We start from the raw sequence: 144,179 nt of genomic DNA on the forward strand, positions 1-144,179 counted from the left end.
GTATTTATATGTTAAATACTCAATGTGCAATACATCCACACAATAAACTTACAACCAATTGGTAAGGATATAAACTGCCCACCTAGATAAATTTGCCTACAGAAATCCATCCCAGCTACCTTGGTAATTCACGACCCCCTACCAGCCCCTGGATCTGGGTCACCCTTCCCTGTTTCCATCTTGATCCATCCCCCTTCTCCTTCTCTCCCTCCCTACAAAAACCTTTGTCCCCATCTTATTCTTTTTACTGTCCATTCATGGCCTTGATCTAACTTGTGCCAGCCCCCATCTGCATATAGACATCAACCTATAAGATGCTATTCTATTACATGCTCCAGCTTGGATAGGCTCGGAGACCCAAATGCCCAGATGAGAATATCTAAATAAATCATATATATATATATATATATGTATATATATATATATATATATATATATATATATATATATATTAGCGTGGAGATTATCGGGAGTTAGGGGACAGCAGGGGATAAACAGTCGGTCAGTGCTGTATAGGATGAAAGCTTTGTTTTGTTTTTGAGACAGGGTTTCTGTGTAGGCCTGGATGTCCCAGAACTCACTCTGTAGACAACGCTGTCCTCAAACTCTTGGCCCTTGAGTGCTTCGATCAAAGCTATGCGCCACCATGCCCAGCCTAGGATGAAAGGTTTTTGATATCTTTTCCCAAACAATGATAATGTATTTAATGCTACTGAAATGTACTTTCCTTCAAATTAGTTAAAAGTAGAATTTTATGTTTTGATTTACAAACTATCACTTAAAAAAAAATAAGTGAACGTTGAAGGTTGCATTGACATGATAGATGCTAAGTCCTGGGTACAGATGGAAAACACGCTTGATTCTTACTAATATGAAACAAACAAACAAGCAAATCAAAGAACAATAAAAACCACCCCCATGTTATATCACAGGGCCGCATGAATGTGAGGAGCAGAAAAAAAAAAAAAAAACGAACAGGGTCTCTCTGCGCTAAGGAATTGTTCGCCCCCTGCTGGCCAGTCTTGGAATTGTTCTGCTTGAAGAAAAAGCATGGTAGGAATAAGAAAACATTCAGTTAAGTTGTTCCTGTTACTAAAAGGTAAATATTTTCACCCACCAAAAATGTTCCGTGTATAAATATCAGATTCCTCACCCGTCCCTGAAATCACTCACTCATTCATTCCTTTGTTTATTAAAATGGACCCACCAGTCTTTACTTAACTCTATGTATTATGACACTGCTGATGGACTTACTGCCTCAGAGGAGTGCAGACACACACGTCATGAAATCAATGTTGCGGAATTATGAGTGTGATAGAAGACAACTCGATTCCAGAGCATAGGAATTGGGAAGATGGAATATTCCATATTTCAAGGACATCCATTAAGCTCAGAAAGTAAAAACTGAAAGGCTTCAGGAAGTCCCCGAAACTGAGCAGATACATCAGTCCCCTTCTTCCTTAAACATACATAAGCAATAAGGGCTGCTGAGAGACACGGAGACAGACCAGCTGAGCCTCCTGGAAGACCAGAGGCCAGCCAAGCTGCCAATACAAGACAGAGACAGTAACCTGTTGTGAATGAAGGAGTGACAAGTCCCATAGGTCTGTAATTAGCAAATCTATCCCTACCCTTAGAATTTAAAATTCTTTAAAAGCATGTGTGTTTCTATGTAATTTTATCCTATGCATAGATCTGATAAATACCAATACAGCCAGGGTGGAGAATTATCCTATTCCCACAAGTTTTCAGGCTCCCCCTATTCAAACCCACCTCCTTCTTCCACCAGTCCTAAATCCTGGAAACCAGCAGTATTGTCTGGTGCGTTCTTGGGGAGACACTACCTAATGTCTACTCACTCCAGATAGGGAACCAATAGCAGACTAAGTACAGGAACCCCTGAAGTTCAATTAGACGAACCAATGAGTTTTACAATGAGTTTTATAGTTGCAGAAATGACTCAAAGACCACCATATCACCAAAGCCCACCTCAGTATTGATGACAACTCACAAAAGCTGGGAACCTGGAGCAGACGCACAGCAGCTGATCTGTCTCGGTCTCTCAGCAGTCCTTACTGGTTACGTCTGTTTAAGAAAGAAGGGGCCTGGTGAATCTGGTCAGTTTCAGGAACTTCCTGAAGACTGAGTTTTTGCCACCTGAGCTTAATGAACATCCTTGAACGACGGACTATTTCATTCTCTCTTACCACATCTTATTGCCTCAGCTTTCTACCATGCTGCATGTAAACTGTTAGACAACAGTTAGTCATCCAGACAACAGTTAGACATCTCTGGATGACCTGTGATGCAGAAACATGTAAAAACCAGCCTTCGTGCCAGTGCAGGAAATTCAGTTATCATTTGCTTGCAGCCTCTGTCAGGATTAGTTGGATGTGTTTCTGTGGGCTCACGTTAGACTATCTATTCTGTCCCCTCAGTCTATCCTACCTTGGATACTGTCCCTTTGTGTTTAGTCTTAAGATCAGGGAGAGTAAATTCTCCCTGTTTCTTTATTTTTATGTTTGTTTTGGGTGCCTTAGTTTTGTTGATCTCTTCAAATTCCAAGACACTCATGACTTTCTCAAGGCACACATCCTGCTGAGTTTTGACAGTAAAGGGGACAGAGAAGGGCCACTCTAAGCTCTATACTGTAAGAGCACGCTTGTACTTCATACGTTGAAAAGGATAGGGGCCCTTGATTCTCTGAGTCATGAGAGCCTATTTGTATTTTCTACCGTGTGAAGGAACCTGGACGTGCATACTGTAAGCTGCCCAGCAAGTCCATGTTGTTAACTGACTGGAGTTAATCTTTAACCTAAAGGTAACTCGGATGATTGGGAAGAATCATTGCTCAGAGGCTAGCCTGGGTGTGTAACACTCCCTGCAGAAGGAAGGATGATAGTGTGAGGGGAACATGCAAGAGGAAATAAGGAGAAACACACCAGCACAACATTTCTTAAAGACAAGGTGGACCGAGTGACCAGAGAGGCAGGACTAAATGTTGTTCTGGTTTCTTATAAAACATGCTACAGGAGGAAGTCATGCTTCTCTGCCAGGTTGAAGTCCTCCGAGGGAAGCACTGATCTTGTCCACTCATTGCCGTCGGACTGATGAACAGCAGGGGTTTCTGCTCTGGTTATAACCGGAACAAGGCAAGATGTCTATGTCCTGTCAACTCTCTGCCGCTTCAAACAGAGTGCTATATGTCCCAGCCGGTGGAATAAAGGAAAAAGGAAGTAAAATAATACAGGTTCAGGAAGGAGAAATGAGACTTTAAGTTTATAGATGTCACAACTGCTTATATACACAAACGCCAGTGAACCTACAAACAAAGTCACTAGAGAAGTGGTTCTCTGCTTGTGGGCCACAGTCCCTGGGGGGAGGGGTCACATATCAAATATTTGCATTAAACTTATAACAGTAGCAAATTGTTACGGGTTGTTATGGTTGGAGGTCACCACTGCCTGGGATGTATATGTCCTATATGGGATATCATTATTAGAAGCGAAGGAGTCGATAGTGTCTCTGTATTAAGTGACTGCAGCATTAGGAAGGTTGAGGACCACTGCTTCAGTGCTACAGAAAGCTTTCAGCAAGGCTTCGGGCTGTGACATTGCACTGATGAAGTGACCTCTCGTGTCCGTTTAGGGAGACGAAGTTGTTACTCAGTTGGTCAGTCTGTGATTACATCTGATCCAGTCTTTCTTTTGTGAGTGTCTGTAGTTTTCAAGGCCCATTTCTCTTTATTATATACCTAAGTTCTCAATTTCTTTTAGCAGTTGTAAGAAGCACTGTGTTTGAAATATTGGTTTCAAAGTGGCCATTACTGGCATACAGAATTAATATTATGTTCTGTAAAATTGTCTGATATCCCACAACTTTGCTAAACTCATATTGGCTCTAGTCTTAGGGTGATTTTTAAATCCCTCTGGTGTTTTCACATAGACATCTCCTGTGCCATTTGCAAGAAAGAGAACGTTCTTCCTCGTTCTCTGATGTCTGTGGCCTTGTTTCTTGACTTGATGCACTGAACTGACCATGACACATGGTGCTATGCAGCTGAGATTGTACACCAACCCCTGATTTTGCTCCCAGCAAGGACACATGACATTTCATCAGAAACTGTGTTTTCTTAAGTGGTAAGGACGACAATATTCTCTCAATTGCTGGATTGACCATATAGCTCCATGGTAGAGCCTTCTCCTTGATATATAGACCTAGGATCACACACACACACAGACACACACAGACACACAGACACACAGACACACAGACACACACACACAGACACACACACAGACACACACAGAAAGACACACACAGACACACACAGACACACACACAGACACACACATACAGACACACACACAGACATACACATACACACACACAGACACACACACGCACACACCCCCACACACCCCTAAGTGCATTTAACATCACCTAGAAAAATAATACTAAGAAAAATTTGTACTCTGGGGAAATTTTAATATAACTACATTATTTGTAATTAAATTTTACATTGTAATTATATGAAAGTCAGTGATAATTTAATAATTGCTTCTGTGATGACCGCTGTGTCTTCTTTGGGGTTTGATTTATTTATTATTTATTTATTTTGCCTCTATACTCTGAAGTTCTCATCCTAAGGAAGGTAGTAAATTCTATTTGACCCTTACAATTATATTTGACGTAGAATTGAAAACCTGCAATCATTTTGCCAAAAATTCATCTCTCACATGACTGTTAAAATACAATGGATATGATGGGACCTCTGGAATATCCTAATATCTGTGAAGCGTCAGCCTTCAATATGGTTGGCTTAGGCGATCTTAGGGTCACTTGAAGCTAGCGTGTTCGTGAACACAGGCACCCCATAAGTTGCTTGGGAAACAAGTATTGGTTATTCCAAAACCCTAGAGCTTCATATCTGAGCGTCTTCTGAGGGATCTCAGCAACGAGGAGGACTCACAGGGAGGCCTGGCTTTCTGGAGGCTCAGTGACGTCTGGGCTTATCGATGGACTTCTCAACATGAACGTGAAGTGTTTGGAAGGACCGTCAGTGGATTCAGCGGCCACCAGGGACATTCGTCAACAGGTCAGACCTTGTGTTCCTAGTGAAACAGAAGGCGGAGGACAAAGAACTGAAAGCCATAGGATGGATTCTGTTGCTTTTCCAGATACTTTGTCCTTCTGAATTACAACGTTCACCCAGCAGGTGGCGGTATTGGACTATGAGAACTACAGCAACAGGCATGGATGTTAAAAGAGTGGGGTTTCCTGAAGCTCGCTCCGGGAACATGTTGAATATTCTGCGCATCTGGTTAGAATTTTTTGATCTGGATATCTAGCTATCTGTTTGCTTAGTTGGCACTCACATACTATTTGAGCATAAACACACTTATTCTAGAGATGAATCTGGGCTTGCTGGAGTCCACCTCTCTCGGCACCATCACATTGGAGCATGTTGAATACAATCTCTGTTTTGGGTTATCGTCTTATTGGAAGAACGAGTTTACAGCTGTGGCTGTCTACCTCCGCTTAGACGCTCAGATTCTTCACGCTCACTTCAGGTTAACACATCCAACCCAAATCGAGTCGCGGTCGTCAGTCCGTTCTGGTAAACTGGGCCAACTGATAAAGCATCCGGTAGGTGTGGCAAGCTTTGATTGACTTCAGGTGGCCAGTCTGAAACTGGCTGCGGTGAGAACCCTGGCACCAGATAACATTTTACTGCTACAGCCATTATTTCCCCCTTCTTTAACCAGCTATGAAATACTTACCAATACTCGGCTGATTCAGACATGCTTCCGCTCTCCCTTAGCCACGCCCCTTCCCTGAGGAAGCATGCTACAAATGTGCAAACCTCCCATTAACTCCCCGCACAAAGTCCAGTCCAAACCCATTTGCCCCTCAAATACACTGAATATAACCGGTCTGTCAGTCACTTCTCCCCTTACCTCTGGGTCCCATAATCCTTTCCTTACGTCACAAGGTCAAATATTCGTTTCGTGTGTGTCTTTCTCAAAGGCTTAGTGACTATACACAGTGCTTTGCCTTCCTGGCGGGCTTTGAGTCCTATGGCTGGGACAGTGCAGGGACCTTAGTGGCTCTGGTAGGTCTTGGCACGTATGAGATGCTCACTAAGTGCCTGTGGCTTTGGTTTACTGCTGCAGAATAATTTCCCAGTTCGGTATATCCTACTATTTGATTCCAGCCAAGTTATTAACATTATTTTTCATTTTCAACCATCTTGCTATATTTGGTGCACTTCACTGCACTCTGTGACCCTTATAGTGCCCTTTGTCTTCTTCAGGACTCCTCCTCTGTCCCCTCACCCCCTGAAGGGATTACCTTCCCGGTAGCCTTCAAAGCGTTTCCATCTGAGAAATCTGATCTTGCCTTTAACTTTGTCAGTCTGCTTCCTGAGTTCCACTAAAAGGGGAAACTGAAATAGGCCACTGTGGTTGACAAGACCGCAAAGTGGAATGCTAGGGTTCATGAGGAATATTCTGAGTCTTTCGAAAGGTCCTTCCTTGTTCAGACCAGACAGGATCGAGATTGATGGATGAAGATTTCGGATGTGGGACTTGCTGAAGTCGGGCAGGCCAGTCTGCGGAGGCCCTGTTCTGCCTGTTTAAAGTGGTCGCCTCTTTGCCAGCACTCCCTAGAGGCTAGTGGGCTGTTTGAGCTCTGGTGCCCATCAAAGGTGCCCTTGACATCCTGTAGCCCAGGTCTGTGAGCTTCCCTCATAAACTCATGTTTGGAAAGATATCTCTTGGTGGGGGGGGGGGTGGGGGTGGCGAGAGGATTTGGTTTGAAACTGGAAGAAAGGAAGCTTGAAACTTAGTAGGAAGTGAGGTGTGTCAAGGCAGGGGGAAAGTGAATCTGGAGGGGACAGTATTCTGTGAATAAAAATAGCGGGTCTTGAGGTGGCATCTGAGGTACTTGGCTGTTAACCCTCCCGTTAGCCGCCTTCCTCCTCCTCCTGACTTGGCCCTCCGAGGGTGGGGTGGGGTCTCTGATGCTTCTCTCCAGCTGCTGTTACTCTTCCGCTAACGATTCCAGAACAAGTGAGGGCATTTGTTTGGGAAAGCTGAACAAACCATCACTTATTAAGAATCTGTTGCACCCATCTTTGTAGACCGGGAACAGTGGCAGATTCACAGCAGAGAAGGGTAGATGTAGACACAAATACACACACCATGTCTCGATGTTGTTGTTGTTGTACATGGTGCGTCTTGTTACTTTGGACTACGTGGATAATTTTCATTTGCGGGGGTAGTCAGACAGACTTAAGGTGGATGAGCAGGAAAGAAACACTAGAGCCCTCGGCAAGCTTTGCCATTGAACCATTGCGAGCCCCTGAATCTCCGTTTGCTTCAGAACGCCCCCAGCAAAATGCTAAGGGGAGGCGTAACCAATTGCTTGGCATTTCTGTGGAACACTGACATATTTCTCACCTACTCTCATCTCTCACTGATGTCCTACACTTCCTTTTGTTAACTTGCTATCACCAAGAATTATTTAATATGTATTTTTAAAAAGATATATTGTTTTTATTTTACATGTGAATGTGATGTATGCGCATGTAGTATCCAAAGAGCCCAGAAGAGGGCGCTGGATTCCACAGAACTGGAGGAACAGAAGATTGTGAGCTACCGTGTGGGTACAGGGAAAATCTCGCTGGGTTCCTCTGAAAAAGCAGCGAATGCTTTTAAGTGCTAAGTCACCTCTCCAAAGTCGAAATACATCTTTTGTAATCTCAAGTTGTGAACTCATCCTGGGCCTTATGCACAGAAATTCTCGGCAGCCTGACTTTGCAAATATACTTCTCCGAAAGCCCCGCCACACTGCTTTAAGCCAAGAGGCATGGAGAGTATAGCATTTTGGGAACCAGTCCCATATCAATCCCTCGGCTTGGGTGTCTCACTACATAGGTAGTGCTGTTTCCAACCTCAAGCTGCTTTGTGGGAAGACCCATGGTTATAGCCTCCCCCCATCGCACCCAGACTGAATACACTTCCTTCTTGGACATGTGGAATAGATATCGTAGCTCCTTTCCATGACGATGTGGTAAAGGAGGAGTCCTGGCTTTCCCGGAAGGATGACCGTGGTGTTGGGGTCAGAGTCTCAGCTTCGTCTCGTATGCTTACAGTTTCCTATTCCCAACTCACAAGAGCGCTAAGACCCCAGGCCCCTGTACTGACAGCAGAAGCCTCCCCTCCAGGGAAGCCCTTGGTGCTCACGCCTGAAAGCGTTCATTTTTCATTATTTCAGGTTGCCGCAGACATCCCCATCATTCCTGAGGCCTCAACAGTAGACTTCTAAAGAATATTTATGGGGGTTGGGGATTTAGCTCAGTGGTAGACCGCTTGCCTAGCAAGCGCAAGGCCCTGGGTTCGGTCCCCAGCTCCGAAAAAAAGAAAAAGAAAAAAAAAAAAAAAAGAAGAAGATTTCTACTTCGTCTAGCATATCTAGGTTTCAAAGTATGAACCTGTTCAACACATCTAAATCTCTGAGGATAGAGTCCACCCAGAAGACTTAGAATGCTAATGCTAGGGCTGGGGATTTAGCTCAGTGGTAGAGCGCTTACCTAGGAAGCGCAAGGCCCTGGGTTCGGTCCCCAGCTCCGAAAAAAAAAAGAACCAAAAAAAAAAAAAAAAAGAATGCTAATGCTAATGCTAATGCTAATGCTAATGCTAATGCTAATGCTAATGCTAATGCTAATGCTAATGTTAATGAATGCTAATGCTTAAATCTATCCACCCAACAATGGAGTGCTGACCTCTGCTCTTTTCTACTTGTTGGATCTTTCTGCATTTCAGACACGCGGTGTAGCTATTTGCCAGAGTTTCCTTGTGGCGGAAGCAAATAATCTATTTTCGGCCTGACCCATTTTACTGTTCGAGAATGGTCACTTTCCTTGATTTCTCGGTATAGTTACTCTAGTCTGTTTGCATACGTTAAGCGATTCAGCAACTCCTTTGGGAGGCCTTGACCTCGCCTGCAAATCATTCAAAAATTTGGCCAAATTGTTCCTTATAGAGGGAGTCAATCCCTTTCTCAGCTCCCCAGAAAAAGCCTGAAATTCCTTCAGGGTAGCTATGCTTGTTTCTGCCACTTGGTGGCAGTGTTGAACACGGGTCCTCCTGGTTTCAGGGTACAGAACTTGGCCTTCGCCTCATTCTGACAGCAAGGTTCTACTTAGTTCAGTCAGATTTCCAGCCATTGTATTCCAAGGCGACATCACCATACCTGGTTCCAAAGGCCTTTTGGCTCCAGCCAACCAAGAGTTTAGATTTCAAATATTTTGGTGAACATGAAACTTCCCCCATCCCTCTTGTTTCTTTGGTAATAATGTCTAATTAAAAACATTCATGGATGCAGTGCCTTACCATTTTACAACCGCTCCATACACAGGCATCAAAGGAACCCAGGAGGAAAATTACTTTTTTCAAGGAATTCTACAAGTTGATAAAAGATAATACTACCATCGTGCCTTTGAACCCCAGGTCTTGGCACACGGTAGGTAGTCAGGTGTAAAAATCCAAATCTCTTCTACGTATCTGTCCACATGTTGTACATTCAAGTGTGGCTCCTCCAGAGGTGTTCTGTAGGTGTCCACAGTATCAAACACACCCCTGGTGTGCTCCCCAGAACCCCAAAAGTATTACCATATCAGCAGGGAATACCAAGTCTCAGACCCTACCCCAGACCTGAGGACCTCTGTGGTGAGGTGGTGAACACTCACCCTTTTATAAGCCATGCAAGGGTCCAGGCAATCACTTAAATCTGCAAACCCTTCCAATCCGAACAGCCTCTTCTCTAAGATGCTCTCTGGATACAGTACCCACGGACATGAGCTTTTTTTCAAAGTCTGCAGAGTTTTCTGAAAGTTGAGAGAGATGGCTAATTCTTTAAGAAATGAAAATAGTAAGTTAGATTTCTTTCCATGGGGAGTACAAAAACAGTATGTTAATTGTTCAATTCATCCGAGTCCTTGAAATCATCTCTAGCATGTGGGACAAGGCTTTGCAGGTGGGTACCCTCTCGTTACTGAGTTCTTCACGCCCCTTCTCTGAAGGTAACTCTGCAGATGCAGGTCTGAAAGGTGGGGACAGCATCACAGGTGTTCCAGAGCCCTCTTCAGATGACTTTAACTTGCTGTCCAGGTCTAAGGGGAAGAGAAAAGGACATTTAGTGAGACACCTTTAAAACTAAGACATTACAGAGAGAGAGAGAGAGAGAGAGAGAGAGAGAGAGAGAGAGAGAGAGAGAGAACCATCTCCCAAGTGAAATGTGATTCTTTGATTCTGTCTTTTGTGACAGTGTTTTATTTGTTTCTTTTCTTTATTATTTTTTACCTGTATTCATGTTTTGCCTGCATGTATGTCTGTGTACCACATGCAGACCTGGCGTCTACAGAAGTTGGAGGAGGGTGTCAGATCTGGAACTGGGGTAACAGATAGTTGTGAGCCACCATGCGGGTATGGGGAATCGAACCTGAGTCCTCTTCAAGAGAAACCAAATACTCGCAGCCGTCTCTCCGGCCCCCAGTTCTATTTTCTCCCATACATGTTCACTAATCCGGCCGGTTTAACTATTTCAGTCACATACGGCGGAAAGAAGCAACAGCACTGAGAACGCATGGACTGTGGCAGCTCCTGTGCTTGTGCCCCATGCGCAACCAAATGCTTAAAGTAACCCATTACACGTAATGCGGAATCTACTACGCTGATTCTTAAGACACTTAATGTTGTTTTCTTCTCTAGACGGGAAAGCTGGAATTTAGGAAGCATCGTTCCTGTTCTCTCATACTGGCTACCGAGGGTCCAAAGTTTAAACATGCCATTGCCAAAGTAGAACTGTCGACAGGACCCTGGCGCTCCACTGCCTCTCTGAGGTGACTATTGCCTCTGCACAGCTTTTACAGCGTATTGGTGCCCTTGGCTCTACAGTTTTGGAAAGGTGTGAAACGAGTTAACCCTCTTGCCAGTCTGTGCAGGCACACACTTAATATTATTCCTGAGGTATGAGGAGTCCAGATTTGCTATGCTTCAGCTGATCTTCCTAAGCTAACGTTTATAGGGAAAGTTTCATATAAGAAAGTCTGTTTGGGGAATTTATTAATCCCTGTTCTCTTGTAAGACTTACAGTGCTGTGAACCTCATCAATGTGTTTGGCCTCTCTCCCTCGGAAGCAATCTATGGATAGTTGAAGACTTGTCAATGACAGAGCCACCTCCTGAAAATAGGATTTATTGCTTGATCCTATTGCTTGATTGATTCAGGTGACAGACTAACCCACAGATACCATTGACATTCAACCCCCATTACCTCAATTTTAGAGTGAGCACAGCAGGAACCGGGAGCTTGTTCCTAAGCATTTCTTCCATCTGATCTTTAATCGACACCCTTTGTGCACCTCCTATTCAGGATCTGAGCGTGAAAGCGAGTGAAAATGATCCAAAGCACACTCTTTGATGAGGAATCAGGTTTTTCTAACAAATAGAGACTCTGATTTTTCAGTATTGATGAGGACATTGATAGATATCTTCAGCCGCAGCAAGGTGTCCTTGAGGTAGTGAGAAGGGAAAAATAGTTATCAAGTACTTTACATATCATCTAGCCATTAAAGACAACATGTGCTGAACACAGATATAGGACATGAAACAGAGTAGTATTACTCAACTGAAATAAGAGATGTGTGCAATGTAAAGCTTTTAGGAGTGTTATTTAAAATGAGAGGGGAAATAGGAAGAAATTAATAACAGTGACTTATGATACAGTATATAGAAAACTACATATATTTATAGTTTTTTCATATTTAGATGTAGTCTACCACTAATAATGTTTTATTTTAATGTTAATGCTATACACCACGTTAGTGATAAATTTTATTGAATTCAATCCGGTATTATTTCAACATATAAACAGCATGAACTTCTTGATATTTTTAGTATTTCAAAATAATTAATACTGGAGATTTGGTCAGATGTCTGAGGGAGGAAGCCTTGGGGCCACTCAGTGAATGGAGACTTGAGTGAGGAGCTGAGACGGGAGCTAGAGACCCTTTGGAGAATCTGAGAGAGGGGGGGAGAGAAAGAGAGAGAGAGAGAGGAGAGAGAGAGAGAGAGAGAGAGAGAGAGAGAGAGAGAGAGAGAGAGAGAGAGAGAGTTGAGATGGCAGAGAATGAGTTGGCTCCCACAGCTCCTCTTACGGTCTTTTACCACACCCATCTCATTAACTTAGCCTCTCACACAGGATTCTTGTTACTCCTCAGCTAACTCTTGGGTTCTGTCTTAGTTCAGGTTTGTACTGCAACAAAACACCATGACTGAGAAGCAAATTGGGGAGGAAAGGGTTTATTTAGCTTATTAATTCCACACTGCTCTTCATCACTGAAAGAAGTCAGGACAGAACTCAAACAGGGCAGGAACCTGGAGGCAGGAGCTGATGGGGAGAACGCGGAGGGGTGCTTCTTACTGGCTTGCTCCGCATGGCATTGTTCAGCCTGCTTTCTTTTAGAACCCAGGACTACCAGCCCCGGGATGGCCCCGCCCACAATGAGGTAATACTGGTTTCCATGAGGAAAACTCTCCTTGCTGAGAACATTCTCATAGTTTCTTCTTGATGTAATGTGAAGAAGTTTCCTATGGGGTGGCAGTAGAGACAACCACATGACGCTTCTCTTCTCAGAATAATGTTCTGTGCACTGTACACTATAAAGCTTGACTTTGAAATTCTTTAAAAAGGTAGTTCTTGTGTGTCACTGTGCTATGGGTCCAACGTCAGGAGGCTGTGAGTGAGATCATGACCAACATATTTGAGAGGCCAATAAATATTGGTCGCTAATGACACCTTCTGGAGTTTACTGATGTGGGCATTTTTCATTTTCAATTACAAATGTGACATTTTCCTTTTTGCCAGTTTTGCTAGAATTAAGGGTTCTTTGCAAGGTACTATCTGCACTTCATAGAAAAATTGGTGTTAAGTAAATCAGCTCATTTCCCAATGGCCCAATTTAGCATAGCATTTACTCCTACATGGTGCTATCCCGTTCTTTCTTCTCTGAGCTCTCAATAAAGTAAGTACCTTGGCTCAGAAATATATAATCATTCGGAACATTTATGTATTATTATCTCATCTTTATTCTTCACTGCACTCAGCAAAAATGCTTTGCTTGTCTATTACATGTCAAGTACCGTTTTATACCCCTCACACACAAGGAGAACAAGAGAAATCACATCCTGTTCTCCTGAACTTAAAACCTCACACATTCTCAGGAAAATATGTGTCTGGGTGGAGGGGCAAGGAAGCCCTAAGGCCAGGAGGCAGGGCTGAGCTCAGAACACAGTAGAGTCCAAAGCAGAGTGTTGGGACCTGAGACTCAGGAGCTGGAGTCCAGGCCAGAGTGCCTATGAGTCACACCATCTTAGCCAGTGTGTTTCTGTGAAGAGACACCATGACCAAAGCAACTCTTACAAACAAAAGCATTTGGCTGGGAGCCGGCTTACAGTTTCAGAGGTTCAGTCCATTATCATCATGGCAGGAAGCATGGCATTGGAACAGTACCTGTGAGCTACATCCTGATCCACAAGCAGAAAGAGAGGGAGGGAGGGAGGGAGGGAGGGAGGGAAGGAGAGAGAGAGAGAGAGGGAGAGAGAGAGAGAGGGAGAGAGAGAGAGAGAGAGAGAGAGAGAGAGAGAGAGAGAGAGAGAGAGAGAGAATAGGCCTGACAAGGGCTTTTGAAACCTAAAAGTCCACTCCCAGTGACAAACTTCCTCCAACAAGGCCACGCCTTCTCCCATAAGGCCACACCTCCTAATCTTTTCCTAAGTTCCACTCCCCAGTAACTAAGCTTTCAAATTTATAAGCCTATGCGGTTATTCTTTTTTGTTTGTTGGTTAGTTGTTGCTTATTTGCTTTTTAACTTTCTATTGATTCTCTGTGAGTTTCACATCATTTAGCTTAGTTTTGCTCATCTCCCTATCCCTTAGCTCTTGCAACAGCCCTCCTGTACCCCCCCCACCCAAATAACTAACACACACACACACACACACACACACACACACACACACACACACACGCACACAGTGCAAAATAGCTCATTGTGGAAGTTGCAGTATGTCACAGTGTGTCCCACAGTATATCCTGCTGTTTGCACATCTTCACTTGCAAATGTTCTTTGCAATGAGTCATTGGTGTGGTCTGAGGTCTCTGGCTTCTGTGACACCATCCATATTGAATTCTCCCTGGGACTCCTGTTGGTTGTCCTGTTGTTGCCCTGGGTCATGCAGATCCTGCAGCTTTGGATCAGCAGCACTGCCCCTCCCACTTGTCCGTTCTAAGATGATGTAGATGGTGGGGTGGACCAATTCAGAGCCTGGAGTCTGGGCCTGGGTGGTAGCTGGGCTGGTCAGTGCACTGGCCTTCCCTTATCCACCAGCACTGCTCTGGCTGGGTTACCCAATGCACGGAGCAATTCTTATCCAACCATTACTCACACAAAGAATTTAGATTTTACTCAGAACATAATATGAAACTTAGAAAGGGTTTACGATATAGGAAGGTAATTCCAGTTGCTGGATAAGAGAGAGGAGAGGAGCAAGGGGGAGAAGGGAGCTTTGGGGTGGAGGGTACTGGAAAGGCCCAGGATGACTTGGGCTGCCATGCGGGAAGGAGAAATAGTCACATCCAGGGTGCATCTAGGACGTAGAACTTGCTGACAGGTTTGTTGTTGGGTGTGAGCCCCAAGAAGTGTGTCACCTCAGCATTTGGCTTGAATGGCTGGAAAAACTGTGGCATGCTATTGGCTGGCCTGGTGAAGAAGTAGATTATTTGGCGCTTGAAGAGGGAGATTACTTGCCTTAGCATGTGGAAGTGTTTGAGAGGCAAATATTTGTAACTGGGGCTGCCACTGGACCTGGGCTCGATACAGTGAAAGCTGTATATTATGATTCCTCTCGAGTTATATACATCTGCCAGAGCCACCTGAACTGTGCAGGTCACTTAAACTTGACCCAAATAAGTTTAAGAAAGAAGACTTCTGAGTTTAACTTCCTTGATGCAAATGTTCTTCCCATGTGCTATCCTATCCTGGGGTCACGAGTTGCATGCTGTGACAAATTAAATATTGATAGTGTGACAGAGAAACTCAATTTTCTACTAAATTTCTTTGAAATACATTGACCTTTTACTATACATATTTGTTTATTAGCCAGTGTAGTGGTTAGAATAGGTTTTGCCCCCATAGACTTACGTGTTTCAATGCTTGGCCCAAAGGGAATGACATTACTAGGAGGCATGTCCTTGTTGGAATAGGTGTGGCTTTGTTGGAGGAAGGGTGTCCTTGTGAGAGTGGGCTTTAAGGACTCCTAGTGCTCAAGTTCTGCTTATGACAGAAGAGAGCTCCTCCTCTGTAGGATAGACTTCTCCTGGCTGTCTTTGGAACAAAATGTAGAATCTCAGTTCCTCTAGCACCATGCCTGCCTGGATACTGCCATGCTTCCTGCCATGACGATCATGGACTGAACCTCTGAACCTGTAACCCAGACCCCACTTAATGTTGTCTTTGGTCATGGTGTTTCTTCACGGCACGGAAAACCTAACTAAGACAGCTGGTATGGCTCCAAAACCAGGAGCATGTGAGTAAAGCTGGGCAGCTAGAAGGAGAGAAGAAGAGAAAGTTTGTCAGAGCATTCTGAAAGGAAGCGAGCTGCTGGTGTGTGATGGAGGGCTCAGGAGAGACATTTCTAGGAAAAGTGCAAAAGATGGATTAGGATGGTATGTATGTGCCTACACACACACAAACACATACACACCCATGCACACATGCACACACTCACATACACATTCGTACATATATATGCATATACTTGTGCATACAGTCATGCATGCCCACACACATAAACATGAATTCACAGGCTCATATGCACACATGCAGGCATTTTTACAAACATATACGTACAACATATTCATACATACAACATATACATATACATACATGTGCATATACATATACATGCAACATAACCATATACATACAACATATACATACATACAACACATTCACACACCACCCTAAAGTTGTATATAGTGGAAGCAACAGAGAGAGAATGTTCCCAGACCGAGGTCTACACTAAGTAAAAGCAAAATATGGAATCTTTGCAGGGAATATGATTAAGTTTAGTCTGATCTGAGCACAAAACCCAGGGGGGTATCACACAGTGTAGAGCCTTTGAGGCCATCTTGTCTACCCTACTGAGAAGGAGGGTACAGCTAACAGCCAGGGAACCTTAGCACTTCGTGGAGTGGAATAGGAAAATTAATTAGTAGACTTCTACAGATATTGCAGTAAAACACGATGAATTGGAGAAGAGTTATGGGAACACAAAGCTGCTTGAGAAAAGATTTTGATTTAAAGTGAGTGAGTGAACATGGGTTGGGACTCGCTTCTTCTCTGGAAATCTCTGCTGATGGGTTAGTTTGCTACAGCATCTTCCACTACTAGAACGTGAAACGACTCGGGTACCTTAGAGTAATATGAGGGAACCCCCAAACTCAAGCTCAGCCTTCTGAAGCCCTCTAAGTAAGTGGAAGGAGGACCACTGTGCTTTTAGGGCTCTGTAAGACAAGTGATAAGGTGTAGGTGCACAGATAGAGAGATCCAACTGCCTAGAGTTCTGGGACATCACTCTTGAGACGTGACGATGGCAGATGGGGGGAAAAGGCACGCTGTGACACTATAGTGTGTCTTGACGATAGAAGAGGATGGAGTAATGCCAAACTCCAACCAGTGACACCAAGGCCACCTTAGCAATAGCCACCAGTAGCAGCCTGTTAGCCAGAGAGAGAGCAAAATGATCGCCCTTCCCCCTGACATAATGTGTAATGTGACTGCTTCTGCTGTCTCCCCAGAGTTTCCTTCAGCCCCAGTGACTAACTGTAGAAGGAGGGACTGTGCTCACTTGACTGAGCTGAGGGGTTAAGAACATAGACATCCAGAGAGTTTGCTTTTTCTCTTTCACCTGCTTTATTGACACCACAGCTGGGGACCATGCTTTTGAGTTGAGTAAATTGTTTTAGACTATGTATTAAACTATGTATTCGTGCAGATGTGTGTTTATATGCGACTGAAATAGAGACAAGGCAACAGACGTACATGAGGAAAGACTTGCCCTGTAGACCTGGGTTAGTTATAAACATGCCTTCTGAAGACTAGAGCAAGCCCTAAAATCAGCTTAAGGATATAATTGGTTATTGCAGTAAAACTCGAAAAGGATCATTTGCTATCAGTTCCCGTGAGCCATAGCTGCTTGTCTGGCTGCTACTCTAACACGTGGTCCACAAGTCGCCCTCTCTAGACTGTTTCCCTTTTAGCCACCCTATCAGTATGGTCCCCTAGGCACCCCTAGTTGCCATGCCTGGCGCACACACACACACACACACACACACACACACACACACACACACACACACACACACACACACATCTTGTTCTGTGGCCCTGTGCATTCTCACTCTGCGCAGACAACAGAACTAGATCTGCACACTCCAACTACCTTTCAGCCATCTCTTTCACACACTGTCCTCTTTAGCCCAGTAAAATCAAAGTTCCAGAAACTTACATTTGAGCAATTAGATTTACATGTTAAATTCTCAATCCACAATCCATCCACACAATAAATTTATTGCCAATCGATAAAGATATAAACCGCCCATGTAGACAAGATAAAATCGACCTAGTTGACCTAAATCTGAACCATCTTTCTCCATAGACTCCATTTTGATCCCCTTTCCTTTCTCCTCTCTCCAGCCTTACAAAAACTTTGTCCCTTCCCCTCACTCTCTACTGTACAATCACGTATCACCTTGACATCAACCTACAATTGGTGTTCTAAGAAAAGAGAGAAAACTGAACCATATACAGTACTTAATGGATACCATGGCAGACAAGATATGTAGAAGAAAGGGGAAAGAATGCCGGTGAAAACCTAGCTCAGTAACAAACATTATGGATAGTAGTTCAGTTGTGCCAAAAATCCCTTTAAAAATCAATTATCTCAACACACTACTGAGAAGAGTGCCAGAAGTAGATTAAACAACAAGACATAATCATCTATTGTCTACAAGAAGCCCTCTTTAAATGGGTTAGGTTCTGACAGAGCCAATAGCAGTTGTTGCTCTGGTACATACAGATGCTTCTCCTGGTCACAGCTTTGTTATGAGAAATACAACAGTGCGTTCTATTTATTTCAGTGTGTCCACTTTCCCCTGCTCCCTCTCTGGTCCTAGGGTTCATTTTTTTTTCTCCAGTGTTCACTGTGAAGACACCATAGAGCTCCTGGGGCTGAAACTGTCTGAAGTGTTTTGGTAAGGTCAGGTGATTCCTGGCTCTAGGGCCACTGTTTATATAGGATGACTTTCCAAAGCAGAGTTAAAAATATCCGCATGTGGGTGAGGAGAGAAGAAGCAGCAAGAATAATGGAGAGTTTCCACTGGGGAGCAAGCAGATTAATACTGCTATTAATAGGCACGCAGGATCACAAGTGCACCCTGGGTTTGAAGGAAATTATGATGGTTAGTGTCAATACTAATAAGAGTAACAGTTTTTCTCCTTTTCTCTAAAATCAAGGGTGAGTCACCTAATCATGCTTCAACAAAATAATGACTAAAAGAAAAACAGCCTCCGTTCAAAAAAACAAAACACTCTTCCCATAGCTGGTCCACAGACCTCGTTTCTTGCTAGATACACCCAATGACGCTTCCAGTCAATGGGCTCCCATAGGAGCCTTTTGGCTGTAGCGTCTGGCAAGTACAGCTTCTATGGGTTTCCTTCCAACAGTGGTAACCATGGGTTGCAATAACAGTAGCTTCCAGGGCCATACCCACCGGCCTACATTTTTACCAGTGGTATCTCCCAGCAGCTCTCTGCTGTGGATAGTAGTCAAAAGGTCCACATGAGCTTATGACCCCTATACCCCTGGAACATGAATAGATTCTCAAAGGCTTGACTTTATAGACCTTCTCCATAATTTGGGCAGAAAACTTGGTTACACACAGATCCTGGGTTTTCAGTTTAAAACATGTTTTACCATCATGGATTTCTCTATGTTAGTTGTTCCCCACTTGTGGGTCATGACCCCTTTGGGGATCAAATGATCCTTTCACAGAGGTCACCTGAGACTATTGAAAACACAGATATTTACACTGTGATTCTTAGCAATAGCAAAATGACAGCTTTGAAGTGGCAACCAAAATAAAAATTTTATGGTTGGAGGTCAACACGAGGAGCTGTATTAAATGGTCAAATCATTAGGGACATTGAGAGTCACTGTTCTGTATATTTAAATATTTATTACAACAAATAGAAAGCAGACAGCCTTGACAAAGGGTTTGGAAGTCACCAAGAACTGTGTACACAAGTCACGAATGGACAGATGTGATATTATTCAGGGATACATTTCTGGTTTCTCGATAAGTCACCGAGGTCAAACCCAATGCCACACACTGAGCTTCTAAGGTCGTACGAGAAAGCTGGCCATTCTATTCCCCAAATATCTTAATTTAGGGAACTGTGGTGTTGGTCCATTCCCCTTCATGGTTCTCTTTCTCTCACCACATCCTGCCATTGTGGCATCCACGTCAATAGTGTTCTGGGAAATGCCCCAGACCTCCCAAAGCCCCTTGACATAAACATGTAAACTTGCCCAATAACCCTAGCTTAAACATTATAAATGACGTGAAATAATTTCTGCGTTGAGATTCATCAGCCCAAATGATAGGTTAAGTTTAAAAACACAAACAAGGGGGCTGGTGAGAAAGCTCACACGGTAAAAGCACCCAGTGACCTGAGTTCAATCCCAGGAATCCACAGTGTAAAGAGAGAAAAGACTTTCAAAATGTATTTTTTGACCTCCACACATGCCATGCCATGCCATTCACAGTCCTGCACACACACACACAGACTCCCCCCTCTCCCTCCCTACCTCCCTCTCCCTCCCTACCTCCCCCGTCCCCCCTCTTTCACATAATCTATCACAATGATGATGATGGCGATGGCCAAATAAAGTTAGCACATTAAAGACGTAAACTAAGAAGCAGTCCATGTTGTTGAGAGGTTCCTAAGGTCTTAGATGGAGCACCATTTACTCAGTGTGTATAACAAGCACTGAGCAAAGCTGACACATACTGGAAAGAATTTGGCTAAGGAATTCAGATTGTGACTTAAAAAAAGAAAAAGAAAGTTTTGTTCACATAAAAAATCCTCTGGAATGACATAAAAGAATATATTTTTTTAAAAAATAAAAAAACAATGGAAGTTTATCTTTAATTTTTTTCATGGTGGATGTCTCAGTCTTAGAGGAGTTTAGTCTCAAGCATAGAGTAGCTTGGATAGAAGCGTTAGGTTTTAAAAATGAACCCAAGTCAGCATGTCTGAAGGAGACTAAAAATTTATAGGGTTGAAATGTGGATCAAAATTTCCCAATACAAATGGCTTTTTAGATTCTTGGGTTACACATGGTTTGCATTAGATCTGTCTTTGTTTCCCAAGTTCAGATTGCATTGCGTGGCACCCAGAATAGTGACAGTTAGATGGGAGTGCTCTGTGGGTTACTGGTGTAGGGGTGGTGCAGTTCTGAAGACACGAGAAGATACAGGATAAGGACTAAAGATACTAATTTTCCTCAGAAACCCTATTTCCTAACTTTGCATTTTTCACATCTTGGATGGAAACTGGAAGCATTTTGCTGTTTCTTTACTCCCCGGCCTTTGTAGAGGAAGGAAGGACTTAGATGCTCTGTGAGTCACTCAGGCCTGTTTTCTTGTGTAAAAGTATGTTTACACAGAATACTTTTTAATAATTTTGTTTATACACATGTGAGAACAGATGATTGAAAACATCACTTTGCTTGGCTCCTGCTCCAGGATGCTCCTAGCTTTTCTTTAGTCAGATTCTGAGTATTTTTTAATTAGATCAAGGCAAAGTAGATGAGAGTCATTTTTGTTTTCCATAAAAGTGGCATGTTCTATCAATTCTCCTACCAGGATTCTGAGGGAACACATTCACAAATCCATACCATGTTGACAATTCCTACTTCTAAAGTGGACTGAGCACAGCAAGAAACCATTTTCCACAGGGGTCTCAGGAAGCCTTAGAACCTGTGGTATTCTGTAACCAAACGAAGTCCTTGCAGCCCTGTGAGTATCAGCCACATGTACAATGGTATAGCTGCCGTCCATCACGCCATCTTTGAACTCATGCTTTCAGGAGCATGGTTGATCAGCAGATATGAAAAAAAGATGCTGAGGAGGTCGACACATTCTGTGAGATTTAAGTAAAAGTCAGCATGAGCCCACCAGGTATTTAAACAGATTTAACTTGTCTGCAAGCACATTGCATCTTGGGAAGTTTCTCAAAGGTGTTTTTGGGAAGAGAGGTTCACCCTTGTCAAATAACGTGTTTGATTTTGCATTCCTATCATGCTGTAGTTAATTATGCCCTATAAAGCTTGTTATGTGTACTTTGCATTATCTTTCAAGAAAGCAGAGAGAATATTAAAAACAGGTTTTTTTTTTTTCTGGGTGAAGAGTAATAGTTTTTTTTTGTAGATAACTCAGAAAATACAAAATATAAGGATGAAAATTATCCTCCAGACAATTCTTTTGAGGGTTATGGAAAAATCACTAAAAGTTCTTGACCTCATTTATCAATGTTAATAAATAATATCAATTTATCAATGTTAAGCTTTTTAAATAGACTGGATACGTTTAACAACTTGGATCAAGTTCTGTCTCCTAAGTCGCTACAATTCTGATTTCAATTTCTGATACAAGTCTTAATAAAATTTGCACTTATTAGTTTAAATACCATTTGCTGCAGGATTGGCGAGTTCGAAAGACTTATTTCTATTATTTTACATGTACCTGTATGTGCCTGGTATCTCTGGAGTCCAGAAGAGGTCATCAGACCCCTGGGACTGGAGTCCCAAATGATTGTGAGTCGACATGTAGCTGTTGGGAACTGCATCTGGGTCTTCTGTAAACGCAGAGTTCTTTTAACCACGGAGCTATCTCTCCGGCCCTCAAGTTTGCATTCTTGAGATGTAACCCTCAATGAATCTCTGATTTTGCTTATTTTTAAAACGTCTAATACAGAAGACAGCTCTTCGTGCCTTTTATCTCGGGTCCTGTGTTTAGATTTGGAAGTCGGTATTTTAAGAACGTTTTGGTTTGCTTACTTTGTTCTTGGCCTTAGTAGCAGCCTCTCTATACTCAGCCTGGGTCACGGAGTAAGGAGTAGCTGTACGCGTGTGGAGGGAAGCACACAGAGACATGGGGTAAGCAGATACACTGGATATGCGACGAACGTGTGCATTTCTTAAGGTCTGTGTGTGTGTGTCAGCCATACTTCTTAGCACATGAGCTCATTAAAATGCACTAGCTCGAGCGGCCAAGCCATTCGTTTCTATTTTTCTGAACTGTTCATCAAAATCCAAAACTATGCAAATCTCCAACAATGTTGTTATATTCTTATTTTAAAATTTTTTGTTTCCTATTATAAAATAATGGCTGTTCACTTCATAAATTTGTAAAGCTACAGTATAGACGATAAAAAGGAGTAAATGTACTTTAAACAGAACATCATGAAATGAATAGTATTGATTAAAAGATTTATTTTTTTCAAAGCTATTCTTGGGTTGAGTCTGGGCTTGGTCCATCAGGGATTAATGTTCTCTGAGGTACTAAATGAGACACATAGTATACTCCAAAAATGACATCACAGAAATATTTTATTATGTGTGTTCTGATGCTGTTCCTTATGAGTTTCAGAAGGTGACTATCACATTTTTCTGTTGTGACAAAAGACCTAAGGCTGGTGATTTTTTTAATTAATTGGATTTATTTTAATTTATGCATATGAGTGTTTTGTATATCTGTATATATTGTTTCATGTACATCCCTTGGACCCTTGGAGTTTAGAGAAGGGCATTGGCTTTGTGGGTACTGAGAGTCAAGCCCAAGCAGTCTGGAGAGCAGTCAGTTCTCTATGCACTGAGTCACCTCCCCAGTCTTGGTGCTTTCTTCTTTGAAAAGGGTCGGTTGGCACAGTTTTGAGGCCGAATGTCCAAGACTGACCATTCTCACCAACCCTCTGATGCATGCCTTGTCTTCCGGCCACGCTGCCGAATGGAAGATGGCATCTTGACTGGAATGGACAATGAACAGGAAGGGGGAAGAAGACTGATGGACTGAGCCTGGGAGCAAGAGGGGTTCACGGCTCGCTGGGTTCTTTTCTAGCGTTCCTTCTTGTGGGAAATTATCTGCTCCATGAGAAGTCCATTGACCCTTTTTGAAATCAGTATCCTCAATGACCCTTTATCTTTCTTTTGGCTTCACCCTTCAAAAGTTCTACTTAGAATCAATTACTACCAGAAAGTCCTTCGTGTTTTAGTATCCGCGTTTTGCCCGTGGGCCAGCCCCGGCGGCTCTTTTTTCTTGTTCTGGTTCTTCTTGAGGCAATGGAGGGGGGGGAGAGCATCGGTGGGGGTAAAATTTAGTCTTATGAGATATTTAGTGTTTCTGTATACTACTAGAACGTTTACCTGCCTTCTGCCCTAAGTCTAACTCACTTTGTTTCAGTAGCTGACCTGCCTTCTGAATTGCTCTGAGGTGAGAAACTGTTTAGCACCTCGTCATAAAAACAGCAGAAGATCAAGTAAAGTAGCCTTTCTTTTACCTCTTCAGGAACTGCTTGGCTCTAACTCTCAGCCTGCTAGTTGCAGGAAGAAAAGAGGACACTTTGAAAAGTGATTTTTTTTTACATTTATTTCTAAGTTCTAAAACGTTTCCTGGGGGCTGGAGAGATGGCTCAGCGGTTAAGAGCACTGACTGCTCTTCCTGAGGTCCTGAGTTCAAATCCCAGCAACCACATGGTGACTCACAATCACCTGTAATGAGATCTGATGCCCTCTTCTGGTGTGTCTGAAGACAGTTATAGTGTACTTACACATAAAATAAATAAATAAATAATTTTAAAACGTTTCCTATGGAAGCTCTCTAAGAAAAAGGGAAACGGGCTTTGAAGGAAAAGTAGGATAAGGGTTATCTGAAAAAATGGAATAAGCAGAATGTTTTCCTCTCGTCTTCAGCACTCATGTCTTTCAGAATACACAGTGACATGGTAAAAAGTTTATTACAGTTTACACGTAGGTTCAAATCATAAATCAAATAAGTAGTTTACAACAGAGAATGTTTGCATGCATATAAATCCATTGGGCTAAACATACACCATAGGTCACCAGCTCGGCAGGTTCATGGAGAGTTAAAAACCGTAACTTTTGTTACCAAGGTATTAGTGAAGTTTTGTACAGATAAACTCAGTCAATATTTTATCTTCTGTCCTAGCACCTATCGTAAATCATTAGTTCCCTTTTAATGAACGACCTTTGGTTATTTTTTTTTTACAGCCTCTTGGAATGTGTTCTGAGTAGCAGAAGCAATTCACCCAGGACTCAGAAGACTGGCGGCTGAGTTCTCAGTGCAGTTCTGATTATCAGAGAGAACCTAATAGCAGCCCCACTGTAAAAGAGCTTAGTAATTACTAATATAATTTTAGGAATTCTAACCATTTCACCTGGCCTATTTATTTATTTATTATTCATTTATTTTATGTATATGAGTACACTGTCCCTGTCTTCAGACACACAGAAGAGGGCACCGGATCCCATTACAGATGGTTGTGAACCACCATGTGGTTGCTGGGAATTGAACTCAGGACCTCTGGAAGAGCAGCCAGTGCTCTTAACCGCTGAGCCATCTCTCCAGCTATCGATTTTTAGGAATTCTAATAGGATCATCATTAAGGATTAAGAAATCATCTATTTGTCTATGGACCGTCACTACAAGGCAGTACATCTTCATTGCTCTGCAGAGATCTGCTCAAGAGGGTGTGCCAATGCCCAGTGATTGTTATAAATATTTAATAATAACAGAAAAAGCATATTAGTAGCAGGAATCATTCCTAAAACTGGATTTCTCCTGGGCTTTGCCTACTGAAGCAAATCCATCGTAGATTTTAATCTAAGGAGGACCCAGGAAGATCATCTGTTAATTATTAGCTTCTACTTCTTAGCTCCTGACATTTCAAAGTGAAATCTGGATCTAGATGTTCTTCATTGCTAAGCTCTTATTCTGTGGAATCTTTCCCAAAGGGCAATGTAGAGAGAAAGGAGCATGTGTGAGTGTGTGTGTGTGTGTGTGTGTGTGTGTGTGTGTTTATGTGTGTGTGCACGCATTTTTAAATGAAAAGAATTTTATGTGGATGAGTGTTTGTTTGCATGAATGCATTTCAGCTCATGTGTGCCTGGTCCTTGAGGAGGCCAAGGATTCATGCAGGCCTGTGCTGCCCTGAATCTGGCTTTTCAGCTGGTTATGAGCAGCCATCTGGGTGAGCCACATGGTTCTCTGCAAGAGCAGTAAGCTCTCCTGGTAGCTGAGTCATCTTTGCAGCGCCCCTGTGAACTCACAGGTACGTGCTATTCCCAAGCCCTGTTCAGGGGTGCAGTTGTAGTTTACCTGTGGCTGGTTTTCTGTGGCTCCCTTCCTCTGTGTTCACCTTTGTGTGGCGCATGCGCGTGTGCGCGCGCGCACACACACACACACACACACACACACACACACACACACACACACACACAGGAGGGAGGAATATTTGGGAAGACATAAAAGGCAAGTACAAGATAAAGGAGAAGGAAAATGTGGTGGTGGTTGAATGTGAGCAAAGTCCATGGTACAAATGAAGACAACAGAATTGTTATTTTGTTCAATGATTACACATCAAGAGTCCTGATGTAAGCATCTCAAGTGTGTTTGAAGCTCCCTCACTAGATCATTTCGTTAAAAGGCTTCATAGGATCAGTATGCCCTGAGTTCTCCTATGTTTTTAATGGTTTGACTGTGTCCTTCATATATTGCCTTTTCTTTTCTCTTCTCTTCTCTTCTCTTCTCTTCTCTTCTCTTCTCTTCTCTTCTCTTCTCTTCTCTTCTCTTTTCTTTCTTCCTTCCTTTCTTCCTTCCTTTCTTTCTTTCTTTCTTTCTTTCTTTCTTTCTTTCTTTCTTTCTTTCTTTCTTTCTTTCTTTCTTTCTTTTTTTGATAGAAGTCTTTCAGTGTGCTCCAGCCTACACCAACTTGTTGTGTAATCCATGGTCTTTCTCTGTAGCTGGATCTATTCCTCTCTCAGAGCTTATTCATGTGTCTGCCCCATCATTCCCCTTTCAGAAACATTCTGAAGTCTTCGTTTTTTTTTCTGCTCTTGATGGATTGCTGAATCAAAGCAACTAAACTCGAGACAACACTTATATTGTTTCCTTGATAGATCAACCATATTTCTGGACTCTCTGTTCAGTGTGATGGAAACATCAACTGAGGAATGCTCTCCTGTAAGCATACTGTTAGGGGAATTTCTTGATAACTAGTTGATATAAGAGGGTCCAGATGCTGTGGTTGGCACCATCTCTGGGCAGTAGGCCTGGGCTGTGTAGGAAAGATAGATGGACAAACCCAGGAACGCAAGTAAAGTTGATTATCAATATCAGCCACCACAAGTCCATCGTTTGTCAACTTGATTCCTGTACCTCAGCTTCCCTTGATGGTAGGGCCATATTCTGTAAGCTGAAATAAACTTTGTCTATTCAACTTGCTCGTGGTCAACATTTCATTAGAACAACAGCCAGGAAAGTGGAACAGCGGACCTCTGGGTATGTTTGAGAGAGGTTTTCTAGATTGGGTTAAACGAGATGAGACTATCCACCTCGGTTGTGGGCAGTACCGTTGCATGGGACATGCATGGTCTGGTCCCAGAATGAATAAACAAAAATGTTCGAGCTGACCACTCTAGAGTTCATCTCTCGATCAGTTACTCTAAGCTCCTACCACCTTGACTACCCATCCCCCACCCCATGACAAACTGTGTCCTTCAACTGAGCCACAACCAACCCGTCCTTCCTACCTTCCTTAAGATGCTTTTGTCAAACAGTTTGGTCCAGCAGCGAGACAAGAAAGCACCCAAGATTCTCAGTCTCCTAAGTCCCTGGGAGTACAGGCCCATGTCACTAGGTTCAATTATTTTTATCTCAGTCTTCTTCCTCAATGTCTCTTGCCCTGACTGGGTCAATTTTGATTCCATTTTTGTTTGTTTGTTCGTATCTTGTCTCAGCCAGCAGCCCTGAATGTAAGTTGTATGGAAGTGGTATAAACTCCTACCCGAATCCTCAACTGTTCTCAAATCGGCTGCAGTTCCCTGGGACCTCTCTCGTTTCTCAAAACATCACTTGGTCCCTTCTTTTCCCTTTTCCCACGCCTGCTGACACAACTCGGGCCTTGGGGTGGCAATTTGTCTTCATTACTATCTCGGGGTCAAGGGTGTCTTGTCTCCTAATTTTGCTACATACTGCTCAAGGGAGTTTAGTTATGCAACTTACTTACTGTTTCACTATGCAGATTTGGAAACATCTCAAATCCCCTCCTCCCTACAGCTTCCTTTCCACCCTCAATTCTTTGAGTCCTTTCAGGAGTTCTGCTTTCTCTGTGGCTCTTTATCGCTGTGGCTGGGCATCCCCTGACAGAAAAGAAATGGGAATCAGTGTGTATTGTTTGTGCATACTTGGGTGTGTTTGTTTATTTGGGGTAGTGACTGCTGCCGCCACTGTTGCCATGTACCTGTGAGGTTGCCTCCTAAAACCCAGTGTTGTGACTAGAAATACTTTTCTCATGGGAAGTTTTTCATTCGGTTTGTGGTATGGATGCTGTTTGTAGACTGTCTCCGCTTTCAGGTGTATTTTTGTCTCTCTGAGTGGCTACAAGGTTGCTAATCATCCCAGGACCGGCTTGTCTGTCTGCGGTGAGGTTGTTTTTTTTTTTTTTTTTTTTTTTTTTCCTGGACTCCACAGCTGTTTTCATCTAGGAAAAGAAAATACCTCTGGAGTGCTTGCGATTCCTTTTGTTTCACAGGCCAGGAACAGCCAGGTACGTCTTATATCATTTTTATAGCAGAGTGCTTGAAGAATTTAACATTGTCACCCATAAGCTGTTTTGGTAATGTGGGACAATAGTGTGGAATAGTATTCAAATAGAAACTATTTTCTTTCTTTTTTTTTTTTTTTTTGGTTCTTTTTTTTCGGAGCTGGGGACCGAACCCAGGGCCTTGCGCTTCCTAGGTAAGCGCTCTACCACTGAGCTAAATCCCCAGTCTGAAGAAACTATTTTCAATTAACCTTAAACTGACTTATCCTATCTTTTACACTTGCCATGAATTGTCATAGCAATAGAAAAATGAAATTTGTGCAAGAAAACTTATTATCTGATTTCATTTTAACGTATATGCTAGCCTACGCTTCCCATTTAACAGTGAGGTCTTCACGTTTAGAACCAGAGCTATAGTCGGTCAAACACACAGGCTAATATTTTAACATGCTCTCCATGTAAGGCACTGATTAATCGGTGATGTGAAAGACTTTAAATTAGTTTTAATGTCCAGATGTTCCAATGCAAAAGGGACAGAGTGAAGTGTGCTGGGGGTGGGGTGGGGGTGGGGTTGGTGGAAACTGGAGTCGGCTACACAGAGCTGAAATTCCAGCATTCCTTAAGCACCATGTAGATAATTGATGCTCATGTCTACTTGGTCCGGTGTAAGGGATGCTTATGCAAAATTCTATTGATTTCATGTGACTCATGCACATCAAAGTTGTTTGTAAACATCTTAGTGAATTACCTTAAGATAAATATAAACTTCCTGCTTACACCCAGGGAAACCCAAGGAAAGTTTACAAGAATGAGCAGCCAAGCCTTTCATATAAAAAATATATATACTTTATTTTCAACTAGAAAGGTGCAAACATGTAACTTTTGGTCACACTCTCAACAAATAAACTGCCTCCCAAACCAGTCATAGTCAAAGAAGCAGCAAACACTTCCTCGTGGAAATCTGACCAGTTACCCTGAGCAAGCCATTTCTTAATAAAGGCCATTTGTTCGCCAACAGTGATTTTACATTTCCTACTAGAAATCTGACTTCTGATCCATTGCTTTACCGTCTACGTACCATATGTTCTGACAGACAGTCACTCAGGTTACAGTTTCCACTGCAGTATCTCCTTTGTTTTGAATCACAGACAAGCTTTATGTCCTATCGATGGTGTTTGGAGTTTGAGGCTATCAGTTTAAAAATTCCAAAAGCACTTAAAACAAGAACAATAGGCACAAACGTCTTTAAATTAACTTAGATAACTGTACAAATATATATATTTATCCACAATATTTACAAGATCCATAAAAATCTGGCTTGTTACCGGCAAATTCACTTGCCACAAGCTGTCCAGTCTAATAGACAAGGTTCTGACTCCCGACCAGTGTCACTGGAATCAGAATGTCAGCGCTGAAACTGCTGTTCTTACTGAAAGAATAGCTGGCTTCAGCCTCACCGAGTGGAGGACACACACCCAGCTCTTGCTAGAGCAGGTCTGTCTGCAAGCAAGCTATAATGTCCCTCCCCTGTCACACTCCAAAAAGTAGGCATATCGCTGCTTTTAAAATGACCTCAGCTAGTACCTGTCTTTCTCCTGGCATCTCCACTCTTCCAGGAGGCTCACCTTAGTGTGCGTTCTGTCACTGTGCGCTAGTGAACAACTGTCAAGTCTAAACTGTCTCGAAACCAGTGTCTGAGATTGACAGGCTATTTGCATGACAATGACACACGGTTCTCACTTCGGTGGGGTGTTTTCTCCCACAGCAGTTAGGAACCCAGATTTAAATTAATGTGCTACTGTAATCCTTTTTGTTTTTTTACAGAAGAAAATGAGATGTAACTCAGTTCAAGTTATAGTCTAAATGAGTTCGTGTCCCTTACTCCCTGGCTTTACGCCATGTCTCCATACATCTTCCTGTAGTACAAGGACTCAAAGATGTCATTGTCCCCGGGACAGTTGTAATGGCAGGCACAGGTCTTGATGAACATCATGTTCTTTTTCATGATCTCGCCATCGGGGCACTTGAACTCCACCGGCAGTGTGGTGGTTCTGTGCGGTGTGCAGCAGCGGCCGTCCGTGCACACCCCACAGAACTTAGCCCGGTAGGTCTTCACACTGGTGCAGCCAGAAAGCTCAAACTTGACAGGCTTGGCAATTTTAGGCGTCCGGATGCACTTTTTGCCCTTCTAAGGGAAGACGAGAAGAGACACCGCAATTACTACAACGGGAGTGGCCTTCCTCAACCCTCTGTAGACTAGCCCTATGTCATCTGACTTGTGTTTATATTCTGAGGGGAGAGAGACTGGGAGTTTCATTCGCCAGTTTTCCAAAAATAGCCATGGCTTCGTTTGGAGTGTCTCGTATTAACTAACACCCCGGGGAATTTTGTAGTGGAAAACTGGCAGCTGCTGTTACAGCATCTCTCATTCTAGCCAGACAGCTCCATGGTTAGATATTTCTGGAGACAACAGGCCTATAATAAGAAGGGCGGCGAGACAGCCAGCTCTGGTTCTCTTTCCTGTCATTCTGTGAAAATGAGTGTCTGGGGGCAGAGTATTTATTTACCTTAATGTTTTCCTCTAGGTCAGCTTCACAGGGCCTGACCATGCAGAGACGACTCTGCTTCTCCAGCCTGCAGAAGGTATTGTCATTGGTAACCCGGGTGGAGATGCCCATCCCACAGGTCTTAGAACAGGCGCTCCACTCTGTGGTCTGGACCAGGCAGTTGGCTCGCATCATAGTTGGGTCAGGGCCAAATGTGTCTTCCAGTCGGTAGGCTGTGAGAGAACACACAAACACAAGGTAAAACATCCGGATAGGACAATTTCCCCTTAACATGGTGTACTTGGGCATTGGCCCTGAAGTTGGGAAGAAGGAATAACAGTAACACAGATGAAGACGACTCACCAGCTAGGGCAGGGCCAACCACTGTGCGGTCCTTGGGCTCATCACACACCCACTCCTCACAGCATTTCCCGGGCAGCTTGACCCTTCTCGGGAAGGGGCAGTCAGGGCTGGGCAGGCGCACGTCCATGCTGCACAGGGGCACACAGCCCACGGCCCCATCCAGGCAAGTGCACTGGTATTTGCAACTGCTTTGGAAGGACTCGCCGCTGCGGTACACGGACCCACCGAAGACACAGGGTGCACCATCTTTGGCTGCAGGAAAGGAAGACAAAGATGTAGAGGTCAGACAGGGGTCCCAGGGATCAGAATAGCTGTATCACTGTACATGTCAAGGTGGTGAGCTAGGGTCAGGACTGCAGGGGGCCGGTTGGAAGCTGCTGCAGACAAGGGCTTTTTTTTTTTTCCTAGAGGGCTGGAATAGAGGCTGCGGGTCTTACCAGTGCACACGCCAATCTTGCGGTTGGCGGGGGAGCCGAAGTCGCAGAAGAGACCCTTGTGTGGGTCGCAGGGATCACGCTCCGTGCACAGTTCTCCCAGCTGCTTGGCGCAGACGCGGCAGCAGCCGCAGCCGTCCAGCACCAGGCTCACGCCGGCGGGGCAGCGCGGCGCCGCTTCAGCTGCGCACTGACACTGCGCGCTGCAGTCCTGGCCGGTGGCAGGCTGCGGAGAGGAAGGGGAGGGCGGTCAGTCTGAGATCGCAGCTCACTTTGCCCTCCCTCCGTCCTGTCCGTCAGTCCTGGAGCTTACCCGGGTGCAGAGGAGGAGCACCAAGGCGAGGCTAACGGGACCCGCGACGGAGGCGAGCATGGTCGGGGCGCGGCAGGAGGACGCACAGCGGGGTGCAGAGGCGACGAGGGGCGCGGCCGGAGCCTGGACTCGGTCTCGGGGCGGAGGTTGGTGTCCGGACGCTCCAGGTGGTGGCTCCTGGGGTTGTCCACTGGGCTGGGGCTGCTGCCGTCTGGAGGAGGTCGGTCTCCTAGGGTCGGAGCTGGAGTGGGTCTGGCTGAGTCTTCTTGGAGAGAAGAGCTGTGTGAGACTGGGCGGGTGGCGCTGGCTTTTATACGCTCCGGGCGGCCGGCTCGCCAAAGAACTGAATGGAGTCCTACACAAACAGGGACATTCCTCGCATTCCTCCCCACCTTCCTGCCTCATCAACTCACACCGGATTGATCCTGACCCCTTGACACTCCACATTCCTCCGTCTGAAAAAGCTGGCACACTTTAGCTGGCCAGGAAGAAAAAAAAAGGCGTTGTGTTTCCAGCACAACACCAAGAAGTAAAACTTTCTCTGTATCCTCTTCGCACCCTTCCTGATGAAATATAACTTAGAAATACATGAACAAGGATTATTTCTCGAATCTTCCCTTCTTAAAAATCGCTTTACCAGTTCTGGCTACTGATATAAAAATTTCTCAAGACTCAAGTAGCTGAAGAGGCAGATACCACGGGCCCCTAGAAATTCAAAAATACTTCTTTTTCACTGTTTTAGATTTTTTTTCCTTCATGGGACTGTAGTCTCTTGGATGTTCTACTGAGAGGAGAAAGGTGCTTATAGTCATTTGAAATACCCCCTCCCCGCCCAAAATGCCTATGTGCAAATTCTGTATCTGAAATACAGGCGTTTGATTTTTGGTCACTGGAGATAACCGTTTTTTGGTGGCTAAAAGATATGAAAGCCAGGACTATAAAGATGCATGTTCCTAGGGAGATTTTTCAGCCCTCTTTATGTAAGGACTTGTCTTCAAGGTCCAGAGAGGGAAGGACAATGACTGGGCATGGAGTTTTTAGGAAAATAAGTTTATGGGTTCAGACCAAATAGCTGTGTTCGGTAGGTAAGTGTCAGGGAACATAGGGTGGGAGAAGAAAGAAGCAGAAGGAAGGAGGCCAGTGGGGGTTCAGTTGAGATATTTTAAACATGGCTGTACAGAGGTTCAGGCTTTTTTTTTTACTTATCCTAAAACCCATAATCTAACGATGCTGTTGGAGTTTGTTCTGTTTTGAAGTAAAGCACTTGTTTACATGACAGCAAAGCGGTAAACGGTTGTGTCTAGCTGTAACCCAGCTATAAGCTAAGCATTTTTACTGACTTCTCCAAGTGTCTACAAGTGATGAAGCCCTCTTGCTACTCAAATGGCTTGCAGGCTAGTGGAGGGTGGTTAAGTCAAGGAAAGAACAGGCTTAGTCGGTGCCTTTGATGTTAAATGTAAACAGTGTACCTAATCTTGTCTCTCTTTCTTAACATTGCTACTTAGTTTCTGTAAGGACTCGTTTCATGTACTATGCATTCATTTAGAACCTGTACTATTTATTCTCTCTCTCTCTCTCTCTCTCTCTCTCTCTCTCTCTCTCTCTCTCTCCCTCCCCCCCCCCGTGTGTGTGTGTGTGTGTGTGTGTGTGTGTGTGTGTGTGTGTGTCCAATTCCCATTGTAGGTAGAGAGATTCTAGGCCATCCCATGCTTCCCCTAATACTACATCATTTACTTCTGGTTACACCCAAGAGTGGCTTCCTCTCATAGTTGGTGCTTCTGAGTATAAGTTAAAGGTGAGTATATCTGCGAAGACTAGTTTGGGGGAACAGCATACTGCAGACTTATAACATGAAAAGGGTCCATTTAAATTGGCCAGTTTTACAACTTTTTCAGTCCATCCATGGACAATTAACGGAGGGGCGGTGGGGGAAGGGAGCTAACCACTTCAAGTAGCTGACCGCATCATCTGCACACAATTACCTTGTTAAGCCAGCCACAGGCTGTACAGTGCAGTCACATGTCAACAGTGAACGGTGCGAGTGGCTGGAAGTGTGAGCAGTCTCTGGAGTGCAGGAAGGATTTCCAACATTGTTATTCAATGTTCTTTCCAAACATTTCCTCAAAGAGAAGAGGTCTGAGAGTTCCTATTTAAAGAAAGAACATTCCAAGTTATGTGAATAGCTACATGTGTATTATAGGCAACTTGGCCTCACGCTTTTGCTGTCCTCTTTGATGATTTTTTTTTTTTAAAGTCCAAACTATGTGGGAAGCCACAGGGAAATCTTTCAAGTCCTAAACTCCCAATTATATCTACCAGCAATGGTCAGAAAGGTGGGATGGGTGAGGAAGGGAAGGGATGGGTTAGGGTGAGCCTCATCTGAGGTGGGATGTGGGCTCTGAGGTGAGCTCTCTAGCTCGAGATGCAATGAGGGGAGTCAGGAGAGTTGGAGCAGTCTTTGAAACCACAAGAACACCTGAGAGCCACCAATGGCTTTCTGCATGCAGGGTGCAGGCTCAGTCACAGGGGTAAGTGGCTGGGCTTTTTTAATAATTGAATAACTTGGGCAGTGTTTTTAGAACGGCCATTCACAAAGTTGAGGGAAGTTACCAAGAGGAGCTGGACTCCAAGCTCCGATTTATAAAACAAAGATAAGAAGTTGCCATTTTGTTGATCTCGGTGAGGATTAACTGTCTTAAACGTCTCAGGAAGCAGATGCTTTACGTTTTGACTTTAATTTTCACCTCTCTTTCTCCTTCCATCGCCTCTGCCTTTCTTCCTTTGCTTTCCCCCTTCTCACCTTCCATTTAAAATATATTATCATCCTACACTGCTGTTAAAAACATGTCAGCATTATAATATTAGGTTTGACTACAAAATTCACACCTCGAGTTTCTCAGTAACCCCACAATTAGTTCCAAATGCATGGCTTTGATATTAACTAAGGGGAACTAGCGTATTGGAATGTACAGCCCATATGAAAATCTCAGATTATGCTGTACATGTGAACTGGGGTTGGGAGCTTTATGACGAAAACAGTCAGGGGGGTGAAGACAGAAGGCGACCTCTGAACACATCACACAGACAAGAGGGGGCAGAAGGAGAAGGGGGAGGAGTTAGGAGGGGCGGTGTGTGACAGAGGACATCCAAGACATTCACAGACTGGAACGTATGATTTTTATTATGATGCAGACGATTCCAGGAAATCCAGAAGGAGAGACTGACACACCAGCCTCGGTTCATGCCATGACACCTGAATTCTTACACCCTTATAAGTGACTCAGCAAATGTTTGCATGCACCTGGGCTGTGAAACGAAGGTAGCAGCTACTTACAATGTCACCCAACTCTGCCCTATCCCAACCTTTTTGATTGACAGCAGGCCAGAAATGGGAGAGACATATCCTTGAAATTATATGCAGAAGAAAGGTGTTGTTTTGACTTCTAAGCAGAGGCTTAGTTAGTAAGTGACTTCAAGAGAACATTTTTACCCCAACCAACCTGCCCAGTAGACGAGGAATTCATTAAGGTGGCCACTTGAGGTATGCGTGGGCGAGATGGGACACCCTGCATGCAGGTCTTTTGCTTGAGTCTTGTACAATGTTTTCTGCCACCTCTAAAAAGGTTACTTGACCAGCTATAAGACAGAGGGAGAATCCAGCAGAACTATAGCCAAGAGGCCAGACTTAGAGAGTGTTTGTGTACTTAAGGAAGGAATCTTGCAAATTTTCAATTTTCAGTTGTAGCCGTTTTCTTATAAGAGCAAGCAGGAAGTCAGTGCCAGCCCTCAAAGAGGAAGTCAAAAGTCCCAGGGAAACAAACTGGTGGACTGTGACTCAAAGCCAAAACCCATACGCAATGCATACACTGGGCTGTCAGCCTTATAGGATGTCTGTCCCTAGCCGTATAAGGGCAACTAGAAACTGGCTGATTTGTCCTAGGATCCTTAGGGAATGGGCTTCCCAGTGACTCTGGCATTTCCTAGGGTCAGTCATGTAAATGAATAACCCCCTAAAAACCGGGACAGGGGGAGTATGCCAGAAGCCAGAGTCTTTTTGAAAAATAGTAATAAATATTTTTCTAAAACCCTCCGAGACCCTGGCTTGGTTTCTTGGACCTATTTGCTTCAGATGGAGTTTAAGGAGAGTGCCCTCTCACAGGGAATTAGAAGTGGGGAGGAAGCATGGATGTTTGCTATGGAAATTACATTCAGTGCTTTCCTGCTTTTTCTTCTTTTATAATGAATTCTCTAATTTTCTTAGGATATTTTCAGATGCAAAGGTGTTGGGCAGAGGGCAATGGCTCTGTATGGTTTGTTTTACATTTGCCTGCTCATTTCCTTGCTTGAACTTGTAGTCTGGGGGTCGAAGAGGAAAGGGAGGGTACTTTGTGTCTTAAATGAGGTACTCCCCACGCCTTCTCTCTCTGCGTTTATCTGGACTTGTTCTCTCAGCTGACTGACAAGCCTGTTGTGACTCTAGGCCTGTGCTAACAGCAGGTGGCGCCAGAGAGCAGAAGCGTTGCTAGGACCCAGCTTTCTCTAACAGGTGGCGGAAAAAAAATCAAACGTGTTGAGAACGAGGGAGAATTTGACCCTCTTTTCCAATTGAACTAAGTGCAATATGAAAAGTGATGTTATACAAGTCTAGAAGGGGGATACTTAATTATTAAAATGTGTGCTTTGGAAGGACTAATCAATAGATTTAGGAAGAGCAAATTGCAAAGTATTTATTCCAAGAAGACCGCAGATAAGTATTGCATGAACATACCCCAGAATTTTGGTGGGGTGTGGGATAAATTTAGACAGAGCCCCATCAGTTCACCCCTGGAAATGTGCCTGCAGTCTGAGCCCTGGACTTGCAATGCCAGGGGTCCTTCGTTTAAGTATGTGTTTTATACCTGATGTTTACCATTTACCAGCCCAGGAGACCATTCATTCCCTTTGTGTGAATGTCTGTGGGGAGTCACATGCTAAAAGCTGAGCACACTAAATCAGGCTTTTAGAGAAGGTATCTTATCACCCAGATCAAAGCTATTACCATATGTAAAGAAAATAGCACTCTGCTTAAACAGGTATATCAGATGCTAAGAAAGTGAAGGGGTGCCTTGTACCTTGTTCCACTCGTTACTCAAACACATCATTCAGATGTTATTTGAACAATTCAGAATACCCCTTAAAGCTCTAGGTGCATGGAACAGAGATCACAAACTTACAAAGCCCTTTACCTACACTGTTAGTTTAGTTTAGTTTCGTAGCCCAAGCTGGCTACATAGCTCAGGCTGGCCTTGAACTATTCCTCCTCTGGCTCTTGGCTCCAGAAGTGCTAGGGTTTAGGGACGTCCAACACCTGCTCTCTACATATAGTAGCTTCATTATACATACTTCTACATGCTTTACATACATTATACATAATTCTATATATGCTGCATGCATTATACATACTTCTACGTACTTCAGCTTCATTATAACCCTAGGAGGTATATTATTCTCTTCAGTTTTATAGGGATGGGAATCGAGGTGCAAGGATGTTCACAGGACACGATTGTAGCTAGAGGCGGCACGGCAATGTGTGAAGTTGAATTTGACTTTTCTAAAAACAGTACCCTGTCTTTGCTTCCAGAATTGCTTCTCGTCTCCTTCTGTATACAGCGTCTGTCCTTTAGATAGTTACCTCAGATTCTCTTAAACTTTTGACACACACATCCAGAGAGGCCTGTGAAACACCTCAGGCATGCTGGCCTGATACTGTTACATCGGTGTGCCCGATACACGTGAAGTAGAAAGATAACGATTACTGGCCTACATCAGAAGAGAAATCTGGACTTAAAGATGTATTTATTTCCATCGTGACCGGCTAAGTTGCGTGATTTTGCTTTGTAGACAGATCTGTTGCTTCTTACCTACAGATGAACCAGGGCAGCTCAACCAGGAAAAATGAATTAAGAGGGTGGTTGGGATCCCAGACACTCACATCAGGGAGTGCTCTGCTGTGACATCAGCTTTATCCCACGTTGGAAAAGTCCAGGTCCAAGACTGTGCTCTGTTGTTGAGGCTGAGAATGGGACCAACCATAGACATCTTCAAAGGCTCTTAAATAACCATTCACTGATAAGCTGCCTTTATGAATAAATATGGAAGAGGGTGGCAGGCTATCCACGCCAAGGTGATGTCCACGGTAAACCTGGCCTTCTCATCAGTGGCCCTCAGTAGACCTGCCCCTGGATGTGATGGTTACTACCAGGTGTACTTTATGAACTCATCTCCATTGAAAATGCACTTTCCTTGAACTAGGTACCTTGAATGCATAGTTGACTCGAAGCTTCTGCCCTCTCCCCTCTGGGTGTGGAGTGATTGGCCTGAACCATGTCTCGGTTCATGTTGTTAATGGAATCATCTCTGTGGTAACTGTGTGTGGCAAGGTTGAGAGTGTCGTCTAGGAATGACAGGCTCATAACAAGGGAATTTGCTCAGTGACTCATGCCCGTGTGAGAAAGTTAACAACTGCAGCATTAAGTTTCGTCTAATGGTGGACGTACTAATGTCTGAACATATTCTACCACGAAGATGTTTCTTCCATGTATACGATAACTGCTAATTTTGCCCAAATGGATCTCTGGAACAGATTTCATCACCTTTTAACATGTCTGTGTTGGTTTTTCTGGATGCCATTTTGCCCTGCTCTTACCATATGTAGCCGATCCCTCAGTCTCCGTTGGTTTGTTTCCAACCCACTAGGTGGACAAGCAAGCTTCTGTCCAGCTTCAGATAGACTTTGAAGAACTCTTACTCTGCAGTAGGGCTGGGTACTGCCACTGCCAAACGATCCCATTCTGGCTTTGACCACTTTCCAGGCATGCCACTCCCATACCAGCAAGTAGATTTTTCCTGGCCGGTTTCTAAAGTAGCTGTCAGAAGGGGGACCACAGGATGGTGGTACAAGCATCTGTCTCTCATATGTTCTCATTTTACTCGCTGAAACCTGGTCTTAATCTCAAGTGGACTCCAGAGCTCCAAACCCTTATTTTTCTCATGCATTACAGCCAACTTTCCAAGAAAGGAAAAAGGTCTTAAGTTGAGCAGAAATGGTATCTGGAAGCCATTTTCTTTCTTTCTTTATTTCTTTTTTTTTTTTTTTTTTTTTGGTCCACAGTAAGTAGTAAGGGTGAAGGGAAATCTTAGGTTCTCTCCCTCCCTCCCTCTCCTTCTCTTTATCTCTCCCTCTCCCTCCCTTTCTGTGTGTGTGTGTGTGTGTGTGTGTGAGAGAGAGAGAGAGAGAGAGAGAGAGAGAGAGAGAATGAGAAAGAGAGAGAGCAAGAGTGAGAGAGAATGAGAGCGAAAGAGAGAGAGCAAGAAAGTGAGAGAGAGAATGAGAGAGAGAAAGAGAGAGAACAAGAAAGTGAGAGAGAGAATGAGAAAGAGAGAGAGCAAGAAAGAGTGAGAGAGAGAATGAGAGAGAGAGAGAGAGAATTGGCGCATCCCCTAGCAGCCTTCCCTGGCACTGGGGACCCTTCTGCTTGGGTTTCCTCAGTGTTAGCAGCAGTGTTGGTACAGGAACATATGATGGCTTCGCTCTTCCACACTGTTCCTGTTCAACCATAATTGGCCTAGAGAAATAAAAGAGGTGAGGTAAAACATCATTAAAAGAAATAAGCGTTGGTGTTTACCTTTAAAAAGGAGATGTTTAGAATAAAGTCAGGCAAAACAAAGTTGACTTTATATTTATATATTTACTTAAGCAAGAGTCTAAAAACAATTCTAGTTTCAAAGTCTAGCAAGAAATTTTTAACTTAAAAAAAAAACTTCACTCTGTAGCTTGAATCAGTTTGTAGAGTTAGCTGCCAATATAAATTAGCAAGGCCAACGTTCTCTTACTATTTCAAGTATTCTGTCAGTTGAGACAATAAAAGAATTGATCTAAAATGAGAACTTAATTTGTATTTCTCTTTCCCATTGCTTCAGGAGAAACTGAGTTTTGTGTGTCTATGTGTATGTGTGAACATTGGTGTTTGCGTGTATGTAGGTGTGATTGTATGTGTATGGCTAAGCCAGCTTACATGTATGATGTGAAGCAAGCCCCTGAGTCTCCTTAGGTCTTTTCTGCTTTGCCTAACTCCTCCTACTCCTCCCCTTCTTCCTCCCCTTCTCCACCTCTTCTTCTTCCCCCTCTTCTCTTTCTCCCACTCTGTCTCCTCTACATCTTTCTTGTCCTCCTCCTCCTCCTTCTCTCTTTTCTGGCATCAATTTGCCACAGGGGGAACATAAGTTCTCGAAAGAAGCAAAGGATACGGTTTTATATATAAAATACTTAAACAGTTTTTGTTAGTTCTACAAAGAAGGATATTTATGGTAAAATATAACAAGTAAGGTCATTGTTCCTTCTTAAATCTAGTAATTTTGTGACAGTAATAGATACAGTATATAGAGGATATCTGTGTGCAACATGTATGCGTTCATATGTGGGTGCATGTGTGTGTATGCGTGTATAATGTGAATGCATGTGTGCTATATGTGTTTATGTGAATGTGTGTTTTTGAAAAAGAAAATACATTTCTAAGTTTTGCACTACAATCATGAGTTCCAAAGGAGAAGAAGGGAAAGTGTTCATCTGTATAACTCAAGGGTGAGCGAGGTTAGAATGCAATGGTGATGTAGTCACACCTTCACAATGGATGACATCCTGTACCTACAGTCATTTAACCTGAGGAAACCCAGAAGCCATAGAGGGCAATTCCCAAACTGAAAGGACTGCGCAAATGAAGCCTGCAACAGCCTTTGCATATTGCGATTGCCTTAGTTACAAAAGCCATGGTCTAATTCCCGCCACCGGTCTAAATTAATATTTAATTCAACATAATTTTATGCTAATTGTTGCAAAACTATCTGTGATCACTTCCTTTGCTTTTTTGAAGGAAGTGAAGCATAAACTTGTTAGGGACAGAAGATCTTAAAGGGTAGCCAGTTTGATTACAGCACCTGGAGCCCCTCCGTGTGGGAAATGACCATCACCCAGCCATCTTCCAGCCTCTCTGCTTCTCTCCAAAGTCCTACAGGAACCCAGGTCACTGTTGCTCTGTTCCCCGCTGCCTCGTTCTTTGGGGTCTGAAGAAGCCATATTCTAAAGCCCCCTTTCCTCACGTGATTTCCCCTGTGCGTCTTCTGTTTGCAGGACACTTGTAGTATTATGGTTTTCCTGACTTGCTGAAGGTTCACCCTTAGCAGCACCTGCCAGTGAATTGTGGGCATGGGCTGACCAAGCATCTGATAACAAATTATTTTGGGCATGTCTGTGAGAGAATCTCCATAAAAGATTAGCATGTGGGCTACAGGATTGAATAAAACAGTAGGCTCACCCCAACATTGTTGGGAATCCTATAAGTGGCTGGGGATTAGAAGGCTGGCTGGGAAGCTGAGTTTAGCCTTCCTCTGCCAGAGCTGGAGGGAGAATTTGGATCTCTTTTGCCTCGGACTCCAGACTTGCAAGCCTTCATGTGCAATCTGGGAGTTGCACCGTGGCTTTCTGGATTTCAGGCCTTCAAGCTGTCACCATGTCTCCAGCAAGAAGCTAGAGTATCTGGAGATTTCCCAGCGTCTGTAAGCACAGCAGTATCAGATCAATCTCTCTTGCTGGTTCAATTTCTCACATCCAGACTTCAGCCACCCACTGTCTTCCCTTGCCAGGTAACCACAAGAACAGCCAGCCATTTAAATTCACTTCTAGGTTCCTGTTGCCAGCTCCCGCTAATCCAGTCAGAACTGCTCGATTCCCCTTAGTGTACGTTGCCCATGCTCTCCCACTGGCCCTGCTCATTTACCCTTTCGGTCTGTTCTTGCACTCAATTGAGACTTTGATCTCTCCCTTCTTCCTTTTCTCTTGAGCGCACGGTTTTTGTACCTTCTCTAAGCCTCAATAGTTTTCATTAGCAATCTATTATTATCCACTTTGGCATTTAGCCTCCCAAGATTTTGTTTTTCAAGCCATCCTCATGTTTTAGTGTTCCCTCCTGTATGAGACCAGGAGGTGGGAACAGTTCACTCAGCTGGCCATAGTGGCATACCTGTTTAAACATAGCACTGTAGGGGCAGGGGTAGGTGTTGGGGCAGGTGGAGAGGCAGTGGGAGGGGCAGGGGTATGGGGGGGCAGTGGGAGGAACAGAGGCAGTGGGAGGGGCAGAGGAGGGATAGGGGAGAGGCAGGGGAGGGGCAGAGGCAGTGGGAGAAGCAGGGGTGGGGGAAGGGGCAAGGGCAGGCAGATCTACATCCCAATTCTTCCAGGGCAGGACTTCTCCCGGAAGCCTCTTGCTGAATAAATAAATACACATTAAGGAGTCAAAATGAAAAGTTCCCTCTCTCCGTTACTCTATGAACGTCCAGTGGCCACATATATATCTAGTAATTACCATACTGAATGCTTTGGAGAATTTTCTGTTGATGCGGACAGAGTTCAAGCAGACGTCTTGTACTTTGGATCTGACAGCCTCCCGTCTCCTGTGAAATGATTCTTGTTCCCTCTTTCTTCTGCTTCTTAAATCATCTCTCTCAGTTAGACACGGTTTCTTGACCCATGGACATAGGAATACCCTCTCACGTAAAAGAGAACGCCTCCAACAAAACTGTCTTCTCTTTCGTCTTCACATTCCTTAGACAAGTGGGTTTCAACCTTCCCAATGCTGCGACCCTTCAATACAGTTCCTCACATTGTGGTGACACTCAACCATAAAATTATTCTTGTGGCTCCTTCATAACTGTAATTTTGCTAATGTTATGAATAGTAATGTAAATATCTGACATGAGACCCTCCCCCCCCCCAAAAAAAAACTCACAGGTTAAGAAACACTGATTTAGATACTGTTAAAATCTGTACACCACAATGGCGCGTGCATGCGCATGCACACACACACACACACGTACTCAGAGAGACCTTATATTTACTATCCTTGAATAATTGTGTTTACATTGTCATACTGCAAATTGCCACCAAACCACCTCTCCATGGCCAACCCCTTCATAGTCCTTTCAGATCTGTGATGACTTGATCTTATTGTGATGGTATTTGAATCCAGCTTTCACCATCTCTGACCTTTCCTTTGGTTCCTTTGCTTACTCATTTCCTTCTGCTGATCTTTGATATCGGTAGCTCATAATCTTTCATCCTTAGCTGTATTCTTCAACTGCTGTATTGTTGATGGTTCTCTGCTCTCTGGATTGAACAGAAACTCTACTCTTTAGTTCATCTGCGTTCTTAGCAGTGCAGAAAGAATGTCTTGCATAGATCTGCCTATTTATCTATCTACACACATAACACACACATATACTTTTAGTTATTTTTACTAATCCTTGCTCATTTTACAGACTTATGGGCTTCATTATGATGGTGTGACTGTATGTGTAATAGACTTTTACCTTATCATTTTTAATGCTTCTCCATTGGCTGGGGATGGATGAGAATACTATATGGTAGTTTGGATGAGAATGACCCCCATAGGCTAATAGACTTAAATGCTTGGTTCCCAGTTTGGTGGAACTGTTTGAGAAGGATTATGGGATGTGGTCTTGCTGGAACAGACGCGTTAAAGCCCTATACCATTCCCAGTTTTTCTCTCATCTCTCTGTCTTATTATTGTTGTATCAGGATGTAAGGGGTCAGCTATTGCCCCAGCACCATTCCTACTTGCCTGGTGCCTTGCTCCCTGTGGTAATGGTCATGGATTCACTCTCTGAAGCCACAAGGTCCCTACAAACTCTTTTGTAGGTTACCTTACTCATGGTATCTTATCACAACAATAAAGTAACTAAGACATCTAGCATGCATAAAAATCCCAGGATCAAGCCCCAGCACCAAAAACCAAAAAATATTACTGCTTCTTTCTTTCTTAGTAGTCCCTTCCTCTTTCTAAGCAGTCACCATGAGTCGTCTAGATTTTACATGTGAGAGAAATATCACATTATTTGTATGAGTCTGGTTTATTTAGCTTAATATGATCATCTTTATTGTCCATTTTCTTCCAAATGACAGAATCTAGTTGCTCTTAGTAGCTAGACAGTTCTCCACTGTGTGTGTGTGTGTGTGTGTGTGTGTGTGTGTGCCTGTGTCCATGTCTGTGTGTGCATGCGTCAGTGTGTGTTTCTGTGTATGTTTGTTTTCCCATATTCTTTCATTTGTAAAAACTGTTGTCTAATTTTGCATTACAAACCATTCTGTCAGATCCAGAATTTACCAATGTGTACTATTTACATGCACATCGATATTTTATGATATTCTGATATAATACTTGTAGCATTTAAAAAATTCCTATACAGCATTAGGATAAAACATGACCTCACAGCCTTTTATTTTTTTTTAAACAGAGTGGGATATATAGAAGATGGGTTATAAGTCAAAACCTTTTGGAAAATTCTGAAGATTTGGAGGGGATCACAGGTAGAGAAATTTCTTCAGTTTCAAAATATGAAAGACCACAGGGGAGCTTCCTGGGAAATCATTGCCCTTTGAAAAAGTTTTTAAAAATAATTTAAGGTATTTCTTGGAAGCTGATTTCTGAGAAGTTATGAATAACTTCTCACCTAGCATTGGGTATAAACAAATCTACCACTCATTGCATTCCTTATATAAAGTTTGGGAACCACCTTGAACCTTACATTATTCTACAAATATTCTATATTTAGCTAAGAACACATACTTAAATATCTTAGGAACTATAGTGCCTTACCATACTGCATATCAGTCTGGAGGTAAGTATTTCGTGTTTATTGGTTGCATTAAATAAATCACCTGGGGGACTTCGTGTTCATACCTGGTATGTTTGTGCTTCCCCGAACACTAGAGAATACAGCGCTTACATAACTCAAGCCACCACTTACTAAAGTGAGTAGGTCTAAAGTGGATAATATCACTAGTGCATGTTTAAGGAAAGCTGCCGACTGCCTGACAGGGCTGATGGGACTTTTAAAAATTAGTCGTCAAACTTTAGGTGTAAGAATGTTTCAGTGGGAAATTCTCCTCAGATTGCTAATCCCATTCCAAAGCACCAAATGGAAAGCTAAAAACTTATTCTTGTGTACCTCTGAATAATAAAGATAATTCACAATGTTCCGTGCAGTTTATTTCTAAGGTCGTGTAAAGAAATGGTGGAATCTGATCAGGTAACCTGGTCCTCACTTCCAAGAGGACTCTGATGTGTTTGCAGATGACAGGAATGTGTTCTGAGAATAAACCAGTGACATTCACAGTTGTACGAGTTGGGAGACATAGAATGCTGAAAGCTATGAAGCACCAGGGTGGTAGAATGGGTCATGAGCCTGAACATGGTCATGAGTGTTCCCATGCGTGGATTATGATGCGGCTATGTGCCCAGGGCCTACGAGCCCCCTGCTAAATGGTCTGTGAGTGTGGGGGTTGTAAGCGTGTGGTACCTGGTGAGAGAGGAAGGGGAAGTGACCAACATACAATTGGCTGGCCTGGGTTCCCTCATGGATGCTACCAGAAGAGAAAGAGGGAAGCACAGAAAGCATTCCAGACCTTAAGAATGGAAAGCAGAGCAGGCCTTCCAGACCTTAAGAATGGAAAGCAGAGCAGGCCTTCCAGACCTTAAGAATGGAAAGTAGAGCAGGCCTTCCAGACCTTAGCGATGGAAAGCAGAGCAGGCCTTCCAGACCTTAGGGATGGAAAGCAGAGCAGGCCTTCCAGACCTTAGGGATGGAAAGCAGAGCAGGCCTTCCAGACCTTAGCGATGGAAAGCAGAGCAGGCCTTCCAGACCTTAGCGATGGAAAGCAGAGCAGGCCTTCCAGACCTTAGCGATGGAAACTCTTGGGAAGGATGAAGAAGGACTTGGGATAGCTGGGGCTAGAAATCAAATCCTGCTTTTATTGTACCTTCTATTCATATGTCCAATCTATTGCTTTCATTTCTAATTCATTTAGGTAGGATATTTTGTGTTCTACAACCGTCTTATGTATGCATATCTGTGTGTGTGTGTGTGTGTGTGTGTGTGTGTGTGTGTGTGTGTGTGTGTACTCTCTGGTACCTTTTCTAACGTGATGAGAATGTACTGAGGTGACTGTATTTGCCAGATGATATGTCTAGAATGATATGATGGTCTGTCTAGAAGAGCAAAGCATAATTCATCAAGTCCTCAGTGTCCCACAGATTCCTCTGTTCATTCTTTCTCTCAAAAAAAAGTGCATCCACTAGTGCCCTAATGTGAAGACCATCCACCTCATGGCGATTTCTACTGAAACCTCCCTCCCATCTATGCTGCTGGTTTTGCTGGTCACCCTCATCCATTCTTCAGCTCCCAGGCACTTCTTTCTGTGGCTTTCAGACTGATCTTCTCACAGCTTTTCTATAGCCAAATGGCATTGGCCTTTACACCTCACTACTGGGAACCCAACAAGGGCAGAACTGAGCTGCTCCCCGCTAGCCCTAGAAGAACCTCTGTGAGTATTGATGTCACTTGATGAGCGTGTTCTGGGCATCGCTAGAGCCAATGCACTGTCAATAATGATGCTGTCAGGCAGTTGGCTTTGAATAGGACAATAGGCAGTGTGCTCAGAAAATTAAGTGGGGGGAAAAAATCACCAGAAATTCTAACAGCTTGGAGACAAGAGGTGATGCTAAAGAAAGTAAAAACTGAAAATGTAAAAACACCCTGAAAAATCTCAGTCAGAGTGCACGTTAGCATTTTAAGCTGCTTCTACTGCATGAGTACTTATTTTCAATGGCAGATCTTTGCTTCCTATTGAGTGTTTTGTTTTGCAGGACCCGTTGCAATGTGCACTGTGTCTGAAGACAGCGGACCGCAGGGACCTTGGAGATCACTCAGCGCAAACGTGAAACCACTCGCTTCACAGTATACAAGGTGGGTGAGTCTCAGTGCATAGCCTCCTGAGAGCCTTCTGACCACCAGTCTTTCCAGACATCCCACAACTTTTCCAGCAGCCCTGGTGGCTGGCGTCCCCGTGTAGGATAGACACTCATGTTTCCCTTTGACCACTGCTTCTGGAGGAAGATGGGTATGTCCAAAACATTGGCCTCCCTGCAACCTACAGGAGTTTTCTTTTGTCTGAAGATGCAGGCTGAGCATCTCTGATCTGAAAAATTACAAGTTCAGCGTACTGTCAAACCTGAAATCTTGAAACACTGGCATGGTAGGAACAAGTGCAAAATTCCATACCACAAGAGCAGTTCATGCACAAGGTTATTAATGATGCTCTCCAAGATTGCTGGGAGGCAACATGTCTGCTGTGCACATAAAAAGAGAAAGGGAAATATTCTAAATTCAGAAGTTCCCCAATTGGAAACCTTTCTTAACTCAGAACTTTAGAGCTATTCTGCTTGCAGTGGCCGACACTCTTAGGTGACCCACGCAGGAGTGGCTGCAAAGGTTCAGTGTGAGCCTTTCACCCAACTTCACAAGGCTCTACTTCCCTTTCACAGACACAGGGTCGGGGGTGTGGAGCAAACATCCCACAACAGGTGAGCATGGACACTGGGGATCTTTCTAGACCTCTACATACACCCAATCCATCAGTTTCCCAGACACCATGACACTTTGTATAAAGTGGTGACAACATGGTGATCTCTTTGCATTTGTCAGGGCATATGTATGTCAAGATGAACAAAGCACAATTTTTTTTTCTGAAAATTTAAATACCTACTTAGTGTTTCTGATAAACCAGTGTGTGAAGGAGCACACAGTTCGTCAAGCAAACAACAAGATATAGCACCTTGTCACAAGAGATTTATTGTCATTTATAGTAAATTACAGTGTCAGAAGAGTATAAAACAGAAAGCCTAAGCTCGGGAACAATTGTTGTCATAGTAGATTGTGTGTTTTTTTTTTTGATTATATACCAAAATCACGTTTTTGGATGTTTTAGTTTACTTGGAAGAAATTACCAGTTAATAATGTACACGTCCCTTTCTTCAAACCCATAGAAGTTCTTACCTTATTATTTATACAGTAGAGACCTAAGCTTAAAAATCAAATTAAAACCTTCATGTTAATGAGGGCACAGTGCTCATTGAGAGTTTAAAATAATAGCAAGCTGATGATTTACTCAGCTGACAAAGCATTTTCTGATTTCTCAGAACAAATTAAGTAATACATCCCAATGTTTGAAATTGAGATAAATACGAATTTGTTAAAAAAAATAAGTTGTTTTGAAAACACAGGTCTAAAGGACTGGTTCAGTGAGTAAGAGACTTGCTCTGTGAGAAGAAGGATCTGAGATCAGGTCCCCTACACCCAGGCATGACTGCATGACCTGATCTGTCCAAAGGATAGGCTTTCAGTATAGTGAGAGACTGTGTCTTACAGTTTAAAGCAGGCTACAGAAGACATGGGGTGTTTGTTTTGTTCTGGTCTTTGCATGTACACAGGCAGCATGCATCCACACATTAACATGCATGTATTACACACATACAACACACACAGAGGCAGGCAATACATATACATGCACATACATACATACACAGAAACATACAGACACACACATGCACACAGAGAAATGTATGCACAGAAACAGACACACCACACACACACACACACACACACACACACACACACACACACACACACAGAGGCCTCCGTGTGTTGTTCATAACAAGTAGAGTGGAAGATATAGCAATGTCTTACTTATTTGGTTATGAATTTTCAGTCTCCTCCAAAACTTTTCAGAATACACCAAACACACATATAAGGTTACATAGCATAGTAATTGTGAAACAAGGGGAGGCAACTGACACGTCCTAGTGGGACAGCAGCAGTGATGTCATCTCAGCCCAGCAGCAATGTCGTCAGCTCAGCCCTGGAATGCTGTTTGAAAGAGGGTTGAATGTAAAGCTGAGATAGGAGACAGACTAGTGACTCAGAGCAGTGGGGCTTGGTTTAGGAGATATCATGCGGTATTTTTAGTTCCCGGAACCCCTTAGGCACAGCTGGGGGCTGTCTGGAATTTCTCCACATCCCCACCATGTGCTCTGAATGGTAGTATGAATTGGCATACACTGAATTTATCTTGGATATAAAACCTCTTTCCTCTAACACATGGAACTGTGACTTACTTTAGATTAAAGCCACCTACATCAGATCTAGTTTCTCTCACCCCAGATAACGATAATACAAGTTATATGTAAGTAAAGACAGCCACACTGCTCTTAGTGCTAGTAGAATTATTTAGGTAAGTAGCTTGCTTTTATAATTAAAAAAAAAAAAGAATGTGTCATCATCATCATCACCACCACCATCACCATCATCACTATCATTACCATCATCATCATCACTATCATCACCATCATCGTCACCATCATGTTGTTGTCGTCGTCGTCGTCATCGTCATCGTTGTCGTCGTCGTCGTCGTCATCATCATCATCATCATCATCATCATCATCATCACCAGCAGCAGCAGTTGGGGCTGTGCATGAAAACCAAGGTGTCCATATGGCTGTCAGAGGACAATTTTCTAGGGCTGGCTCTCCTTCTCCACCTTGTTTTCAAGACACTGTCTCCCTTCCTGTTTGTAATGCACCACACAGTCCAGGCTTCAGTAGCTTGTCTTTTTTTCTGATGTGTTTACACAGACACAAAATCAGAGGAATTCCTTCGTTGAGCGTATTATAAGAGCGAACCTTGTAACTATGCAGTGTTGGAAGGTCCTTTGGTTGCTGTCACCAAAGAAGTGAGAGAACCAAGAATCGAACCAGAAGACAAAAGGGTTAAACAAAACAGAGTCCCTGTTCAGTGGACACAAAACAAACACCCAAGGACATGGGGGACACCAAACTGAGAGCAAAGCAAACTGGAAATTCACTGGTGTTGATGTCTCTTTTCCCTTTTGCTGTGCACTCATTTGATTTGTACGCTGATGTTTAGATCTTATTTTAAAATAATAATTAAGAAAACACAAAGTTGAACTTGCACGTCTCACAAAAGAACTTAAAAGTATTTAACAGCATGTCGTCAAGAGCTTTCTCTCTGATTTTGAAAGTAACACTGTGAACTTGGGTTTCGGGTGGTAGAAGGAAGACGAGTGGATGGGGTGTGGAGCAAGGTGTGAAAGAAAGGAACAGGGCTGGGCTCAAGGGTAAAGTGCTGGCTGCCCGAGCATGAGGACCCGGGTTCGGATCCCTAGTGGGATGTTTAAAAGCCAGGCTTGAGAGTGCTGGTTTGTAACCCAGTGATTGTTGCTTCCTGATATTTTTGTTGTTAGAGGTGGAATTATGTTCGTGTGGGTATATTCTCGTACTCGCCACCCCAGAGTTGTAGCTAGGGCTCTGAAGTGGGGATTCTGCTCTTCTTGCCTGTGTGAGGAAACTGGCTTCCTAGGAAGGACGTGCCTTGTGCAAAGACAGAGATCCAGACGGAAAGTGGATGAAGCAGTTGCTGAGCAATGCGTGTTGCAGTTCTCGTCTTCCGATTGCATCCTGTGTCTGTCCTAATAAGGCACTGCACTCTAGCCTTTGACACTCTAGCTTTCACCCACACCTCCTCACTTTTATTAGCATGAGGCTATGCACGTAGGCAGATTTCTTAGGTCAAGAAACCTCAAGAAATCCAGCACAGACACAGAATGTTATCTGGATCGTCGAAAGGCTGATCTGAGGTTTTTGCAGCCGTGTGGTGTTGGGGAAGGGCATAGGACTTTCAGTACTGTGGAGGGGGAGAGCACTGGTCCGTAACCTCGGGCTGGCAGTGCAGACCATGTTTGCAAGTTCTAGGTATAGGGACCACGTCCTAGGGAAGTGGCAATTGAAGTTGTCACAAGTACTTATTTTCTGACTGTCAGAAGAAAACAACCCCCATTTCTTTGAAGAAGATATTATTCATTGCCTCATAACTTTCTATCCATATTATTTAGTGTTAAATTTACAACTTTCTTATGATATAAAACAGGAAGAAATGACTAGAATCCTGGATTGAAAGAGACAATAAACCCACAGATGACCTAGATATTACGGTTTTTAGATAAAGGCTCAATCATGTCTATGACTAGCATAAAAAGACAGAGTGAATAAGGGACAGAGCATGGAAACGATCAAATAAATATTCTAGAATTGAGCTAGATTAACATTAAAGATCTCGGACATCTTGAACATGTAGTTGTGTTCACCAGAATACAGAGGTTTTGATCTATAAGACAGGTCAAAAAAATGCAGAAGCAGAATGAAAAAGAAAAGTATCACGCACCATAGGCACATGGTATACCAAATGACCTAGAAATCCACAGTTCTCTGGAAAGAAGGCCCCTACTTCTCATGGTGAGTCACATCTTTCTAGATACTTGATACCCCGACAAACAGGCACAGACCATTTAAATTCCTGCATTGGTTCGAAACATTTGTGTTTTCAAGGGAATCTGCATGGTGTCGAGCTTGTTTGTTTGTTTGTTTAACTTTAAATGCAATGGGAAATATGTTTTTCTTAAAATCTATCTTTGCCTAAACTTGGTGATTTCTGAAGAGAGAACCGAGAACAGGATTCTGGAGAAAAGAACAGCCTGGATCAAGTTCTCTTCCTGAAGGAAACAGTGCAGACGTTTAAAGCACTGATGGTCCATGTTTTAGTTCCTTGTCTGCTCTAGTTCTGGTTTTCATTTCAAAGCTGTTTGGCTCAGGGGCAGATCTCTGCTCACTGCACTTTTCTTTTTCTCCTTTCTGCTTTTCGATTGGCTGACGCTCGCTTTCCTGCCCTCCTGCTGTCTTAAAAGTCCACGAGCTTTTCCAATGCTGGAAAATTAAGCAGAAATCAGATTTTAAAAGTCCAGTATGTTTGTAATTTGAAGCATGGTGACTTTTTTGCCAGCCATCACAAATCTTTGTATAGATTTAAATTGAAATTGAAATTTCGTGGAATTCTTATACATTAACTGGAGGCCCACCCTGATGTTTAGGGATGAAAGAACACGCCATGGTTATAGCCTCGTGGGGGTCTGAAGGAAAAGTTAGAAATATGGCAGACCTACTTACAAATGTGGAATGGTTAGTTTTAAATATTAAACTGAAACGGTCTAGAATCACTAGGGAAGAAAGTCTAAGTGAAGACTTGTCTAGAGCAGGTTTGTGCCTGCTATGGATGTGCCTGTCGGGGATTATCTATTATTTGATTGGGCAGGAAGACATAGCCCACCATGGGCGGCACCATTCTCTGTGTCTGGGTCTTAGGTATAGAAAGTAAGCTCTGGGGTAAACTCGAGATGTTAGGAAGGTTGAGAACCATGGCCATAGGTAACATCTCTACAACATCTTGAGCTTTTTTGTTATTTGAGACAGGGTTTCACTGCGCAGCCCTTGCTGAAGTAGAACTCTCTATGGAGATTAGGTTGACCTTGAACTCAAAAGAGGTCTGTTGCTCCCCCCAACCCCCCAAGTCCTGGAATTAAAGGCATAGTTCACATTTTTGGCAGAATGATTCTGACATCACAAGGAACCACTGTCTGTGGAAACCAGGTAAGATAATTAGCCAAAGCAGTCAGGAAGTGATATGTAGACAATTCATAGGAGACTCTTGGATAACTTGGTTGAACCTGGCTCCCAGGTTGCTCAGCGCTGCTCATAAAGGGACTGAAGGCTTTCAGAAGGAGGCACTAACTGCTTCAGTCCAGTGGTTGCTTGGCTGTGTGTATCTGCATCTGTATTAGTCAGGTGCTGGCAGAGCCTCTCAGGGACAGCCATACCAGGCTCCTGGCAGCAAGTGCTTCTTGACATCAGCAATAGTGTGGGGGTTTGGTGTCTGCAGATGGGATGGATTCCTAGGTGGGGCGGTCTCTAGATGGCCTTTTCTTCAGTCTCTGCTCCATTCTTTTGTCCCTTCATTTCTTTAAACAGGAACAATTCTGGGTTAAAAATTTTGAGATAGGTTGGTGGACCGGACCATCCAGAATTCTCAGGTTCTAAACCATCAGCCAAAGAGTATACATGGAGGATCCATGGCTCCATATACATATGTAGATTAGCATGGCCTTAGTAATCATTAATGGTAGGGAAGGTCATTGGTCCCATGGAGGCTTGATGCCCTAGCATAGGGGGATGCTAGAGTGGTGAGTATGTAAGTGGGTAGAGGACCACCTCATAGAGGCAAAGGGGAGAGAGGATGGGATGGGGGTTTGTGGAGAGGAAACCAGGAAGGGGAATATCATTTGAAATGTGAATGAATAAAATGAGTAATAAATAAAGAAGAAAGAAAGAAAAAAGAAGGAAAGCGAGCTCTCCTCTTCATATCAGTGGAGTGGTTATTAATTTGTTCTTATTTATTGATACCTAACTTGGCAGAGAGCATAGTCCCCAAGGATCCTGGTTACGAAGGGTAGTGATTCTCTTTGGGGCAAAGTGAGTGGTCTCTATTGCCCTCCCCATGGCTGGTGTTTCCATTATAGGCTGAGAGGGGTGAAGGGCTGGACTGGGGATCCCTGTTTGTGTACTGTTGACAGCAGGGGCTGTGCCTGGCTCTCTTGCATTGTTTTGTGCTGTGTCTGCTCCATAACAAGGTGGTTACTTCATAAACAAGGCCCAGGGAATGGGAGCAATCACCGTCTTGGATCTCCCTGCTGGTCTTAATCATTCTCCTGGAATTCTACTTATTAAGTTGTTGACTGGAATAACTGGATACTGTATTCTGGCTTGCTATAAATGTTCCTGTATTAGATTAAATGTGACCACTCTCAGTTTCTGGTCTTTCTCTGTAACCAGAAGAGAGCCTCATTATACACCATGTTCCTTACTCCTCAGCACTGCAGCTCAGATCAGAACAGGGGTCTTTCTTCCCTCCTTCTGAAACTTCAGGGAGCAGAAAGGAGAGGCACTGTCTACATATGACTGAATGATTGGGCGAAGGATAAGAAAGTTGATGGTATTTGCATTTTTTAATCTATGTAAAAAGAAAAAGCAACAACAAAAAACAATTCCTTCAGGTTAAACTTGACGGGCTGTCTGTTCTTTTTAAAGAAAATGTTTGAATGCCTACAAATGAGTGCAGGTCTCCACAGGCATTCCCATTCCTGCTGTGCTCTCCAGGACAAGGAGTAACTTCTGTCTACAATGAGTGTGTGTGTGTGTGTGTGTGTGTGTGTGTATGTGTGTGTGTATGTGTGTGTATTGTGTGTGTGAGTGTGTGTGTGAGTGTGTGTCTGTTTGTGTGGTGTGTGTATGTGTGTGGTAGATTTATGTGTTTGTATGTGTGAATGTGTGTGTGTGTATGTCTGTAGTATGTGTGTATATGGTATGTGTGTCTGAGTGTGTGTCCAAGTGTATTTGTTTGTGTCTGAGTATGTCTGTATGTCTGATTGTGTCTGTGTGTGTGTTTGTGTGTTTATGTGTTTGTATGTGAGTATGTGTATGTGTGTATGTGTTTCTGTATATGCTTATGTATGTGTTTGTGAGTGTGTGTCTGTTTATATGTATGGTGCATGTGTGTGCCTGTGTGTGTGTGTTTCCTGGCTGCATGGTTTGCCTTATAAAACATTTTTGCTTTTCTAGTTCCCATTATTATGTGAGTATTTGAAGGATAATTTATTTCATATTATTTAAAGCCTTCTGAATATTATTAGCATGAGAGGAAACCATGAAAATTATGGGTTCCTGCCTCAGTATTTTAACAAATATTTACTGAAAGCCAACAAAAATAATATTTACGGCATGACTGGAAAACAAAAGGCCACAGTCCTTTCCTCTCTGGACTTTATTGTCTATGGTCTGTATTGTTTATATCAGTGAGCAAGTGTTAACTACAGCTAGTGTGGGGCAGAGAAGGTGAGTGTGCAATAGAACAAGAATTAGGGGAGTGGATCAGGTCAGTGGTCGGGGTGGGGGTGGGGATTGGAGATGCTCTTTCCGTGTAACCAAGCAGCCAAGGTTAAGTGCGGCTGTTGACCTGGTGAAAGGGACCACTGCAGGGGACATGAAGCAGTGCGTTTCAGCCCAGTTCAATGAGTGTTTATAGAACGCCTACCATGCACCAGGCACTGTGCCTGGACTCTGGAAATAAAGATGAAAAAAAAAAAACCACATGGTTTGTCTGTGGGAAATAACTCCTTCTAAGGGGCTCATTGTTGTGTAATTGATGAATTTGGAGAACCCTCTGTGTACTTATTTGGATCTTTGTGCACTTATTTCTCTTCTGAGTAATTTGAATCCTGTCCAAGGATTACCTCAGTAGGCAAATTTTCACCAAAAAGTCCAACAGTTTTTGTCGCCATATGTTCAAGGCCTGACAAACATGTAGCCATAGATTGTGAGCTTCAAGTTCAGAAGTGCTACCCCAGGCCTTCCCACCCACTGAATGTTCACCACAGCATGCCACATGCCTCTTTCAGTCTGCCAGCAGCCTAGCTCCAGGAAGAAAGCTTGGTTATCATCAAACAACAGCCATAGTTGTTGTTGTTGTTGTTGTTGTTGTTGTTGTTGTTGTTGTTGTTGTTGTTGTTGTTGTTGTTGTTCTTCTTCTTCTTCTTCTTCTTCTTCTTCTTCTTCTTCTTCTTCTTCTTCTTCTTCTTCCTCTTCTTGGTTCTTCTTGTTCTTCTTCTTCGTTCTTCTTGTTCTTGTTCTTGTTCTTCTTCTTGTTCTTGTTCTTCTTGTTCTCCTTCTTGTTCTTGTTCTTGTTCTTCTTCTTGTTCTTGTTCTTCTTGTTCTCCTTCTTGTTCTTGTTCTTGTTCTTCTTCTTCTTCTTGTTCTTGTTCTTCTTGTTCTTGTTCTCCTTGTTCTCCTTCTTGTTCTCCTTCTTGTTCTCCTTCTTGTTCTTGTTCTCCTTCTTGTTCTTGTTCTTGTTCTTCTTGTTCTTTTTTTTTTTTTTTTTTTTTTTTGGTTTTTTTTTTTTTTTTTTTTTTTTCGGAGCTGGGGACCGAACCCAGGGCCTTGCGCTTCCTAGGCAAGTGCTCTACCACTGAGCTAAATCCCCAACCCCGTTCTTCTTGTTCTTGTTCTTCTTGTTCTTGTTCTTCTTGTTCTTGTTCTTCTTGTTCTTGTTCTTGTTCTTCTTCTTCTTGTTCTTCTTCTTCTTGTTCTTGTTCTTTTTCTTCTTCTTCTCCTTCTCCTTCTCTTCTCCTTCTCCTTCTCCTTCTCCTTCTCCTTCTCCTTCTCCTTCCTCTTCCTCTTCCTCTTCCTCTTCCTCTTCCTCTTCTTCTTCTTCTTCTTCTTCTTCTTCTTCTTCTTCTTCTTCTTCTTCTTCTTCTTCTTCTTCTCCTCCTCCTCCTCCTCCTCCTCCTCCTCCTCCTCCTCCTCCTCCTCCTCCTCCTTCTTCTTGGTCTTCTTGGTCTTCTTCTTCTTCTTCTTCTTCTTCTTCTTCTTCTTCTTCTTCTTCTTCTTCTTCCTCTTCCTCTTCCTCTTCCTCTTCCTCTTCCTCCTCCTTCAGATCCTTTAACTAAAAATTGAAGCTACTCATAAAAACAAATTGTAAGAAATGTATTTGTGCTTGATTCACGTTTTCATATGAAGCACTCCTCAGTTCCCTGAGTACAATGCACAAGTAACATTCATACAGAGTATTAATGTGTAAGCCCAGAGTAAGAGCTGTGGCAAAAAGGAGGTTGCTGGGGAAGAACACACCAGAACAACTTACCCTACCCTGGAAGGCAGGTCCTTATTTACTCTGCCCATCCGAACACATTCTAGCATTACTCCCTATGAAGGTCAAGGTTCTTTCACAATTGTTCTGTTTGGGATCCTGATGATTCTCTATTGTCCTAGAAATACAAATATCACAATCCTGATGGAACCTAGGTTGTGAGCCAATTCTGAGTGACACACACTCCTAATCTTTTTGCTAACTGTACCAACCAACAGGCTTCTTGGCTTCCAGGAAGACCATCAGTGGATTTTGCTGGCTCCTTGGCTTGCATACATCCACAAAGGGATGGGCCAGGGGATGAGTGACACAAAGATCATGCCGTAGTCCTGTCTTACACCAGCATTCTGTTCCTTTCCACTCTTCATCTCACCAAGTAACACAGCTGGCCTTCTGTCTCCATGGGTGCTGCAGCCCAACTCAACCAATAGTGGTAGAAAACACTGAAGGGAAAATCTGTCTGCACTTAGGGTGCCGTTACTTTTCTCTAGTGAGGGTTTCAACTTCATATTTTACCTATATTATCCACCTGCTGTACCCAATGGTGACAGACTGAACTGTGGGTGACAGTGACTTCTGTCTTAGGGTTTTACTCCTGGGAACAGACACCATGACCAAGGCAACTCTTATATAGGACAACATTTAATTGGCCTGGCTTACAGGTTCAGAGGGTCAGTTTATTCGTCAAGGCAGGAACATGGCAGCATCCAGGCAGGCAAGGTGCAGGAGGAACTGAGATTTCTACATCTTCATCTGAACACTGCTAGTAGTAGACTGGTTCCTACATGGTTTGGAGGAGGATCTTATCGACCACCCCCACAGGGACACTTCCTCCAACAAGGCCACACTTCTAATAGTGCCACTCCCTGGACCAAGCATATTCAAACCACCACAGCTTCTAAGATGGTCTCAGCCGATTCCAGGAAGAAGATGACCCCAGGCTGACCCTTCAGTAGGTAAGGGGAAGCAAAATGTTAGACTAGGACTTCTATGACTAATAATAATAATTTTTTATCATGTCTGATAAAAAAGACCCTAAACCGCCTGACAACAAACAAACAAACAAACAAACAAACAAACAGTGTCTTTACTGAATATGTTCAGACTTGAAAAAAGCAATCATTATTCCCTGCATAGTACTAAAACTGTTTGTCACAACCTTCACTTCTTATTAGGTATTGTGAGTAATGCAGTGGTGATTTAAAGTATGTCTGTGGTGACAACTTATTTAAGAGACTTGACCATTCAAGGACTCTTGTTGTCACTGGGAGAGCTAGAACCAGTCGCAGACTGGACTGAGCGTAGTTCTATGTATTAAACTATTAAGGCTTGCTTGATACAAACCCCAACCATTCGCTTCCTTTGCCTACCCTGCTTTCTAGTTTTTAGATATCAGCATGTGCATTATCTTTGCTATTTTTGTATAAAGGGACAGTTGTGTGCAGTCTGGTGTGGGGGGAGGGGGTGTCTCTGTAGGCTTATGCTAAGGCATCCCTTCCCCTTGAGTGCCAGCTACAGGACAGTTTAGTATAGAATACAGTTTGTCAGGGCATGGGAACATGGGGAGAGGAATTGAGAGAGAGAGAGAGAGAGAGAGAGAGAGAGAGAGAGAGAGAAGAGGAGTAGATGTGGGGCCATGAGCATATGGAAAGAGAGGGGAGGGGAATGGGGAGAGAGGAGGAACAGGAGCAAAGGGATAGAACAGAAGGAAGAAAGCAAGAGAGAGAGAGAGAGAGAGAGAGAGAGAGAGAGAGAGAGAGAGAGAGAGAGAGGGAGGAGGGGGCAAGCAGCCCCTTTTATAGTGAGTCAAGCATACCTGGCTGTTGCCAGGTAACTGTGGTGCGGAACTTAGACAAAATGCTAACGGGGCAAGTGATACATCTAGGTTATAGAAGAGGACATTCTTATATGTGTCATTAGTGACTTGTAGGATTTTGTAATCTGTTATCCATTCATAATGCAGTCAAATAGAAAATGAGCACCAGTTCCCGAGTTTTCTTTCTGAATTTAATGTGCAGAAATCAATCCTGTAGAGATCTCACAAAACTATTAGCAGTGTCCTAGAATATTAGTGGTTTGAACTCAACAGTTAAGAAGTTTTTCCCATACTCCATGGTGTGTTCCTATAACTGCTACTTTTCAATTGCTATAATAAAATGCCATGACCAAGGAAACTTCTAGAAAAAGTGTGTTTGGCAACCCAGTTCCAGAGTATTAGAGTCCATGATGATGGAGTGGAGACTGCAGGCATAGCTACTGGAACAACAAGCTGAGAGCTCACATCTTGAACTATGTGCAGGAAGCAGAGAGAACAAAGTAGGAATGGGGTATGGCTTTTGAAATCTCAAAGCCCACCTCTAGTGATAAATTTCCTCCAGTGAAGCCATACCTCCTAAATGTCCCCAAGCTGCCAGCTGGGGACCAAGAATACAGACATCTAAGCCTGTGCTGAAACATTCACATTTAGAGCACCACACCACACTCCCCAGCCTTGCAGGCTAGTGGCCACATCGTAGTTCAATTTCCATGTGTTCCAACTCTAGAAGGTCCCCACAGTCTTTTGCTCTCGACACTGTTTAAAAGCAGGAAGTCCAAAGCCTCTTTGGAGACTCAAGGCAATCTCTTAACTATCGCCATCTGTAAAATCAAAAGTGAAGTTACATACTTCCGATATATAGTGGTTCAGAACAGACATTATCAATCCAAAAGGGAGTGAGAAAATACTGGACTAAAACGGGAGTGAGCCGAGCAGTGCAAACATCAAGTCCTGCTGTCCCATGTCCAGTGTCAAAAGGACTTAGCTGGCTTTCCCCTCCCAGAGTTGTTGCCTGTAGCATACATCTCTTTCCTGGGTTGGTTCCACGTCCTGTATACAGCATTCCTTGGCAGATATCCCACAGCTCTGGATTCTCCAAATATGGGGTTTCCAACACAAGGCAGGATTTATTTCCACAACGCCATTCAATAGCCTCTCAAGGCCTCCAAGAAGGAGCCTGATGCACACCTGGTCGTGGCACATCTCAGAAACCGCAGGAGAAGTTTCCACAACTCCTTTAGTCCCTCCTGCACCTTTGCTAAAGTTGGAGGACACTGCCAAACTCTGACGCTACGTTGGCATGAACCCTTGTCCCCTCAAGCCACATTCGAAGCGTGGATGATTTTTTGTGGGAACAGAACACTCCTTAGGCCTTTTCCTTTCAGACATTGGAAGTTCAGTTGGTTGAGCTGTGGCACTGAAGACACCTTTCACTTTATTACAGTGCAGGTCCTCTCTCTCCTCTCTCTCTCTCTCTCTCTCTCTCTCTCTCTCTCTCTCTCTCTCTCTCTCTCTGGCAGTGTGAGAGGTTTTGAATCCACAATGGTGGAACAGAGGCCACGGGCATGGCTGTTGGAACAGCAAGCTGAGAGTTCACATCAAGACCTATGTGCAGGAAGCAAAGAGAACAAACATGGAATAGTGTGTGGCTTTTGAAACCCAAAACGCATACCCCGTGACATTCTTCCTCCAGCAAGGTCATGTCTCTTAAGCATTCCCAAGCGTTGTTGCCAACTGGGGACCAAGCAGTCAAAGAGCCGATCCTATGGGGGACACTCTCATTCAACCCACCACAGTGCCTGTAGTTTCAGTTCCTTGAGTGCCTATGGCAGGAGGATCACAAGTCTGGGCTATTTAGGGCAATATAGGGAGACCTTTAGATTAAAGCAAAACAAAACAGAAATTAAAAAGACGAGCAAATATCAGAGCCAGAGTCTTTGATTAGTATGTATGAGGACTAGGGTTCCACTATTGGTTGAAAACAATATTTTTAAGGACTTTCTTTTAAGAAATTAAGTTGGAGGCACCATTAAATAGCCTTCCACAAAGTTTGAAGCACTCTTCCTGTTCACGATTTATAAAAGCTTTGGAAAACTCAGTGTGTTTCCTTCCCTTAACGATTCCAAATTGCTGTCAAGAGTTATCAACTATGTAGAGGCTAGCTCTGACTTTTGTCCTCAGTTTCTAAATGAAGATGGCGAAAAAACGCTGTAGTCGATCTGGACAGCAAACGCGCACTCTACTCAACTATGGATTCTCCTGTATCCATAATTTACATGAGTGTCACTTTATACACCAAGGATGTCTGCTTATTTTTTTCTGGAAATATTATTAATAATATACTCAGAAGTGATCTTCTAGTCCAAAATGTTCTTGTGTTATTTTGGAACGAGGAGTTAATGACTCAGAGGCCACTGGGCATCCAAGCTATGGTTAACCGGTGGTCAGGTTAGGAAATTCTGTTCCCATCAACTCCCTTCCTTGGCTCAGAATGCCTCTGGACTCCAATTTTTTTCTTTTGATTTGTCATATTCATGGTCACCGGTTGGTGTTTTCCAACCAAAAGTAGAAGTTGTGACATGCCACAAGAGTATTGTGCTTATTTCATTGCCATCTTAGGTAAAAGCAGGAAGAAAACATGTCATATCTTGGAAAAAAACACCTCATTTTGTTATATTTTCAACCTGAGAGGTTTGGACCAACTTTGGTTGAGTGTCTGAACTCCTGGTTTCTTACAGTAAACCTAAGTTCAGGATTTTAGCACAATTCCTGCTTAGAAGAAGAAGTCAGCCATATTTAGATTATGCTAACACATGAACGCCTTAGCTTCTGAATCATTTTTTTTTTCTGGTTCTTTTTTTCGGAGCTGGGGACCGAACCCAGGGCCTTGTGCTTCCTAGGCAAGCGCTCTACCACTGAGCTAAATCCCCAACCCCCTGAATCATTTTTATGTAATGTTGTGTTGTACTAATTGTGTAATTGTGTAGACTCTTACAGTGGGAGGAACTATCAGTATTAGAGTCTTACACATTGACTTGCTTATTGAATACTTTATATGCTTATGAAACACTACTCATTAAGTGAATGCTTGATCAAAATTTAAAATAAATCTAAAGCAAACTTGCGGCGAACTCTTGGAAGGGAATGGCACATGCTCCTAGAAAGTAAACCCAGATTGCTTTGTGTCCTCATAAGCATCCAGGAAGTCTGTAGATCATAAGAGATGAGTGGGAATTTATGCTCAGACCTTCATGCATATTATACCTTTTAATTTTAGATGCACCAAGGTGAAAAATCTAACTGGGCACGTTAGGATGAGAAGCCAGGAAAGATTACATGTATGCAATTCTCAGCAGGAAGGTAGTCATGAACAATTTATTCTATCATTATTTCCCTTCACATTGTTCACATTATATTGTTGTGTAGATTTGTTATAGTAAGTTGTTTCTTTTTATATTTTTAAATTTATTTCTTCCCCTATCCCTCCTGCCCCCGAGGTTTGCAATGTAGCGCAGGTTGACCTCAATCATGACATCTTCCTGGTTTAGCATCTCAATTCTGATTTAGTCATTTAATATCACGCATGCTGTTTATCCTTCTCATGACAGCAATGTGAGCCTTATAGGACCTACTATTAATTGTGTTAAATAAACACAGGTCACTTTCCTTTGTAGGATACATGAATTTTTCATCTTTGTTTTTGCACTTAAAATCAAGTCATCTCTTGTTGTTGTAAAAAGATAAAAAAATAAAAAAAAGGTATCACTGTCTTTTATCCCCACTAGGTCCAGCACCACGGTGCCCCAAGATATCTCCTAGATATCTTAATTCTCAGTCAGCAAAGCCTCTCACTCGCTCAGCTGCATCCCATATCACACTGTCAAAGGCTTCTCTCTGAGCCTGGCAGCAATCTCTCTACCTATCTAGTTCCCAGGGCAGGTTTCCATGCCAGAAACACACATCCCAACTCTGTGGCGGCCCAGACCAGCCACCAAACACTTTCTTACACTTAAATCGCTACATGAAAGAACACACAGCACAATAACCTTTGGCCCAATTGATAAGATATAATTGCCCACCTAAACATACAAAGCCCTGCACACATCCATCCCTTAAGAACATTCATAACAACCTGTAAAGGTACAGTGTGGAATCTTAACGTCAGCTTCCATATTGTCCTGCCACGGCTTCTCTCCCTCTCCCTCCTGTCTCTTCCTCCTTTCCGTTCCGGTCTCCTCCTTTTCCTTCAAACTTTTCTCCCGCCCATCCTTCCTTTTCGTCCAATGACAGGCCTCCTTCTATCTTGTACCTGCCTCACCTGTGATATCATCCCACAATCTCTAAGGAGTAAGATGGGGAGTAGACAACTTTAGGGGTGCAGACTGTAAGGATAAGAGAAGCAAATTCAAGAGTCTCAATCCTCAGGGTTAGCCCTGAAGAAGGAATTGAGTTTATTATTTGGTGAGTTCTGAGAGGGTCTCATGCTCTCTTTCTTCTGTCTCTACTCGCTTCCGTGCAGCAGGAATGTACTGGATAGGGTTAGACGTGGCTGTTCCTCTGGGTTTTTATGGTTTAGACTAAATACAAAGTGCCAGAGTTCTTTAAAATAATCTCCTCAGGAGTTTCCAGGCCTTTGAGCAGACGCAGAAAGTGGGGAGATTTCTCGTAGTTTGTCCAACTCTATATTCTATAGTGACTTTTAATGGTTCTGCTTTTAGTTAAGCGATGAAACAACCTATTCCTTCAGGTCAACCCCAACCCCTCCCTAGACCTTCGTCCAAAGCAAGAAAGAAAAAAAAAAAGAGTCAAAAGCAGCTACTTTCTGTTCAAACGTTGCTTAAAGCAAACACTCTGCCATTTCACGGAGTCACCTGATACCCGCTTTCTTCCTTAGTTCTTGGACTAGTACCAGTCACACTTTAAGATCTGACATTTCAGACGGCTTAGCCGAATAACACAGGATGAGTAAGCAAGCCCTAGCAGGGAATTTATAAAGAAAACGTTGACAGAGCTTGGATTCTCACGGTGCTGGTGAGGACCTCGAGGGCCCATAATGATGGTTTCCTTGAACTCTTCCGGAAAGGCTTCCAAACAGAGGAATTTGTAGTTTTTCCTTTGGTTCAAGATCAAACACACGAACAATTTTAAGGCTGGAGAGTATCTGGTCCACAATTTCGGTGGGAAAGCAGCCCACCCTTTCCCAGACTTACTAAAAACCACGGTCTTGGCTTCAGTCTGCACCACTGCAGGTACTTGTAGTGACTGCCCCTCATCTTCAGTGAGGAACTCGGAGACGGTTGCTTTCTCTTTCCTTTTCTTTTAAAAAGTTTGATTTGCTAGCTAATGCTTAGCTCATGAATACAATGTATATTAAAGTCTTATTTTTTTTTTACTTTTATATGTATGCATGTTTTACCTGCATGTATGTCTGTGCAGCTCAGGCATGCAGTACCCATGGAAGTCAGGATAGAATCCCCTGGCGCTGGAGTTACAGGTAGTTGTGAGCTGCTGTAGGGTCCTCTGGAAGGGCAGCCAATGATTACTGAACCATCTCTGCAGCTACTGAATACCTCGTTCTTAGGTCATGCCCACCCCTGGACGCCTCTTACGCTTCCTACACATCTTCTCAACTTCGCGTCTCTTCATTCTCTTAATCCTTTTTGGCTTCGAGATCCTGGCTCTAACTAGCACTGCGTATATGCACATGGGTGCAGGGAGCCACCTGCCTTGCCTGTGTGCACATGGGTGTAAGGTGCCATCAATCAGAGCATGGGAAGTCTACCATGGCCCAGAAGACCCTTTCCTTAGACAAATAGGCCATTTCCTGTGTAGTTGTCTACCCATTGGGCTTGATGGGAACACCCTATTGCTAAAGACAACATACACTTTGGTCACAGACAGGGTACTACTGATCAGGATGCTTACCCTTGCTGCTGACTAGCTGCTGACTAGCTGCTAGCTGCTGACTAGCTGCTAGCTGCTGACTAGCTGCCGCAGTGCTGGAAGACCCTTTACAGGCTATCGGTTGAGAAAAACCACTAACTGTTTTAGCCAGCTGTGAACTACACAAGCACCAACAATGACTGTCCTGAAGATGTGCCCTCTGGTACAATCATAGCATAAAGGCTTTGTCTCGTTTGAAAAGATTGTTATTAAACTGTTTTTCAGTGGCTACAGACAATAAATGCAAAAAAAAACCTCGAGCTAGAATAATGCAGCATTTGAACTAAATTGAGTTCAAATCTTCTCTCTGACACTCAGTGGCTGGGTAGTTTGGGCAAGTGACATGATCTCATGGCTCTGTTCTCACACGTGAACATGTGCGTACTAATAATACCTCCTTGATGGGCTATTATAAGCTGAAGTGTCTGGACCATGGTAAATTCCAAATAATGACTATTATTATTTTAAATCTGAGTGATTTTTTGAGGATAATTTGGAAATACTTGCTAGTAGCAATTGTTACCAAAGATGAGTTCATTTTCATACAAGCATGTGTTGATGTTTGTTTTAAGAATAAAAGTAACTAGCTAGGTGTGATGGCGAGCACCTATAGTCCCAGGTCCAGAATGTAGAAGCAGGAAGGTCAGAAGTTCAAGGCCAGCCTGGGTGACGTGTGACCCTGTCTTAGAAACTCAAAATAAATAAATCAAGTAAAAATAATTAGAGATGAATCATTCACTGGGTGATTCCTTTTCATTTACTTATGTACTCGTGTGTGTGTGTGTGTGTGTGTGTGTGTGTGTGTGTGCTTATATGTGTGTGTGTGTCTGTGTGTGTTTATGTGAGTGTGTATGTGTGTGTGTTTGTGTGTGTGTTTGTGTGTGTGTTTGTGTGTGTTTATGTGTGTGTATGTGTGTGTATGTGTGTGTTTATGTGTGTGTTTATGTGTGTGTGTATGTGTGTGTGTGATCTGATCTGACAATGCAGACATCAATAACTTCTATTCCTGTAAACTCTTGAGGATGATTTACATAGCCCAGATCCTTCCTAGAGATCTTATCCTGGGTTGATTAAATCACTCCATATTGTTTCAGAAGGTTATTTTTCCCCAAATGATGCCTATCTTTCTCATTATGTCTGTCAAAGTACAGTTTATAAAGAATTATTGTGTGTAATTTAAGTATGTATGCATTAAGAGAGCTTTCTAAATTTCTTTGCCAAAAGGAAGATTTTGTTTGTTTTTGTTTTCCCCCATTATTATGGTGAAACCCAGAGTCTCGTGCCTGAATTCTTTACCAATCCGCTGCGTCTTCAGCCCCAAATAATATTTTTAAATAGAAAAAGCAACGCTTTTTTCAGTTTTCTTACTACTGAACAGCTAAGGCCACAAGAGTTATCTTGTTATCTTATCTTAAGCACTCAAAGTTCCTCCCTCTTTCCTTCTTTCCTTCCTTCTTTCCCAGCCTCTCTCCGGTGGGGAAAGAGAGAGAGTGAGTGAGAGAGAGAAGGGGGGGCATGGTGGCCCACACTTCTAATTCAGTCCTTAGGAGGCTAAGGCAAGTTAAGGCATGCCTGTGCCACATCACAAGACGGTCTCCATAAAAGGAAGGAAGGTAAGAAAAGAAGGAGAAAAGAGGCATGGAAAGGAAAGAGGGGGACAAGTAAAGGAAAGAAGACATTGTTTAAGGATCGTAGATGGCAGAATTTTGCTATAGCCGTCTGAACGGACTAGGACAAAGGTTATTACGGATTATACCATATCCTATTAGGAAAGCATCAGACTGAGTGGCTAGGCTACGAGGAGGGGAATGTTTTTTAGGAAAGGTGAAAGGATATGAATGAGCCAGATTCACAAAACCAGAGCCATGTACTGAGCAGGAAGAATGGGACCAAGAGCAGGGAAGAGCTAAGGATGAGAGTTGAGGGCTGGGAGGCAGGGTCTGTTCACGCAGAGCCAACTCAGCCTTTGCAGGGAGCAAAGGAAGACCATGCGTCGGTGCGAGTGGTAGTTAGATTTAGCATAACGCATGTCCCCAGACTATCGCCAGAGAAGGGTGGGACAGAGACAAGAAGACAGCTGGGTTATTCCACTGAGAAGGGCTTCAGAGGAAGTGGAGGCGAACTGTAGTCCCGTTCAGCTGGACCTGACAGGCTTACTGAGGAACTTATCAAGGGCGTATCCGGGAGACTGGTCTCCAAGCACTCCAGACACGCATGGCTTTGTGTTGCCTGTAAGCACACCGCAGCACATAGTCACGTCCAGCGTCTCCTAGCTCATCCTTTGTCATCCAAATAAGTGATGTTTTCACTTCTATTATCCAAGTTCGGAAACTCCTGGTTTTCTCCCTTTATGAATACGTGTCTGAAAACAGGGAATATAATGCTAAAATATCATTTCTGTATTTAGAATGACAATGGAAAGGAAATCTAAATCCATCTCTTTGGCCTTTCCTCATCATTTATATGAAGGTCTGGGATTTTATGGCTCGAAGGACAGCAACGGATTTTGCACTTTATTTAAATAAACCTCCATGCAGCGCTTCGCTCAGTCTGACGTGTATATATAGACTAGCCAGGGTCTTACACAAATGAAGATTCTGACTATGTAAGTCTAAGGGTTGGGATTTTTGCACTCTGCTTGGCGGTCAGCTGGTGTGCCAACTATATGAACAGATGTGAAGGCGTCTTCCCTGTCAGTCACTAATGGTTTCGTTCTTCAATGTGAAATCATCACCCAGTCAGAGAAACTCATGCACTAGATGGCAAAGTTCACGGCCAGCAGGTACAAGAGACCACTGCGGAATCACCTTACTTTGGGAATGCTAGGAAATGTTCACCCCACTCTCTTTCCTTCCTCTGCAGGTGGCTAGATCATTGGTTGTTATCCCATAATACTCCCTTTCGCTTCGAGGTTAACAGATCCATTACAAACGCCAGGGCACTTCACATAAAACTGAAGTAAAACTTACTTCATCAGAGACGCTTTCTGTATATAACTTAACACATATCTGACCTTATGCCAGCTTGACTGGCATAAGAATATGGTAATTCTGTGGGGCTGGAGAGTTAGCCGAGCAGATAAGAGCTTATGCTGGTCCTCCAGAGGACCTGAGTTCGATCCCCAGGAACAGCTTGTAACTCCAGCTGCAGCAGATTCAATGTTTCCTGTGTCGAAGGGCACCTAGATTTACCTGCATGCACATACGTACACTCCCATGCACGCACGTCCACAAACACACATTTACAAATAAATAATAAAATGTAATAAATCTGATGATTTGGAAAGATCCCTGTTACATAACTACTTAACCATTATTCTAGTTGGGGTTTCAAACATATTTTAGCCACGTAAGTATACCTCAGCTAGAAACAAGGCCAGAAGATACCCTTCCCACTACGAAGCTGTTATTTTATGTGTTGGATTTCCTGCAAATGGAGTTAGAGACAGCTGTGAGCTACCATGTGGGTGCTGGGAATTGATCCCAGGTCCTCTGGAAGAGCAATCAGCGTTCTTTACCCCTGAGCCATCTTTCCAACCCTCTACAGAAAATTTAAAAGCATTATTAAGAAAACTTTCAGAAAGAAAAAAATGTTTGATAAACATCTACACACCTATTAATCTTTGGCTCTTAATTACAGGATGTGGTGTTATGAGACACAGCATGTACTAGCAAAGAACCAAAAAGCAGGTGATGATAACGCTATGTGGTGTAATTAACTTATTATATATTAAACTCACATCTCAAAGTAACCTTGTAGCAATCTGTTTTTGAAATTAATAAAGTACAGTTAGAACAGACAATGAAACGGCACCATCAACTCACAAACGCTATTCTGAAGTACAGTAGATTCGTTTGCAATTTGTTGTATTGGACTTTTATCAATCTGGGGTTTTATGTAACTTCATGCAAATAGATATTTTCTTCCCCAACCAGGAATGCTGGCTTTGGGTTGAAGAGGTGAGTAAGTTTTCAGCCACCGATGTATCAAGTCAGTTGGGTTTGGCACCTTGATCTCGAGTGGGCTATAAGCGAGTCAGCTGGATACTCGCTCAGCTTCAGGGCTAAGAAGGTCCCAGCCCAGCAATCGTGTGGGGGCTGACTGTGTGACTCAGACTCCTTCAGTCACGACGGTATCCATACCTGAACAGTGACTCACAGGACCTTCCCTCTTTCTTCTTTCATGATTTCTTTGGCACAAAAGCCTTCCTAGTATTTATCTAGCCTCCACTCTACAATGAGTATTTGACTAGGAAAACAGGTAAATCAGACTGAAGCCCTAGACTTCAGTAAGATTTGAAAGACATCTGCAAGTTACTCAACAAAGAAGTTATTATCATTTACTTAAGAGAAAACAAAGGATAAGTCACAAATGTGATAAGTTCCATCAGCTGGTACCGCTTGTCCTGGATCAGTGTCAACACACACGCTAAAAACAGAGCCGAGCTCTGTGCATGTGATCCTCTTCCCCTTATATTTAACATGCTGGGGTTCTGATTCTGAACTAACGAGCCAGGACTCAGCAAAATTTGGGTGCTTACATTTTTGTATAGAAGAACACACAAAGTTGTCTTCCCACTTTTAAATATTTGGTGTTAAACAAAATAGAAGTATTTTGTACAGATCAGGGATAGGCCCAGAACTGCCTTCTAGTGAGTTTCTTCTCACTACTTCAGGATGAATAGCTTCAGGATGCCCATCCCCTACGCTTTGCAGATGAGCATCAACTCCACCCAGCCCTCACCTATGCCTTCCTGCATAGGCTTTTGGACTTCTTTTGTATCGTCTTGTAGAGGATCTCCTGAGGGTTGAGTTGATCAGGAGCATGATGGCTGGTCCTAAGGATTTCTAGCACCTTGGTTGGATCATTACTTCTGTGCATGCCTTTTTCTCTTATTCATACCGAATCAGGAGAGTTTGGAGTAAAGGGAGAGAGAACAACAAAGAAGCTGGAAGACAGGATTCCATGGACTGCTGGGACTTTGGGCTGCCATGTTCCTCTTCCCTCTCATGGCTTTGTATATGCTTAGCTATTTGAGTAGGGGCAAATTGTGTTGGACAGGAGATAGACCATTAAACAGTGGAGGGCACAGTTAGTTTAGGTTCAAGGACATGCAAGCAAAGTAGTATTCTCCACCAAGATGTGTTCAAGGGCTAGGCTCCAGAGCTTGCTAACATGACCTTATTTGGAGATGGTGAGTCTTGGCTGATGTAATCAATTTAAGATGAAGTCATACTGGGTTCGTATGGACCATGACCTAGATGACTGACATTCTTGTGATAGAGAAGGCTCTGTGAAAATGGAGGCTTTACAAACCAAAAAAATGTCAGGCCTTTAGGGAAAAATTCCCCCCATTCCTGAGCTGAGAGAGAGAGAGAGAGAGAGAGAGAGAGAGAGAGAGAGAGAGAGAGATTGTTAGTGTCTTGATTTTGGACAGCTTTGCAGTTCTCTGTATACTTCTGAAGTTCAAACCCGCCCAATTTGAAAAGGAAGTTCTAGGAAACCACTGCATCAACTGAAAAACAAGAACATGTCAACATGTCATCCCCCCATAGAACATATATAAGAAAACTTTCTCCTATACAGTTTTCATTAGGTCTCAGAAGGGACTGGGCTCTGGGCTGGGTATTATTTCGTTCTTCCTGGGTCATCTATCCAAATCTTGCATTGCCAGTGGGTCACAATCAGGCATCCCCACTCTGACTCAAGAATGTCCGTGAGTCTCACAAGGTAGAGTCATTCCCCTACTACAGCACCCAGCCATCAGCCACCACAGTCAGAGCCTGACGCCTACACCTCACCTTTTCTCGATACCCAGTGCAGCCAGATAGCATCTCGTTAGAGTTCTTCCATTGCCGCTTAGTATTCAAAAGGACTCACAATTGCATATCCAATGAAAGGGTAGAGCTATTGACTGCCGAGAAAGAAGGTATTGTGGAAGCAGTCTCTTATGTAAGTATACACGCAGCTTGTATTTGACTCACTTGTTCAAATATCTGCAGTGGCTTTCCCTGGAGGGTGAAGTGTAATGCAAGGTCTTAGTGTAGCTCAAACTGGCTGCTAGCTCCTTCTGTGTTCTGTAATCCTGCTGAGCTCTTTCTTGAGCCTCTTCCCATCCATGGAAACCCAGTTCAAGTGCCCACTCCCAGGGGAAGGCAGCCTTTCCTCAGAGTTCCTTAGAGCAACTTGATACCTTATGTCCATCTGTCTCCTTGCAATACCTTCTCTTTGTAGACTTCTGTGTGTTTGACCACCTTTTCTAGGAACTACACCATAAGTGGCAGAGAGAAAGCTTGTTATTTTTAAAAAATGGATTAGTAGCACAATGTATTCACGAAACCAGATGGACTGGATTTTCTGAATGGTTCATATTTAGAGGGATCTTAACCTGGCATCGCCACTGTGGACCGCTGTCACTCCTGTCACCCCGTGGCATGGGTTATTTCTCTACTTTATTTCTACATTTCCTGCAACTGGAGTTATGGATGGTTGTGAGTGACTATGTCAGTGTTGGGAATCAAACTCATGACCTCTATAAGAGCAACGCGTGCTGTAAACCACTGAGCATCTGTCTACAGCATGTTCTTCTTTTTAAACATGTAGTTTAGTAAAAAATACAGTTGTATCATTCCCCACTTCCATTGCCTTCCTCTAACCTCCCCTATCCCCTACCCTTCAAATTGATGGCATTTTTTTTGTTTTTGTCATGCACGTGTGTGTACACACACACCCTACAATTTATTTTTCTTTCATTTTTATTGTTTATGTGTGTATGATTTCAGGGTTACCATTTTGTATTACATAAACAATTAGGGTGCTTATACTTGGGAGAGTGAATTATTTCTTTTTTCGGTGGTTAATACTTGTCTATATTTTGTTTTGTTTTTGTTTTTGTCTAGGTCAGTGATTCTCAACCTTCCTAATGCTGTGACCTTTTAATACAGTTCCTTATGTTATGGTGACCCCCCCCATAAAATTATTTCTTTGCTGTTTCATAACTGTAATTTTGCTGCTGTCATGAATCATAATGTAAATATCTGATATACAGTATATCTGATATGGGACCATCAAAGGGAACCACTGGCCTAAAGGTTGGATCCCTGAAATTTTCCCATCTCCATGTTAGCATGTTCATTGACATTGTCATTCTTCAGACTCATGGCTGTCATCTGTAGGTGACACAGGTCTCACAGCAGACTAGTCTTCTGGCTCTTGTGATCAATGGAGTTGTGTTGTAGATATATTTATTTGGGACTGGGCTCCCCAAGATCCATCGATACTTTCATTGTACCCAGTTGTGATTTTCTGTAATGGTCTCCATTTGCTGCGATAAGAAGCTTCTTAGATGAGGGATGAGAGCTATCCTTGGGTCTAAAGGTAAGTTTTATAATTCGGTTAGGAAATATGCTGGTCTAGTAAACTTGGAATAGTAGATTGTCTTCTAAAATCCAAGACCTCACGATTTCTGGGTCATTGACTAGGTTTCTAGTGCCAGCCATGATTTCTCTCCTATTGAGTGGACCTCACAGAGCCTTTGATCACTAACAGCATCTGAGTATCACTAATGCACCTTTATGGATAATGTTTTGCCCATGTTCTGATTGATCTTCTTGTCCAGGATGGGGCATGGTGTAGACGTTCACCAAGTGTTTGTTTGCTAACAGATGAATCTGCAAGGGAATGCACAGGGAATGCTGGACTTTTCATTCTTTTGTAGATCTTTGGAGTCGTATCATCTTTAAGAAATTTGTGACTTATCCATGTGTGGTGATTCACTTGTAATCCCAGTGCTGGGGAGTTAGAGAGAACTGGAACCCAGGAGATTTAAAGATAGTGGACAGCATAGCCTCCTTGGCAAGTTCCAACCAAATGAGAAGCTCTGTCTTAAAGTTAAAGATGTAAAGATGAGCTTGAGAAACAACACTCAAGTTGTCCTAAGTTTTACAAAGACATACAGAGAGACAGAGAGAGAGAGAGAGAGAGAGAGAGAGAGAGAGAGAGACACCCACACACATTCACACATTAGCACACATGCATGCAAGCACCTGTGTCCACATGCACTTGTACAACCACACTTGCAAGCACATGTTCACCCATTCACACATGAACATACACACATATATACATATGTATACACACAGACAAGAAAATTATGAATGAATTATTTTTTTTTCGGAGCTGGGGACCGAACCCAGGGCCTTGCGTTTGCTAGGCAAGCGCTCTACCACTGAGCTAAATCCCCAACCCCATGAATGAATTATTTTATTAGGAAATTTCATCCAAATAAAATCTTATAAGATGGTGTTAGAGCAGTGGTTCTCGACCTTCTTGATGCTGTTTGTGACCCTTCGATACAGTTCCTCATGTTGTGGTAGGCCCCCAATTATAAAATAATTTTTATTGCTACTTTATAATTTTGCTACTGTTATGACCTTTAATGTAAATATCTGTGTTCTCTGTCTTAGGCGACCCCTGTGAAAGGGTCAGGGATTGTGACCCACAGGTTGAGGTCTAAAGACAATATTTATGAATGATGAAGTAGAAATGAGAAAAATTTTGCATTCTAACCTAAAAACATTTTCAGTTTGTGTCTATGCAGATGGCATACAATGCATCACTGACATATGTAGAGAAGCCAGTGACCACATCTGAATGAGGAACTCAAGCTATCTCAGCTCTTTCTACCACCTTCTGTGTGAGCATGCGGACAAAACATATAGAGCTTGACGGTGTCACTAGGACAATTTTCTGTAGGAACTGAATTCCCAAGTTACGTAGCAGCACAGCGAACTGAGCCTGTCTGGCCCACAGGAACTGGTTTTCCTCTCACATCCCAGGTTGGTGTGCCGAGTTGCTGGTGACTAAGCAAAGCTTGACAAGAGGTCCCCAAGTTCTGACCGCCATAGAGACTTGGCAATCCATTCAGACTACTTTGAGAAGCAGTTCAAATCTAATTTGTATTTTATGATTCTCTTTCTTACCTTGTGTTTTTTTCTGTGAAAGATTAGAGGCCGATCTACTTTTAGGATTTGGTCATCTGAATTGAACTTGATGGTTTAGGTTTCACTGTTGCTTTTCTTCTTTAGGTTAAGGGAGAAAGGGGGAGGGAAAGGGGAGAGGGGGAAGGGAAGGGGAGGGGGAGGAGGAGGAAAGGGGGAAGGAGAGGGAAAGTAGTCCTGGCTCCCATGACTAGAAAAGCAAAAAGTATCAAAGCTTTCTCCTTTAATTAGATATTTAAAGACAGGCTATGGTAGGTGCCTGCTTTAGATTTCCTGGTAATTGTGGGGGGGTTGGTTCCCCTCAGCCTTCTAACCTTGGTGACTTCTCACAGCCCATAAGTGAATGACACCATCCAAACACCTGAAAATTAACCTGCTTGAATATTATTTTCCATCCTGTGTGTGGGGCTTTTCCACTGTAAGAATTTATTTTTCCTGGCAAAAGTCTCCATCCTGTCCTTTGTACATCTTAGAAAGCCCTGCTTTCCTCAGCTGAGGAAAGTTGACAGCAACTCCTTCACTCTTTTTTTTTTTTTTGGTTCTTTTTTTTGGAGCTGGGGACCGAACCCAGGGCCTTGTGCTTCCTAGGCAAGCACTCTACCACTGAGCTAAATCCCCAACCCCCGACTCCTTCACTCTTAAGGAGTTAATACAAAATGGAGGAAAAACGTTTGACCTTGAGATCATTTTGTCAGAATAAACTGATCCTTAGCGCTCCTGTCACACTCTCTTAACTTCTTGCGAATCCTACTACAGTAGGTTGTATTTATTAGTGCTCTCTCTCTCTCTCTCTCTCTCTCTCTCTCTCTCTCTCTGTGTGTGTGTGTGTGTGTGTGTGTATGTGTGTTTGTACCTATGTGTGTATGTACCCATGTGTATCTGTGTATGTGCCTGTGTTTGTGTGTATGTATTGTCTGTCTGTGTATCTGTGTTTGTTGTGTTTATCTGTGTATATACATCTGTCTGTGTTTGTAAGTATGTTATCTGTGTGTTGTGTCTGTGTTTGTAGCAATGTGCATACATCTGTGTGTGTCTCTGTGCATGTATATCTGTGTGTCTGTATGTGTGTATACACATGCGTGTGTGTGTGTGTGTGTGTGTGTGTGTGTGTTTGTGTGTACATGGTGAGTTCAAAGCACACCTCTCAGGAGTCAGTCTGTCTGACTACTTCGTGGGCTTTGGAGACTGAACTTAGAGGTCAGGCCTAGACATAAGAGCCTTTAGTTACAGAATACCCTTTTCAGCCTGGCATTTTAGGTTTGAAAACTAGGATTAGGAACAAAAGGGAGACATGATGAGCTATTAGAATATTCGTTGAAGTTCTAGAAGTTTAGTTTATGTCAGCAGGTAAGCAGGCTACTAAAAAGTAATCACTTCAACTGACTTTTGTTCAAAGTTTGCTCTGGAAGTTCAGGAGCAGGCATTGAACTTTTCCCCTGACTATCTTAACACATCTTTTTTTGTATTTGCGCGTCTGGCCAGGATTGGAAGCAGAGGTGTGAAAGGATTATGAGAGTGATGTTTTTGCAATACTTTGAGCCAGGAGTAAGCAAGCAAGAAATTCTAAAATGTCTTGAGAAACTTTGTCCTCAAAAAAAAAAAAAAACAAAAAAAAAAACAAAAAACCATCCTAGCTTGTGTTGAAGTGTAAGAGTTAGACAGGTTAATATTCATACAATAAATGGAGACCTAGATGACCAGAAAGAACTGTAGGTACTCCTCCATGCTCATCTTTGCGGGGCTATAATACCCTGTGCTTCTTTTCCCCTCTGATGCTTACAGTCACTTTATCAGGAAGGAAAGTTTGGGGCGGTTGCTTTTATTTTACAAGCGAGAAAACTGAAGCATGATGTTCAACAATGAGGTTTGTTCTGTTGTTTTTTCCTGATAGGCACCCATACACACTTTCAAGTTTCTTGATCTAATTATAAACACTGGAGCTTAACCTTAGTTCCCAGTATCATCCAGGCCTTCAGGTGCAGGTCTTTCCTTTAAAGACAAAGAAAAGATGTTAAATTTCTAGCTATGCATGCTGTCGTACTCACTCTATACACTTTCTTGGAAGTACTCAGTAACCAACCCTCTGCTTCGCATTAATTAGAAAAGAGAAGAAACCAAAATACTCCAAAATCCTAGAAAATGGTAAGCTTATTATTGAAACAAAGGGGAATTTGGATCCCAGTATTTCTAGAGTGTTCTGAATGGCTCTAGTTAAGGGAATTGAAAGTCAACAGAGATGAAGAGAGTTTAGCTAGTGGGAACTTGTTAACATGATGCCTGGTTTGTAAGAGCTCTCACGCTTTCAAGGTATTGACATTTCAGAGATGTTGTTAAGAAGTTCCAGGTGGTAATATTATGTTCATCTATCTGATGGTCTTTTATGAGTATTGGAGTCCTTATATGTGTTGGAGGATGGCCAAACGAATGACCCATGATGAGCAAATACTTTGAAGAATTGTGGGGAGAAGCACCAGGAGAAAAGGCAGTTGGCCTTTTACCTCATGTGCATTTTATTCCATGAATTGTTATTGGACACGATTTTGTGCCTCCTGTGACAAACATTTATGTTCAATTTATAACACGTTTATTCTTGTTGCATCCCAGATGATATCTGTAGGACCTAATTTGGTCAGTGTACCCTAAATCTGGAGATGGTCTTCTGCCTTGCTTTCATGCTTTTCCAGATATAATTATGATACGTGCCAGACAAGTGGGTTTCAATTGCTCTGTCCCGAGAACGTTCTGAGAAAGGGCTGCTTCCTGGCATTTCTTTACGTGTTTCTCTGAGCTAAAACAACCTTTCTTGGATCACTACTTTGTTATATTTCTGTAGAAAGGTACACTGAACCTGAAATAAGGTTGTCTACAGTGCCAGACAGTAGTCTGCCCCACTCTTTCAGGTCCTCAGATCTCAGGTCCAGCCAGCAAGGTCTACACAGGCTGGCCGAAAAGTGGACACTATGCATATGCCATGAAACTTCTACTTAAGTATTTGGGAGGGAAGGATGTAGCTCAGCAGTGAAATGTCTGCTTAGCCTGCTTGGGTTTTGTTTCAGTGCCATAGCTTAACACAAAATGCAACATATATCCAGAAAAACCACATGAAGGACAGTGTGATAGATATGAATATTACTTAGAGCGTATAGATGATTGTTACTATACATGCCAAAATGAAGCTCGATATACAACATGTTATAAAGTTAGAGAGTATTTAGTCCCTTGTATCTCAAGTTGGAGTTAAATATAAAAGTTATATTCTTTATATTTTTTATAACCCAATACCTGATACAAATTGTTAAATTCAATACTTAAGTTCTACCAAAGAGGAGTGCATTGCATAGGACATTCCTTCTCATGATCTATATGCAAAAGTTTCAGTGAGGGAGAATGTGGTGGTTTGATTAGGAATGGCCCCGTAGACTCAGGTGTATGCAAGCTTGGGCCACAGGAAGTGGCACTATTAGGAGGTGTGGTCTTGTTGGAGGAAGTGTGTCACTGCGGGGTGGACTTTGAGGTCTCTATGCTCTGCCCAGTGTGGAATTCCAGACCTTTCTCTTGGCTGCCTTCGAAGAGAGTCCCTTTCTACTTGGCAATCAAGATGTAGAACTTTTGGCTCCTTCCACACCATAACTACCAGGATGCTGCCATGTTCCCACCATGATGATAAAGAACTGAACCTCTGAGACTGTAAGTCAGCCACAATGAAATGTTTTCCTTTCTGAGTTGCCTTGGTCATGATGTCTCTTCCCAGCAATGAAACTGAATCTAAGACATGAAATTTATCAGCTAATGTGCTCACTTGACTGGGTTATAAAATGGCTCTCAATTTGGGGTATCCGTGAGGGATTTTTATTTGTTTCCAGTAGGCTTAGTAAAGTTAGACTGGAGAAGGCATCATCTACTCTCTTCAGGGTCTGAATAGAAAAAAAATGAAGGATGTGAAAATTTTTCCTCTGGCTTCCTGTCTTTGGTTTGTTGTATATCACACCATCTCCAGTCCTTGGACTGCAACCTATACCTTTTATTCTGCTGAGTCTTTACCTGGTAAATACTAGACTGGGGTTTTTCATCTTTGGTGATCACATGAGCCAAACACACATGTGCACAAACATGAAAGCACACATGGACAAGCACACAAGGACACACAATTTCAATGAAGACTTTCATTCATTGCTGGATTACAGCTCAGGGCAAGGAAAGACCCACTCCTGGAAAGAGCTGTGGAAGCTGTGTTGGGTTATCAGGAGAAGTAAGTCAGGTCCCCAGTTCCTGTCAATAAAGATGGCGTACCAGTCGTTGTATGGGGCTCCCAGCACAGGAACCAGTTTGACTGGATTTTCTTGAGAGCTCTTAGGAATCACAACTGAATGATACCACCTTAAGAAAGAGTCTCAGCATACATCTGGAATGAACTTCAAAAATTGCTTGCTTTTATGCCTTTACTTATTAGAAGAAGAACATCAGCCTCCAGAGAATGAAAATAGTTCAAATAATATTTTTCCTCTTGGCACTTGAGTGACAGTAGACTACCATTTTGTTTTCATTCAGAATTTTTTGTTTCATGTTTACTAACATTTATTTGACATACGTGATTCACAAAGCTGTTTATGTTGTTACACTAGCAATTGGATTGAACATAAGCCTATGTTGCTTTCTCTCCTATTCGTGTGCATGTACAATAATGGGAGGGTAGTGGCCTTTGTACTCGGTAACTTCTAATAACTTGAAATGTGAAGTTCAATATTGGGTTGAAAGATAAGAAATACTAAGAATTCAATGGGGCTGGATATATGGCTCAGCAGTTAAGAGTGCTTGCTGCTCTTCCAGAGAACAGGGGTCTGTTTAGTCCTTGCAACCACATTGAGTGGGTCACAACAGCCTCTAACTCTAGAGACAGGGCACCCAGTCCTCGTCTGTCCCATGGGCATTCTCCCCATCCACATGGCCATTTTTACATATTGTTGTTGTTGTTGTTGTTGTTATTATTATTATTATTATTATTGTGCATGTGTGTGTGTGCGATAAACAGAGAAAGAGAGAGAGAGAGAGAGAGAGAGAGAGAGAGAGAGAGAGAGAGAGAGAGAGAGAGAAAGAGAAAGAGAGAGCTTGCAAGGTTAGGTTCTTTCCTTCCACTATGTGCTGGCTGTGATATGACTCAGGTCATTAGGTTCATGGGTAGCATCTTTACCTCCTGAGCCATATTGCCAGACCTCGTTTAATGAAATCTGTATAAAGTCCCTTTATTGAGTCCTTGAAACAACTCCCAAAAAGTATTTTCAGAACATTACTCAAATACATTTATAGTGGCGTCATTCATGTATCAGGAGAACTGTATTTATTTTTACTTCCTGGTTAATTTTAAGTTTTGGGTGATGGGAAAAGCTACTTGAATATGGTAGTGTATATGTATTGTTCCATACACTCAGGAGTTGAGTGTTTAAACCAATGAGTTTAATGTACGGAGCTGTATTGGATTTGGGCCTAGCCGCTTTTTGACTCCATGGCTCAAAGTGACTAGGTGACTCTGGGCTGTTTGGCCACAGATATTCACCCCTAAGATGACTGCCATAAGTCTTAACATTGTTGGACAAAGCCTCTCCCATGAATTTACGGCACAGGAAGGTAACATTCAAGGGATGCCTCAGCTCGAGCAGATACCAGTTATCTCCTGAGTCAACACCCGGTGTCTCCATTGCCTGACCTCATCATTGTCTGCTGCCTGACCTCTTTGCCTCCAGCTATCACTGTCTATATCCTCATCTCCCCCTCCTTCATGTTTCACAAAGGACACTCCCCCTACCTGGAAGCCTTAAAAGTTGTAACGTTTACTCCAATAAACGAGACCTTGACAACAGAACTTTTGCTTGGTCTCCTTCTTCTCTTCACCCCCATTTTGGCCCACAGGTAGAAAGCCTCTTTGGGACCCTGAATAACTGGGTCCCCGCTGGTGGGGACAGTTTAAGACCAGTCTGGTCAACAGTGAGACTTCATCTTATCAATCACTCCACAAGGATTTCCTCTTTGAACCTTGGATATTATGAAGAGAAGCTTTGAGAAAATAAAACACTACCACATGCTCACAGTGCTCCCAACCCTGTGCTGAGTCCTCCACATTTAGTACCCAGTTCAATTCTTATAGAAATCCCATGAAATATGTCATTGTTATTCCCATTTTACAGCTGAGGACAGAGGCCTGAAGCTATGACACGACATGTAAAGGGTCTACTCACTGTAGTGTAGGACAGACACAAGTCTCTGCTTCATGGTGCCATCGTAGCTGTAAAGGAATTAGAAGCTGGACTTCAACTCAATATTCTGAGAGTACCTGGGTCAGAGTCCTTCATCAGTCATAGCCCAGTATAGGCCATGAGTCTATGCCATGGGTCTAGGCCATGAGTCTAGGACAATCTAGGCTATAAGTCTAAGCCATCAGTCTAGGCCATCAGTCTAGGCTGTCAGTCTAGGCTATCAGCCTAGGCTATAAGTCACCAGGCCCTAACACAGTGGAATTCCTACCATATGGACTATAAGCTCAGTCTTGGTCCAAGAAACTCTCAGATTGGAGTGCAATTCAACAACTGTAGACATGTCTAGAAATGTGTTCCAATGTTTGGAACTACAGAACCAAGTAATACTTGCATGGTTGTAAAAACTTCTACAGCTCAGAGCCAGGGGGAAGTCTCACAAGATCATCTCATCTCACCTTCTTAAGCTCATCCCTTTGGTGTTCAGTCTCTGTCATTCATTTTCCATCACATCTACGTGGCCTTCTTTACCAAATCCTCTTTTCATTTCCTTTGTGGATGTCGTTTTGGGGACAGGGTCCAGGCTGGCCCCAAGCTGGCCTCTATAGAAGAGGGTAACTGTGAACTCCTGACCCCTTGCCGTAGCCTTTCTGGTTTCTGGAATTCTAGCCATGCACCAACACATTCAGCCAAACCATCTTTCTTGATTGAAATAGAGACATATATCTAAATAGGAAAAACACTGTTTGAATTATGAGTTAATTTCAGGGATAGCAGTATGTGCCTAATGTTTTCCCTTTCTTCTACCCACAGGATTTTAATATCTGCTTTGGATATATTGGACATTCCAAAATATGTATAAATGGTTTTATTTTTATAGTTTTCAGAGGGAATATATCCTGATGACAGTGATATTCAGAGAACTCTGGAAGATCATTTTAATTGGAGTAAAGCTCTGAAATATTTACTAGATTTATTACCATTTGAAGTAAAAATGGAAAAAACAGCTTAGTTTTGCTTTGAAGAGGAAAAATTATTTTTCAATAAACAACTGCATTCCAGGTCATTTCGATTCTATTTGTGAGTTCATTCCTTAAGGCTGGGAAGACTTCATTACCTCTTATGATGCTGGGGTAGCCACTGGGTGAAATAGACAAAGGACAGCTCTTCTTGTTGTGTTTGTTTTGTATATATTTATGTCAGGTAATTGGGGACTACATCTCTGATAGGATTACCTATCAGTTACCCCTGGGGACACAGTTTCTGGTTGTATTTCATATAAGAGGCATAGGAGTGATTATTGCAAAAAGAAAAAAAATTCCAGTGGACTCAAATAATAGAGCTGTCTTTCTAGTTTATGTCAGATCACAAAAAAGGTGTTCTGGTATGTTGGCAATCTGGTTTGTGGTCCATCAGGAACCACAGCTTTTTACATCTTCTCCATATCCAGCCAGGAAGTAAAGGGAAAGAGAGATTCTTACAAAAGTTCAAACCATAGAATAAGAAGTCCAGGAAAAGTCCTGTCACAGAGCCAGATCCAAGTACAAGGGGGGCGGTAGTGGCCTCTAGCTGTTTGCTTTGCTCAGCACCAGTAGGCGGGCATTCTAGTAAGGACAGAGCAGTGACACCAGGAGAGCATCTGAAGAATATGATTTCACCAGCAATATTTTCTAGAAAGAATATACCTTTCAGTGCTATCCGAATGGGAGGTCATGACCTCAGAGAAACAAACACTAAGCTAGGGCAGTGAAATGTTATTGATTATAGCAACCAGCACCTGCTGTCCACTGACCTATTTATTAAGCATAAACTATTTCAGTCACTATTTCAAGTAGTCTGAATCTGGGCCCATTTTAAGCAGGAGCCATAAGGGCTTTTTGGCTAACTCAAAATGGAGTGCGGGTATGTGAAGAGGAGTGAGGGCCAAAGGAAAATTCCAGGAAGAGTTGTCCTGGGCCAGGGAATGGACAGAACCCACATTTGTTCCAGTGGAAAAGACTACAGAGCAACCATTTGGGGTAGTTCATGTAGTTAAATCTGTGACACTTTGGGTATCCCACTTAGAAGGGTCAAATATACAGCCAGAAATTAAGCCTGAGAGCATCTAGGAAACAAGTCAGACTAGAGACAGAAATCTGGGAGAACTAATGAAAGAGGAAGCATTGAAAAAATCTAAGCCTTAATGAGATAATCAGATGGGGAGTCAACTCAAAGAGAGATCATGGACTGAGTCACAGGGAACTGCTACTTGAGGAATGTTATGGAACCAGAAAGGGAAACTTAGAAGAAACTGAAAATAAGGAAAGAAAAAGGCAGAAGGAGCTCTATGTTATAGGCATTTGAGTAAGAAAATGTCTTGCAAGGATGATCCATTGTGCTGGCAGCTAACCGATGAAGTGGGGGATTATGGCATGGCACTGGGTTTGGCTATGCAGAGGATCACGATGCTCTTCCCTGGAGTTTCTTTGGCATAGTAGGAGGAACCTCTGGAGTGAGATGGAGAGAGAGCAGGGAGAGTGAGCTAGAAGCAGTGAAACTCTTCTAAAAGATGGACGGTAGGTTAGTTTCTGAAGTATAATGAGCAGAATGGGGGTGAAATGAGAGTGCAAGAAAGACAGAACTAGCTATAAGAAGGATAGGCGTGGACTGGGTCAGAGATCTCTTTTAATGAGATCAGTGTCAGTGCATACAGCCGGAAATGGCATTTAGGAAGTACCAGGAGGAGAGGAACAGAATGTACATATGGGGAAGTGGGATGGATGGATGGATTCCAGCATGGTCGTAGACTCCTGGAAACGGACATCTTGGAGTGAGCAGAAAATGAAGGGTGACTCAGCAAATGAAAATTCATTTGTTTCCAGGTGAATTTTGAGGAGGAAAGGTGTTAAGCATTTTCTAAGTATATTCTAAGATATAAAAATTGACAATTATGACACTTGTGGGGACCAGAGGCTTACTGATGTAGTGGGAGCAGGGCACTTATTTGGGAAAACCAGATTAACAATGACACAGACTTCCATATGGTACAAGGCAAAGCTAAATGAATGGTCTTTCCGGTGCATTTTGGACTTAAAATATGAGCCAGCACAGGGGTGGGACTCGAATAAGACACAGCCTCTAGGGAGAGCTGGAACTAGAGACTTGCACATTCTGTCTTCCAGACTGAAACAGGAAGCCTGATTTTAATAGCTTTGACTTACAAAATTAATATCCCTCCAAAGACAATTCACCTGTTGCCAAAGCTGGTGCCAGGCTTTGGATGTTCAGTGAAGTCCTTTGGTTGTGTTTTGTTTCCATATTTCTTCTTTCCTTCTCTTTCTTGCTAGAGGCTTCTGACCTTTTAGGCTTGACTTCTAAAGGGAAGTCTGTCTCCTGCATAAGACATTTACCAAAGGCAAAACTGAAAGAGAGTGAGAAGAGGAGAGACATTAAACATTTTGGGTTGAAATGCATTTCTCTTGGCCACGGAATTCCCCCAAATCCCTTTGTGTACACATAAATACTCTGTTTACATCTTGTAGTTTAGACCACATAATTTTGAAATCAAGCTCATCAAAGCATTCCCTTCTGGTTAGGCACGGTTGAAAATCAGTTCTGTCAGAAGTCCATATATGGCCATTAAAAAAAAAATTAGGTGCCCAAAGCTGAGGAGCTTACCCTATTACATGCTTGGATGTCAGTATTCAGAGAGGGCTATTGCCATGAACAGTTTCCTTACTTGTTTTATAAAGGTTTTGTTTTCAGATTCTACAGATCGAAGTTTCCATTCAATATTACCAAGAGGCAAGAAGCAGAGAAACCATTTGCTCATAAAGAGAACACTAAAATATTCAGTACAGCACACTGTGTATATACATGGTGTTGGCTGATAATAGGAGAAAATGATTTGAAGAACACCTTTTTGGCCTCAGGAGTTGGCTAAAAAACGTAAGTGGATTTAGGCTGAGAATTATTTAGACGTAAGTGCGTCCCAGGGATTCAAGCTTCATTCTTCACACTATCCCTGTAAACACGTTATCTTCTTGGCTAGCTCCCCAGCCTGATACTTCTCTCTTTTAGTTATTTTCTACTTTTCTAATTTAAAAAAAATGAGCACGCTGTCATCGTGGATCTCATGGTAGCCATCAACCTGGTTCAGTGTGACTCCAGGCTCTAAGCATGTTTAATGGGTCAGTGTGAATTCCTGATCAGAGTTGTGCCAATGTCAGGAGTTCAGGGTTTTAAATTAGAGGAAATCGTAGGTATGGAGTATCTGCAGTTCGGGTGTGATTTAATGCTCATGCTCTTCACACAGGGAAAAACATAGTGAAGGTGATCTGCACATATTCTGGACATGTTGAGTGGTTGGCAAATACAGTCTCTCCTATCATGTAGGGCGTCTCTTCACCCTTTCTCCTTTTCCTTCACTGTGCAATAGCTTTCTGATTTGATATAATAGCATTTGTCACTTTTTGCTTTGGCTTCCTGTGGATTGTTTTGGGTGTGACACAGAAAATCAATGCCAATAGTCTTGAAGTTCTTTTTCCTGTATTCTTCTAGTGGTTCTGGATCTTAAATTCTGTCTTTCACCCATCTTGGCTTTGTATATTTGATGAGGAAGAAGAGTGACTTTATAAACTTCGTAAAACAAGAATGAAGAAACGTTCATGGCAGCAGCACTCGATGGACACTGGTATCTGAGAGTGTGATAGAGTGAGCTGGATGTCATTGGGTACCTAATTTGTTTTCTAGTCTTTTGCATGTGGAAGTTCATATTTCCCCAACATTTGATGTAGAGACTGTCTTTTCTCCAATGTAAAATTGTGATAGCTTTCCTGAGACTCATTTGTCATTGTCCCAGCTTGTTTTCTATTGCTGTGATAATCATAATGGTCAAAGGCGACGTGGGGGAAAAGGATTTTATCAGGCTTACCCATGCAAATCACAGGTTCTCATAGAGGGAAGCCAGGGCAGAAACTCCAGTAGGACAAGATCAGTAGCTGAGACCATGGAGGAATGCTGCTTACTAACTTGCTCTCCATGGCTTGCTCAGTTTGCTTTCTTACACAGTCTAAGGACACGCTGTCCAATCATGGAACCACTCGCAGCGAGCTGGACCCTCTCACATCACTAATCAAGAAAATGCCTCCAACTTTTTTACAGGTAATCTGATAGATTCTCCGTAGAAGTTCCCTCTTCTCAACTCACCATGACTCTAGCATGCACCAAAATGACAAAATATTAAACAGCATTGTTACCAAAGTGTAGATTTATTCTTGGGATCTCAAATCTGTCCCACCAGTCAGTGTGTCTGCTCTTAGGCTAATACCATTCTATTTGACTTGCTGTGGCTCTACAATATGTCTTGAAGTCAGGGTAATGATGCCTCTGACTTTGTTCTTCTCAAGATTGCTTTGGCTGTTTGGAGCCTTATCTGCTTCTGTACCTGAGTATCATAGGGATGTTGTTTGGATGAGAATAATATTGCTTTCATCAATTCTCTTTCAGCAAATACACTATTCGTACATAGACAATTACTGAAATTTCCATGTTCATTTTGTGTATTGTCTCATTTTTTTCACTTTTTATTGGATATTTTTTATTTACATTTCAAATGTTATCCCTTTTCCCAGTTTCCCCATCCATAAAATCCTTATCCAATCCCCCTTCCCCTTCTATGAAGATGTTCCTCCTCCCCAACCACCCCCCTTCCCACCTCCCCACCCTGGCATTCCCCTCCCTACACTGGGGGGGGGTCCAGCCTTGGCAGGAACAGGGCTTCTCCTCCCATTGGTGCCCAACAAGGCCTCTGCTACATATGCAACTGGAGCCATGGGTCTGTCCGTGTATAGTCTTTGGGTAGTGATTTAGTTTCTGGGAGCTCTGGTTGGTTGGTATTGTTGTTCTTATTGGGTTGGAAGCCCGTTTAACTCCCTTAATCCTTTCTCTAACTCCTCCAGTGGGAACTCTCTTCTCAGTTCAATGTTTTGCTGCTATCATTCTCCTCTGTATTTGTCATGCTCTGGCTGTGCCTCTCAGGAGACAGCTATATCAGGCTCCTGTCAGCATGCACTTCTTGGCATCAGAAATATTGTCTGAGTTTGGTGGCTGTATGTATATGGGCTGGATCCCCAGGTGGGGCAGGCTCTGGATGGCCTTTCCTTCAGCCTCTGCTTCAAACTGTCTCCATATTTTCTCCTACAAATACTTTTGTTCCCCCTTTTAAGAAGGACTGAAACATCTGCACTTTGGTTGTCCTTCTTCTTGAGCTTCATGTGGTTTATGGATTGTATCTTGGCTAATCCTAGCCTTTGGGCTAATATTTACTTATCAGTGAATGCATACCATATGTATTTTTTTGTGATTGGGTTACCTCACTCAGGATGATATTTTCTATCTCAATCCATTTGCCTATGAATTTCATAAAGTCATTGTTTTTGATAGCAGAGTAGTACTCCATTGTGTAGATGTACCAGATTTTCTGTATCCATTCCTCTGTTGAAGGACATCTGGATCCTTTCCAGCATCTGGCAATTATAAATAAGGCTGCTATGAACATAGTGGAGCACGTGTCCTTGTTGCATGTTAGAGTACCATTTGGGTATATGCCCAGGAGAGATACAGCTGGGTCCTCAGGTAGTACTATGTCCAATTTACTGAGTTTGTTAATATAGTGGATTATGTTGATGGATTTCTGTATATTGAACCATCCCCGCATCCCTGGGATGAAGCCTACTTGATCATGATGGATGATCGTTTTGATGTGTTTAGGTTTTGATTTGCGAGAATTTTATTGACTATTTTTGCATCAATATTCATAAGGGAAATTGGTCTGAAGTTCTCTTTGTTGGGTCTTTGTGTGGTTTAGGTATAAGCGTGATTGGGTCTTCATAGAAGGAATTGGGTAGTGCTCCTTCTGTTTCTATTTTGTGGAATGGTTTGGATAGTATTGGTATTAGGTCTTCTATGAAGGTCTGATAGAATTCTGCACTAAACCCATCTGGTCCTGAGTGTTTTTTCTTTCTTTCTTTCTTTCTTTCTTTCTTTCTTTCTTTCTTTCTTTCTTTCGGTTGGGAGACTTTTAATAACTCTATGAGTTTTAAAGCCACTATAGAATTATCATCCACAAAGGCAGTATACATTTATTCTAAAAGAAAATAAACATTTGCCTGTCTTATTAAAAGCTGAAGATGATTATTCTTAATAAATTTGCTCCTGGTGGTAATCGTTATTAGTTATAGTATGGATGAATAGCTTTTATGTATTCATTTAGTCATGTGTGTTTCCACATCTTTGAAAATTGAGCTGACAATCTTTACTTATCTACTTTTGTCTTTATGTCAAATTATTTTCTGACTGATTTGGTACAGAGGATATATTCATGATATTTTGAATTCTAATATTTTATATGCAAAGCAAAGGACTGAGATCCCTTCCTTAAGTCTCTTTTGTCACAGTATAATTTTTTTACACTATAGAAATTTTATTGTCAATATAGTTAGAATGACTAGCTTCCTTTATTGCTTTTTAACATAAACCTTGTGTATGGTTTATTTACCCCAAGGTTATGTGTAGATTTTCCCTTTGTGATTTTATTCTGTTTAAGTTTCCATAAAATTTCTGACTTGTAAATTTATTTGTATGAAAATGTTAAGGCTTCTCTAATAATTTATTTTGTTCCCCTTTATATCTATCTATCTATCTATCTATCTATCTATCTATCTATCTATCTATCTATAAAACATAATCAGAATTCCCCATTTTATATTAAATAAACATAGACTATAGTCTTCCCTACATGTTTCTCCCATTTTCATCCATCCTGTGATTTTATGACCATATAGGGCTCTGCCTATGTTCTATTTTCCACAGTACTTCGGTAGTGATTTACTGTTTTCATTTCTGGGGATGCAAAGTTCACTTTATTTTAAGATTATTGTATAATTTTAAAATGTATTTTCAGCAATATTTAAATTTTAAATGTATTTTTATCTTTGATAGATTTTAGGATAAGCTTGTAGACACCGTCTATATTCCTGTTGGCAACACACTGAATTTGTTGAGTAACAGGAGGCAATTCATGATGCTTCATTCCAAAAAAAACGATTATCTCCATTTATTCAGTTCTTTTTGTGTGAATCATTAATACTTTATTCTTTCATAAGGCTTTTGTTCTGTTCATTATAAGCTCCTTTATAGTTAATTTATTTGGGGAGTGTAAAATTTCAATTTTATGGCATGAAGCTGATATTAAAAGAAATAAATCACATTCAAACGTATTGATCTTAAGCATAAATAGCTTTTGAAAATCAATGATTGAGTCTCACATACTTGACGTGAACAGGTAATATGAAAATAACTGCCCCTTCTTTCCCTACGTCGACCTGTTTTTCTTTTGTTACTGCCTTTCGTCCGAATCTCCTGACTAATGTTGAGTAATACGGCTGATAATGTCCGTCTGTCTTTTTCCCGTCTTAGTGGGAAAGTCTCTACTATTTCATCCTCTGACATAATAATGTTTTTGTTGCTGTTGGCCTCTGAGATCGGGGTTTGGAATGTCTCTTAAAGGTCCATGTGTTAAAAGCTTGTTCCCAAGTCCACATCACTGCTGGGAGGTAGCAGAACCTCCAAGTAGCAGAGCCTATTAAGAGATTTTATTATTTGTGCATGCCCTCAAAGAAGGCTGTGGGACCCTGGTCTCTGCCTTCCCTTTCATATCTAGCCGTAAGTTTAGCCACATGCTGCTGCCAAGATGACCTTTCCTCCCACAAGCTTGAAAGTGGTCGGATCAACCAACTCTGGGCTAGAATCTACAGAAATGGGAGCCCAAACAAGCCTTACCCTTGTGTGGGTTTTTATCTTGTGTATTTTGTTATGAAAACAAAATACTGTGTGCCTAGAACAATGTTGGATAAAGGAAATATACGTATATTGCATGTATACATATATATATGTTTTAATATAGGTATTGTACACTGGGGTTATACAGGTTTGGGGAAAGAATTGAAACGTGTGTGTGTATGTGAATACATACCCACACCCACACCTACATGTATATATATATTGTTATTATATTATAAAGATACTAGATCTAAGAGCAGCGAACTGAGAATCCTGGCGTCATCATTTAACTAGCAATATGACTTCGGAATGAACTCTCTCTATGAGTATGGAATCTTTGCATCTGAAATAGAAAATGAACACATACAAAAATAAAGTTGATTAGATGACCAGTAAACGAGGTAACGTGTCAGTGCCCTTATAGACTTGGTGCGGTCTCAATAAGCCTACCTCACTCCCAGTATCCCAGAGAAGTTGAACAACAGCAGGGTAAAAGCAGCAAGAAACTACTGCATGTACCCTGTCCTGTTGCTCTTAACTGGAAACACATCCATGATTATGTACTATATAGTTTCTCAGTGCAGTCACCTGTATCGGGGCTGAGAGCACAGTATCTACTGTATAATATACAAACTCATAATGTCTTTAATTTCACTAAGAGGCTACATGTGGCCTCTAGGAGGTTTGATCCACAGGATAACTGAATCATGAGTATATCAAGTCTGTGGCTCCAATAGACCTGATATTTTCTTAAAAATAAGGAAAAAAAAACTCAAGGGTTTTATAAAATTGATTAGTTCTGGTGCTGTGGGGAGGAATCTCTTCACATTAACCCTTCTGTTTTAAAAAGCAAATGACTTCATCTAAATTTAAGCCATTCAAAATTATAAAGGTCACTTTCTCAGAAACATGGTGCATTAGTGATATGCACAGGACAAGTTACTGGTAATGCAAGAGACTTTACACAGATGCCCTTGGATCTGTTATAAAGTGTCTTATTTGCCTGTGGATTCTCATGACAGAAAACCTAAAGCATCTATGACTTGAGAAAGATTATTTCTTCTTCCGAGTTACCAACAGAGTTAATGGTCAGGCTGGATTTGGGTAGCCCAACATGAATTTTCCAGTCAGGTCAGGTCTCAGCTGGTCCTTTGTGATCTGCCTATAGAGTGTATGTATACATAGGGTATTGGGTATCTTTAACATCCTATGGCATTGTGAACTTCTGTCTCTTTTGAGACCATGTTCATTCAGATATTTCTTAGTTCAAACGTAAAGACTCTTTAGTCAACCCCTAGTAGAACCTTCATACCAGGGACCATACTTTTTGGATATTGTGCTCCCATACATTCTGGGTAGGTTTCCGAACATAATGTGCTCCATCATAAGTATTTTAGTATAGTTAATGAAAATAATATTGAGTTGTTTAGGGAACCTACCACTATATAAACTTCTAAATCCAAAGTCCATTTCTCTAAGTAGGAGTTGTACTTTCTGACGGTGGGGACATACTTGCGTCTGCAATGTCATCATGATACATTTTAATGGCGCCCATGAGGTGACAGTTGAGGGAGTAGTGAAGAGAAAGAATTCAGTGAGTTTACTAAATGAATTCAGCTAAGGAAAAAGTTGAGCAGAAATATAAAGACTGCTTTTATAGTAAGATACATTAGCTAACACACTCTAAGGGGGGAAGAGTCTGTGTGCCGTGCCTCTGAGGATTGATCACCTTTACAACTCCATAGGCAGAGGAAATGCCAGGAAATTCAGTATCTGTAAGTGTGGTAAGCTCAGCTTTCTTCTCTCTCAGTGGCTGGGACAGTCTTTTGTTCCCCTGCTGTTGCTATGCAGTCACATGAACTGGAGCCACTGACATCAGTATCTGTGTCCCTGTTGACTGTAGAGGTCAGCAATAGATGCTCATACATCAGAAGGCAAGTGTATGTTTAAAAGACTGTAGCACACACTTAGGGAACTATGAACGTTAAGACCACTCACAGAAAATGGCCAGATGTCTACAGGAGAAATGCATGACTTTCTTTTTTCACACACTCAAAATAAGGCCAAATGTGGTGCTTATTGATGATACACCACTGACAAGGGGTGAGTGGTGTGTGTGTGTGTGTGTGTGTGTGTGTGTGTGTGTGTGTCCTAGCATACCCATACACACTGCCACACATCAGTAAGATGGACACCCACCAGGAAGGCCTTTCTCCCTTTTAAGGGAGATGTCCTTTTAAGGATATTTCTATATTCATTTTCTTTGAGCCTGAGTTTGCAGTCCAACTGAGGAGTTTCTTTTTTTTCCATGTGGAGAGGACTGCGGGAGAGTGACGCAGGCAAAAGTCGGCTGGCTGGCTGGCTGGCTGGCTGGCTGGCTGCCTCCTTGCTGCCTGCCTTCTGGGCCTGGCCTGCTGTTTATACCTGCAGAAGTGCTTTCTGTGTTTGAGTTGGCACTGCCCACTTACATGCTAGAGCCCTAGGCTGTTCATGATGTGTGTCCCAGGACTTTGAAACCCATGAGCTGGCGGCTGGGACCAGAGAATGTCTCTTTCAGTTTTTGGGTGCACTCCATGTTTTTTCCAAGAGGTTAGATCACTGTCCACAGTCCAGGCTTGCTAGACAGAATGTAACAGTTACTGTTTGAGACATCCTGAACTTTTACAGGCAAAAAGCAAAGTTGGAGAGAAAGCCAAGGGTCAACTGAACAGCTTGAAAATGAGCATTCTATAACTGGTAAACAAAACCTTGTACTGAATGGAAAGATTTCTCACTGAAGTAGAAGAGAGGGGGAATTAGTTCTCGTTATGTAAAGAGGACTCAATGTTTAAAACTTCTCAGTTCCTGCCCAGGTTACATCCGGAAACCAGATTTGATCAAGTGACTGCAGGAAGGATTTAGCCAGGATAGGATTTTATTCAACTTTACTTGGCTACCACCTTAGTCCTTTCATCCTCCAGCTGGAGTTTTAGAAGCCTTGTCTTGTTTTAAGTGTTAGAATCAGGAAACTTTTGACACCTGCACACCCAGCACCCCTTTGTTCTTTCACACCGCCCCCGCCTGTGTGTGTCACACTTAGACAACACAATGTCTGTCAACATGATCACCTGTCTTTCCATCGGAGACTTCTCTCCCCTCTTCTCTTCCTGGGAGAAATCTTGACTCATAGGAGCTTTGCTTTTGCTTGATTTATGTAATCTTAAATGCTGCTAAATTTCTTCATTTTATCTCTGTCTTTCTGTTTAAGAACAGCATGATATAGATACATAAAAGATATTACACCTGAGAAACCGACACATATTTAAGATATTTCATAATAAAGTACGATGCTATCTCTGTAAAAGATTAATAAGTATATTGTGAGAGTGAGTTTAAAGCCAGAGATGACTGATTTCCAAGTTCATAGCAGCCCTTGTTTAGAGGGAAACACAGTAAAGCCCTTGTCATATCCTCCCCTCTGCACCACCCGTCAAGTACAAAGTCTGTGTTCTTGTAAATATGTTAAGAATTTCGTCTGTAATGTTTGTCTATGAAGAACATAAAAATACCTTTGAGTGGGGTGAGTGCCAGTTTTCAAACCGAGGGGAAAGAATCTGTACCTGGGGTTTCAGTGAGGAAAGGCTGCCCAGGAATAAACAGGTTCCCCTTCATTCTCCAGGCCTGCAGTTTATTCCTGGACCTGTCTCAGTGGTCTCCCATCCAATGATGTCTTCTGCGGATCGGATCCTCTAACTCCCCACCCCTAACTCCTGCACCTCTGGCCCACCAGCCTCATTCATGCATCTGTCTGAGAAAGCTAAAAGATATATCAATCGAGTCTTTCAGAGACAGATGTGTGTTAGGTCAGCTCTAATGGACTGTAGTTGTCCTAGCATCTGGGACAGTTTTGTATGTCATTCAAGAGGTTTATTGATGCAATATATATTCCTTGGTTCTCCTCAAGAAAAAAAATGTTTATACCTGTGGGCACATCCAGATGGCAGTGAAAGGCTTGCGTTCATGAAAGCAACATTGAGAGACTCATGGTTGCCAAGGTATGCGGCAAAGGCATGCCCTCTACCACCCATTACCTTATAAAGAAACAGTATCTGAGGGTTAGCACCTTTGAGGCCCGAGTTCCCAAGCATTTGAGACCTGAAGGAAGGGGAGAGGGAACATGAAATAATACCATGGAAGGCAAAGTTGTTGTTCCTGTTCTCATAGCTTAAAGAAGAGATTGGTGAGTTGAACAGGGTGAGGACTTAGGGCTTTAGACATGGGGGCCTCAGTAGAAATTTAATTGAGGGCTTCCTGTGCTTTGTAAGCAAAATGCCCCTTTTATGGGTTCATTCCTGAGATATATATGACTAAAGTCCTCAATGTGTCCAAAGGACTGATCTGGGCTGAAGAGGCAGTTGCAATGGAATGAGTTTCTTGGAATTTGTAGTGCTTTGGAGACGGCCATTTTTTTCTTTTCCTTTTTTGCATTGTATCCCCTTAACTCCATCGCTGGCATGGTACTGCGGTTCCAAGGAGGCGTTGCTGATGCTGGCAAAGGTTTCCTTATTGGCTCCTCTCCAAGTACGGAAAAAGCTCAGGTGACAGCTTCTGGCTCCTGCAGCTAGCTCCAGCTGGATGGTGAGCTCAGTAGTGAATATAGAAGGGTATTATGCCTCTCAGAGAAACTGGCATGTTCTTGACTCTTATTACCTGACCTAGTGGAGGAAGGCTTTTCCACGGTTGCAGAATACAGCTTTGAAATTTAGAAATGTTCTCAGATTAAAAGAAGAACATGGTTTCCGATAACTGAATTGTTCTTTGTGCGGTGCTAAGGGAGAAACTGGGCGCCTCCCCATCACAAGAGGATTTTGGCTGTGAGAGGCTCCAAAGTTTACTCTTCCTAGCTGTTTTGTGGATTTTTTCCCCAGGTTTTATTGAAACACCATAAAGTTGTTTTCTGAACCTAAATGAACTCATTTGATTAGACTGAAATGGCCAAGACAGTTTTGACACAGAATGCCAAGGGCAATGGGGAGGGTCCCAGCTAGAGCGCTCACTTCTCAAGTTCATTCTCTGTAATTTGACCTCAGGGTAAGTGATCTGTAGGCTGAATAACAAGAATGCAAAGATGGTCCCATGATGGTCTCTGATGCAGCTCAGGACAGGTCAACTAAGGGATCGTTGCAGCTGCCAGAAACCAATGGGGCCCTGTTTCATTACTCCTTTGAATGGGGTGAACAGATTTCTTTCTTTTGGACAAAACAGCTGGAAGAAGGAGCCATTCGTGCTTACAGAGCCTACTGCTATGTAAGCGATATTCGCCTGCACCTCAGTTAGCATCATACATAGTCTCTGTCTCTCTGCAATCTAGTGAGAGTCTCTGGCCCAGGCCATATAGGCTAGAATGTTAGCCTCAAGCAGCCTTGGGAACTATCATTTCTTGGATTGAAATGCTGCCTATTCCTCTTTTCCCTGTTAAGCAGATGGTGGTGTGAGCTAAAGTCAGGACTTCATTCCTGAAGTCTCAAACTACAATGACTTCACACTAAGAAGCCAATTAAGTGTAACACCGATACAATGACCATATCCCAACGGGATAATAAGGCTCAGAGAAGCCCTCAAGAGTCACTCCATCGCGTGGTTAGTCTGCTTTTAAGACATCCAGGAAAATAATTTGTTGTTCTTTCCTTAAGATATCTGCAAGGAATTAACATTCATATTCCTGGAAATGAACCCATCCTATTGTCCTCATATGTATTTTGAGCTAAAAACTCTAGATTTTTTTTTTACTACTTTCTAACTGCGAATAGAACACAACCCATTCTATTCAATACACATTCCAAAATTTTCTAGTTTTATAGGTGTTCCCATCTTTGTGTACAGGTTGTGGTTTATAAGGATGTTTGGAAATGTGGAAGTTGTGTCGAAATTCAGTGGTAATATTTCTTGTATGTATCATGGTTGAGATGCACACTTCCAAGTGCTTCCTGTGTTCACTTGCTTGTTCCTTTTCAACCAAGTAAGTACCATTTCCCACAGATCATTTATTAATAGAGGCACAAGATTAATGAACGTGTCCAAGGTCACTTGGATTAATATTAGGCAAGTCAAGCATGGGAGGGAACCTGACTTGAGACCGCATGAAGGTAACACTAACAGAGCTTGTAACTTGTGCCTCGCCCCTGGCGCTAAGGGCCACCTACTACACTGGTGCTCTCCACTACTAGCTGTGCAAACTTTCTCAGTACATTGCAGAAGGTGGTTGGTGCCTTTTTAACGACAGTCTCAGCACATTTTGCCATCTCACTTCCCAGCTTGTGTCTACTTTCGTATTGTTTGTTTTTCAACCTAGATCTGGGAAGATTCTGAAGGCTTAAACAAAACAAAAACAAAAACCAACCAAAACCCCAAACCAAACAGACCAAACAAACCCAACAACAATTTGAAAAGTTTAACTTGATCATACAATTTAGTATACTTCAAAAAATGTAATTTTAGTAATCACTGTCAGATACAGAACTTGGAGGGCTCTGGGGAAGAGCACCGTCTCTGCTAACTCATTGTATGAATTTCTCTTTGCACACTCATTACTCACTGAGGCAATAAATAATAAGAAACCAGAAAAATGTTTTTATATTCATTGGCTCTCTCTGTGTTTGTTTGTTTGTTTTGTTGTTGTTGATGATGTTTTCGATGGTGATGGTGGTGGTGGTGCTGATGTTGCTGTTGGTGGTGCTGGTAGAGGTCATGGTGCCCTTGGCTTGACATGTTTCCTTTGGGGAGAGGGCAGGAATGAGTTAAAACTTGACTCCTCACAGGAATTTTATAGACGCCTGTGCCATGCTCCCACCTACAGGTGAGTACTTAGATGAGAACTTGTGAACAGAATGGACCGAGAACCAAGGTAAGTAGAACTGTCTTCTTGTGGAGGCAGTATGTAGACTCAGTAGGAGGTGTTATCCCTGCTGCAGACATCTGTTATGGGGGCTAACCTTGGCAAATGAGAACCAAACCCAATGGAAAACAACAAGATACCCTCTAACCTCTGAAAGGTTCATAATATCAGTCCACATAGAGCAATAGCAGACAACTTCTACTTTAAACAGTTAACTTCAACTTCTACTCTAAACACAATAGATACGTTAAAACAGGCACTTTCATAGTAAATTAATTAATGAAATAATTAATTAATAATAAATAATTAATGCAGATTAGCCCAGTTGTTTCAGGTGCTCCTTAAGAAATTGCCATTTGTTTTAACTAACTCTATGGTTGGTGTCTATTCATCCTACAGTATTGTTTGATAGACTTTTTTTTTCAAGTATATCATGTAGTTTGCCTATATTTTTCCCCAAAACCCTATTTTCTGCCCCCTCCTTCCCCTCTCCCCTCCTCCTCCCCTCCCTCCTCCTCTTTCTCCCTCTCCCCCCTCCTCCCTCCTCCCCTCCTCTCACTAGTTTCCTCTTTGCTTTCATACCTTTTGCATAAATGGTCTTATGCCCATGGCCTATGTGTAACCCAGTGTCCACGGATGAGAAACCTGGCAGTATTAGTCCTCTGGAGTCTGCCTCATTTCACTTACTATAATGAACCCCATTTGCATTTATTCCCAACAATCTAACCCATTATTTTCGTGGATATATGAATCTTTGCTGTTTATATATGTCATGTTTCTTTTATGCAAGTTCCTCCAGTAAATGTTTTTCTAAAATATATTTTTAAAATAATAATCAAAGCTGTGCAGGTCTATTGGTAAGAAGAAGAAGAAGAAGAAGAAGAAGAAGAAGAAGAAGAAGAAGAAGAAGAAGAAGAAGAAGAAGAAGAAGAAGAAGAGGGAGGAGGAGAAGGAGAAGAAGGAGGAGGGGGAGAAGAAGAAGGAGGAGGGGGAGAAGAAGAAGGAGGAGGAGGAGGAAGGGAGGGGGAGGAGAAGGAGAAGAAGAGAGGAGGAAGGGGAGGGGGAGGAGAAGGAGAAGAAGGAGGAGGTAGGGAGAAGAAGAAGAAGAGGAGCAGGAGGAGGAGGAGGAAGAGGAGGAGGAGGAGACCACATTTAAGAAGCAGAATGATGGTTCAACAGTTAAGAGAACTTTCTGCCCTTCCAGAGGACCCAACAACCACATCAGAAAGTTCACAACTTCCTGTAACTCCAGCTTCAAGGGTGCTGACACCTTTGCCCTCCACAGGCACATTCACAGTTATGCACAGACTCATATCAACATACACACATATACCATGTTGTGTGTGTGTATGTTGAATAAAAATAATAAAAACAATATTTTAAAAGGCAACATTTAAGATGGGTTAAACTCAATGTACTTGTCAACTTATTAGATTTTATTTTCTTCGCAGGGTTCCATTAACTTCTTTAGGGTCAGGTCTAGGAAACCAACTTAGGTCAGCTGGGCTGTTCTCAAGAATTCTGCACAGATGCTGTCCTATGTCTAGAGGGTTGATGGCCCAAAGGTTACCCTGCAGAACACTTTGTTCCAATTTCTATGACTTGGGAGGTCAGGTCAGCATTTTATTTGAATATTGATTTTATCTCCCCTACCTGATCTTAATTGTCTATTCCAAAAGAATATTTTTGCCTTTTCAAGACATTTCAAGACATAGTATAACAGTAACCACTAACAATTATGAAATGAATATGACCGAGGACCAAACAAAAAAAAAGATACCCCAAATTAATGTAAAGTGGATGTTGGAGAAAATAGTCATTTTCAACTTCCGTTGTTGCTGTCATTTTTGTTTTTTCAATGACAAGAATGGTAGTAATAAGAAGAGAACAGAAATGTTTTTAGCCTCTCATAAGGCCACATGGTAAGCACTTGGAACACCTGGTGCTGGGAGTGACTGTCCTGGCTCAGTTGGTTGTTCCTAATGATTCTTCAGAGCGGAGGGAAGGCCCATTCAGAGCCATGATCAAAGGCTAGCAGAATGCATTCTGGGAATTGTGTTAGTAGTAGCTTAATTTGTCCAGGCTGTGGACAGGACTTTATACTCCACCAAATAGAAGCATCATGGAGATCAGAGTACGACTCTACCCCTGCCCTCTGTGTTCCCAGTAAAATGAGAATTATGTTATGTTTTCCCTCTTTGACCTGCCTACCTGCTTTTTTAAGAGTAAATCTTTTTTGTTATATTCAAAATCCAGTGTGAAATTAAAATTAATATTCTTATATTGGTCTTGGTTTGAGGAGATAGGTAAAGTCACCTGAAGTGTCCAAAGACTGTCCCCACAACCTCCCTTATCTGGTTGATGGATTTTAAAGCTCTTCTCCTGGGTTTTGGAGGCAGAAGGTGGTTCTTTGCTTGGGTCTTCATTATTCTGTTTTCTTGAGATGAGGTCTCATGCTATACAATGGGCCTGGTATTTGTGCTGTGGTACAGGTAAATCCTCCTGTCACAGTCTATCAAATCTGGCACGACAAGGACGAGCCACCACACCTGGCTACCGTGTTGTTTTCAGCGGGTGTGACGTTTGACAAGGACAGAGATATAGAGACACTGGGAAAAGACAGAACGGTTTGGACTCAGAATGCATGAGCTCTCCCCCAGCAGGCTGAGAGGAGCATTGGCCATTGCCAGGGCCTTGAGGACTGCTCCCAAAGAACAATTGAATAGCCCCTAACCCTGATGCATGCCCTACACTCATACACTCTGCACTGCCTTTGTTCCCTGGGGTCAGTTTGTAGCCTTTGAAACTCTGTGGTATGTGAACTGCTTTAATACTGCAGGCTCTTTTTGTTTAAAGGTAAGTCACCAACAATAACCCTGTTTTGAAGCTCTCTCCATGTCCTAAGGACTTGAATCTTTCGTAGTGTCAAGGGACGTTTCTAGGATGGAGTAGCATAGTGTATGTAAAAATGCATCCAGTTTTATGTAAAGAGAGGGTGGCTTTTATACCCAAGTACAGACGTTTCATCTGTCGCTAATGGTTTCAGACTTCAAAGAAACACACATCTACACAACAGCACTCTCCAACTGGTTGCAAGGCTCGAACCATATCTAAATTCCATGGAAGAAACTGAAGGGCCGGTTGCTTCCTTAGCACAATAATAGGTTCTGGTTCAAAGAAATGGCAATGGATAGAAAGGAATGTTTTAGTACCTTTGCCAAGAATAAAGCTTAAAAGGAAGAAAAGACTAATTTTCTCCTCGTAAATCTTTCTTTCAATAGACGGGGATGGTAAGGCTTTAGTTGCAGTGTTACAGCATGGGGCCCCTGAAGGCTGTCTTCAACTGGGCTCTGCACATCATGCTGGAGGCAACACTTTGGGTACCTGAACAAGGAAGGTCTTCTATAACCACACCAAGTATCTAAGTCCTCAACCTCCACACTGCTGTCAGCGTGGGGCCTATCAGCCAGAAGCACCAAGGAAGGCAATTAGAAAGCCAGGGTGTAGCAAAGTGTATCAAAGCAAGGGTGTAGATGACTCTAGTCATTGAAATACATCTGGAGTTTTTTGCCTAGATTATACTTTGCTACGTATAGCAACAAAGTATTTTATCAATATTTTAACTGTCTTTTAAAAAAAACGAGGATACATCATTCTCTTCTGATTTTAAAGGTGACATATCTCCATTAGAACTTTGTAAAGTCCATAAAAATATGGAAAAGAAAGCGTAGCTTCCAAATAGACCAGGATAGCCCTGCTCATTATTTCCTTCTGATTTTACTTTCTATTCATCTGTATTTTGCTTGTTAGAATAACGTCACAAGTGCATTTTCATATTGCTAATATTTCCCTAGCTACAGCACAAGCCTGTTATCACATCATTAGTGTTTAAGATTATTATTCTACTGCTGGTGGCATTCCATTGTATGGTCAGGTGCGAGAGACCTTCAAAGAAAGGACACGAATTCAGACTGCCAGAGTTTAAATTGGGCTCTATGGCTCTCCAGTTAAGTTCTTTTGTTGGGCTTTTTGTTTTTTTGTTTGTTTTTTATTTTTTGGGTTTTCTTTTTCTTAATCTCTGTACTTCATTGCTAAAATGAGGTTGAAATTAGGGTTGATAGGATTGTCATAAAGATGAAAATGTCCTGGTGTCTATTCATCAAATCCTTTAGCACTCTGCCTGTTGCAAAGTAACCATTTAGCCTTAAGAATGCCTCATATAGTTGTAGGCCGTTTGTCATTTTGGTCAATAAAACTCAAGTTGTTCATACCCATCTGCTATTAGAAATAGACCTCAGGGTTTTGCACATCCTACTTAGTAAGCTAATTAGTTACACCCTCAGCCCTGTGACTCTTTTATCTGGCAGACTGTGCCCTTAGGATAAAGCCCTTAGACATGGTACCACAGAGTCAAAGGAATTTAGTATGTGACTAGAGGACAAAGTGGAAAGGGGGTGAGGTTTCCCCTTTCTGTTTCAGTCTGCAGGCTCACCCACTTCACAGTACTGCTCATAGCACTTGGAATAATAATAAGATTACAAGAAATCTTAACTTCAGTTTGCATTTTTTTGGAATACTACTTTAAAAATTTTTTTAAATATATATTTTATTCATTTTTCCCCTTGGTAAATTGTCCACTGATTTCTTTTGCTTTGTAAAAATTCTTGGCACATTGGGGTGTCAACTTGTGATTTGGTATATATTTGGGCAGCTAAGGAAATGTTAATCAAGAAGAAGAAAAAAGAAGGTGCTTTCTGTGGTCTATATATTTATTTTTTAAAGCTATGTTTGATAGTCTCTTTCTCTGCACTATTTTCTGTAGCTTTTATGTGACGGAAATCAGATGATATCACCTCTTCACCCCGTTTCCTTCTAAGTTTTCATTAAACTCTAGTCTATTTAACTATGTAGCGACAATGATTCGAGACAAAGACTAATACTCTCTTTTCCCCTAGGTATTTTGAGGATAGGGTCTAACTTATATAATCCAAACTGTCTTCAAACTCACAATTCTTTTTTCTCTGCCTCCCAAGTTCTGGGATCACAGTCATGTGCCACCCCACCAAAGTGGGTAACATTCATAGAAACTTTTATTAGTTAAAACTATATGCTTTTTTGCCAACATGGTACAACCTAGAATCATCTGAAAAAAGGGTGGCACAGCTAAGAAAGTGTCCCATGAGGCTGGCATGGAGGTAAGCCTGTGGGACATTTCTTTGATTGATGATCAATGTGGAAGGTTTCCAACCCACCATGAGCAGGGCCAACCCTGGGAAGGTGGTCCTTAGGTATATAAAAAGCTCAGAGAGCAGGCTGTAGGCACCGGCAACATATCTTAAATCCCAGCATTTGGGAGGCAAAGAAAGGTGAAGGTAGATGATTTGAGGTCAGCCTGCTACATAGCAAATTCCAAACCAGTCAAGGCTACATAGTGAGACCCTGTCTCAAACAAACAAACAAACAAACAAACAAACAACAAATAACCCCTGCCTCAAATACACACACACACACACACACACACACACACACACACACACACACACACACACACATACACAGAGAGGAAAACAAGCAACAGAACAAAATTAAGTAAACTGAGCAAGGCCGGAAGAGCAAGCCCGGAAGAGCAAACTAGGAAGCAGTGTCCCCGCACAGCCTCTGCTCCGGTGCCTGACTCCAGGCTCTGTAGGCATGTTACTGTGCATGTGTACAGATTATCTTTGTATTACCCAAATGCTGGTTTCTATGCACCCATATCTTGCAATCCTTATTCTAAGAATCTCTTGTCTCAATGTTATGTAAACATTGGTCCCAAATTATTCCATGATTGGTCAATAAAGTAGCTGATCAGCCAATGACTGTGCAGGAGAGAGAATAGGGCTGAACTTCCTCCTGGCCAGGGAAGGGGGGAAGAGAAAAAGTGGGGATTCAGTTCATGGAGAGACATCGTGAGGAAACACCTGAAGCCCAGAGAGCCAGATCAGTACTAAAATTCAAGTATCACTGGGATTTTTGACTGGGAAGTAGTCAGATTAGTTTAGAGGATTAAAATAGAGTAATACTGCTCAATTGTTGTGCCCTTACAGCTTGTTAAACAAATATATTAGTGCACCGTCAATAATTTGTTAGGTAGTTGGGTTAACACATGTTAAGAAGCCACTAACAAGGCTCCTCTAGCTCCTGCCATGGCTTCCCCCAGTCATGAGCTGTGATGTGGAAGAATAAGAAACTGCTTGATCCCCAGTTAATTTTAAAGCACACAAAGGCACCTTCCTTTTTTTATAAACGTAGGGACTCTTCTCAACTATTGGCTAAGTGTATAAAAATAGCCTTTTATTTCGAAAGCATGTAATGCACTGTTTCTGAAACACTTAGTTCCCTTCCAGACCTGCCACTTTAGTATTGTAACTGTACACTTTTGTGTTTCTTCACAGGACTCAGACTACTTTGTTTTGTGTCAGAAATTAAGGCTGAGACATTCTCAGATCTTTTCTAACCTGTTTCTGCTCCTGTTTCTGCTAGATTCTCCTGCACTTTTGGGAAATCAAATGTTCACCTTCGGCATCCTTTTGTGTGTGGCCTTGTGAAGCTATCAAGATGTGACTAGAAATAAAAGTTATTCTGGAAAGGCTTGGAGAGATGTCACAGTTTGTTTTTTGCAATAGACTGTAGCCTCTTATAGGGAGACTTACAACCCACTGTCATTCTTTTCTCCTAACAGATCACAAGCAGGAGATTTCAATGTTCTGTTTCCTGTGGCAATGCTAGTCATATGATATCCTTTAAACCCTCAGAGGCACAGAGAGGAGACCCTGGGCATGTCAAAGTGGCGTCCTGTAGAATATGACTGTCAACTTCAACATTGTGTAAGCCAGCACACTCAACACTGAAATGAGCACATGAGGATGCTCCTCCCTCCTTTTCTCTATCTAGTGCCTCACAGAGGGCTTGGCTGTGTAAGAAAATCTACTTTTTAGTATTGTGATCTATTTTATTTCACTGCATAAATGGCTCAAAATGTAGAGTGCATCGTGTTGGACTCAAATGATCCCCTTTAATACTTCTAAAAGATGTACTTTTTACTTTCGTCTTTGAGAATGGAGTACCTGGTTAAGAGTTGAACATGTGTGGGATGGACTGTGTTCAGTCCTTTGCCATTAGAATCCCATGCTGTGACAAAATATTTGACAAAAAAAATAAATATTTAGCCTTAATTTTTCATTTAGACATAAGGTTTCAGTAGAAGAGATATTCATAACTAAGTCAATGTTAGGTTCTGCCTACTGTGGTCTCAGTCAGTCCAGTCTCAACTACAAGGTGAACTGATATATTTGAATCTGTGACAGACACAAGTTTCTTCTCTTTTGGACTCCGGGGTATTGCTTGGCTTCATTGTTTTAGAGCTGAGGTGAACATCACAACATCACAACAGCACAACATCATGGCAGGAACATGTGATAGAACAAAGCTGGTCACCTCTTGTCAGCTGAGGACTAGGTGAGAGAAAGAGAAGGAGGTGTGGCATCTAGACCAGTCACAGGCTTGGCCAGAGTAGCCCCACTATACCCTGACCCCACCTCCGAAAAGGTTATACCACTTCTCTGACACTTCAGTTCCACACATAGTTTCACACATATTGAGACTACAAACAAGAAGTGCAACCATGGGCTGGCAAGGTGGTTCAGTGGGTAGAGGCACCTGCTACCAGGCCTGATGGCTTGGGTTTGATCCACAGGACTCACATGGTGAAGAGAATCAGCCAACTCCTACGACTTGCCCCAGTGACTTACGCAGGTACACTGGCATGCATGCCAGACTTCTTCTCCCCTTACTAAGATAAAAAAACGTGCAAGAAGAAAAGTCTGACTAACTCTACAGTTGGTTTCATATTTTGGGGAAATGCACAGTCAATGAAACAGCACCTGAGGGCTGCCTCTCGATGCTATCTTTTCACTTGTGTCTTTTCTCTTCTTCTCATCTCCGCTAAGTTTCTCTCTTGCCAGCCCACATGGATTAACCATGACTGCCAAATTCTCAGTCTCTATTGTCCCTTTTTGGCAGTCATTCGATGTCTGTAGTAGTTAAACTTCAGTTGGATAATTCACATTTATTATGAAAAAATTTATATTTTTTTCTCATTTTTTTCTTTTTGCTAATTATACAATGAGCGTTGGAGAGGAACAACTTGACTTCTGCACAAAGTAGCTTTGGCAAAAGCAATTTGATAGATAGAATGACTATACATTCTTCTATATGTGTGTGCATTGGCGTCTGTGTGTATATGGGTGCTAGATGTATTCGTGTGGGTGTGTGCACATGTACGCCAGCATCTCATTAGGCTGAGGTGCAGGGTCCGAACAACAGATTCATCACACAGTGACAGAGAACCAGGTAAGACAACAGCCTTAGTCATGATTGCAAGTGGCCAGGGTGGAATTGGACTACTCTGCAGAATGGACGATTTGCTCGGTTTGACCTTAAAACCGATCAGCCATCTACTTTCCCAAGGCCTCTCCTGAAAGACTCCCCAGCGATAATGTGTTGCGAGGATAAAAATTAATAATGTGCACTCCTGCAAGATTGTCCAGGGTCAACATGCTATCTATCCATCTGTGTCTGTGTGGCGCTTGAAGACTTCCCAAACAGAAATGTAAAAATCGGCCTGAGGGAGAGCTAGTTTAACAGAAGACACTGGGGCCACATTTAAAGCATGTTGGTGACTGCACATCACGGTCCCAGTGGTATGTTGTCTTGCTTTAAGTTTAGTGCAAACTGGGTCCCCAGACATTAAAGCCCCTGTTGGCAGAAGTAATGCTAAGGACAGTAATCTACTCAGAGCATTGTGTTGTTCTGATGTGTGAGGAAAGCTTGAACACAGCTTTGCAGCTGTAGGCCCAATGTTGAAACATTCACTGGAGTTGAGGTATTTACCGATTTTCTCCTTAAGTTTTAAAAACAAACCACTCAGTTGCAAAGCCTTTCCTGAGGTGGATTTCCATAGGGTGTGGTCAACTTTCTGGCAAAATTAGATTGGATTTAAGAGTTTTTGAAATCTGAACTTCAAATTTGCTGGATTTCCGTTTGGCTTCAAGTGGTCTTTCAAATTTTTTATTATTGATCGCCGACTCCATTTTCTCAAGAAATCAAAACATGACAACAAGGAGGCAGGTATACTATGGAAAGCACACCCACCTGGAACTCATTTCATATGGAGGCTATATCTTCCATGTTAAGCCAAGTTATGAAGCACTCTAACATAGTTAAGGTTTGGGGGGGGGGAACTTTTGCTTGGATTAGAATCTTAATTATTTAAATCGTTTCCTCCCCCCTCGTCTTCAAAATACTTTAAAATTCCACTTGAGCGGACAAACACTGTTCTTTGGAAATTTTATAGGATTCAGGTGTTTTCAGCCACTCATCTGATACCGAGAGAATTCTTTCTTGCTCTTTCTACCCCTCTCTGTACCTGTTTTGAATGCTTGCTACTGAATGCACACATTTTGAAGGCTAAGGCAAGCCCTCCTCCACACCCTCATGCCCTTGATATGTACACCACAGCCAGCTTTTCCTCCACCCAGATTTTTTTCTTTTTTTTTCCACAGCAACCACGAGTGTTCGACATCCATCTTTACCTTTTCCTCCCCCTTTGGTCGTCAAGCCAGGTGAGCTATAAATTGTGGTAAAAGGTACAGCTGGGTCAGCAAAGGGGGAGGAGGATGAACCCATTTCCTATCATTTTTCACAAGGTTTGAAAAAACAGATCTCTGTCTCTCTGTCTCTGTCTGTCTCTGTCTGTCTGTCTGTCTCTGTCTCTGTCTCTGTCTCTGTCTCTGTCTCTGTCTCTCTCTCTGTGTGTGTGTGTGTGTGTGTGTGTGTTGTGGGGGGCAGATAAGACAGGAAGCAAGACTGCACATATAAATTAAATATTTTCACCCCAACTCTTTCCCAATAGCTCAGGGGTATTAAGAATGTGTGTTTTGGAAGGGCTCAGCAAACCCTCCAACAGTAAACGCCTTCCTGTTCAGTGCGTTCGAAGTCAGGCTGTCTTCTGGGATTGCTTTAAAAATATGTGTGAAATATGTACTTTTATTTCGAGCCAAGTCAAATGTTTTCAATCATCCCTCCCCCCTTGCTTGCTTCTCTTCTTTTCCTGTCATTTCTTGCCCCCCCCGACAGTAAAATATACCCTGAAATGTGTTTTTATTTTCCAAAAGGAAGTTTAGCGATTAATTATGAGTTACATGTAAACATATATTATTACCCTCAAAGGTATTCACCGCAAATCTGGCCAGTGTCACTCCCAGCTGGCATTCCTGAGCGTCCAAGCTTGGGCGGTGGAAGTCAGAGAAACATGCAAAGAAACCAAGTATTTGGCTTAAGCACAACTGGGAACCAGTAGATAAGTGAGGGTGAGAAACGGTCTATAACTCTCTACGGCAGTGGCGATGAACCTATAATTCCCAAATTGTTTGTGTAATTTTCTATTTCTACCACATCAGAGACAAATATTATTTTGTACTGCATGTTCCCTTGTGGACCCTTTTTTTTTCTTCTTCTTCATCAGCAAGGTCCAATTAAGATGCCTGAAAGGAAAATAGCATACCTGGGGCCATGAGACCTGGCAAGAGAGACCACAGATGTGCCCAGGAGGAAAATATAGACCTCTGGGGGTAGCCGCAGAGCCCCACTGCAAAATGTTGCTCTGATGTCGATAGACTTTAAAATATATGAACATGAACTTTCATGTTCAGCCTTGGCTGCTGAGGCTGCAGATCTGTACAGAAGGTCTTGAGCGGGGGCTTTGTATTCTCAGCCTTCCCTTTGATGAAGCCTGCTGAAGTTCAGGAATGATCTTAGACAACGATATTTACTAGCAGTCCCAGGTGTCAGAGTCGGTCTCTTCCAGATTTAAATTTTATTTAATGTAACTGATTATTTATTTTATGAATTATATGGCTTGTGTAGCGGCAGGAAGGGGAAGCCAACCTTTCCTAATAAATATTTATAGGTAATTTATTCAAAGAATGTCCCTTGACATGTGATTCTAGGTTTTCAGTGTTTGTTGTTTTCAGGTAAGTTTAACTCAGCAAACACATATTAAACTATTGACTGTGCAGAGCTCAATGCTCGTTGCTGTTAACCGCTGGTAACAACCTGGAAGTAATTCAGCTTGATCTGGTCCAACACTTTTTTATTATGAAATCTCTCAGAAAAATATGGCTATAAGAGAACTTTTTTTTTTTACAAGCAGCTAGCAAGATAGCATCTTGAAAAGATGATCATTTTGCAGCCTTTTGGCAAATCTATGTGCCTGAAACTCAATAGTGAAAGACTTGAAACTTGGCTCATTAAAAATCTCAGAGAGGGTAGAAGTGTCATTTCTAACGTGGACTAGATTTTGAGAATCTTACAGAGAGCTGTGAGATAGGCGAAGGGAGGAATATATGCAAGTTGGAAGGCTGAAGTCAAACTGTTAATATAGAGAGTTGACATCATCCTATAAAAAATCTTCAAGGATCAATAATAAAACTATTGGAACTAATTAAGGACCTCAGTCCCTCACTGTGCTCAGCTAGAGCTTATCCTTGGCAGTGTGGCGAGATGTGTATATGGAAGGTATCCTACAGCCCTGTCAAAAATGACTTCATTTACTGCCTTCATAGACACTTAAATATATTAAAATTCTAGAGAAACATTAATAACAACAAAATTTGGGGAAATTCCTAATACCTATAAGCAAGTACAAGTTGAACATTCCTAACCTAAAAATTACAAAATTTGGGGCTGGAGAGATGGCACAGTTCATAAGTTCTTGTACAGCAAGGCAAGGAACTTACTTCAATCCTAGAACCCATGTAGACAGCCTAGGGTAGCTGTCTGCATACCTTTATCCCCAGTGCTATAGTGGGCAGAGTCAGGAATGTGACTGGGAATTTCTGGCTACCAGTTCACCTCCAGGCTCCAGTCTCAAAGAAATAAGGCAGTTACAGACCAGGACACTTGATGTCCTCCTCTGGATTATGTGTGACACATGTACACATATGTATAACATTACACACGCATGCATGCAGACACATGTATATATGCATGCATGCACAAATATCTGAAATGCTTCAAAACCTAAAATATTTAAGGACTAATATGATGCCACAATTGTAAAACGTCACATTTTCCCTTGCATGAATACGGCGGGTCACTGTGGAAACATAGCTACAGTAGAAATCAACCTGAAATTAGCCTTAAGCTATGTGAATAAGGTGAATATGAAATAAAGGAATTTCATGTTTTGTATTAAGTCTTAAATCTAAGATATCTTCATTATGTAAATTAAATATTCCAAAATCTTAGAAATGCCTAAAATCACGAACATTTCTGACACCAAGGATTCTGGATAAGAAGTATTCAGCCAGTGTCACCTTGTGTCTCAGTCACTCTTTAGGTCGGCTGTATCTCAGTCAGCCAGTGTCCCCCTGCATCTCAGTCACTCTTTAGGTTGGCCCTATCCTGAGAGAGGATCGGAATAGGTAAAAAATAAGAAGAGGAGAAGGAGAATTAGTATCCTGTGTGACTTGTGAGTTCTGCGGGATGACTCAGACATAGGGAGGTTTGAAAGAAGGGGCAGAGAAATAATAAGAGATACTGTAGACTTTCATTGCTCTTCATGAACATTATGAGTCATATAACACATGATTATTGAAACTACAGTTGAATGTGGAATTGAGGTCCTCACAAATGTGCTTCCTCAGGAAGAGGTAATACTCAATAGACTAGGCTTCTCGTCCCATCTGACTAAAGTCCTTTTCAGAAGATGGCCGCTGTAGATGCAGAAGTGGGAGGAGAAGACCACTTAACGTGCACAGCAGGCACACTGGGTTTTATGCCACCACATGTTTCTAGTAGCTGGGGACAAGTGAGGAAAGTCTCCCTGGAAGACTTTAGAGAGAGTGTAGATCTGCTCAAGCCGTCAGGATGAACCTCCAAGTCTGCAGAGCCATGACCATCCATTTCTGTTGTTTCAAGGTCTCTGGGACTTGGTTGTAGCAGTCCGCAGGGACATGTATAGCAAGTAATCTCCACATTGAATGTCTGACCAGGTCCCCAGGTAGCCCGGGAGCCCACCCCGCATACTCAGTCATGGCTGTTTCCAGATGCAAAGATGGCATCCAGCTCCGTGGGCTGAAGGCCAAAGACAATGTTGTCAATTGCTTCTGTATTTGAAATATCAAGTAATATCCCTACCAAGTTATCGTTTATCAAATTCGCTAACATCGTATCCAGTTTCTGGGAAGCTAATAATTGTATATTTTTGGGAAGGCAATGATTCATTTAGTGTGAGCTATTCTTGTTTCACGTAACTGTGTTTATATTTGTCCACCATGATAGGAAAAACTCTCAGCCCTTACAACATCAGTCAATTACCCACGAATTTTTCCCCCTTTATACCGATTCTCATCTTTGTATTTAGTTTTGATTGCAGTTTGTCCAACTTTAGGAGATTACTATGCTGCCTGACTTTAAAACAAAACATAATACAGAACTTAGTCCAAAATCTGTTTTTCACACAAGAATCTCAGAAAGGAAGTAACTATACACGTTCTTGACTGGACACTGGAAATAGGATTTTTAATTCTCTTTTATCATGTTAAAAAAGAAGATTCTAGAGGTATCAGAAATCTCTTGGGAAGTGTTGCTGTCTGCCTCACTTCCCCTCAATCTCTTTCCTCATTCATTCTCACTGGAGGGAGGCTCTTCTTCAGTGAGTGATGGCATTTTGGAAATCTAAAAAGAATCTGTTCTTAAATATGGAGCACTACTTTCCCCGGGTAGTCATGACTTTAAAAGAAAAAGAATTTTAGTCTTTAAAGCTAACGCTTTAAATGATGTCTTTCCCGAACTGAGCATTGCACAGAGCCTTAACGCATCACTGTATTTGAACTTGGTAAGCTCTCAGTGCTGAGTCGAGATGGATAATGAAGAGCAATCTGAAGTTTGCATGGACCAAATTACAAGCTCTAGTCAGTGCCGCCATGAGTATTCCAATGCAGGGCTGTCTGACTGGAATAGATTTCCATATTGGCCTTGAAGGGGAAAGCAAGGTAGGAGGTTTCCTCAACAGAGCAGAGCTAGAGAAGGGACTTTGTAGACAGGATTCTATCAGCTTACAATTGTACCAGGGCTTTTCTTGAGACTTTTTTTGATATAACCTAACCACTACGCACTCTGAATATTCCACGTTTGTAAAAGATCCTGAGGAGACCGACATGCTCCAAGCTTGGAATGAACAGCACGATGCACATGTCCTAGAGGATAACTTGCAGCATGAATTCCCTCCTTCCACCACAGGGGCCTTGGAGATTGAACTCGATTCATAAAGTAGGGTGAGAAGTACTTTTACTTGCTGAGCTCTCTGGCTTGTTCCCATTGTTAAAACCTGTAAACTTAGTTATTAAAACTTATGAAAGCAAAACGCACAGGTCTTATGTTTTGTTGTAGTAGACTACTGTTACGTCATGCAACAGACTACAGCAAATTTATAACTTAACTCAATACCACTCTAGCCTCAAAAGTCCAATACAGACCTCATGGACTAAAGTTAGTGTTCACTTTGGGAGGGGAATCCTTTCTGAACCTTCGCTAGCTTCTACAGTCTGTCTGCATCCCCATCTTCTCTTTTAAACCACAGCAGGAGGGGGAATCTATGGACCTTTGAAATCACATTGGGCCACTCCAGTAATTCTTAGTAGTTCTATTTTTAAAAGAAGGCAATGTACGACCATAACGTCAGCACAATCTCTTCCCTCTTTGTGGGGAGGAGGGCTGTGAAAGGTAACCTGATTCCTGGTTGAGATAGGTTGAATCCCCAGGGACACTAAAAGGAATGGCAGGTGCATTCCCAGTCTCCCAAGAGATCAAGGCCTCACTTGCTGCAGCCCCCACAGACCCCTGTAGAGAGGTTTGAGACAGACTGGTCACATATGGCAATGCCCCAGCCTCTCCTCCACAGGTCATGTAGGCTCGACAGATGAGTCATAGAAGCAGGAGCCCGCCTCCAAATATGCAGATGAGGTCTTCCCAAGCTCTCAGGCCAAACCAATAGGAAGTACCTGCTATCAGACACTGGTCGATCGAAAAACTGTATTTAAGAATCATGTTCACGATTAAAGGTATGCAAGGATCACTCCTTTGTCTGAGAGCTTCTGTCAAATTAGCTGTAACACCACCATTTGGGGAAGAGATCTGCTTTTCTGAAATCACCACCAGAACCCCTTCTGCACCCCTTGCTAACTAGTCAGTCCCCTGCTGGCTAAGCACGACTTGAAACAGAGCAGAACAACACCTGCCCAGTTCTCTTCCCTTCTGCTGAACCACACACCTAGCTGGATCTCCATGGAAACCTCCAGCATGGAGACCCACACCTCTTTGTCCTGTAAGGTAGCATGCTTGCTGGTTCCAGAGCTTAGGCTGTAGACATCTCTTGGAGGGATTGCCATTCATCCCGTCTGGCCACCTCAGGCACTGACAGCAAGCACCTGAGTGATTCTGTCTCTGGCAGAACTATCTATGGAGCTGAGTTCAGCTCCCATTGCTACATGTAAGTTGGTGAACTAAGTGAAGCGGGTTAAGTACTTTGCAAACAGGTTGCGTGTTTCCTAGTGAAGCAGACAGCTGTGTCAGCCTTTAAGAAGACCAACATATAAGATCCTCCCTCCTGTGTAGAGTTCATGAAGATAGAATTTCTAAAGCAACTCTAGTACTTGGAGGCATTCATTTGTTATTTAATGGTTCATTTATAGTTTTTTTTTTTTTTTTTTGGTTCTTTTTTCCGGAGCTGGGGACCGAACCCAGGGCCTTGTGCTTCCTAGGCAAGCGCTCTACCACTGAGCTAAGTGCCCAGCCCCATTCATTTGTTATTTAATGGTTCATTTATAGTTATTTTTAAGAGGGAATATGATAGTCAGACAAATTGTCTTTCTTTTCAATTGTTTCAGCATAGGAAATCACAGATCTATGCTCTCTCCTTTCCAACATCCCAACTTTGCTCTTGGATGACTCTTGTCACATCTCGGGGAGACTTAACTTTTGGGGCTTGTTCTTTGGAATAATGACTTGTGACCTGGACCAAATTTCTGTTGGTAAAAATGGTGCTTTGTTTAACCACCTCTGAGCTGCTAAGTATATTTTAACTCTCTTTTAAGGAGACCTAATATGTATTAATTCACTTAGGATTCGCACCGTGCTGCAGAGTTGAAGGCCAGCCTCTAGACAGTCAGCATCTTTTAAATTCCTTTGATACACCTCCTGATATAAATTCTCTGTTTCAACTGTGAAAGCAGAGGAATTAAAAAGTAAAGCAGTTTTCTATGAGACTTAACTTTTTAGTTAACTTTTTAGCATCTAGAGTAAAACCTTAGAGAGCCAGAGGCTTTTAAAATGTTACAAATGGAAACTAGGAACCAAGGGGAATAATTTCCTCATTGAGGCACATGTAACTTTTACCTTGTAGTGTTTTCACTTGTAAATGTTTCACCCATGATCTCCAGATTTCCATTTCAGGTCTTCACTAGCATCATCTGGAAGAGCAAGGACCTGGCATCATCAACTTGGTGGTACAGTCTCATAAAACAGGGCCCATCTACCTGTTATAGTGTTCTATTGTAGAAATCCCACTAGGTATGGTGTGTGTGTGTGTGTGTGTGTGTGTGTGTGTGTGTGTGTAGGAGTTCTTCCTAAGAGTTAGAAGTGGATGAAAACCATAAGTAAATAAAGACATTTAGTTGACAACCCAAGAAGGTTCACATATTCGCAACTATTGGGACCTTAAGCCCTACTGCAATTCCCCCATAGTAGATTAATGAACTGTGTTTAAGGGTGAATGATGTTGAATTATTTACATTTTTTACTTTTATTTTAGTTTATATCTTTCCTTGGATTATCCTGAAACCTATCAAAGGATAGAAAAGCATTTTCTTTTTTTCTATGGAGAATCTTGTACATTGGGCTACACTGAGGTACTTCTTTTCCTTGATCTCATCATTATCAACTTCCTACTGAGTGTCTTTGACAGACACTGGCCTCAGGAGGATGTCAGTGTGTTTGGGTCCCCACACTGGGTCAGGGCTTCTGATTATCATTGGCCTATTCTGCTCACTGGAAAACTGAAAGACTGAACATAACTTTGTTGCTTCTTCACTTGTGATTTAAGCATAAAACATGGTGTTGGGAAGATCTAGACCAGTGATCTGTGGGTTGTGACCCCGTTGTTGTTGTTGTTGTTGTGTTATGTGTGTGTAATGGCCCTTCCACAGGAGCCATGTATCCTGCATATTGAATATTTACATTAGATTCATAACAGTAGCAAAAATACATGTATGAAGTAGCAACATAAACAACTTTATGGTTGGATGTCCCTACAACACAAGGAGCTATATGAAAGGGTCACAGATTTGGGAAGCTTGAGAGCTGCTGCTCCAGACAAAGCTGTGTTTGGAATGACAGTGCTTACTGACTCTGCTTGCTGTCTCTGCCTAGAGTCAGAGTGAGTGACTCACGAGAGCATGTGTGGGTAATTCTGTACTCCCATGTGCTTACAGGGTCCTGCAAAGCGTTCCTCATCTATGAAGACAATACCCCTGGATTTAATTAATCCAACAAGAGGCAAATATTAGTTAATATTAGATGAATGGTGAGATGGGACAAGGAGTTGTATTTTTAGCAGGCCTATTGTATGTATATAGCATTGACAATGGGGGACATTGAATTTACAGTTATCGATATGGAAACAATTCAGGAAGGTCAAACTACATTGTATGTCAGAGCTTGAACTCAAAGTCAAGGGTGGTTCCAAAGCTCCTGTCATGACCTCTCTACCACGATGTCACTCTTCTCAATGGGACGTCATCCCCTAGACCTGTGTATCAGGCACAGTATTATCGACACACATGATCTCAGTGTAAGGAGCTTTACAGACATCATACGCAGTTGAGAAAGGAAGACCAAACAGGAGCAAAGCCATCTAGCTTGGAGCTCCTGAGGACTGGACTAGGTTTAGATTCTTGTCCTTGCTCTTCTGCATCTGACCAGCCATTGTGTCACTGGCATAGACCCAGTCCTCCCAAGGTTTCCATTTGCAGAACAACAAAAAGACCCTTGAGGCCAACAACTAATTATTCATTCTCAAATATTCTAAGTTAAAAGTAAGTGTGAGGCTTTTTTTTTCTTGAACTCTTTCTAAAGTGACCCTTGACAGAAACTGGAAACAGTTCTTGTCAATGCAGCCATTATCTTTGTGAGCAAACGGGATGTGGGAGGGAGGGTGGAATTTCTGAGTTCTTTGTACATGGGAACGAAATGTCTGTCATTCAGTTAAAATAAATTATTGATTTTTAAATCAAATCAAAATATTGAGTTAAACAAGTAGGTCCTGTCTGGATTTTCACTCATTTGTGAGAGCTGTGTTTTCACTGGTTTATGAATAGTGAGGGAAAATAGGTTATAAATAACAAAAAACATGTTTCAGAATTCATGAAAACTGAGAGGTAATTACAGAACAGTCTGAAAAAAAAAGTTTAAATTACCATCAGTTCCCAGAAACATAAGTGATCCTTTCTTGCCTTATCAGGTAAGTAAGCTGACAGTATGTGTAAAGTCGGTTTTGGAATCCTCAGTTCCTTTTTCCACTGGCATGTGGTGGACAAAGCTCAAATTATTCTTGCACAACCCCAGAGTTTTCCCCTCTTCCCGGGAACAAGGCTTTAAGTGTCTTTGGTATCAGTCAGGGTTCAGGATTCAGGCTCTCAGGAGGGTTGCAAGTGACTGACTTTCCTGAAATAGAGCAAAGCAATTAGGTAAAAATTAGCCAGAACGATGAGCAGTAGCTCTGGGAGATCCAACATTGATCCTTTCCCCATGAATTAAGAGATGATGTAATTGAGAACTTACTCACATTTTTGCTTAAGGATCTACAAAGTGTGTGTGTGTGTGTGTGTGTGTGTGTGTGTGTGTATGTGTATTTGTGTATGTGTGTCTGTGTGTGAGTGTACATGTGTGAATATCTGTGTGTGTGTTTGTGTATGTGTGTGTATTTGTGTATGTGTGTCTGTGTGTGAGTGTACATGTGTGAATATCTGTGTGTGTGTTTGTGTGTGCTTGTGTGTCTGTGTGTAAGTGTATATGTGAATATCTGTGTGTGTATGTTTGTATGTGTTTGTGTATGTGTGTTTGTGTGTGTACATGTGTGAATATCTGTGTGTGTATCTGTGTGTGTGTCTCTGAGTGTGTGTGAATATCTGTGTGTGCAAATGTGTGTGTGTGTGTGTGTTTGTGTGTGATCTGAGTAGAAGCAAAAGAAAAAGAATGAGTTTTCCATGTACAGCCCAGAGACCAGCATGGGGACTATAAATGTAAATTCAAGTCACTGGGGGGCAAGAGACTTAGATCAAAATGCCAAAGGGAGGACCAGCTGTAGACAAAGAAAGCCCCCATGTTCATTGCTGGAAAGCTCTCTTTTTTTTCCCCTGAGCTTCAAGAGACTAGTCCCCTGTGGACTGTGGTAATTGTCCCATCGTGCATGCACCTCATGGTTAATTTTCTCTTCTCTTTCTACTCTCTCATTATTTTGTAACACATGTGGCCTCTTCCTTCTCTTTGCTCTTCCTTAGGAAGTAAACTTAGCAGTCAAACAAACAAAAGATAACATAATGGTTAAGGGCACACTTGGAGTCTGTGTAGACTTCTAACAGCACTCTAATGGGATAAAGGCCGGCTGCTCAGCCTGAGTGGTGTGTTTCTTCTCTGTGGCCCTTACCCACTTACTTATCCAGTCTTCCTAGATACTTTCTTTTCCTTGAGCCTCAAGCAAGCCATGCTGCGTAGGAACCATCACTGACCGGCTTCAGAAATGGGTCTCTCTACCTCTGAGCTCCATACTCCTTTCACTATCATGGAAAACACACTAGCTAGCCCTGTCTTGGTTGTATGTGCTTTGTGTGTCCTCTGACCCATGATCCATGCTAAAGCTTCCCTGGCAGTCCTGACTCACAGAATGAGGATTAGACCAGCAGCCCCATGAAAGATGGCTGACTTGCTTGCTTTGTATTCCCTCAATGTCTATGCTTAGTGCCAGAGGCACCGCAAGTGCTTGACTAATGTCAACTACTACTATTCATTCAATGACAGGATATATTAAATTCTATAGCATTATGGGCATTAGTAAATTACTGTCTGCCTTCAATAATCGTAGTTGGATAGGAGCGAAGAAGGTTGGAGGAACATATTGTAGATCATGGTGTCCTTTTCTGCATCACTGGCGAACATGTTTCCAGTGGTTGTAAAGATGACCCTCTACAGCAACTCTCGTCCATCCTGTGGAATGCGCGGGATGCGCATGTGTTCCACACCATACCACAGAGGCTCACTGGGTTGATGGAAGCTTTGAGGAAATTCTGCTCAAGGTCTTTGAAAACCTGCCAGAGTCTTCTGAGGTCATTGCAGGACACTTGTCTTCCTCTGCTATGTACCGAGGCAGGAAATGTCTTCTCCTTCGGAACCGAGCACTGTGAGGGGCCGTGAGGAATGCACGCACAATGACCTGCTATCAGCTCTCTGCCGTGATCCTTTGCATTTTTCATGGGGACATCAAGTTCTTTTGGTTGCTAGCTCCGATTTTACACAGAAGACAAAACAAACACTTCCCGCTGGCCTTCAGAGGGCAACTTCACTGAAGGCTTAGCTTTTATTGTCCTTCAGAAGAGGAAGAAACAAGATTCAAAGGAGTACTTTCACTTACCAGACTGATAAGGCTATAAAAACAAAAACAAAGGCAACAATTCCAAAAAAAAAATGTTATTTTTAAATACTGAAAACAGCGAAGTCTATCAGACATAACTTTCCCATCTTACATTATTTTTTTTCCTTTTTCTAATCAACATGAGTGGTCTCAGCCCCCAACCAAGGTCATCTGAGAACAATAGTACCTTAGTCATTTTCTTGAGGTCCTGTTTAGAAGGGTTTGTTTTGATCTGATCTGAGTCACTGCACTGCCCGCCAGGGAGGCTAAAGACCTGGCCAGTTTCCAGAGGGGCTGTTATTGTAGTCTCCAGGTTAAACAAGCAGCTAGTGCTGGGCACGCATGGGCTTTGTCTGGGATTTACTGCCTGAACAGAGACAGGCTTTGACCTTTAAATAATGATGGGCTTAGATTAAATTTGGGCAGAATTTGCCAGAGACCACCCTGGAGAAAGGAATGAAGATTTAAAGGGAAGACTGTGGGATTGCAGGATGATGCAGGCTCAGGTTGAAGTCTCCTTTTCTCCAAACATTGTGTGAATCATCGAAGATGTTTGAGTCCTTTGGGGCTTAGGTTTCTTGTGTATCGAATGCAATGACTAGTGTTGTTATGGGGATGAAAAGAACTGAGATATATTATGTGGATGGCTCTACATGACACATTTCCCTCTCACCTCCTTTGCTTGAAAACTTATCAGTAAATCCTCCAGCTAATCACAGACAAATTTCCCCCCATCTGAAAGAAATGCAATGTCATTGACATTTCTGATACACACACACACACACACACACACACACACACACACACACACCAGCATAACTTTCCCATTTTGCACTGCCTTTTCTTTTTAATGAACATGAGTGGTCTAGGCCTCCAACCAAGGTCATTTGAGAACAATAATACCTTAGTCGCTAACATTCTTAAGGTCCTGTTGAGAAGGGTTTGTTTTGTGCTGTATGCCAGGGAGGCTAAAGACCTTTATATCTATTAGAAACAGCAGCTGGAAGTGTACTATACACTGATCAGAAAACAGTTAGTACTTTTCTGCTGTCCCTGGGTTACAGGGAACACTCCTGTAGAGGAACAAGCAGAAACACATTTGAGGAAGGTAGAGCCAAGAGTTTCTAATTTTGCCGTAAGCCAAGCAGGGTGACAGTAGGTGTAGTTACCTCAGGCTAATTGAGAGCAGTTTTTTTATGTTCTTGAATCACAGTTAGAAGCAACGGTAATTTCTTACCGCTGGGTGCTTGATCTGGTGGAGGCAGAGTCTGTTTTCTTAACTCGTGAGTGGTGTGGTTTGTGAAAAGGACCACGCTGAGTAAAGCTGTGGATGTCAAGACCAAGGGCCAAAAGCGAATGGAGGTTTGTGGGGAAAGCAAGAACAGTATTATGTTGGTGATGTAAACATGGCAGTTCATGGAAGATCTCAAGGTGTCTACTCAAAAACAAGCTTAAATAATGGTTATAAAAATACCTGTTCTAATAGGTAATCAGTTATTCTCCTGACCGTCCCTAATTATCCTTCAATCTGTTTGAGATGAATTCCCCATGAGTTGTGCATTTTACAAACAGATCTTAAAGCTTTGGAACTTACCAATTTGGGATGTAACTGTTTTCTGTACCCACTCGGCTGTTTCTTTAAGTGTTAAGACATCTTTTGGAGCCATTCTGTCTGTTTTCAGATTTCCTCTCACACCCCCCCCCCCCAAGAATGCAGAGTTTGGACAGGTCTTCCTGTCCAGGATACGCTATGACACAGCTATGACATTTCTTCCCTTTCCTTTAAAGTGGCTAAATTACACAAACTCTAGGTTGTAATTGCCACACATGCAGAAACCATGTCTGTTTCTAACTGTAACTTAATGCCCATACAAGGCAAGTTAAGTCTTGGAAGTAGCCATGCTCTTCTACCACGAGGGAATGGAACACAGCCTTATGGTGAGGGATATTCAGGAGAAGTTACCTCGCTGAATAAGCAATCATATTATCGGGAATGGAATGGTTCAGAGAAGCGCAGGACCAGGAAGAGGAAACTGTAGTTTCTACGGAAACTGTAGAGACTACAAAGGTACCCAATAAAATCTCTCGCAGTAGAGAGGATGGTGAAGCACTTAATTAAAAAAGGAGACACATTAAAAACAATGGTGGAAAACACTATCGTTGCTATTTCTGGTTGTATTTTTTTTAAATAGAATTGATCTTATTCAGAAAAAAAGCAATCTAATCTTAATGCCGCAGTGATTTTAGGGGGAAAATTCAAGACAGAACCTTGTGAACTATTGTGACAGGAGGTGTAGGATTTCTTAGAAATTCCATCAACATGAATCTTCACATAATGAAAGAGAAGGGTAGCCCAGTGTGCAGTGCAAGTATGTATTACTATGTGAGAGTTGTATCTATGGCTGATATTCTTGTGTATTCTTTGCAAACTGCTGTATTTTTGGACGAACTCTATTCTTTATTAATTGGAAAGCAAAGCAGAAGTGAGAACAAAGGGCCCTGGGAGCTTGGAGACACCGCAGTCACCCCAGGCTTGGTGTTGGAGAGCTGGGAGCAGAGATAAAGGAAAAATTTCTTGAGGTGTCAAATCTCAACTAGGCCTTGAGGGCAGGGTCTGGTTTATGAGAGGACTAATTTATACATGGGAAACAGAATGGGCAGAGGCACCAAGTTATCCCGCATTCTCAAGTTCTACAAAGGGCCCTGGCAGGGGTCAGAGCACAGGATGGAGGCATTTGAGGAAGGTACAGCTTCTGTCAAAGCTTACATCCTCTTCTGAATCTAGAAGGGTCATTGGGCTGGGCCACATTTTTATGGGAAGGTCTTCTAAAATAGGCCTGCGAGGTATGAGAGATCATGAAAAGAATGTTGTAAAAATTAATAAAAAATGCCAATATGTTGGCTTAGACAGTAAGTTGAAAACTCTGGCTTTGTAAACCATTGCTTCTCATGTCTTCTAGTTCTATTTTAGAAGTAATTCATTGAATGTTTTCTAATTTATTAAGACATTACCAATATTATTTAATGTATACATATATTAAATTATTTTTATTGATTTATGTTAAACCAAAGTCAAGTCAGAGGAACATCAGATATGAGTCAGTATGTGCAGAGTTTTGAGTTTTTTTTTTCCTAGTTCCACATTCACAATAGGGAAAGAAATGAAAGCAAGTTATAGGAAGAGGAAAGCATACACACTTTTGCCTCCATGGTTCAGTGTTTATCGCCCCTGCCTTAATTAGGGTTTCTACTGCTGTGACTAAATATTATAACCAATAAGCAAGTTGTGGAGGAAAGGCTTACACTTCCATATCACTGTTCATCACAGAAGGAACTAGGACAGGAACTCAAAGAGGGCAGGAACCTGGAGGCAGGACCTGATGCAGAGGTCATGGAGGGGTGCTGCTTACTGTCTTGGCCCCTATAGATTACTCAGCCTGCTTTCTTATTTAACCCAGGACCACCATCCCAAGGGTGGCACCACACACAGTGGCTGGGCCTTCCTGGGTCAGTCACAAATTACCTTACAGCCGGATGTTACGTTCCCAATTGAGGTTCTCTTCTTTCAGATAATTTGAGTTTGTGCCAAGTTGACATAAGACTAGCCAGCACAACACTAGACTAGAGACATGTTAGTTCGTGGTTACCATAGTAGCTGACTGAGTTTAAAGCCCACATAGTTTAAAGCCCACATGGACCTGTCCATTTCATATTCACATTTCTTGTTACTTTCATGTATAGCTCTCCTTATTCACAAAGGCTTTTTTTTTATACACTAAAACACATAAAGTCAGGAGGGGACATTTTTTAGTTATTTTCCATGGAATCTATGTTTGGTGAAACATTAGATTGATGGAGTTGTTTTATTACCCACGAAGCTTTGCTGCAGACTTGGGAAAGAAACTTAATGCCAGTCATTCTTTATTTGCCCTTGACTATCTTTGATAGGAGTCTTTATTGAGATAGTTGGAAAAGATACATCTTCAGGGAGATTATTAGATCTAAGCTGAACATTACATTGTCTACTTTGTGGGTCATCTAAATATGTCTCTGCCCTCTAGTTGTTTCTTGACACTTAAAGAATAGTCTATGACATATCCTGCCATAATTATTTTCATCTTCTCTCTTAGGGTTATTTTTTAAAAACTAAATATTTAAAAATATATTTATTTTATGTTATATGAGAGTTTTCACCTGCCTATGTGCTTTTGCACCCTATATGTGCCTGGTGCCTTTGAAGGCCAGAGAAGAGCATCTTATTCTTTGGAAGTGGAGTTATGAATCGCCATAAGACACCCTGTGGGTGCTTGAAACTGAACAAGGGCCCTCTTTGAGAGTAATAAATGATTGTAACTAGGGAGCCATCTCTCCAGCACCCCCAAAGGAAATAACTATTTTTTCCATTATGCTTTGTGCAAGGATGGTCGGAATCATATAACTTGAAAGATAAATCAGTAGAAACCTCATCATGATAAATCTGATCATTAGCAACAAGTGAATGTGCTTGCTGATTGGTTTATCTCATGACTTCTAAGATAGATGACTTTATTTCTTAATGCCATTTAAGATTATTTGTGTCTGACAACTTATCAGACAGTAACAGGTCTAAGTGAAACAAGAAGGAAGATAATACATATATATTATACATGAAGGCATATATATTTGAAGAAACAGCTATATCTTCTTTTAAGAATTCTAAAAAATACTTTAGCGATGATTAGAAATATGCATTTTATTATATATTTTAAAAGAGAATTCAGTGCTGTTAATTCAACCATTGGCAGGAACAGAGGTGGGGGAAGTAGCCAGGGGATGATGTCATGTTTCTTAATATGGTTTTGAGCAAACATAGTGATTTCTTTAAATTATATTGATAGCAATTCTTGATATTTAGACCAAATGTTTGCATGTTCCCAAATATTAATCCTACTAAAACTGAGTTTTCTAGGCCTTTAAGAACATGAATTATATTTAAGGACTTATTGTGCTCTAGGCACTGAACATAGAATCATGAACAGATAAATGCATGTAGGATGATTGACATTCAATTGGGATCAATATCACATGAACAACGGCATGAACTGAATGACTAGACTGCTGATGAGCTGTAGATGGTGTGAAAACGAAACAGAAAATAAAGGAATTGTGATTAAATTGGTCAAAGAGAGAGGGAGGGGATACAGAACAGCAATAGAATGAACGTCTGCCACACACTGAAATAAAAGCAGTCACCATGAAAAGCTCTATGCAGGAAATATGAAAATGAAATGTAATGAACAAAGTCCTGGAGAAAACAAACAGCAAACATTTAAGGTTGACCCAAGAGGATACATAATACCCCCAAAACTTCTGGGCTTATTAAATAAAACTAGCCATTCACAGAGCGGCTTGAAGTGTTCTCTCTAAGTTGCTAAAACAACTGTTAACCAAAGAAAGCACGTGAAAGACGGCCTTTGAGCACTGAAGCCCAGGCACAGCAAGTTTGAATTCTGGAGGTAAAGAAATAGCGTTAGGCCTGCTGTCTCTGCAGTGTATTTGCCTGAGACAGAACTCTGGGGTCTTGGTGTGGTCAGTCCTGGGAACATAAATCATTACGACTTTTCATTTTCAAAACAGTGGATATAAAACCGGCAGAGGTCACCTGATCTGAAAGGCTGTAATCTCAATGTAATGCTGCATCAAAGCGACAGTGCTGGGATTCATAGATGACTAATAATATTTGAAAACTGATCTGGGTTTTAGAGTTTCCAAACCGATTTTCCAATGACCTTTCAGCTTGAGATTTTAATAATTTGAGATTTTAGGAGGATTTCAGTCATCCTACCAACTTTTCGTTGCATTAAATACCAATTAAAAATTTTGCTTAGTTTTCATATGTAAAGTATTTTGGAATAAATGTAAAGATACTGAAAACCTTTTTAAAACAATCGAGAACATGAGGAAGACTAGAATGTTCTAGGGTAATTCTGACTTAAGATAGAAATGTTGAAAAACTTGAAAGCCTTATCACCAAACCTTTTCATCCATGGAAAACAAAAGATGATTTCTTATTTCAAGTGATTTTTTTCCATAGCTACATTATGTATGTAATTATGATCATGAACGTTATCAACACAGGTCAGGCAAAGCTCAAATCATTAGCAACAGAACAAAACCATGAAGCCCTCCCGGGTTCGCAGAGCCCTGACCCAGCAGCTGAGTTCTTCGCAGCTGTTTGTCCTTTTAATAAGTCTTGCTATCTTTGTGGTGCTTGTTTTTAGCCTCTTGTGTTGCCTCGTGCGTATCTATGGTTATTCGTGCTGAAAAGGGAACAGTTTACGAATGTTTATTCCCAGCATCTAAGCAACTTCGCTGGAACTATATTTTCCCCCACTTTCTGTCTGGTCAGATGTCAGCAAGGTCACTTGTATTGGACGTAGGGTGCAAGCAGACAGAGTAGGCGTCTGTGTTGATGACAGACATTGCATACCCATTCCCAGCTTTTTGGTAGGTTTGCTTGGAGAAGTTATGTGCTCTGCCAAGATAGAGAAACTAAGGCTGTATGATTTTAGGTTTTATGGGATGGTTCCTATTATAAATGAACTCGACTTTTGTTTTAGCCATTTGTCTTGCCAGACCTTGACATAATAATATCAAGAAGTCTCCCCAAATTCTATGATCTTATTAGAAAGGATAGATATGATTGAAAACTTTCAGTTATGAGTTCTGACTCTATATTTGATTCATATTTCTAGTGCTGAAAATAAACCTGTTTCCAAAGTATCACACAATGGTGTTTTGAGGAAATGCTAAGTACAGCAAGTTCCATATCATCTCAGGCATTTGAACACCTTGTTGGTGGCACCATTTAGAGAGGTCTAGGAGATGTGGCCTTGATGGAGGAACTGTGCATACCTGGGGCCAGGCTTTGAGTTTCAAAGCCTTGTACTACCATTCCAGGTACAGCGCTCTCTCTCTCTCTCTCTCTCTCTCTCTCTCTCTCTCTCTCTCTCTCTCTCTCTCTCTGGCAAACATTGCTGCAGTGCTCTGATGGTCCTCTTGGTATCTAAACCTCTAGAACTGTAAGCACCAGAAACTCTTTCTTCCCTGAGTGCCTTGGTCATAGTGTTTCTGTCACATCACAGGAAGGCAACTAATACACACGTTAAAATGGTACAGAGAAGTTGCCATCCACCTCAGCTAAAGATTTATTAATCAGAATTAGAATTTACCTGCCAAGGGTAGACATTTTTCTTTTCACTTCATGTTTATCCAAATGGAAGGGTGGTACAGTGTGAGATCCTGTGCGTGTGGGTGTAACTGTTGTATTTTGAGCTCACCCTCAGAACTCAGCCTATGATGATGATGATGAGTCCTAAACTAGGAGTGCATTTCTCTACATAGACGTGTGTTTGCTTTAATGGCAATCTGGGATGCTTCTTGTGGCCCTTTTCTTCCTCATTTTGGCCTTTCTTATATCCCACACACAGCTTTAAGTGTGAACCAAAACTTGTACTTTGACTATCTGTTCCCTAAGTTAAAATGAAGACAAATTAACCTCCTTATGCTTCTCTTTCCAAAATGGTGGGAGTGGCTATTCTCTAGCCACTATCCCCCAAAGCTTGCTGGGTAGGGTCTATCATTAAGTCCAGAATCTTCCCTATACATAGCAGCTATTGAAGTGAGAACTTAGCTATTCCCCATCACTGGAATCAGCCAACATCCTCAGGGCGGCTTTGATTTTGGCCTCATTTTTTCCCCTACTTGATTCAGACATTGGGGACTTCCCCATTTTCTTTCTTGGCCAGCAATGCCTTTTCATTTGGAAAATACTTATTTAATACAATATATGCATGGAAAGAATGATTTGTTATAGGTGTACTGCTTAACAAGTCCCCACAAATTAAGCATGTGCATGTTACTTCTATTTGAATTAACATCAAGAGCATTGTCAGAGCCCTGTGACTTCATGTTCCCTAAAAGATATTTCCTAGCCCCACCTCACAATCTCTTACCTGATTGACACACACACACACACACACACACACACACATATATATATATATATATATATATATATATATATATATATATATATATATATATATATAGAGAGAGAGAGAGAGAGAGAGCGCTTGATCAAAGTGATAGAAAAGTAGAAAAGAAGTAACGTGTTAGTAAGAGAAAGGTGTATACGGGATGAGTATACAGGATACACTTCAATGTGTTGGAAGGGCTTTAATGACAGAAACGAAATGATAGCACTTGTGTTGGATACATTTGGGGATAAGGTAGAAAGAGTTAATGTAGCTAGATCCTGGAAGTTGACCAAGACTCATACAGGGTTTCAGTCAGTGGCCTAAGGAGAGTAGCAAGGATGCAGGGGGCAAGATAAGACCAGGATGGGAAGTGGGTCCAGAAAAGTTGGTGAAGATGAGGCTTCTCTGGGTGAGGCAGGAGACCAGTGGAGTACTTGGACTTGACTAAGGTTTGAGAATAGAGAGCGTAGAGAGCGCAGAGAGAGTTAAAAGAGTTGATGCATTCTCTGTGCTTAGGCTGAGTGAGACCACAAAGGAGATTATGAGGTCCCTGAGGTAGGAGATGTTGGTGGCTGTGACTGCAGACAGCTTTGGAAGGTTGATCAATGGTTATGTTCTGTAAATGCACACGTATGTGCACAAATACATGTATTTACCTACGGACATAAATACAAATTAGTGTGTGTGCATATGAGTGACAGAGATAACAGGATTTCCTGACGAGGTATGCATATGTAGTGCAGTCATGCACAGTGCTAAGACTTTTTCTGAAAAAGAATGCAAATTACTGCAGTCTACATTTTTCATTCTTTTAACCTTATCACCTCTTTACAAAAACCTCATTTTTTTACTATTATATTCCCTCAACGATAGAATGATGGGGATTGTTGAAGAATGAAGAGTTGAAACTCTGTGTTCATCTCAACACATTTGTCCAGAAGGCCCTGTCGTTTTCTGATAAAACATTTTTAGTTATAAAAATACCATTTTTACTTACAATAATGAAATTTACATTTTTAATAATTCCATTCACTTAATTTGAAGGCAAACATCTTTAGAGTGTCTGCTATAGAATGCCTTACTCACACCAAGCGATGGGAAGTAAATGCCCACTTTAGATACTGTGGGGCACAGCCCATTCGCCACACGCGATCGAATTAGAATTTCCTTGTTGTATTTGGTTTCCATAGAGGGAGATTATTTTGTTTTTAGACTTGTGCTAATGCCAATATGATGGGCATGGATTCACTTCTCTGTAATTAAACTAGTCCATTTTTGTATCTTGGCATGACTGATGATAAGTGTCCAGAAATGCTTATGCACCCAAAGAAATACACTGCACACCCCGCACAAGTCCACCAGGAATTGGGCAACATGTAACGAATTGCAGCAGACATTCAAAGTTTCTCACTGGGAGGCACGAGGAGGATTATTTGAAAGGACTAGCAAACCCTTAAGCTTGTCAACAACATTTGTTTTTCTTTTTGGAGTATGATGTCACCATTTTTGTATAATACATCTGAATTGGATTCATTTCTTTTGGGTATTCCTCATGTCTTCCAGTGTAAGATATAAGATATAAGAGAAATAAACATTTTAAAAACTTCATTCTGGGAAACCATACTTATACACATGGGTAAGTTTAGCAAGAACCTTGTGGACATTCTGAGACATTAATTAGAGATCAACATAATGGTATCATGTTGAGAAGCCATTTTACACCTTGAGGATAAAATTTAAAAACAAGAGTTCTGTAAATGGAAACTACAATTCCTTTCAAACTACTGATGCACATGAAGAATGCCAGAGAACCAGAGTTTATCCATCCTGCCCCTGGTTAACGTCACAAAATAGCTGTATGACTATTTCAGTGACCAGAGAAATAGGCTTCTGGCTCATGCTAGAATTTTTAATTAATTAATTAATTAATTAATTAATTAATTAATTTGCAGAGACTGTCGGAGACTGTGGGAAACTGAAGCATGCGCGGAAGAGACACAAGGACGCCATCTATGGCACCCATTCAGTACCACTGCCTTTACCATTCAGGCATTGTGATGTAAATGTTTAAAAGACTAAATTAATCCTGAAATTCACAAAAGATCAATTCCACAATTTTGAGCCAAATTAGAAGCAAGTTTTAATTAAACACTGGCCAGTAAAACACCTAGGTTCTCAGGGAGTGGCCATGAGTTACATTTTGTAGGGCTTTAAGAACACTAAACCCACAATTCCTTTCACTTCCCATTAGGTCCAATCAGGGGCAAGCATATGTCCTGACGTATTTCCTGCCTACGTACTCCCACCTACATGTGGTCAAGCACATCTGGCATAGTTGGTTCAAACTTGTTTAGGGGCATGAAAACACGTGATTTGTTATTGCCCAAGAACTACAGCTCCCCACCTTCCAGGAAGTTGCCATGTCCTTGGGCAAGGGTTAACTTTAACTCTTACATGCCCTCTAAATATTACCAAGAAATGTACACGCGACACGATTGACCACACCCGGTAGGCTCCCTCTGTCTGTCCACAGTGAACTGCTTACTAAAGAGATCCTCTCCATGCTCACCGAGTTCTTCCTTGCTTGCTAGTATTTGTATTCCTCTTCACAGCCCTCGACTTTCCACGTTCTTGACCTTGCTTTCTAATCGTACCCTTTTCTGCACAGAGAGGATGTGGTCTGATTTACTATGTTGGTTCCACTCTAAGTCAGCGAGAATGACTCTTAGTCTGACTCAGTTGTCTGAGCAATGGCTTAATCCCGGCCTTTTATTGTATCTCTAATGAAAGGATTCGAGCTCATTAAAATGTCATCATTCAGTAATTATGCTGTAAGGCAGAAGGAAGGTGGGAGGTCCTTGAAATAGTTCTATGTCTTCTTAAATTACTTCATCTAATGAATGGGGAGTGGAAGGGAGAGGAGGGAGAAAGAGAAAGAGAGGCAGAAAGAGACAGACACATACACAAACACAGAAAGACAGACAGATGCATGTGGGCATGCACGGACACGCACACATACGCGCGCGCACACACACACACACACACACACACACACACAGAGAGAGAGAGAGAGAGAGAGAGAGAGAGAGAGAGAGAGAGAGAGAGAGAGATGAAACCTAGGCTTCCAGCAATCCATTAGTTGTTGCAGTACATGTTTTTCAGTTGTAGGAACTTCTGAAAAAGCTTTTTTCTTCTTATTAGCATATAGTTCCGAGCCTCTTAACAGTCAGACCACAGGTGCTGCCACACCCCATAAAATCTGTGTAAACAAGCCTTGGGGATGCTATTAATAGAGATTAGGCAAAACCTGTACCATTTAACAAAATAATTTTTAGAATTAAGGCTTGAATTTCAGCAATACTTTAAAGAATCCCACAAAAAAATTTCAAATAGGCCCTTTTATTCCTGTTTTAATTAAATAGAAGAGAGCATGTGGCCTTCATCATGTAGACTATGAACTTGTCATCCATTAGACTGTTTGAACTGTGTATAACTCAACCCTAGCCTAATTATCCTCACCCTTCCTAACACATGGCCTTTCTGCAGACACACAGCTTCTGTCATCTTCTCACACTGGCCTTTTCTCATTACGATCCTCTCTGTCGGATCCCTCCCCATCCTTCTCAGTGCTGCACAGCGAGCATCTCAACAGGGATGGAAATAGCAGCTCAGGTCTGGACAAACCACTACAGGCCAACACGGTCTCATATGGAGGAGGTTTATTGGAATAGCAGAGACAAGGAGTGCGTAAGAGAGGGAGGAGAGAGAGGAGAGAGACCGGGGGGGGGGGGGGAGGAAGGAAGGAAGGAAGGAGGGAGGGAGAGGGAGGGAGAGAGGGGGAGAGAGGAAGAAAGGAAGGAGGGAGGAAGGAGGGGAGAGAGAGAGGAGGAGGAGGAAGAGGAGGAGGAATAGAGCAGAAAATGTCTACCTTTTATTTGAAATGTGATGTAACTGCTCCCAGGTGAAGGTGTGAGCTGAACCAAAGTATGCTGGGAATGTAAGGTGGTTGCCACGGCAACAAATGGGTTGACCAGGTGACATCATTGCTGGAGGTGAAAGCAGTTCCTGATACCAACAATCCCACTCTGTCCCTCCCAACCCCTGCACACTTCAGGCATCTATCGCCTTCCCTCCATCACAGATTATTTTCCGACAACCCTCAATTCCCTGCTTTTTCTTTGTCTCAGGTTTTCCTCTGGAGGTAGCAGGGGTGCCGATACAAACTAGTTCATTTATTTCTCTGTCCCCACGAATTTCTCCCTAAATACAAACCCTTCCAGGAAAATAGTCTTGTCAACAATGCTTTGGAATCACGTGAAACACCAATAAGACGCCAAGGATACGAACAGACGCTCAGCAGTATGACTCGCGCACTCGGGCACTTGCAGATAGAGATGCACGCTTTATGTATACCTACTTCGTCATTTCCTCTTATGATCTCAAAACTTAAATTCTTATATTGAGATTCTTTTATGACACATAAGCATCTTTTCCTTTTTTCCGAGCTGAGGACCAAACCCAGGGCCTTGCGCTTGCTAGGCAAGAGCTCTACCACTGAACTAAATCCCCCACCCTGACCCATTAGCATCTTAAAACTGTCGTCATCCATGGTCCTCCAGACTTGTCCAGACTCCACCTTCCTCTCCCAGTGGGGACCTTATCCCCGACTCTGCCCAGGACATGGGTGGGTTTTTTTTGTTGTTTTTTGTTTTTGTTTTTGTTTTTGTTTTTATTTTTGTTTTTGTTTTTGAAATCTTCTCTTGTAGCTTTCCCTTCTCAGCACATGAAGGTCAGTCTTTAGTTTGTGACCTTAGCAATTCTAACAGCTGGGGCAACTTAAGCCTCATGAAATAGGTAAACAAGGGCAGTTCCGAAGACAATCTTCATCACAAAGACTATTGCCTGTAACATTCGAAGAGAACTGAGAGCCTAGGTGAGCCAAGAGCTCCGGGTGACTTGTGAGTCTGAAGCAGCAATTTGCCAGGTGCAAAAGGAGGATGTAAAATTGCTGACATGGATTTTTTTAAGGCTTAAATTATAGAAGAAAAGGAAATAGTACCCGGGAGGGTGGTTTTCAATTGAAGCTAAGATCAAAGTTCATCATTTTCAACTGTGAAGTAAGTTGAGCTGCCGGAATTACTCTAATTATAAGACAATTTTCTCTCATTTGACCACTTTTTATTGGCACATGCCCCTGTTTGCGGTAATGTGATTTGAAAAGTCTGTATCTGTGGATGAGAGCATAATTTCACTTCTTCTTAACTTGGTGACATGCGTATTAGCACTGAGACCAATATATTTATCTGTAATACTGTTCAGTACCGACTGGAAATGTCAGTGTAGTCTTGACACCCTGTGTGCCCTCATACTTCATCTTCTGACCAGTCATCTGCCCTGAAAGTATCATTGGGAGGGTATTTAGTTCTCTGATTTAGAGTTTTAGTAGAGTCATTATTTAGGTTTTAAATGATCCCTGCCTACCTTTGACAAGAAAACCTATGTTAAAAACATTTCTAGGGCTGGAGAGATGGCTCAGTGGTTAAGAGCACTGACTGCTCTTCCAGAGGTCCTGAGTTCAATTCTCAGCAAACACATGGTGGCTCACAACCATCTGTAATGGGATCTGATGCCCTCTTCTGGTGTGTCTGAAGACAGTTACAGTGTATACATATATAATAAATAAATAAATCTTTAAAAACATTTCTATATTTTTTTCAAAAGCATGACAAAGGCAGAGAAAATCCCAAGAGTGTTTCTGGGTCACATCAAGCTGTAATATCAGGGTTCTGTTTTCAACACTCTGCAATCTGATTAGTCTTGTTCTTTTCCAAAGGAAAATGGGTCAAGAACATTTAATTTTAAGTTCTCATGCATTTAGACATGATAGGTAGATGGATTAGCCATGGATGTCGTATTTGCATAACTGTCAGAATCTGTCTACAGAAGAGGTATAGGGCAGCAGACCAGCATTTGCCCAGTGTATACAAGCCCCTCTGGCATCACAAAACATATTTCTTCTTTAGCTATGTTTTGGTGGTAGATGACATATCCTGGAAGAATGTTCCACTTACCAGGAGAAAGGTGACCAAGACTGGGTCAAGAAGCATCAGGGAAAATGCTAAGAGGTGAAATAAATCAGCCCTGAATTCTTTGAAGAATACATTGAGATTAAAGATACATAGCTAGTCATGCACATATTCTTCTTACGGAAGCAAGGTCAACTAAAAAGGCATTTAACCTCTGCTTTGGACAGCTACTGAACTCTAGTAGAGTTAAGCAAAAATATGGACGTTATCATGAAAAGAAAAGAGTTGCTAGAAGATTGAGTTTACAACAAATATGTTTAGACACTCTATGAGCCTTAAATAAATGTATGCAAGTCTCTATGGTTTGATTGACACAGTCAAGGAATAAGCTGTGAGAACACTTGGAATGTTTTATGACTCCAGAGCTTTAGTCTCTTCCAATCATTTCTTATCTGTGAGTTCAGAAAAATGTCATTAGGCTATTAGAACTCTTGTTCTAACTACTAACTACAGATATTGGCCAGACTACAATTCAATACTCCCAAATCAGACAGACAGCACCTAACAACAGTTTTGTATTAGACAAGTTTTGTAGATTGCTCTCTCTCTCTCTCTCTCTCTCTCTCTCTCTCTCTCTCTCTCCCCACCCTCCGTGTGTGTGTGTGTGTGTGTGTGTGTGTGTGTGTGTGTGTGTGCGTGCCTATGCATCTGGGTATGGAAGACAGACATCGATGTCAGATGTCTTCCTCAACCAATCACTCCACTTCATTTTTTTTTGAGACAAGGCCCCTCCCTGAAGGTGGAGCTTGCAGTTTTGGCTACATTGACTTCCCAGTGAACATCATCTTCTCCACTCCACCCCCTCCTCAGCAGCTAGTGCTACCACTCCTGGATTTTTAGATGGATGATGGTGATCTGAACTGGGGTCCCCGTACTTGCATTACACACATTTTATCTAATAAGACACTTTCCTTGCCCGTAGATTGTCATCTCTCAACACAGTTCTTTACCACTCAAAGGATTTGGAGTCACTAAGTCTATTAATTCAAAATGCACACAGCCCAGCTTTCCAACTCTGGCTCTAGAAATTCAGTCGAATAAACAAACTGTAGCCACTCAAAAGCTGGAGGTCACAGTCACAAGCCATTGGATTTGAGATATGATGGCCTTAATGGAAGGCATGGTGTCTTCACTTTGAAGCTTCTGGAACCCTGGATAACCATACTTTGATACCACAATCAAGACACTTAATGTCTGATCCAGTACCTTCTGAACTGGTAGCAGGAGAGATAAATATTTCTGGGTTCTGAAATCCCAATCTCAAAATCCCCTCTGTATGTATTGACAGCTGATAAGAAGCTGAAAGTTTTCCAGTGGCAGCCATCTTTGTATTTTATGTGCAATGTTGTCTTGTTGAAACTCAAAGTAATGAATGTCTGCCTAGTCATATAAACCTTTTCTCGTTCCCTCACTCCCTTGCATAGGAGAAGAGGAACAAGAGAGTCTTTTGATTCTTTGGACTCAGTGCTGTGTTTCCAGCAGAGTTTTGGTTTGTGCTCTTGAGGTTCTGGATATCCTTTCCATGATAGATATTTATGTGAATAATACCTTTATGTGAAAATATTTATGTGAATGACATATGTTGCTGGAGAATGTAGCAAGAAGGCAAATTTGGTTAAAATAGTGAATGCTCCTTTAGAGACCAACTGAGGAAGAAACATTGTTCAGCACATTTTTTTACTCTTCCTTTTCCGCCCTGCCCTCTACCTCCCCCCACCCCCACCCCCCGTCCATGTAGAAGGTCATTACTAAGGGTGAGAAACTCACAGGCTAAAAATGTACGGTTTTCACCGTATCTGGAAGATGATGTTGTCATGTGAAGTAAAATAGCTCTTTACCAAGCAGAGCGGCCTTCATGAGAATTCATTCCTGGGACTGTTTGCATTCTTTCCCAGTGAGCTGCAGGGGCAGACATCAGAACCTATTTATAACAGCAAGTGGAGATATTCAACCGTTCAGAGCTGTATTCAGAATTGAGGCTGCTAGAGAGCGATTGGGTAGAATTTCTACGTGCCTCTTCCCAAGGAATGTGTGTTCCCTTTCAGGGTAGAGGTGACCCTGCGGCCAGCTTGGGAGAACCTATCAGGAATAGCACGTGACATAGAAATGGAAGGAGTGGGATGGAAACCATACATGGTGAAGTGGAAAAGATGCTCTTTCTTAACACCTGCCCCAAGAGTAAACAGAGCTAGAAGAGTGTTGTGGCTTAATGGAAAAATGCTGAGGGGCTGGCTCTGAATGCTCTCCTGTGCTATCTCTCAACCCATGAGTATGCTGACTTCAGCAAACATCACTGGGGCACAGTAGTGTCTGAGCCTTACGAGTGCGGTTTGGCAGCCCTGCTTGTTCAAAGATAGAAGAGAGAGTTCAATGCTTAACAGGGAGCTTCTTCAGATGGCTGAGATCAGAACAGAGAGGCGAGTAATTGCAGCACTCGGAAGGCTAAAGCATGGGGTTGGCTTGAGTTGAAGGCTCTCTGTGGCCTCAGAGCAACACTCAGCCTCAACGAAACAACCACAAGACAGCAACGTCCACAACTTAAACTCTTCTTTAGGAGGAGAGTAGAGTGAAGCACAGATTGTAATTACCTGGTCTAATATCATAGACAGAATGCAATTACTTTGATTAATACCATAGACACACTAGCACCAGAATAGCCTCTTCTGGCTTCCTGTCCCCTGGTCCAGAAGTAACTTTCATTGAGAAATGTCAATGAAAAGCAAAGCTGACAAGGGAAGTGTTTGGAATGGTGTTGGTGCAGTGGTACCAATCCCCCCTGTTCTTCTATCTACTGAATCTAGGTTCCCTGCAGCAGCTAGGGAGAGCTGGGTGGTTTAGTGGCCCCTTAGTAGAATGAAGAAAAGGTTCACTCAGTTTAAAAAGACGATGATGCCTGTACAAAATAGGCAAAAGGACTGACTTAGGCATGATGGTAAACTAGTCTTTCCTTCACAAAGTTGGCTCAGATTATTTTTACTATTATTGAAAGGTTTTCCTTGAATTTTGTAAACATTTGATACTATGAGGCCTGGCCTGATTAGAGTAGCCTGTTCTTACAAATCTGGAACTTGGCTTATTAGCTGAAATTGAATATATGGAATATACTTTTTTCTTTCTGTATAAGTCTTTATTCCTGTTGACATGTTGAGTTCTTGTTTAGAGGAACATGTCTCAGCAGCTCTCAGTGTGACTGCATACTCGGTGGTGCTCATCACTGTCTACACGAGGCACAAGAGAAAGGGACCTTTCTTTCACTTAGACCCGTGGAAGCATCAGCTCTTCACTAGAAAGCTGTTAGTCCGTGAGTTAATGTTACCTGTTATAGAGTTGAGGCCTCAGAGGCTTCTCTTTGCTCTCATTTGTCAGGTCTTGGGCACAGCAAGGAAAGGAAAGGGAGGGGAAGGGAAGAAATGGAAAGGGGGAGGGACAAGAGAGGAGAGGAGGGAGGAGAAGGGACAGGGAACAGGAAAGAAGGGAAAGGAGGGGAGGGGAGGTACAAGAGGGGAGAGGAAGGAGGGAAGGGGAAGGGAAAGGAGGGGAGAGGAACAGAAAGAAAGGAGAAATCTCCATTAAACGCAGGGTTCTTCAGAGTGCTAGACTAGATCAAACAAAATAGTGTATATGGGTGTGTTTTGATGTACTTCCAAACGCCATAGGATTAGATATTACTTTAGAGATTTAATATGAACTTGAGCCAAGCCATGATGATACACACGTGTAATTCCAGCAAAAGAGGAAAGGCACTGAGTTTTAAATCTAGACTGTGTAGTGAATGCCAAGCTAGCTGGGGTTCTGTAAAGGCCTTGTTAAAATCATGCAAGAAAGTCGATCGCTAAGTTGAGGATGCTCAGTAGGGCAGCCCATTGAGTTAAAAGTGAGGATGTTCAGATGTATAAGGGGGTAAATGAACTCTCCTAATGATGCTTCCCCTTATGGATTGCATAAGTCAGCTGGAAACTGACTCCACAATAGGCATAGATTAGCTTGAGGATCCTCTCTACCCTATAAGAGGTGTTAATACAACTACTTCTATTTTAAAAGTGAAAAATAAGCCTTTTAAAAGACCCATACAAATCTAAAATACATATTTTTGACCATTGGCTTCTATTACCTGAAATAACACTGATTTTTGTCATTGTGCCATCAAAACACTTGCCATGCCTAGGGTACCTTCTGCCCTTGGTTTGAAGCAGTGTTTCTCACTGGTCTGAACTTTGCCTGGTAGACTAAACTGGCTGGCTAGTGAACTCCAGGACTTGCCTATCTCTGCCTCCTTTGACAACACCAGTCCTGGGGTTATAAGCACCACTCTGCCTTTTTACATAGGTCCAGAGTGTCTGAAACTCAGGTCTTCATTCCTGTGAGTCAGGGGTTATGCTGACTGAGGCACTGTCCCAGCATCTGCTTTTCATAATGAAGTCTTCGAAGACTTAGATGGTTCTATGTTCCTTTTGAAGGGAGCCAGCACAAATAAGCTTTCAGCGAGTCATACGGAAGACTGTAATCTTTGGTATTAGTCTCAGGGCTTAGAATTATGAGTCTGCTATAGCTTGGCTGTAGGATTTATGTAAATTGTATTTCTAGACAGTATAGTTGACAGTTTGCTTCTGGCCCTGAAATTCTGTTATTCTTTGAAAGAGGCTTCTTTAACGATTTAGCATTATTTGTTTAAAAGTCAAATATAGATAAAACCACAGGGAAATTATACTGTGCTCTGATTGGTTACAGTTGATGATTGCACAACTTTGACAATACTGAAAGGAATTTGGTGGAATTCTTTAAATGGGTGAGTTCAACACTGTACGAATCAAATTAAAACTAAATTAAGCTTACATATGTTCAAAAGCTCTGAAACATTGGGAAAATGTGCATTAGTTACTTTCGTGTCCCTATGTCTATTGTTGACATCAAGTACTGGCTTTACAGTCAGTAACCAGCTTTATGGTTTCAGAAAGCCTCTGAAAACAGCGATGATGGTGACATCATCCATAGATAACAGGGACCTGTGAATCTGTTGCCATGGCAATCGCCATACATTCCCAAAGTCCCAGAGTCAACCTGGCCCATTTCCCACCTCTACCTGCGAGTGGTTATGTCACAGCCTAAATAAAAGGCAGACCCTCCCTGACCTTTGCCCCTTTTCTCTCTTTTCTTTTTCCTTTCATCTCCATCGGCCCCTTTCCCCTTTCCCCCCACAATAAACCTCTCTTACATGGAACTGTACTGGCTTAGTGTGGTCTGTCCAGACATGAGCCGTGATTTTAACACAACCATAATGCCTGACAATTTAAGTGGGGTCAGTTTCATTCTGGATCATGGCTGATGAGGGTTTCAGTCCATTGTGGCAGGAAACACAGCAGAACAGCTCTTTCTGAGGCAGAAGTCTGTGGAAAAGGCTGTTCACAACAGGAAAGGCAGAATGCATGGAGCTATATAAGCATTAGAGGCTGGTGTGAGTGTCCCGGGTCCTACTTTAGTGACCTGTCTCCTCAAGGTTCCAGAGTATGGTGTTTGGATAAGATGTTCCTCATAGTCTCAGCATTTGGATGCTTAGCTCCTGGCTGGTGGTACTATTTGGGAAGGCTTGTGTGGTGTGGCCTTGTTGGAGAAACTGTGCCACTAGAGGTGGGCTTTTAAGTTTTAAAAGCCATACATCATTCTTCATTCACTCTCCCTGCTTTCTGCTTGAGGTTTGAGGCAAGAGCTCTCAGCCTGTGACTCAAGTTCCTATTGTTCCCTGTACCACCCTTCCCCCCTCCAGTAGTAATGGAATCATCTCTAGAACCACAGCCCAAATAAACCCATCCTCCTGTAAGTTGCCTCAGTTATGGTTTCACCACAGCATAAAAAATGATTAAAACCTGGGCTTCTAAAATATTCCCACAGAATGAAAAAGAAATGTTCAAAACATAAGCCTGCGGGGACCCTTAACAATTCATATAAACATGGTCATGCATACACAACTGAAGGTTCACTTTTAAGAAAACCATATTCCACTGAAACATTCGGCAGAGAAGTAGAAGAGGCAATTGCACAGCAATATGACTAAAAGAAAATATTAAGATCCTGGTTCTATTTAACATGAAGTACTCCGACCACTGTGAGGATGGTGTACCAAGACGTGTGTATACCAGCCAGTCAAGGTCACATGCAGAAGTCAGACACAGGGGACGAGGATATCAAGGCCATCTCTGGTTACTTGATTAGACCCCATCTCCAGAAAACAAAACCAAAAGTTCTGAATTAATCAGGAGAGGAAGCTGCTGGGGTGTGGGTTTGCAGAAGAATGTCTATGCATCTTTCTACCATGTTCCTTCAAACATGAGACTGAGAGCATGGGATGTGTTCAAGGTATACAATGGGACTCACACTGAAGAAACCCTGACTGTTCTGACTCCACTTTCTTCACCTTTCCTTCTTTTCATCTTCCTCCCATTTCTACAGGCACCATGTCTACAGGGATAAATCATCTCTCTCTTTCTTCCTTAGAACTGATGTGGACTCTAGGTGCATACATAGCCACTAAGTACCACCATGGTAAAAACATATGCTTTATCATCTAAGACAGTACAATAAATCTGAATCATGAAAATTATTTCTTACAGATAACCCTCTACTTTGCTATATCTTACTTTTATACAGTAGTGACTTACGTTTTTATACCATAGTTTGCGAGAGTAAAAGCCAAATGAGTTAAGGAAACCTACCTACTTTTGCAAAATAAATATTCATTTCTGAGGCAGGATGCTGTTTGCCTAGGATTAATGCCACATGCAATTTTGCTGTCAGGAGTCATATCGCCTTCAGAGAGGTCTTCCTATTCACCCAGAAGCAGCCCTACTTTGATGAGAGAGTAGCATTTCTACAAGGAAAACAGCTTAAATTTGCAAGTCATGACAATATTGATAAATGTCAAATGAATATCACACACCAAGAATTCTTCGTACATTTCTCTTTTAGGACAGGAAATTTCTATTTAGTCTATGGCTTAGTGTCTAAATGTGATCCAATTTAGATGTGATTCAGAAGTAGACAGCATCATGTATTTTTTTTCCACACTGATTATTTTCTTGGGACATCTAGCCAGCTTCTGCCGGCTCCTGTTGCAAGTAGATAGGTCTTATCAGCGCCCAAATGATACAGAAACAGAGACTCTGTAAATGCCCAGGAGCTTGGAGTAATTTCTCCTTTATCAATCCCTGCAAGCCACAAGGTTGTCAAAGTTTTTACACCACCTTTATAGATGTCTCTGTGAGGTGTTTTCTTCCCAAGACTTTGCTGCTCTATCTCTCAAAAGCCTTTTACAAGATCTATCTCATTTCAAATTAAAGGCTAATTTTTGTCTCTTGCTAGATGGGTGAAATTAGTAGGTCTGACTCACAAAATTAGCAGGTGAGTGTTATCTGATGAGTCGTTCTCTTTGAGTGTGAACGGAGAATAGCTGGGAAAAGCAGGAATGCACCTTACCCTCAGGGAGAGCTCCAGATGTGCACTGTCAGCCTTACCCCATGTATCATGCAAGAAAGCTTTCATGATGTGCAAGCATGTAGATGTGCTGCTATGGACAGAATTGTACACACCCCAAAATCCTGCATGTTGGGAATGGATCCCTGAATGTGAATGTGGTGGTTTGTAGAAAACAGACTCTATGAACCAATGGAACTTGTTTGGCCTCACCTACTCAGTCTAGATCTTGAGACACAGTTCCTGGGACTCTACCCTCATTCTGGTGTTCCTGACTTCTTTTTAAATCAGTGGGAAACTGTAACCTGAAGGCATGAAAACATCCCCAGACTCCGGATGAAAAGACCATTCCTTGTTTTGAGACCAGGCTCCATCTCTGGCCTAATATCCTCAAAGCTTTCATTGGTCACTTTACATCTCAGCTGTTCTGCTTAAGCTAACTATTGTACATACCAACCATCATAGTGGTCCTAAAGCACAGACATGGGGTAACAATGATGCCGAAGTTCTCATTTGTCTTCTCTCTGTTTAATCTTTGATGGTTTTCCCACAAAACATAAGACAGTTGTCTTCTTTGGTAAAGGGAGACTCTTTACAAGTATTTGGAGCCAACTTTCCATCTTTGTTGTTGTTGACACTCATCTTAGGCTAGACAGCCTTGTCTAGACACCCCACATCTCAAACAGAATGTCCCAAACCATTTTCCAGACTGACTTTGTGTTCGTCTGTGATTCTTTCTGCTTCATTTTCCAGAAATGCTTTCTTACGTTTTTCAGGGTGAATGCTGGTCATGTTCTAGACCCACTGAATCATTTCCCACCCCAAAGCACCTTCCACAGCCCACTCGCAAAATAAAAGCTGTTTATATCTCTCACTACTATGTATCGGGTGATACTGTTCCCACAGCATTGTTTTTCAAAGCATTGTTACTTGAGAGAAAATGAACAACCCCAAGAGGCAGACAGAGCAGGTAAGGACAAACAGAAGCTCGTGGGATTCTGAATTCCGCTCCTGGGAGGCCAGTGTCTCTAACACTAAGGGTGCGTTTTCTCGTCAGGGCAGGTATGGAATGTTGTGCTGAAAAAACATATTTAAACAGTGTTCTCCCTCCAGCTGGGTTATATTGGGAGCCTTGCTACTACACCTTGGAGAAAGACACCAGTGACATTTACTCAGGAGTTTGGGGTGACTGGAAGGAGGAGAGTGAAGTGAAGAGCCACAGGAGATAAAGGTTCTGGGGAGCTGCAACTAGGATTACTGTACTGTGAGGTTTGGGAAGGTGACCCCATGAAGACTGAAAAAGCAAGATGCTTATGTAGGCAGCAAGATTCAAGAGGGAGGGAATTTAGTCTCTTCGAAGTTAGAATTATGATAAAGATGTACAACAAAGAGGAGAGGACAAAGTAAGAGTCATTTTCCTACTCTTAAGGATTAGAACTTTTAGAAACCGATGCAAACATTCTATACATGCGTTCAATGCACTGGGGCATTATAACTCAAGACAAAACAAAAAAAATGTTTAGCTTGAAGCTGGAGAGGTAGCCTCAGTAAACAAGAATTCTGGCTGCATCAGCATGAACACATTACTTCAAATCCTTAGCAGTCCTGTAAAAATGAAGGCTGGGCATACCTCATGAATCTAAACCCTGTCCTATACGGGGTAGAAACAGAAGGATGCTGCCTCTTGCTAGCTGCAGCCCTTTCTCCATTCTAGGTGAGACCATGTTTTAAAGCAGTAAGATGGAGAGAGATAGGGTAGAATATCAAACACATTTCTCCGGCCTCTGTTACAAACACTCATGTACATAGTACATGAGTCACATGCATCACAGACACAGAGAGAGAGGGAGAGGGAGAGGGAGAGGGAGAGGGAGAGGGAGGAGGGGAGAGAGGAGAAGAGAGAAAGGGAATAGAGGAGGGAGAGAGGGAATAGAGGAGGGAGAGAGGGGAGACAGGGGAAGACAGGGGAGAGAGGGGGAGGGGGAGAGGGAAAGAGGAGAGAGAGAGGGAGAGAGAGAGAAAACATGAGAACATTTAGTTTTTAGTATTTTCATAGCAATATCGACTGCATACAAGAAGCTTTGGAAAAGAAAGAGGTTGTTTTCCAATATACCATGTCAGTGCTATGATACTGACCAAAATGTATAGACAAATAAACAATAAAAGTCAAATGCTTATTCCATTTTTCCAAAAGTGCAGAATTGACTTAGGGGGTAATCTAATTTAACTACCTCCCCCCTTTTAAAGTACCTGCCTCCAGTTTAAAGTATGTTTAACAGTTAACATCCAGTGTAAAAATACTTGAGCTAGAAAAATAAGATCCTGGGGATGTCAAAGGCATTTAACATGTTAGTGAGGTCATTTAATGATTAGAAAGAATAGGGTGATAAGCCCAGAACACTCCATAGAATTTGTTTGTCTTATATAAACTTAACGAATGTTTATCAAGGTATTGATCAGAGTTTTGTTGCTGGGTTGAAAGCTAACTCACCAAATCACTTTGGGTGCACTGGAATTTTGCTTCATCTTTTAGAGCAGCAGGGCATAGTTCATCCTTGGGCTTGTGAAAATGTCTGGGTCACAGCAAGGGGAATTAAGAGGAGGCAGAGACAGAAAGGAGCTGCTCTATTTTCTTGCAAATCTTCAGTCTCAACGAGTCCTTGTGAACCTTTACCAGGTCACACCCAGAACTTCTCATAATCCAAATTGCTGTGTGTTTTTAAGTGCTGTGGCGTAAGCTTGGGTGTCAGTGTCTTTTCAACGAGTATGCAATCAGCACCCTTTAATTTTGGTGTCTGAGACTGTGAGATAGAGTGAAGTGTAAGAGAATAAAGAGAAAATTCGGATAAGGGTATATATTCCTCCTTGGTAGATGTAGGTGTAAAAATTAATTATTAATTATTTTCCAACCTGGGTAGATTTGGAATGGTTTTTCCATTCAGAATTATGGCGAGATAACAAGAGTAGGAAGCATCTCAGTTTAGACTAAAGATAAGATTTCCAAATTTAATACAGTATAGTTCTTTACTTTCTAAATATCATCTGTAGCTACATATAACAAAAGTGTAGCTACACCCTGCAGAATGTACACTCCCTGGCCTTGTATGCTTATGAAAATACCGATGGTCCACAGACCCAATACCTGTCGCCTTATCAGAAAGAAAAATTCATGATTTCAATGAAACAAGTGACCCTATGTAAGTGTGAAAAGAATCCCAGGATCACATACACATACACACACACACACACACACAGAGAGAGAGAGAGAGAGAGAGAGAGAGAGAGAGAGAGAGAGAGAGAGAGAGAGAGATTTCTATACTTCGAGGTGGGGTTAGTTACAGGGGACAGTGACCTGTAAGAAACCCAGTACCTTATGTGCCATGGCATTCTAACCTGTGTACAAATAAGCAATTAGGCCACAAGTCACTAGCCATGAAGGGACAAAGAAATAGTTCATGGTGAAGCTAACTCATGTCTAGTTTGACCCCTTTCCTATTTGTTTGGCGACTTAAGCTTTGAGCGATTCAGTTGTTCCAGAGCAGGCTCTTTGCGTGGGAACTGATGTCAAGCACCCAGCATCAATGCTGAGAGTAAGACTCAGTTTGGGGCACTGGTGGTGAGACCAGGGTCGTCTCCTGTTCTATTAAACTCATCTTTGAGCCCTAAAGGGTCTGCTTCTCGGGCTACTTTTTTATTGTTGTTGCCAATCTGGCCAACATTCTTCCACCTCAGAGATGGCTTTCTAAATACAGTCATTGAAGAGCAGAGACGGGCAGGTCCTGAGGCCTTGATGTCCAGCCAGCTTAGCCACCTGCTTTCATGTACATGCATGTGCATGTAACATTTATAAGTGAGTAAATAATTTTTAAAAATGTAAATGAATTCTAGAAGATAAAAGCCATCTTTGGGTTTATCAGAAATGCAACCTTTATCTATGTGCCTATTGAAGTTTCTGTACTAATGTTAAAACATTGAAGTCATTCTCTGGAATTTATTTTATGGTATATTTGCACTTATATTGCATATGTATGCAAATGCATAAAGAGTTTAAAAGTAACAATGATGAAATAAACCTACTTGTGTATACATATGCTATATATATATTAAGTAATAATTATATTAACTAGGCATTTATGAGATCATATTTTCCTTGTTTCTGTTATTACACACAATATATTTCCATGTCTACATATGTAAATCAACTGTATTCTTTCAGTGATTCCTTAGTGTGGCTGTACCTTGTCGCTGTCTGTGCACAGGATATTCAAGGTTGCATCTCAAATCAGGGTTTCAGACAATGATGCCTTGTCTCACACAAGTCTTTCACAGATGAAGAATCTTTCTGGGAAAGAATCCCAGTTGTGAAGTCAACAAGAGAGTTACACTACCTAGAGACAAACACTGCTTATTATAGGATGTGCTTCAGTATCCTGAGAAAAAGACTCTTTTCCTCAGCTCAGAGGAAAAGAGTCAAATCAGGAGTGAATACTCCTGTGCCCTCGGGCTGTGACTCTGTTACCCTTTGTTACAGTGGAGAACAAAAACAAATTCAGAACAAAGAAGCCATTGTGTTCATCTGTGCAGTGGTTCTCAACCTTCCTAACACGGTGACTGCTTAATACAGTTCCTCACGTGCTGATCCACAACCATCAAATTATTCTGTTGCTACTTCGTAACTGTAATTTTGCTACTCTAATGAATCATAATGCAAATATCTGATACACAGGTTATTTGATATGTGACCCTTGTGAGGGTTATAACCCACATGTTGAGAACCACTGCTCTAGAAGGTAATATTGAAAAGGGATGAGAAAGTTAGACAGGACAATAACTTCCCTGGGGTACCATTTAAACATCTTCAGTAGATAGATGTGCATCTACTTTAAATTAGATTAAAAAAAATACACGGGGGAAGTAATGGTTTGTTAGTATTTTCTTAGTAAAAAGCATAAGACTTTATTCATTCAGAAAGAATGCTGGTTCATTTAAACTAAAATTTCAGTCAGGTGAAGTGGCTTACACCTATACACCCTGGATTCTGGAAGCTGAGGCGAGAGAATTGTTGTAAAGCTCACAGCTACCATGGGCTACAGAGTGCAAACGAACCTATCTGAAAAAAGTTGTCTAACCTGAGCTATAGAAAGCTTATCTTAGAGAGCTGTCTAACCTGGGCTGCAGAGTGAAAGCCTAACTGGGGAAGCTGAAGGCAGGAATCAAAATGGCAGCCAACAAGTCAGCTGTCTCTGAAAACTGTAGGGCATGGGAAAGACCCAACCAAGAAACCAAACAAGCAAAAATAAAAAGGAAATTGCCTTTCAACTTCAGTCTTGACTCTTCTCCAAATCAACAGAGTTATTACAAGTTAGGGTAGTTCCATAAAAAGCTGAACAAGAAGTTATTGAGAGTCAATCTTTGTTTTGGTAAATTAGTTTAGTAACTTCCTTCTCTGTTTTTCGTTTTCCCTTACTTCTGCTTTGTATGTGCGGCTCCCTTCCCTCCTAATTTACCTCCTAGCCTGATGTTATTTTTACCTTTCTGGGTAAGAGGTTCAGAAGCAGTTTCATGAATAATGAATAAAAACCTAAAAATTATCTGTTCCCTGACAATTTGTATAGTGTTACGTGCCACCGATCACACAGGTCTTATTTATGAGCTGCAATGATGCCTGTTTATCTCCTTATCATAAATTAACATAATTAGGGAATATCAAGTATTGGTGTAAGACAGAGGGGGAGGGAGAGAGAAAGGGACAAAAAAGACAGGGAGACAGAGAGAAAGAGAGAGAGGAAGAAAGACAGAGGGGGGAGAGGAGGAAAGGGCAAACACAGAAAATAGTCAAATGGTCTTCAGAAAACCATTTAAGGTTTTCTCCAGCCATCATACCCATAGAATGGTGATTATACTGTGATCAGGGCACCATCTTTTCAACTGTTTTATTTGTTGACTGAAAATGGATAGCTTCTTTTATATAGAGGAGATTAGACAACTATATGTAAATCCAAGTCCAGTCCTCAATTCAACTTCTCCACCTAATACATGCAAGTGCGAGGCCTTCCCAATATCAGGCTTGCTCTGAACCAGGTCTTCCTGTACCTTTAAAATTCACCCCATTGCCTTGACACCCAATACCCTGACCAATGATGCCAATCCTCAAGGGAGAGTGCCTGGGGCATAACCAGATCCAGAGTGAGATGCTATTAGCATGTGTACCTATGTTAAAATAAACTTGACTGTTAACTAGTAAAATCATTGTTTTAAAGAAAAAACCCAAAGACATTGTTGTATGGTGGGTCCTAATCCAGAAGAATGGGGTTCGTTGCAGCCAGCAATGCTTGTCCCTGAGAGACTTGGCTATTATTTCCCCCAAGGCTGCTGCTTTGCTCTTTGTTACTGCACTCTCTGATTCTTACCTTCCCATTGTTTAATTTCCAATGGCTCTAGGAAAGCACACACTTCTGTATTGAGTCTATTGATCTTATTAAGGGCAGTTCTCGGGACCCTCTACTTTTAAGTTTTGGCCACACATGTATCATCTATAAATTAAAATTCACCCTTAACCCAATCAAATCTGACATGTGTCAAAACTGTGAGAATAGAGATGCTGTTGATTAATTGATCTAATGTTACTTTCCTAACATTTTTCAGTGAAGCAGGTACTGATTTCCATTTTGAACCTTTATTCTATAGTTTGGAGGCACTATTTCTTCCCCCACCCCCACATCTTAATAATTTTAATAGACCTTAAATAATCTCAGAGCTCATAGGCACTGTTCTTTAATGACTAAAGAGGGCATTTTAATACTCCTTCACATCGGAGACATTTAAAATGAATTGCCTTTCTAATAAATACAAGACTTTTGTGTGTGTCCCCAACCGCTTTCCTAAGTTTTCT

General features: G+C 42.1%; 1 protein-coding gene and 1 long non-coding RNA gene across 2 annotated transcripts; one reads left to right on the forward strand and one right to left on the reverse strand.

Moving 5' to 3' along the window:
- Positions 1-28,852: 28,852 nt before the first annotated feature.
- On the reverse strand, positions 28,853-31,969 carry Ccn2 (cellular communication network factor 2). Its single transcript, NM_022266.2, has 5 exons — positions 31,686-31,969; positions 31,376-31,598; positions 30,939-31,190; positions 30,597-30,808; positions 28,853-30,217 (listed from the first exon to the last, which is right to left on the reverse strand). The coding sequence occupies exons 1-5, from the start codon at positions 31,743-31,745 to the stop codon at positions 29,921-29,923; spliced, it is 1,044 nt and encodes a 347-aa protein (NP_071602.1). The 5' UTR covers positions 31,746-31,969; the 3' UTR covers positions 28,853-29,920.
- Positions 31,970-46,441: 14,472 nt separating this feature from the next.
- Positions 46,442-109,405, forward strand: LOC148006878 (uncharacterized). Its single transcript, XR_015644786.1, has 3 exons — positions 46,442-46,541; positions 104,537-104,596; positions 109,179-109,405. It is a non-coding gene; the product is annotated as an uncharacterized LOC148006878 (long non-coding RNA).
- The last annotated feature ends 34,774 nt before the right edge of the window (positions 109,406-144,179 follow it).

This window comes from Rattus norvegicus, chromosome 1 (genome assembly GCF_021556685.1).
Source record: "Rattus norvegicus strain SHRSP/BbbUtx chromosome 1, alternate assembly SHRSP_T2T, whole genome shotgun sequence".
In the NCBI taxonomy this organism is placed as follows: domain Eukaryota; kingdom Metazoa; phylum Chordata; class Mammalia; order Rodentia; family Muridae; genus Rattus; species Rattus norvegicus.

Coding starts and splice junctions, on each gene's coding strand:
- Ccn2 (NM_022266.2), bottom strand. CDS start 31,745: ATGCTCGCCTCCGTCGCGGGTCCCGTTAGCCTCGCCTTGGTGCTCCTC. Junction 31,599..31,685: donor TGCTCCTCCTCTGCACCCGG/GTAAGCTCCAGG, acceptor TCCTCTCCGCAG/CCTGCCACCGGCCAGGACTG. Junction 30,218..30,596: donor ACCTAGAGGAAAACATTAAG/GTAAATAAATAC, acceptor GTCTTCCCTTAG/AAGGGCAAAAAGTGCATCCG.